The following is a 144179-nucleotide window of genomic DNA, read 5'->3' as shown; positions in this document are numbered from 1 at the left end:
CTCAGAAATAAATTCCGTAAGTCTAGACCGTCGCCTCAAACTCATATCACAATTTATATATATCCAATATACTTAATCTAAGAATCATTACTGGTGATTACACAACTCTATTGGTGCTTAATAGGAAGCATGTTCCAATGGAGCTCAATAGGTTTTAAAACTATGAATGCATGTAAGTGCAAATAAATTTTAAAAGCAAACACACATTAGAAATCATGTAACATATTTTATAAATATTTTTAATACTAATATTCATCAGTAAAAATTCAAACACTCGCTTACAATTATTAATTACGTCTTCTGAATATCAATTCCTTCGTTTGTCGGTACCCGCGATACGATTCACTAGATCTAGTTAGAATTTAAACATTAATAATTGAAATAAATTCAAATTGTAGAATTTATTCTAGACCGACTCAACTAAAATCAAAGGCTTAAATGCATCAAAAATCACCAACTTTCGCGTGTTTTTGGTATTTAACATGAACTTTTAATTTTGGCATATTTAACATGAACTTTCCAATTTTGCAATTATGTATCACGTTTGCGTTTTTTCATTTAAAACGGTGTCCTTTTATATCCAAAACGGTGTCTTTTTACATCCAAAACGGCACCGTTTTACTCCCAAAACGACGTCGATGTCATTATTGCAAAATTTTGAAAGTTCATATATTTGTATGCCAAAATTAAAAGTTCATGTTAAATACCAAAAACACGCAAAAGTTGGTGGTTTTGATGCATTTAAGCCAAAATCAAATAACCAAATTTGATTCAAACTATCTCTTTTTCAAATTATCGTTTAATTTACGATAAGTGATACCACCATAGTTTATTTAAACAAATAAATACACATATAATTAGAATCCAATTGTAATTCTAAAACTTATTAATAAAACCATACTAGTATATTTCTAAAAATATTTTATTTTGAGAAATTCACTTTTCAAAACATACAAATATGTCGGAAACTTAACGTTTAACCACCAAAACGTTAAAACCAATCACCATGACTATCCAGGGCTGAGGTTTTGAGCCCCTGCTCAGGGGGCTCTGCCTCCTTGCACCTCGGCAGGGCAGAAACTGTCGAGTCACTTCGGCAGTTTTCTACCGAAGTGCTCTCGGCAATGAAACTGTCGTGCTGTCGAGACAAGCATGACAAAGTTTTGTTAAGCTCTGTGCCTTGCTGTTCTTCTCGCCAGTCACCAGATTCTGGTGGCCGGTGAGAAAAAAACCTTGTAAAACCTTGTAAAAACGCTAAAAATGTTATTTAAACGAGTTTAAACACACAAAATCATCAAAACCAACCAAAATAAAATTATATTAAAAAAATATATTTCCAACCCGTAAACCACCCTTAAAATCACCGGATATAATTTCAAAACCTAAAATAAACGACAATTTAGCAGTTTACGGTAATTATCGTTTTTACAAAGAAAAATCAACAAAAACAACTCATATTTCAACTTTCAAAGAAACAACCCCTATATCACCGCCAAACATCCTTTAAAAATCATTTGATCGTAAAAAAAACTTTAAATAAATAGTTTATGATATTCGGTTAACATTTTTTTCATTTCTAAAGTTCAAAGAAATAAGTTAAAAATATCATACATATGGCTTAAAGTGGGAGCTCGGAAAAACCATACGTAAATGGTGAAAATGAATTTGGGAAAGATGACTTAGGCATATATAAACCAACTTGGACAAAATTACAATTTTGCTCTTATGGCAATTTCGTAAATAAATCCAAGTTTAAGGCTAAAATTGACTTTTTATAACTTTCAATTTTAAATTCTTCATAACACTTCTAAATATTATTTTATGAACATTAGACTCAAATAATATTTCGGGGCTTTTAAAATAATTTATTTCAATTATTTTAGCGGTTATAATCTTAAATTCTTTAAGGCTTACCCTCTAAAAACCTCTCCCCCTTTTAGTCTCAATTCGTTTGCACCCTCACATTCTAAAACCAACAAATATACCCAAATTACGATCTTTAACTTTCAATTGCACCCTCAAACATCAAATTGACCTCTTTTCACTTGAAAATTTCAAATTAATAATTTAAATTTACCATATATTCTTAATAGGCCTCAATGTTCTATTTTTTTTTAAAAAAAAACTATTCTTTTTAAAAATTATTAAACTTAACGATAATTTTTTATTTAATTTAAATAAATATATTCATTTTATAAAAAATACACATCTACAACAACGCCGTCTCGACTCAACAAATTTTTTGACGATATTTCGATATTTGAATGATTTTGTCTCCACTATCCAAGCCGCTAAAAAATTTATATTCAATAATTTTTAACAAATAAAATAATTTTTTTAGATATAAAATGATTTTTAATTTTTTTTAACCTAAAAATTTAAAACTCGTTCGTCTTCCTTAAGACGAACCATTCCAGATTCGTCTCGAGGAAGACGAACTAGTCATCTTGCTCCATGGAAGACATCCAGGTCGTCTTGTATGGAGGAAGACGCCATGTTCGTCTTCCTCATACGAGGAAGACGAACTTTGAAGATGACGCACTCGTCTTCTTCTTGCGTCATCTTCTTCCATGGAAGATGACTTGGTCGTTTTCCATGGACGAAGACGAACACATTTTTGATTTTTATTTTTTTAAAAAATAAAAATTATTTATATTTAAATTTGTTTTTAAATTATTTAAATTTTTAAAATTATTTATTAATATATTTAATTAATTTATATTTAATGAAAAATTATTATTGATTTTTTAAAATTTAAGGGTTTTTTGTTTTAATTATAACTATGAGAATCATTTAGAATATTTATTAATATTTGAAGTATTGGAAAAAAGGTCAATTTAATGTTTAAGGGTGTAATTGAAACCAAAATGTGTTGATTGTAATAATTGAAGGTGCAATTAAAATCGAAAGGTCGTAATTTTTCGTATATTTGGTGGTTTTAAAACGTGAGGGTACAAACGAATTGGGGCTAAAAGGTGATGTTTTTTTTCCAGAGGATAAGTCATTTTTTAAACATGATTTAAATACCCAAAATTCCAAAAATAATATTTAGACTTTCCATATACTTATTCACTTATCCACTTATTTAAATTCACATTTTAAATTTAAAAATTATTTTTTACTGTCCTGGTTGTCTAAATCTGGACACATAGCAAAATTAACGATTACATTTTTTGGGATATTACAGATACCAAACCAATCATTGATGTCATTGTTAATGGACAACCGGTGGATATAAATTGCGAAGTAATTGTTTTAGATTGTTGAGAGCTACTCGTCCTGCTACTTTAGTTTTTATAGACAAAAATTGTGATTACCGGTGACTAAAAAAACCCTTAGAGATAATAAATTTTGTTGTAATTCTCTAGCCAAAATAACGTGACTAAATTTAAAACTCCGAAAGTCAAATTTTATGATTAATGAAATATTATCTTTCTGTAAAAAAAAAGTTTTTAATTGGAGATTTTGGACATGATTGATATAAAAATTACCTAAAACCGAATTATTAGAATCTTGTTTATAAGTTGATGAACCGTATATATTAACCCTTTTTACTCTTTTTCATTTTCACTCATAATGAAAAAAGATATATATGCATACGATTAACTTTTGCTTAAAGAGGGGTATCAATGCATATGGGTCAGTGACTAGCTGCCAGGGAACGGGGGAAGGAGAATTCCATAATTTCTTCTGACATTTTATTATTTGGAACCATTTCAAAATCCCTAAAGCAAATTCTTTTCTCTTTTTAATAAAATAAATTCTGATCGTCCACGTTTATTTTTCTGACTTGACCCTATCTTCACTTTAAAGGATGCTCTGCCCCTCACAATGGTAAATTTTTTAAATTAAATTTTTGTATTAGTAGCGGAACATCGTAATATAATCAAATTAAAATTTTAGTTATCGTAAATCACATCAACAGATAACCCTTTAAAAAGAATTAACTATAACTTCTGCATTTTCTGTAATCTGTTCGCTTTTCATTATCTATCTACCCCTACTTTTGTTAAAAAAAAAACTACTCCTTTTGAAAAAAAAACTATAACTTATTAATTAAAATTTTATGGCTTTAATGCACCAAAAATCACCAAATTTCGTGTATTTTTGGTATTTAACATAATCTTTTAATTTTGGCATATTAAACATGAACTTTTTAATTTTTTCCAATTAAGAACAAGTGTGTTTTCCTTTGAAAAATAGTGTTATTTTCCAGGGAGGCCAGCGAAGCCGGATTGGATCGAGAGGCGATGCCTATGCCTCTTTTTTATCGATAGAATTCCCAGAATTTGCAGTCTACGGCGAAGGAGACAATCCAAAATGGCGTCGTTTTAATGTAAAACGGCGCCGTTTTATATCCAAAATGGTGTCTGTGTTTTTAATTGCCAAATTTTAAAAGTTCATGTATTTTTTTGCCAAAATTAAAAGATTATGTTAAATACTAAAAACACGCGAAAATTGGTGATTTTTGGTGCATTTAAGCCAAATTTTATTATAAGGCAAAATTATTATCTACCTTCAATTTTGATATTCTTGCTAAATATACCATAATTTAAAAAAAAAATCAAATGATTTATCATCTTTTAAATCTTTGTCAACCATACCCACGATTCATTTGGATCGGACATAATGCAGGATTATATATGCCACTTAGGATAAATTCCGTACATGTAAATAAACAATATTATGTCACGTTAGTTCAAACAAGTCATGAGTATATTAGGTAAAAAATAAAAAAATAAAAAATCAAATTGACAAAATTTAAAGATCGTGACATATCTAACAAAAATAGTAACATTACATATTGACAAGTTTATTTTGCCTTACCAATGAGCTAAGCTATAGTTTAAATGGTATAAACAATGGGCTGCAAACTGCTAGATCGTGGATTCAATTCCTTTCACAAACGCTCCACCTCCTCCGATTATATAAAAAAAGAAGTTCATTTTGCCTAAATATAACTATGCATGCGTCATATTATTAATAAAAAGTTGATAATCTCACCTAGCAAACCAGTTGATCTAATAATTATTTCCTCATTTTCTTTATTTCACCAAGCTCAATTCCCTATATAAGAGTGAGTGATACTGATATGAAACTACAGATCAAGAAATCAATAACTCAAAAAAAATGAGAATAGATGATGACTACATTGACATTGAACTTATCTCCTCTCCTAATAATAACTTCTTCTGCTACTCAATAACCTCTCCACCACCCCAAACCAGAGACTTTGAATTTCAAATGTGTTCAGTTTCTTCTGATAAACACACCACTTTTTCGTATTCTCCGGCCGACGAACTTTTCTACAAAGGCAATCTTCTTCCTCTTCATCTTCCTCCTCGTATGCAAATGGTTCAAAAACTCCTTCAAAACCCTACTTTTATTACACCTTCTTCCTGCAATATTTCGCCTTCCGTATCTCGCAGGCTCAGCAATGATGAATTACTCAACCCGGATGATGATTATTTCTTTGAATTAATCGGTTTTAACCATCCAATAACAGCAAAATCTTGGACCAAGAGGTTGAAGAGGTCTCTATTAGGTCAAAAATGGAGTCTGTATTTCAAATCTTTGTTTAGTTACAAATCTGGCTCGTGTTCGAATGTAGAACCGGCTAAATCAGAATTAGCGGTTTCGAAAGAGAAAGATTGTGCTGCAAGTAAGTGCAAGTTATCAGATTACATGGTTGATTCTGCAAGTTTGAATCCTGCTAGGAGAAGATCATCATTTTCCGGAGTGATCCAAAAGGGCCGTCGTGAGCGGCGGGATGAAACGCGCACTTCAGATTTTAGCGACTACGACATTGTTGTCAATCAAAACTTGAGACTATGTGCCGATAAAAATAGTAGTAACTATAATAAGTCATTTTCATCATCTACATCTTCTTCGAATTCCGGGCGTTCTTCGTCGTCTTCGTCGTTTTCGTTTAGTTCTTCGTCGCCGAATGGAGGAGCGTGTTATGATTTGCAAGTGCTCAAGAGAAGTGCCAGCACCAATTCAGAATTGGAGAATTCAATTGAAGGAGCAATTGCCTACTGTAAAAAGTCTCAGGCGGATTCAGGAGTATTTGTAGCTGGTGGAAATCAAGAAATTAAGGCCTAAATTTAAACTCTAATTAGTAATTTATGGTAAAAAAAAATTAATTATTGCTGAATTGGTATTCTCATATGTGATCAAAGACTGTGATTTCCATAGTGACTTCAATGTATATCTTCTGTTTTGATTGTTTAGTTAATGGAGGTTAATTTATTTTCCACTTTATTGTACTTGCTCATATTATGAAGTTGTACTTTGAGTAAGGTAAGTCAAAAATCTTTTCTTGTCTATAAATTTAAGGTTTTTCTTTTTCAAATATTTTGATAACAATGGTATTGGGTAATTTATCTTAAAGATACTCAAATTATTGTATTTTTATAATTTGGTGACAAAATATAAATTTAATTTATTTTGATTACTAAACTTTAATTTTATTTCAATAAGAGATTTTACGGCGCAAATGCAATATGCGGCAGACATATATTCTATTTATTTTTACTTGAAAACTTGGCATGTAATCATAATTTGAGCTAAGAACTTTCCTCTTAAACTGAACTGTGCTTATGTTGCAAGTTTTTAAGTGAAACTAGTAAAATCCGATTGTCACGTGTCAGACTCCGGCTGTTGCATATGCATTTTGGCTAGAAAACAATTATTTAAAATAAATTTAAAGTTAAGTAACTAAAATTCGGTTACTAAAATATTAAAAAATAAACGATAGTTTTTATACCCTCATAACCAATTATTTAACATATTGAATAATAGATAATGGTCGTCAATGTATTTTTTTATATTTAATTTTGATTGCCGTATTTTAAATTCCTTTAATTTAATAACTAAATTTTAATTTTATTTTAATAAGAATAATTTTTAGTTACTAAACACATCAACATTTAGTTAATTTTTAGTTAACTATGTATTTATACAATTAGAAGGTATAATTTGGTATAAATAATTAAACACTGATTCCCACTCATGTATTGAAAATTATTTAAAATATTAAACCGGCCATACATAAAAATCAGATATGCTCCATCATCGAATTTATGTTTTTTTTTTCCTCTATTAAATGTAATTTTACTTGATTCTTCGCAAAGATAAGTTGCAATTTACCATTTGGAGTTATCCTTTGAGAAAATGACAACTAAAGGACTAAATTAAACTTAAATTATACAATCTGAGATGCCATTTTAACGGTCATGTTCAACAAGAGGACATTGACTACGGACTAGGCCTAATCTGAAATGTTACTGTCACTGCCTCTATCAATTGTGTATAATATTTTTAGTTCTTTTTATTTTAAATATCTATTATTTTTAAGTTCCAAAGATTTAAATAATAATGATTAAATTACTTTAAACGTTTTGATATATATCATAATTTATTATTTCGTCATTTTTGTTTGAAAAATAAATGATATTATCTTTCATTTTTATTTTTGTTGATATTTTAGTTTTCTGTTTATTTTTTTGTGTTAATCAACTAAATTTAAAAAATTAAATTCATAAAATTAAATATCAAGTTAGTCTTTAAATTTATTTTTAATTAATTTAAATATAAATATAAATAATATTTTTATAAAACTTAATGATATAGTAAATTCTTTTTAATAATTTTTTTTAATTTAGTTAGCTAGCATTAAAAATATTAATTGCAATAAAATTGAAGAATTTTATCGTTTAATTTTCAAACTAGATCAATGAAACTCATATAAAAAAAGATGTTAAAGTAATTTGTTCAACAATAATTAATATTAGAAAACGTTCCTTAGGGTTCAAAGAAAAGTACCATATTCTTAAATTTTACCAAAGTTTTTTAAAAAAAAAAAGTAAATATAAAAAAAGGACCTTATTCAGATTCTATATTACTTTGCAGCAACTTTCTTCAAGAAAGAACTGTGGAAGATATGATATGGGCACATGAAAGTTAGGAAATCACTATTTAAAGAAAAGTATTTCAAAAGAAAATCTCTTACAAAGTTACCACATCAAAAGTAACTTTTCTAAGAAAGACTAGTTAACCCGCTACATATATATTGGCTTAATAACCAATTGAATCCAGAAAAAAATACATTTTTTTATTTACAACCATATCTTTTAATTTAATCAAATTTATCACAATTTCGATAAAAAAAATTAACTATGCTCTGATTCAAATTTAATAAATCTTCTAATTGTACTTTCGTTTCAATATAAATTTTATCACTAATTTAAATGTTGATTAATTATTTTTCAAAATTGATCACATGTTACATATTTTAGTCCATAAACCAATTTAATTTTATATATTCGCTTCATATGAGCTTACACATTCCTTGTCTCCACAATAAATTTTAAAATATAATTAATACTAACATTTAAAAAATTGTGACAATTAACAAAAAATATTTTAAATTACAAAAATGAGAATTTTTTTTAATTGGAATGAATGAGTCCCGTTATTTATGTTTATTTTATCAAAGTTCACCTAAAAATAAGAATGTGATTATTCCTTTAATGAGAATCACCCGTTCTCCCTTACACTCATGGAAATCAACTTTTCATATAATAGAAATCAAATTTAAATTTAATTAAATATTTTAATAAAAAAATATTAATAATTATTAGAAAATAATTTTAAATATTAATAAAAATATTTTTAAATATTATTTTTTCTAAAAAGAAGTTTAAAACTATCAAAATGACAAATATTTAAATTTTATCATAAATTTTATTTAATATTATATCTTAATAAAAAAAAGGCTTAACCCATATAGAGGTCCCTGTACTTTACACATTTTTTTCCGTAGGTCCTTATACTTCATTTTTGTATTATTTAGTCCCTCTACTTACGTATTTTTGATTTTCAGGTCCTTTATGAGTTTTTTCCGGTCCTTTTTTGTGGCTGGAGGAAACAAAAATTGTAAGTAGAGGGACTGGAGGAAACAAAAATTGTAAGTAGAGGGACTGGAAAAAACTCACAAAGGACCCTGAAAATCAAAAATATGTAAGTAGAGGGACCATATAATACAAAAATGAAGTATAAGGACCTACAGAAAAAAAAATGTAAAGTACAGGGACCTTTATATGGGTTTGGCCTAAAAAAAATAAAAAATATTAGATTGATTATCATTCATAGAAATATATTTTTGGTTCTAACCGAACAGGACAGGATGACAAATGATGGATTCCGGCATCTTGACGGTATTAATCCTGCAAAACAGTGTAGATGGCTAATCGGACGGTTTGTCCGATTAGCTCTCCGATGCTTAAGTCAGTTTAGGCTTAAGGGAGAATAATTGTATTTGTTATAAGTCCTGTGTTTAGGCATACCTCAAGCTCCTTTTATATTAGATGGTATACCTTGTAGAGTTGTAGTAGGAAAGTGATTCCTATTTTGTAGGGATTGTCCCTGATTAGGAGTGTTCTTCCTTATTCAGACATGAGTCCTATTTAGGAATATATTCCTAAATAGTCTCGTCTTCCTAAGTTGGAGGCTATCTTCCTAAGTTGGAATTTGTATCCAAATAGGACAGATAATCCGAATATGCGTAGATCTTGGTGATCTTATCCGAATCCCGGGGTTGACGTGCTTTGTCCGAGTCCTCAGGGATTCGGTCTTTATGATGTCGAATGATGTATTACAGTCAAGGCGGATCCGGTGGATTCGGCCGCTGGTTTATCTTGATTCGGCCCTTTGGGCGGGAGTCTGGTGTCGTCTGAAAATAGATCTCCTGCGACTCGGCTCCATTATAAGTAAAATGGGATTCGGTATCCATCATTAACCCCCCCGCAAGTGGGCTGAAGTCATGGTATTTTATGTCTTGGAGTATTTCAGCTCTATTTGAGGCGAGTCGTTTTATATTCCGGCGTTCCTTTTTGCTTCTTGAGTAAGATTCTAGTTTTTCTCCTTTTTCGCATGTGTCGTTCATCTATTCGTTATTTTTTGAAGTGCATTCGTTCTATCTTCCTTTGTCTTTAAACTATTGTATTTGTTTCATTTTTCATCTTTTACTCTTGGTTGTTCGAAAGTAGATTTGCCTTTATTCTCATCTTCAATCTTTAATTCTTGTGTTTGATTTCTTCTTTTGGCGAGACTCTTGGTGAATCTCGTTGATTTATTTTGATGGTTATCTCCAAGTATTCCTTTGTTCATGTCTTGATTGTTTTGTGTTCTTGAAATTTCTTCAATTGTCTTCTAATTTCCAATCAATTTTGTGATTCGATCCATCGGCCTTTTGAATTTTATTTGTTTATTCTTTTCCTCTTTGTTGAGATCCTTCTCTGCGATTCCTTTTGGCGAAGCTCATTTTCTTGACGAGACTTATTGTCTTCTTTTTATTGTTTTTATAGGCAAAATTCATGAGGCGACTCCTCATCATTTGGTGAAGTTTTAATACTATATGAATCTTCATTAGTGGGCGAGGCCCTTGTACTGGGCGAACCCTTATCTTTGGGTGTTATCTCATCTTGGAAGAACCTTCTTTTGTGCGCGAAACTTTTATTGTCTTCTTTGTTTAGTACTCGGTCGATTCTTCTGCCGCATTATTTATTATTTTTCATTTGATTTGCTATGTTTGATCTTTGTTGATTGTGATTTTAAGTTTCTTGTTTATTCCTCCTTATTCTTGATCTTCATTCTTCTTTTCTTGGTTTTCATATTTCAACATTCCCGTGTTCTTCGCGCTTGTCTTTATCTTCATTGATCGAATTCTTTTATTCCAGCTGATGTTTACTCTTTTAATGAGTAATTGTTTCTTCGAGGTGACTCTTCTTGTTTGCAGTTCTTTTTTATTTTGAGAGTTTTGTTTTCTTCTTTGAACAGATATGAGTCATTTAAGCTTCTCCACAAATACATTGATCTCATAGGGTATTTATGCCCGTTTTTGAGATCAGGTCATTCAATTTATTTCGTCGATTTTTCTTGATTTTAATTCTTTTCAGGCGGACTTCCTTTCTTTTTAAGATTTGTTCCTCTGATTTGGGTGAGTTGCATGTGATTCGTTGATTTCGGCCTGTAGCTTTATTTCTTTTGATTTGAGCGAGTCGCCTTATTTGGGCACTTGGCCTTATTTTTATCCGAATCATTTTAGACTCGATCTTCTGTTCTGAGATCTTTCGCATTCCTTTTGATTGGCGTTTTGCCTTTCTTTCGCATTTTTTTTTTCGGCGTTTCTCTTTCTTTCGCATTCCTCTATTTCTTGGCGTTTCGTCTTTTGCTTTATTTTGCTTTATTTAGTTAATTCGTCTTTCGCTTTATTTTGCTTCGAGTTGATTTTGATCTTTGATATTTCGCTTTTAGAGTTAATCTAAACTCTGTTTTTGGCATTTTGCTTTTATTTTTAGGGTAGATCTATACTCTGGTTTTTGGGCGTTTCGCCTTTATTTTAGAGTAAATCTATACTCTGGTTTTTTTTTGGCGTTTCGCCTTTATTTTAGAGTAAATCTATACTCTGATTTTTGGGCGTTTCGCCTTTATTTTAGAGTAAATCTATATTCTGGTTTTTTGGCGTTTCGCTTTTATTTATTCCGATTCATGTCTGCTTTACTGCGTTGTATGAATTGAAGATAGTTCGCACCATTGGGTATGACAAACGTCTATATTTGACAATGGGCGATTCGCACCGTCGGGTATGACAAAAGATCTATACTTGACGACGGGCGATCACTACTAAAAAACAGTGGTTTAGCGACGGAATATTCCGTCGTTAAACCCTTGCATTCCGTCGCTAATGGTGATTAGCGACGGAATGGCGACGGATTAACTCCGTCGCCACAATGTTGGTCGCTAAACGAGTAGCGACCAACATTTTCAATCCGTGGCAAAGTTAGCGACGGAATTTCCGTCGCCAAATTTGCCAATCCGTCGCCAATTAGTCTCATTTGGAGACGAATTCTGAGACTAATTGGCGACGGATATAGATATATTAGCGACGGAAGTATCCGTCGCTAAATGTGACCGGTTACGACGGAAATATCCGTCGCTAACCGGTCACATTTTGTCTCACTGTGTTCATTATAGCGACGGATATTTCCGTCGCCAATTGTGTATTATTTTGGCAAATTTCTGCTGTTTTCTGTTGTTTTTTTGTTTCACTGATGTTTAAAACCTGCTAAATACAATAATTAAATTTTATTTTAGATTACACCTATTTGAAACTGAATAAAAGTATATATATATATAAAATAAAATATCAAAGTATACATAAAACGTTGTCTGAAAAAAACATCGTACATAATATATTTTAGAAAACAAAATAAACAGGAAACTACAAATCTGTAGTGTCGCCACCGTCTGGCGGAGGAGGGGGAAACTGTGGCTGATACTCTGGTGGGAGATTCGGCATCATCCGTGCAATCTCATCACGTATCATCTGTGCCATGCTGGCCTGCTGCGCCGCCAACCGCTGCTCAACCTGCCGCAGGCCCTCCTGGATGCCGGCCTGCACACGGCGCTCGACCTCCTCATCCGCCTGCTGTGATGTTCGTGAAGAGCTGCCTCTCTGCGGTCTGATACTCGGGCCTACATATCTGCTGGTAGCCGAACCCAGGCCGTACACCCGATGCTTCTTGTTGACGCCCTCGATATCCATAAATATCTGCGTCTCATCCACAGGACTCGAGGTGCTCCCCTCTCCGGTCGGCGACTGTGTCGCAGCAGCAAGCCTCTCAGCGATGGCGTCCTACGTACAAAACAATTACAAAACATATCAGTTTAGTTTTATAACAAATAAAAAAACATAACACTTTATAAATAATTCTAATTATTCAGGAAATTTCGGCAGCATTTCCTCTGTAATATGAACATCACCCATTTTTCAGGGAAGTCCTGCAAGCAAATTACAGCAAATTACAATATATAACCCAACCAACCAAATATATTAAGTTCTAATTACACAAACGTTAAGCCTATACAGTTTAACACTTCATATATAATATATTCAACACTTAAGCCTATATACACAACTTATAGAATTTTAATGTGATAAGGACTTACAGTCATATCCTGAGCTCTCTTGTCGACTGGTTTCTTCTCAGCCTTCGTTTTATGAAGGCGACTGTACAGCTCTGTCGCAGTCGGCTTCCGGCCGAGCTCCTTAGCCTATCAGAAAAATACAGATTTATTAAGTATTAAAATAAAACAAATACGTTATTTAAGTAATTTAATTACTGATTAGAAACAAACCATCACATCCATATGCTTGATAGCAGAGCGAGATCCCCCGGTATGACGGACAGGACCGGAACCAGGGCCCGCAGGCTCACTCATCCGGTTTGCCCGGGCTGTCTCTGACTTCTTTTTCTCCTTCTCTGTGTCCCAAAATGCATTCCAGTCTTCCCAGATCTCCTGATTCACAGATGTATGCTTCTTTTGCATTTTCCTCATCTTGTGGATGTTGTCTTTGTACCGGGTGGCTGCATGGGTCATGAAGACCCGTCTGATTACCTCCTCGCTGTACGCAGAGTCATCCCACCAGAACTTCTTCTGCAAACAGTAATAACATGAGCTTTGAGTTAGAATTTCACAAATACCAAAACTTAAATATATTAAACTGAAAATTTAATTACCTGAAATTCCTGAAAATAGAACTCCCTCTGGTCCGTTGTCAGAAAGCGCCATGATGATCCAGTCTCGAACCAGCACTGCCTGAAAATATCCCGGATAGCCCGAGAAACAGGCCCAGAGTCCAGCAACATTGTCCTGTGATTTAATAAGCATAATTTACTTTACATACATATTAATTCCATACTAAAAATCAAAAAAATTAACAGAACTTTAATCATACCTGCTAGGGTCCGGACGAACCATCGCCCTACCCTGGTTGTCCAAAATGGCCAGGGGCTCGCCTGCCTCACGCTTCTGCAAAGGCTGAACAGGTCCTCCAGCCTCCTCACGATGCTGCTCCTCAACGGGCTCGGTAGGGTCCCCCCGTCCTCGGCCTGATCCTCGGCCTGATCCTCGGCCTGAGCCTCCGCCTGAGCCTCGACCCCTCATACCTGCACTAATTGTCAAGTTAATTGTTCCAAAACTAAACAACACATTATAAAACTACATACGTGAAACATATAACTAAGAAATATGAATTCAATTTAAAATAGTACACTTGAATAAATAATTATAAAACATAATTATAATTAAGAAACATGCTAATACATAAAATACTCTAAGCTACTAAAGTTCTTCAATTTCATCTTCATCTGATGAGGATGCGATAAAGTCAGATTCTGTTTCATCAGGAGGCACGGACAACGCATCTTCTTCAGCTTCTCCGTTGTCATCAGCTAAATATGTCGAATTGTCGTCCGTTGCAACAATGAGAGGATTTTCTTCTATCACGTCTTGAAAAGCCGGGATAATCCCCTTGGGCATGTCAAGTTCAGATCTTGCCTTTGTCCTGCAAACTGCCCACCAATTTAATTTATCCCTTCTTTTACTAGGATATGGCAGGTAATGAACCTGGTCGGCCTGTTCGGCTAAGATGAATGGTTCATACTTATTGTATCTCCTTCTGTTATTAATATCCACCATGTTGTATTTTTTGTTACTAATTGTGCCAGAATTTCGTGCTGGGTCGAACCACTCGCATTTAAATAAGACAGTCGTCTTCATTGGAAGAGCCGGATACTCCAACTCAATTATGTCTGTCAGAACTCCATAAAAGTCATTTTCGCTGTCGACATATTGAGTTCCCTTCACGCAGACTCCACTATTCATAGTAAGTTGTTCCTCCCCATAAGCTTGAGTCTGAAACTTAAATCTGTTTACACGGTACCCCTTAAATGTTCTTACTGATCTAAGAGATCCTTTAGCGAGACTAAGAATAAAGGGATTAGTACAAACAGTTGGATCTTGCACCTGTAGCGTAAAAGTGTATTATAAATCAGAACTTTTTATTGAAAGAATCGAAAAGTATTTTGTAAAATACTTACGTATTGTTGAAACCAGTAGGCAAATTGACTCTCGAACTTCGCTTCAATTTGAGAGATGGTGATTTCAGGGTTTTCTCTGCGCAACTCGCCTTCGAAAACCCTTAGTTAAGAAGAAAACAATTATTACAAGCTGAATAATTATTGGATATGACATTGACAACTGTATTAAAGCTTACTCTCTGTAATTTTCAATTTCTGAACAATTCAACAGAACATATGTCCGAGCAGCAACAATCTCAGAATCTTCAAGATATCTCTTGCGGCAAGCACCCACTGATTGCCCGTGCGGCTTGAAAATAGATATTCTGTCGACATCGTCATCGACTTCAATGTCATAAACTTCATTCCTTTGCGGCCGCTCAGGTATCATTGGGTCACCTTCTGAAAAGTAATAAGCTGCAAATTTTGCGGTTTCTTCATTCAAGTATCCGCTACTGATGCTTCCTTCCACCCTCCCTTTATTGCTGACTTTTTTTTCAGCTTTCTCAAATATCTGATTCCACATTCCTCAGTTAGTGAACATGACATGTCAATATATATACTGCTACACAGAATTGAGAAAATTCAATTACTTTACCTTTCAAATGGATACATCCAGCGATACTGAACCGGACCTGCCATCATAGCTTCGTACGGCAGATGTACGGGTAGATGTTCCATGGAGTCAAAAAAGCTGGGCGGAAAAATACATTCCAGCTTGCACAGTATCTTTGGGATTTCCAGCCTCATACGATCTAGATCTATCTCTGTTAGAGACGTGGAGGTTAACTCACGAAAGAAGATACTCAGCTCTGTTAAAGGCTCCCAGACTTCCTTCGGTAATAGCTCACGGAGAGCGATTGGCAGAAGTCTTTGCATAAAAATGTGGCAGTCGTGACTTTTCATTCCATGCATTTTCAGACCGATTGTATCGACACATCTGGACAAGTTGGACGCGTAGCCATCTGGAAACCTTATTAACTTAATCCACTCAAGTAAAGCTTTTTTTCCGTCCCTGTCCAAAGCATACATCGCCTTAGGAAATCTCCCAGTAACCGGATCTTTAGCTAACTCAGGCCGATCACATATGTCATTCAACTCTTCTCTAGATTTTGCATGGTCTTTCGTTTTCCCGGGAAAATTTAGTACTGTATTGAAAATGTTGTCGAATACGTTTTTCTCAATGTGCATGACATCGAGATTGTGACGAATGAGATTTGTTTTCCAATACGGCAAATCCCAGAAAATACTTTTTTTATTCCAACCATAATTTTCCGACTTCGCAGCATTATTTTTCTCAGCCCCAATTTCATATGCCTTCATAAACCCCAGACTGTCCACCTCTGCCAACAATTCTTCTCCGGTTTTCGGGTGTCCGAATTCTTTGTTTACGGTTTTCCCTTTACGGAATTGAGCTGTGTTACGACAGTACGGGTGACCACGAGGCAAGAACTTTCTGTGGCAGTCAAACCACGACTGTTTTCTACTCCCTTTAAGCGTGAAAGCATCTGTATTTTCCATGCAGTGAGGGCAAGCCAGTCTCCCAGATGTGCTCCAGCCAGCCAACATGGAATAAGCGGGAAAATCATTAATTGTCCACATCAGTGCCGCTTTCATTTGAAAATTTTGTCGCCTATGAACGTCGAATGTCTGGACTCCAAATTCCCAAAGTTGGTTTAGCTCAGCTAGCAACGGCTGCAGGAAAATATCCATTTGATGTTTAGGATTTCGAGGCCCAGGGACAATAACAGTTAAAAACATGAACTCATCTTTCATACACATTCCTGGAGGGAGATTGTAAGGTGTCAAAATTACTGGCCATGATGAATAATTCTGCCCGAAGGCCCCAAATGGTTGAAACCCATCAGTACACAGGCCTAGTCTGATATTTCGAATTTCTTCCGCAAACTCTGTATGCAATTCACTAAAATGTTTCCACGCCGGGGAATCTGACGGGTGACACATCTTTCCATCAACCATTTCGTGTTCAGCGTGCCACGTCATATGCTTGGCAGTGGCTTTAGAAGCGTACAACCTCTGCAATCTCGGAGTTATAGGAAAATAAAACATTTTCCTATATGGGACGTTAACTCGTCTTTTCGCAAAATTTCCTTTAGGGGCCGGTTTCCACCGTTCGTGATCGCAAATTTTGCATCGCGTTAAATCCGCGTCTGACCCCCAATAAATCATACAGTTGCGTAAACAGCAATCGATAACTTCAACCGGCAACCCAAGACCTCTAACCATCTTCTTTATTTCGGTAAAGTTCTTCGGCATCTTGTTGTCCTCTGGAAGCAGCTCTTGTATAAATTCGGTCACATCATCTACTAAAGCCACTGACCCACTATGTCGACATTTGATGTCCAACATTTTAACAGCCGCAGACAAAGGAGAGTGTTTGCTACTACCGGGGTATACAGGTTCTTCAGCTGCACGCATCATATTATAAAAATGTTTAGCTTCATTATTCGGTTCCTCCTCCGTGAACACTACTTCTGGACCAGCAGCATCGATAACCATTCTCTGAACGGAGCTGAAATCGTCTTCCTCCTCATTTTCCATGTCAACGTCATACTCCGGCATCTGTGCAACGGGACGAGGATCTAAAACATTTCCCTCTCCATGAAAAACCTAGACTTTATAATCTGCCACAAACCCTTTCTACAGAATGTGCAGCTTCACTGTTTCGACGTCTCGATAACTCGTATTTTTACATCTTGCCCTAGGACATGGGCATTTAATCTCGGGCCCACTCATACACGCGGGATGACGTAAAGCAAAATTAACAAATTCCTGCACGCGCTCGTCAAAGCCTGGGTATAGCAACCCGCCCTGCAGCCGCTTATACATCCAACTTCGGTCTGTATCCATTACTGTAGCACGGATAATTAGGAGGGGTTCTCGCTCGGAAATAGCAAAGTCAATTTAATTGACTGCATTAAAGGTATGGACCTATCCCATTCGCAAAACTAGCGCCCCTTAACTCGGCCACGATATATGCCTAGCAACGGAGAAAATATTCGGCAGCCTTCCGGCGTCGTTCTCCTTTAGTGCGATATTTAGTATATGTGGTGTAACGCTAATTATATATTCCGCGAGGAATAAGCGTTACAAAACATATACTATACATCCACCCGGAGAACAAACGCTGGAAAACAACCGAATATTTTTCTACCGCTACTAGACATATATAATTTCGTGATCGAGCTACGGGAGGACCAGTTTTACAAACTCTACAAACTGTACAATCCCGTGTCGTTCAATCGCTTGAACACACGGGACGGGAAATCTACGGCTAGGTTTACGATTTTATTCGGTGGGAATAAAATCGAGGTCATTTTAGGTTTAAAGAGCTTATAAATTAACTGAATATAAATGAAAAAAATAAAATAATAACAGTACTTACTTGTTGGAGAGCAGAACCGCAACAGATAAAAAGGATCGATAAGGAATGTCGGACCGCTGCAACCAACTGACGGCTATCAAACCTATATATCACGCACTAAGTACATTAAATTTCTAGAAAAATTTGGGCAGCACTTCCCCTAAAAATGAGCATCACCCATTTTTCAGGGAAAGCCTGCAAGCAAATTACAATTCGTACCAACCAAAATACAACCCACTTATAGCAAAAATAATTAATCAAATTAGCACTACTAGATATTTTAATTAACTAATTAACCAATTAAAAGAATTAACCAATTATCCTAACTAAACAATTTATTAACCTAAATTAGGGTTAGCTTAACCTAAATATTACCCTAAATAAACAATTAAGTTAAAATTAGCAAATTAAATAATCCAAAATATTAATTAAATATAACGTAACCGATTTTTTTTAGTTAACCTAACAAAATAAACTAATTTCAAAAAAACGTTTGAAAGTGAACCATTTTATTAATCTTATCTAACCTAAAATTTGAAATTAATTTTTAATAAATATAAACTGATTTTATAAATCAAAAATTAATAAATAACCAAAAGTGAACAAATAACCTAAAATTATATTCTAATTAAACTAAGTAACCTAAACTAATAATCTAATTAAAATAAATAACCTAAAATGAAACAATTTATGTAATAATTAAAATAAATAACCTAATTTAAATTAATTCAGAATTAATAACTAGACAATTACCTGACCTAATCAATTAGTAAATTAATCTAATTAACAATTATTACTTTATATTAACAATTAAATTAATATAAACTGAAAATAAATAAAAATTATATTTTCAAAACCCTAACCTTTAACTGGACAGCGGGGGCGGAATGTAGACGGCAGAGGCGGATTCACGGCGGCGGAGGACGATGAAGGATGAGGGCAGCGAATAATCAATCTAACAACAAAAAAAACAAATAAATACAATAAAAAGGCGTTAATGGAGATTAAAGGGTGAAATAGAGCCTACCGACGGTGATACCACGGTGAACTGACGGCGGAAATTGGCACCGGAGAAGGAGAAACGGCGGTTTTGAAAAATAAGAACAGAAACAGAAGTGAGGAAGAAGGGTTCTGCTCGTGGATTTTAATTGATTTTAGCGACGGATTATTAAATCCGTCGCTAAAATCAATTAAATGAAACGAAGCGTTTCAGCTTCACAATTTAGCGACGGATCGTCAAAAATCCGTCGCTAAAAATGAGGCTGAAACGGTGCGTTTTAGTACAGCTCAACGTTAGCGACGGATATGATCATCCGTCGCTAAAATTGACCAAAAAACCAGGCGACAACTCTTCCCGCCACATTGGCGACGGAGTAGCGACGGCGGGCTCCTTCCCGCCCCATTTTTGCACGCCAACAGCGACAGTTTTGAGTTCCGTCGTTTAATCCGTCGCTATCTTGATGTTTTAGCGACGGATTTAGCGTCCGTCGCTAAAATCCATCGCTAAAACGGTGTTTTTTAGTAGTGGATTGACACCATCGGGTATGACCAAAAGTCTGTACTTGATGATGGGCCTTTTGACTTCTATCTTATTCATCCTTCTTTCCCTCTTGGGGTTTTCTTCATGATTCGGCCAGATCTATCTCTTATTTCCCTCTTAGGGTTTTCTTCAGGATTCGGCCGAGTCTATCTCTTTAGGGTTCGGCCGAATCTATCTTTTTAGGATTCGGCCGAATCTATCTGTTCTTTCCCTCTTGGGGTTTTGTTCAACGTTCAGACAAACCTATCTTCTTTGTCCCTCTTGGGGTTTTTCTTTGTATGAATCTTCTTTGTTAAGTTTTATTTTCTTTTTTTTGTTATTTTTCTTGGTTTATTCTCTTTGATCGAGCCTTATTAAGGCAAGTTTCTTCTTGGTTAAGCCTCGGCTTATTCTTCTTTGGCGGAGCCTTCTTTGTTTATTAATTCCTTTTGCCCGAGGTCTTTTCCTTCATTTTTACATCGCTTCGTTCTCCATTATCTCAAGTGGTGCTTTTATTGATTTCTTTCTCCATCTTCGTTATTGTTCTGGGTAAAATTCATTTGATTTCTTATTTCTTCTCTTCTTTCAGCCTTTATATTTATTTTTTCTTTTCTTACCACTGATTTTTGTTACGTTTTCTATATTCTTTTAATTCTTGTAGGAGTTCTATTGCCACCATCTCTCGCTCTATTTCGTTTTCTGAATTTTTTCTTATTTTTGTAATTTATTAGATCTGAGTTATTTGCTTCCGCTAATTTTTTGTCTCTTTTTTTTTCTTTTCTTGATCATATTTTTCGTGGAATTTGTATCTCTTCCTCCAAGCTCCACCACAAATACACCGATCTCAAAGGGTATTTATGCCCGTTTTTTTATCACGTCTTCGTTTTTCTTCTTTTGGGCCGTTTTCGTTCTTCCTTTTATTGCGTTGATAGGGGTGAGCACTTCAGTTTCACGTCCTTCTGGTCGAGTTCTTCGGTTTTGATTTTCTTTAGCACCTTGATTATATTTTCTTCTTATCTTCTTCCGCTACATATGTGGTTTTATTTCCGATGTGCAAATTCACAGAATTCGCCTTTGTCTTCCTAATTTTTCTTTTTGGATTGGCTTTGTGGGGCTTTTTTCCCTTCGTTCTTCTCTTCTGAAATTTGGTCCACTTATAACTTTGTTTTGGTTTTCACCTTTTTGGGTGGTATTTTTTTGTTTTCTTCATTTATTCCATCTTTCTTGTTTCTCGTTGTTTCTAGGGGCGTTATGCCCTTCTTCATTATTTTCGGGTAGATTCACTTTATTTTGTTGATTTATTCTTTTCCTTTAACTTCCTGGGACATCTTGTATTTTGGTCTTTAGATCGTTTCTTCAAGTTTTATTTTCGCCTTCAGGGCGATTTCTTCCTTCAGCTTTCTAGGACATCTTGACCTTCAGTCTTTGGACCGTTTTTGCTCCTGATCAAAACTGTCTCTTCATCCATATGTTTGTTTCGCCTTCAGTTTGTTTTTCGAACCATCTCTCTCTTTGCTTCTTGGGCCGCTTCACTTTTCGCCTCTTGATCCATCTCGTTCTTTATGTTTTGTTGGGCGTTGTTCGCCTAGTTTTTTGGTATTTAGGACATCTCGTCTCTTCTTTCAGTATATTTTCTAGCATTTCTTCTTTTATTTTCATCATCTTCTATGTCTGTATTTTATAAATTTTGACTGGTCCAATAATGGACTTCACGATATAATATAAATTTATTATATATGGTTGTGTTCAAGATAGCAAGCGATCTTATATAAATTATGTAGGATATAGTCCATCCTCACATTATAAATTTTTATTAAACGGTTTTCTTATTTATAAAGATATTGTATATTCAAGTAGTAAATCTATTACTTGACAAAGGAAACTAATAATTTCATATGCTATATTTGATTATTTCCTTCTTAGCTAATTAGTCTTTTGTAGTCATGCAATATATTCTTTTTATATGATTTCCTAATTAGCAAAGATCTCATATATATATATTGATATTTATACTCATCTGCTTAACTAAAATATTGTCAAGTTATTCATGTATGTATCTTTCCTAAAAAGAAAAGATCTCATATAATCATATGTATGTGCTTAGTTAAAGTATTGTAAATTTATTCATGTAAATTTTCTAATAAGTAAAAATCTCATATTTTGTGCTCACATGCTTAATTTAAAGCATTGTCAATTTACTCATATACCTTTTCTAATAAGTAAATCTCTCAAATATTGTACTAAGACAAAATATATATTTTGATAGATCTTATAGTGTAATTTCGATTAATGCAAAATAATTGCAAATTATAGTGTATCAATTTAGAAGAAATCATGCGAGATGGGCAATATGTTGAAATCATGACACGAGCAATTAATTCCACATGTAATAAAATATTTAATGAGTTTGAGAACTTATCGTGATTTAACTCCCGTTGTTAATAAGATAATATCTCCGATTTGACAATTCCGGACGTGATTTTCATAATGCCATAAAATCCTCTACTTTTCTTTTGAATTTGGCCAATAATATAATATGCTTCCCTCCGCAATTAAATTTCTTTCTTTTTTGATTTTTGACATGCTTATTGTTTGAATTGCCACATCAATAACACATATGACCTGCTTGTTTAATTAATGTAATCCATCTTTCCTTAATCACCTGCTTTGTTATTCCTGCCAATTTCCCCTTTTTTTTATTTGAAATTTAGGTCAAATATCAAATAATCTGTATCCTTTGCCATTAACCACGTTCTTCCTTTTTTCTTGGTCAAATAATTTCTTGTTGTTGACTCTCTTATTCTTTAATTGCTGCGAGTTGATTCTGATAACCGTTGATATTTCTGACTCTTTTGATTTAGCAGATCCATTAGATATATTTGTTTGTTCTTGAGATTAATTCCGCCAGATGCCATCCTTCAATGAGAATTTATTTTGAGTTCAGAAAAGCTCCTTCAAGTTTTGAAGTTTGGTTAAGCTTTTCCCACAGACGACGCCAATTGATGGATTCCGGCATCTTGACGGTGTTAATCCTGCAAAACAGTGTAGATGGCTAATCGGACGGTTTGTCCGATTAGCTCTCCGATGCTTAAGTCAGTTTAGGCTTAAGGGAGAATAATTGTATTTGTTATAAGCCCTATGTTTAGGCATACCTCAAGCTCCTTTTATAGTAGATGGTATACCTTGTAGAGTTGTAGTAGGAGAGTGATTTCTACTTTGTAGGGATTGTCCCTGATTAGGAGTGTCCTTCCTTATTCAGACAGGAGTCCTATTTAGGAAGATATTTCTAAATAGTCTCGTCTTCCTAAGTTGGAGGCTATCTTCCTAAGTTGGAATTTGTATCCAAATAGGACAGATACTCCGAATATGCGTAGATCTTGGTGATCTTATCCGAATCCCGGGGTCGACGTGCTTTGTCCGAGTCCTCAGGGATTCGGTCTTTATGATGTCGAATGATGTATTACAGTCAAGGCGGATCCGGTGGATTCGGCCGCTGGTTTATCTTGATTCGGCCCTTTGGGCGGAAGTCTGGTGTCGTTTGAAAATAGATCTCCTGCGACTCGGCTCCATTATAAGTAAAATAGGATTCGGTATCCATCAAGAAATATTAATAACATTCCTCTAATTTTCTTATTTGATTATTTCATCTTTCTACTTTTAAATTTTTTGGTTTATTTTGTCTTTCTTCGCGTACAGTCCCTTTGAGCCCGTGGATGAGATTACAAAGTCTTTCAAATTTTATGATTCCATATACACGTTTTATGTCTAAAAGTACTCCAATAATTTAAATATATTTTAAGCAGTGTTTTAAAAATCGGAGCGTACCAGCTAGTCGAATAGGTTAAACCAGAAACCGGTCAGTGGTCCAGTTTGAAATTATAAAAAACAGAATTTATGGTTGAACCGGATCAAACCGGTAAAATAATGGGAGTTGAACCGGTGAACCTGTAAAAAATCGATGAACCAAATTTATATTTCATATTTATTAAACCGGTAGTTTCAATGGTTCGACTACCGGTTTAATTTTTAAAATACTTATTTTATGACTCCAAAGAATTGGTGACTTTTTTTATGTATATTTAATATTTTTTTGTGATTTTTCAAATTTTTAATGAGTAAAATTAAAACTTTATGTTACTAATTTGTTCAATTTGTTTTTTATGATATTAGATTAGATTTATTTAAATATTTATGTATAATTGCTCATCTATATTCATTAAAATTTTAATTTTATCTTGATCTGAAATATTTAAATTTAATTTTTACAATATTTTTTGTTTTTCCAACCGTCAAAATCAAAATCGTGAACTGGAACTGGCAAATTCTGAACCGGCATAAAAATGCCTAAAGAGCGGTTCAGATCCAGTTCAAATATTCATTAAACCGTGACCCGGCTATTCCTAACCAGAGTTACCGGTTCATTAATCGTGGCCACCCATAGCATTAACTGATGCTATTATCAAAAAGTTGAATCAAAATTAATTAAAATGATTAAGTAATTAGAGTGTTTGGGACAATTTTTTTATCTAACTAACTACTACTATAAAAGAAAATCAGCCTATAGTTTTGAACAACTATAAAAAAATCAATCTATTAATTGCGGATGAAGGGCGTAATTTTTTTCATTATTTCCAATTTTGGGAAAAGACATTTTTTTTTCAAATTAAATGCATAGTACTCCCTCCGTCCCAAATTGATAGGCACTATTTACATTTTTTTTGTCCCAAATTATAGGCAGTAATTTATTGTTTGAATGACTAATTGTCATATATACCCTCATTAATTATAGTTGAATGCATTGAAAATAACACAAAAGATGCTAAAAGACAAAACTGCTACTATAATAAATGAGGGTAAGTGTGGTATTTGTTTATAAATTTACTCATTTTATCTTGATAAGTACAATTTCTTAAGACTTGTGTTTGTACTAAGCTGCCTATCAATTTGGGATGGAGGGAGTAATTAATAACGAAAGCATCTTCCTGAAAGCAAAATTGCCCTAATTTCTATTGGCATGATTTTGACCAACCATTAAGCTTTTAAGACTTTGTCTTGTTGATATTTAACAAGATATTTTATTTATGAATAAGATATTTAACAAGATTGAGCAGAAAGAAATGAAGCAAGGAAAATAAATTGGTGGAACTATGTTGCTGAGTACCATGAATGCAGACAAGCACATAACAACTAACAAGCTACCTTTTTTCCCCACATGTCTTATTTATGTTTGTCCGATGGGAAAATGAAAGAAAAATATAGGATCCTTCATTCTTCATGTCTTTATAGTTAACTCTCAATTTTTCCTTATAATAAAAAGAAACAAAATATGAAAACTATGTATATTGTTTAACTCATTTTTATCTTTTAATATATGTTTATTTTGGTGATAATATCATGTATAGTTATTAATTTTTGCCAATATAGTATGATGATGTAGTAATGTAATTCATTTAAGAGTTGATATGAAACACGATTTTTTTTAAGTAAACCGAATCTATCACGTTATTCGTAAATTAAGTCAATCACATTAAAATATCTTTTTAAAATGTTTTCAAAATGATGACAAAATTGTAGTATCATCATTAAAATTTGATCACATTTATTAGAAATTTGCACCATTTTAATGAGATTTTACACTATAATTAACTTTATTTGCTCTGATAAAAGACATATATAAATTCTCATCAATATACTGTGAGAATATCAATCACATCACTTTACGATTGGTATTATGTATATCTATATCTATATTTATCTATAACTATTTTATATGTGGAAAGGGGGGGACAGACAAAATTACGATATTAGGTTTCATTAACTATAATTTATAATTGAAAAATAAATTAATAAGATTAATTTATATAATATACTATAAAGATGAGTACGTATGCTCATATTATGAATAGAAACATAAGCCCTAACAAAGATGTGCTACTATTTAGAAGTTAGAATTGTAATAGGATACTACACCATAAAGAGTTAACTAATTTTATATGTTTTGGTTTGTTATTTTAGTTATGGGTTGGACAGTGCACATAAGAGTTGGCAGCAAGTCATGGCAGTCAAAGTTCAATGTTTTCCGTTTTTTTAAAAAAAATTGTTGCCTATGTATAATTTAATTAGGGTAAAGGTACAAAAATGACCCTAATGTTTACCCTGTATCTCACTTGACCCCTTAATGTTTTTCGAGTCTCAAAAATGACCCCAACGTTATTAAAAGAGGACAATTGAACCCTTCCGTCAATTGAAATTTAAAATAACGTTAATTACTCTGACACGGCACTGAAAAACAATGTATAAAGATAAACAAAAATGCCACATCATTATATTAATATTTATTTTATCCTTTGAACCCATTCCTTTTGCCACATTACCAACATCTTCTCCATTGTTTTTAATATTTTCACATAAATCTGCACTTTATTCTTACCTTACCTAAACCAAACAGTACACTCTTCAAATAATACCTACATATCCATCGATACACTCAGAATCAAAATTTCTCTCTTTCTATAATTGTTATAAACATAAAAAGAAAAAGAACCCAGTTGAAATTTATGGAGTTAATTTGGCTGTTTTTTTTAATTAATTTGATCAAAAGAAAGCAAACAGTTGCTAAATTATTTCATTTGTATTGATTCTTAACAATGGAGAATCAAAACAATAATTATGAATCATCATCTCCAAACCTGTATCATCATTCATCATCAACCTCCTGCATATCCACCACCACCTCCTAGTTCGGATTCATATCATTCATCATCTCCATACCCCTACCTTATAATCATCCTTATTGATATCCACCGGAGCTAGCTACCACCTGCATACACATCACCACCACAGCCACCGCATCATCAGCACCACTATCCTGGCTTTATACCTTATCCATATGTGTACCCAACACCTTCTCCAATTCTACCTTCACCAACCTTCTTCAACATCACGGTACTTTAACAACAATAATCCTTAGTACCCTTAGCTGGGCCGTCTTGGCCTAACTCAGCAACAGCTAGAGGAGAAATTTGTTATCTGTGCTATATATGTGTATTAAAAATTAATTTATGTTTTGTTTTTCTAGGTTTTAATTTGGTTTAATCGTTATTAAATGTGTAGGTGGCAAGAGTAAATGCCACATGGATTGCTGGCAAAGACTAGTTTTTTTCCAAATCAGCAAACTTAACGCTGAAACACATTGTTGTTAAACGGGGGATTTATTTGTTCCGTATTTATAACGTTAGGGTCATTTTTGAGACTCGAAAAACATTAGGGGGCTAAGTGAGATACGGAGTAAACATTAGGGTCATTTTTATACCTTTTCCCATTTAATTATTAAAGTAAATAAATTATTTTAGCAATACTTAGTCGGATATATTGAGTTAAATCATGTAGTTAAGTTGCTAAACTTAACTCTATCTTAATATTCATTAAGAATTTTAAGATTTTTAGAGATGGATTTTGGTGAATTAATTGTGTTATATTCAAAACATTCTCGATAATATAAATCAGATGACTGTCCAACTAATTATTACATTAATATTTTTATTATTATAAAATATCTAACGGATCATATGAATATTACTCACATGAGTAGCACGTAGTGAAAAACTAGATTATTACATTGGTGATAAATATTTATACTATTTATTAATTATTTGACAATAACTATTTATTAACAACTATTTATTCTCGCAAAAAACAACTAACTATTTCATTTAATATTTTTATTATTATTAGATATATAACAGATTAAACAAATATTGCTCACGTGCGTAGCACGGGTCATATTAATAATTTTTTATATATAACGGGTCATATTAATATCGCTCACGTGTGTAGCACGTGGTGAAACGCTATTACTATATATAAAAGCACGGATTGGGGGGGGGGGGGGGACAGGCAAATTTACTGAATAATCCTTTTCATTTTACTACTAAATAAAGGTTTTATAATCATTAACTAATTAGTTATTTAATTAATCACTATTGTAATTAAACTCCTAATTAGAATAGGTAGCTAAATTATCTCCAATTTAGTTTTTAGTATGTAAAAAATAACTAAATTGTCTCCAAATTAGTAGGAATAGCTATCTTTTAGTTTGATTGAATTACAAAATTAAAATATTATATTTGGTCAATATATTATTATTTAAATTTCTATCTTATTATTTTTAAAGATATTATTAATAAGATTAAGTTAATTATTTAATTATAGTTATGTTCATTGGCGAGTTACGTTACGAGCCACGTGCATAGCACGTAATGCGAAACTAGTATATTTAAAATTGCTAATACATATGATTATTTGTATTTATTTCGTATAAAAATAAAGAGAAAATTACAGGAAAACAACAAAAAAGGCTCTATATTTCATCAAATACAAAATAAGCTACAGACTTTACATTTGTACCATTAATTTAACAATAATGCCAAGATTCCTTATTTGTTTTCATCCAACACCACCTTGCTCTCAAGTTTACACGTGTCATACCTTATATCTTTTAACTACACCAACATGTTACCTTCTTCCTCTCTTACCACCAGCTTCAGTCAAATCATCCTCATCAACAGCTTTTCCTTCACTTCCATCGTGACGCGCTCGCTCCCTCTTTTTCCATCGCCGACCAGCCTCACTTTTCAACTCAAATCAAATTCTATATGTTGATGTACAAATCGATTTACTTTTTAATTTTACTTAACAATATCCAATTTTCCAAATTTAGAGTGTTATTTTTTTTTATAAAAGCTCTAACGCCGGAGTTGAAAACGACACTGGATAAAATCCAATTCTATATGCATTTTTTTGATTTTGGTGAATAATTTTACAATTTGGTTCGGAGCTGCTGATTATGACACTTAATTTTTTTGATTTGGGGCTGCTAATTACGACTCTCGGTTTTTTTCTAAAATAATTAGTTAATTAAACTTTTATTTAATTAAATGTTAAATATTTATATTAATGTTTTTTAAAAAATTCAAATTATTATTAATTGTTTATATATTTTATATATAAAGCATATCGAAAATAATGTATTCTACATAAAATTTTAAAAAAATTAATTTTAAGTTTGAGAAACTATATATTTAATTAGACGATTGTCAAATTACGTTGAAAATTGAAAAATTATCAAACATATAACTTAATACATCTCCAATACATTTGATACATCGCTGATACATATTTGATACATTGTTGGAGTATTATTTATAGAGTGGATACATGATAGATACATATTTGATACATTAATTGAATTAACTGACTAATTCGATTGGTTCGTTTTTATATTTAGAAAAGTTTATAAACATATATCTAATAATACTAATTAAAGTGAACCAATTAGTTAATTTTAATTAGTATTATTATATTTATTATTTTGTATATATTTGATCAGTTCGTTTTCATGGTTTGACCGAAAGCCAAAGGTGGAAGAAAGGAAAAAAATGAGTGGAAGTGCAAAATATTCGATAAATATTTGATACATTTCAGATACATATGTGATACATCTCCGATACATAATTTTATAATTTTATAATCAAACTTTTTAATATATATATATATATATATATATATATATATATATATATATATATATATATATATATATATATATATATATATATATATATATATATATATATACATATGGACCCCAGTAGTCCTGTATCCGACATTTATTTTCAATATGGTTTCTCGTACTGTTTTCTTTAGGTTCCTTACACCTTTCAAAGCTTTTTTTTTATATATATATATACAAAAAAATCTTAAACATGATAAATACATTTTTTAAATGTACTTGATAGATAAATCACTGATACATAATTTATACACGATTGATATATTTTTATATGTATTTAAATAGATTTATCGTTAATATTTAATTTATACGTGATAAATATTTGATACATATTTGATACAACTTCGATACATATTTGATACATATTTGACCGCTGGAACCCTGTTTCTTGTTCTTTTTTAAGTTTATTTGTTTTTTTTGTAATTTTATTAACTATATTTTTTATATATACTTGATACATTTTTAGTATATATTAGATACATTTTTGATATATAATTTATACATGATAGATACATTTTTATTTTTTGAGTTGTATATAATGTGTATAAAGATGTATTATTATTTTCTAAAAATATAAATTTTTAAAATGTACGTAATAGGTACAACAACAATAAGTAATTTAGGATATATAATAGGCCAAATTAAAAAGGCCAAACCTTTTATAAAAGTTTCATAAAAGTCCCGACCTTTCAATTTTGTCGATTTTGGCCAAAAACAAATTATTTGGTTTCAATTATGGCCAACTCTCAATTTGATTTCAATTTGCTTATGTGGAGCCTATGTGACGCCTATGTGGCGTGCTAAATATTGAAAGGTCAGGATTTTTGTGAAACCAAATAATCAATTTTTGGCCAAAATCGACAAAATTGAAAAGTCACGACTTTTGTGAAACCAAATAATCAATTTTTTGCCAAAATCGACAAAATTGAAAGGGCAGGACTTTTGTGAAACTTTTGTGAAAGGTTTGGCCTTTTTACAACATTTGGCCTATATAATATATACGTATTTGGTATGTATTAATAATGTATCTGTAGTTCATAAAAGTAAATATTTTTAAAATTGTATCATTTATATAGATATTTTTATATTGTTAAAATTTATTACATTTAGATTTTTAAAGTTAAAATTAACATTGATATTTTAAAATTTAAATAGTAAATATTACAAAGAAAATTGATGGGCAAGGTGCCAATACAGTGGCGTCAGTTTTAGAATTACCATTGTATAAACATAGATTAAATGATAAGAAAATTAAGGGGTGATGGAAATTGGGAATAACATATCAGATGGTATAAAATATAAATGACACATACAACACGCGGGTCATTGCATTTGAGCAACACACGGGTCATTGCAACACGCGGGTCATTGTATGCTGACATCACTATGACATCAGTTTAGGTGGTATTTATGAAATTTATTATTGGAAAATGGTGCTGATGAAATAAAAGTTAGATTGTTTGTAAAGTGTGAAAATGAATATCAATTTTGTGGTATTTTTGTGATTTTCTCAAAAATAAATGAGTATCTAAAATTATCAATAAGTGATATACGCACTTATATTTTTGTATTTATCCAAATGAAAATATCAGCCCGACGTACATTGAACGTAGAAGAAAAGTACCCATCAATGTGCTGTGTTTTCGTCAGCTCAGCTGTACCCCCATTCTTGGAGCTCTTTCCGTACTAGAACAAAAGTACAAGGACATGTTTAGCCCTTATGTCTCAAAAATTGAAAAGTATTAAAAAGAGCATAAACAACCTTATGATTTCTCTTCCATTTACATACAATGATGACATTATATTATAAATAATTACTTTTATGTTAATTATAATTTTATTTTATTAAATGTATTAAGAATATTGTATAATAATTTGGTCAATAAGTCAATTTTCTAACTTTTTTTATTTAGATCTGTAATTGAATTATACATTGAATTTTCGAAGTCTAGTTCAAGATTATCTAAAAAATTCTATTGATGCTTCAATTTGCAAAAAAACTAAAATTTACTATTCAATATTGTGAAGATTGAAAGTCATAATTGTAATTGAAAAAAAAAGAAAAGATTAAAATTTAATTTACGAATAAAGAGTCAATCTGGTTTTTAAATTTATAATTTAAAGGTTGGTCTTTTCAAGAGAGACCTCAGTGGAATCAAATAATTCATTCTCATCAATTTTTATCAAGAAAATGTAATATTTTTAGATTAATTAAAGATGATTTTCTTTGTTTGTAAATAAATTAAGGATAAAATTGAAATATTCTGGTATCTGAATTTGTTCATATTGCATAATTTTATCCTTGATTAATTGACATAAAAATAAAGAATACTGATCATAATCATTAAGAATGAATTATTTGAATTTGAATTATAAGTTTAAAAACCGAATTGACCTATTATTGGTTAATTTACAATTAACCCTAACCTCAAAAGTTTATAACTATGATATTAGAGTAGATGATTGAAAGCAATGGAAATGGCAATAATGGGACCAGTTAACATGTGAGTAATGTCAGAGTGATGGAAAGTAATATCAAAATGATGGAAGTGAAGATATTTTTATGAACTACAACTTAGTTTTCTACATTTTCATTGTGTTTCTCCACTGTTCTGTTGTGTTACACATTTTTCAAGTAAGGATTTAGATATGAATATTGTTTGTCATTTTTCAGTATCACTTCAAGATTTGAAATCTGGTTTAATAATTTTAATAAGGGGATTTGTAGATATAAATTTATTATCTTAATGCCTTCTGATCTACACACATAAAAGTTAAAACTTGTTTCAAGTCTCAATATTAAGGATCTGTTAGAGGTTAGATATGTAGATTGTGGATTTGAAAAAGGAATTTCAACTTTATAAATATCTAGCTAATCTAAAATGTCAGAATCAAAAATAAATAATATGGTAAAATGAGTTTTGAAGAAAGAGCAACTTTTTAATTTGCGGCTCAAAATTAAATAAGTTAATTTTAATTTTTGAAATCAATTAGGTGTACAAATTTGTATTTTCAGGTCAAGTAATTCATTTTTTATTGTATCTATCAACTAGATCCTCGATCTTGTGTCTCGGGGTCAAATAAGTCACGCATTTGAAAAGGTTACTTGAACTAAATTAAGAGAGTTTGAAGACTTAGTTGACCTAAAAAAGTTTGAGTACCTAATTGATAAAAAGATAAAATAGACTTATTTGATCCCGAAACACAAATTTAAGCGCCACATTGACCCTTTATTCAATAAGTTTTAGCATCTACATCTAACATCGATTGGATTCTCAATAACAACTGAAATGGTATACAAAAACCGTGTTTTGCATTACAAAAATTAAATATCCATTTTGAAATTGTAAAATATAATATTAATTTATGCTTAATGTTATTATAAAATCAAACTTTTTTTTATTTTTTAAACATCTATTCAAAACCGTTAAAAGTTGTAAGTCTATCCCAATTTAGCCAATTTGCTGGAATTTTATCTAAATTTTTTTAAAATCGATTCAATATTTTTCAAAGTTGATTTTTTTGGAACTATATGATATCCTAATCGAAAACTTTGTTTCTTTTCAACTTTAAAAAATTAACACATATAATTGTTATTGTAGGTGTAATTAAATCAATTTTGAAAAACTATATATATTTCTAATGAATTTGTCAAATTTGGATAGATTTACAAATTTGAAAAAGATTGAATAGATATTCAAGAAAATTAAAAATATATTTTTTTTGGCGCCATTAGCCCTATTTATATTTAAATATTTTATTTTTTATATTACGACATCATTTAATTAGATTTTAATCAGCCTCTATTGTTTCTCATTTTCTCTCCATTTTGTGATTGTTTGATGTGGATTTGAATCTTATAAAAAAAATGCCCCAAAAATATGAGTGAAATATTTAATTTTAGTGCTTTTTAAAATGATAGATCTTAAAAATATAATCTGACATTAATTTATTAATTAACAAAAGTTATAGTTTTATCTAAGCAAATGAGCACTTGGCCTAATGGCCAAGTCCTTATACTTGTATAAAGTCGGGGTTCGACTCCCGATTCTCCTCAAACCGTGGTTTGCCTGATTCAACTTTAAAAATACATACGAACTCCCGCTAACAACTAACACTAACACTAATATTAACACTATCTTCATATAGAAAAAAATAGTTTTATCTAATTTCCACAAAATCATTGCCTCAATAAAAATTGAGTCTAGTGGAGATGGCTAGAACTTAGCTTTTCCCTTTTTGGTGTATCCGAACTAAATTGAACAAACATCTATCATAGCTTTATCATTTCAAGAACATTCATTAAAATGCAAGAAAATGATAAATGAGGCAAAACATATAAGGGTGAGGTTTCAAAATTAGTGACTAAAGTGCTTGAAATTTCAGGCCCATATGTCATAAGATTGTCTGTACATTGCAATTGATGGATTTATCACATCATCTGGGCCATTGAAAACAACAATTATTTAATGCTTTTAGGATGGAGTTACAAAGCCTTACTCAGTTACAGCTTCATTTACATATAATGAAGCAGCAATGCAATACAACATCACACCCTTTAGGTCCCATTTGTCACATCTCACAACAAGTTGGATTGCAGATTTTGATATGCATATTATTGAGGACACATAAAGATAGCTTTCTAAAACTGGAAATGCTAAAACTGAAACTTTGAAATGGGGAATATAAAGATGAAAATCAATAATTTTTGCTCTACTAGATTATATGCAAAAGGTAAGAAGGAAGCTTGATGTTTTAAGGCCAAATGACAAAAAAAAAAGCCAAATCTTGGAAGAAAATTTTACAACAGTTCAAATCTTTCAATTTTATCCAACTTGTTTTGAAACATATAGTTTCGTTTCAATAATGTCCCACTACATGATTTTGCTCATGTGGCGCCTACGTGGCGCAGATGTGACATAAACAAAATTGTATAGTTGGACATCATTGAAACGAAATCATGTGTTTTAGGACAAATTAGATAAAATTGAAAGATTTAGACTTTTGTGAAACTTTCATGAAAGATTTGATATTTTTTAGTTATTTGGCCATGTTTTAATGAATGAGTACTTGGGTCCTTTTAATATTTCTTTGTCAAAAAACCCTCAATATTTTCAAAATGGTGCAAATAAGCTTCAAAGTTAAGCACCGTTAGAAATTAGTGGGTTAACATGCTTACGTGTAAATGACTAATCGTTTAGAAAAAAATCTTAAGATAATTAAAATATTTACATTCATTCATTTATTAAATCATCCAAATATAATTTTATATGAAAAAAGCAGTTGCAGAGGTCAACGATGGCGGGGCTATACTGGTAAGGTCGAAGGTTTCGATACTGTTTTGGCGAAGACCGGCGATGATGTTGATATTGTTGGTGCAACTAAGTTTAGAGGTGTAACCGAGTCAGTCTCAATCACGAGCTAATCGAAATTTAGCTCGAATTCAAAATATTAAGGCTCGTTTTGTAAACAAGTCAATCTCAATCTTAGTGATATCGACTTATAAACTCTCAAGTATACTCGCTCATATATTTATGTTCTAGTTTGATATATTAAATTATTATTTTAATTTTTAACCTTTAAATATTTAATTTATATTTTTTTTGTTAAAAAATAAATATATTATGGAGAATTTAAATTTATTTATATATATAAAGAAATATTATATTTCAATTTTTATTTAATAGTTTAATAATTTTAATTTTAATTTATTAAATAAAAATGAAATTCGGTTAAATTCATTAAACTCGTGAGATTTTGATAAGCTCGAGAAATATTCAATATGTAAACTTGAAACTCGATTCAAAAATATACAAGTGAATTTCAATCTATTCAATACTCGATTTGACTCTACTGGTTTACTTCGCTAGCTAATTTGTTGCTATTGATGTAATTTCAAATGGAAAAATTGACGACACTATTCCTAGCACGGCAAAAAATAAGGGTCCATAAAATACATTTCAATACAAAATCAAAAGTATACAAATCGAGGATTGATCAAATCAACATCAGCACGTAGGATCATGTACCATCAAGTATTAGTAGCATGCATCTAGAAAGCTATGGGAATCTATATCAATCCTCCAAAAATTCAGGAAGTCCTAAATACAACGATTGCTAGCTCGTCCACACGAGAATGCTTCCATTTAAAATCTCTTCTTGAAGTGATCCACTCGAATTCCTCTTGTAAGGACTGTCAATGCTCAACTCTTACTTGATCACTTTCTTGTTGGAATGCTTAAAAAATTTCACCAAGTCCTTCAACTTAAATTGTTTTATTTCTTAAGTCACTCCTTAACTCTCTCTTACACAACTCATTGCGTATGCCTTTACAACTAAAACTTCAAAAATGAAGAGAATCTTGTCACGCTCTGATCATGGCCGCGACAGGCGCTAAAAAATGGGAGTGGTAGCTCTAATACCCATAATAAGGTTTAATGTTTTTTACCTTTTATACATTAGAGTAATAATTTATGTGTGTCCTCACCAAACATGGAGCCTTTAACATTCTTTTATTTATTCATTTATAGCTCATATTATGTATTCATTTATTTTTCAAGCCCCTCGTATTATAATACATACTCATATCCATTCATAAATTTACAAAGTCAAGACACTAAGACATGAAATTTAGAGTTCAAAATCTTCTTCATACTTTTGATAAAACAAGACTTTCGAGGAAAAAGGAACGAAAGTTAATTTGGACCACAATCGCTTTCTTGAAAAATGAAAGGAAACAACGGGTTGATATAGATTTGAGCGAGTTTTTAACATTTACTAATAGACGTTAATCAAAACCAAAATAATATTGCTTATGCAAAATAAACACATACATAATGAAATTTTATGAAAATATACGAAAAGATGTTAAAGCATTTCACCAAAAATATTATGTGCAACATTAAGAATGATAGACAAATGAGATATGAAAATAATGAACAACTAAAATATATTATAAAATCGTTAATTCATAAGAAATTAACAACAAATTCGAAGTTTAACCAAATAAATATAAAACCAAACTGTTAAAAAATTTAAAATTAAACTATTAATACAATTATAGATTTAAATAAATAAAAAGAATCATAAAATGAAAAGAAATTGATGTTATGACATCTTCTCTCATTATCTTTTTCGGCGACTTAAACATGTTTTCTTCGGCATTGGAACTAAAGTAACAAAAAGAAAAAAGAAAATGGATATGAAAACGAGATACAAAGCGAAAAAGCTTAATTAAAGAAAGAGTAGGATAATTGGAAAAAAAAGAGAAAGTAACAACAATATTTTTCTCATAACCCAAAAATATATAGGGTATTGGTAAACAAATTCTAACATTTCAACTTTATAGCCATTTAATCCCAATGTTCAAAACATTATAAAACAAATTCTAACCTTTCTACTTTTTGTATTTTGTAACTAGAAGATGACTTAAAATATAATCAATATCACTTAGACATCTAATTTAGGTTTTGTGCATGAAAATTAAGTAAGACTCACCTCTGTTTGTTATATGATAGAAACTTCTAGGATTAAATGCTTGCTTAAGAGTACATGCTATATGCCTCACATTCCAGTTCAGATCGAGTCATATGCGCGTCTCTCATGCTTTATCGCTTTCTAGTCTTGATTACATTTCCGGCACATTATCCTATGAATTGCTTGTATGATTAAGATGAGATAACTGAATATGTCGTGTAAATAAGATGCCATCGATAAATCAAGTACAAGAGTTTTAGTAGTGTCAATCGAACTCGGTCTTTTGGTCCAATGTAAGGTGGTCTCACCCATAAGCGTGAGAGGTCTTCCCAGTCTGTATAAAAGGCATTTCCTAACTTAACTAGGCGGCGACTCCATTTTTCAAAACCTTTCCAGATCCGAAGTAAGCCGTAAGTATAAACGAGCGGCCCGAATCCCGCTCCGCTCATTGTGGCGACTCCACTAGAGATGATCAAACTGTTTTTAAACATTAAGAACCCAAAATATTTTCAAAAGTGTTTTCAAAAACAGTTACCATATACACAACCACATGACTTGCGTCTTATTGATTGCACCTATTTATTTGACATACCTACACCTGCTGCATTGTATTAGACTTCTCTTTTTATTTTACTCTTTAGGAGTTCCTATACCAGCCCTGATGCTCATAACCGATCTCACATTCTTACATTACACTTTAACGGCAAGAACGTCTTATGCGGAGTAGCATCACTCACAGCCCAGTACCTCGGTCGCTTGTACTCGTGATTGAGGAGACCTATCAAAGATATATTTGTTTGTGGGGACCTTAAACTGATTACTACTAAAAGTCATCAACTCAACCCACATGCATTCTGGCTTAAACACTATCATCTAAGACAATACCCAATATAATATTTATATTTGAGGCATGATGTCAACATAAGATTCTAAATCCATTTTCAAAATGTCCAGTTTCAATCTCAGTCTTAGGTCGGGCTTAAAATTTTTTATAGTTTTCAAAAATCAGATTTTCAAAAATATCCTGTTAGGCTATACCTAAATACTATATCCAATCAAGTAAAGTCCATTTACTTGGTCAACTTCTAATATCCAGTCCAATCAAGTAAAGTGATCAGCCGCTAGCCTCAATTACACTCTAGATATATATTTAAGGGGACCGCTAGATCTACCTTTTCTATGTTTTCACACCTTCCAATTAAGAAAACAAACAATTCTTACATTCATTATTCGCTTGTATGTTTTAGGATTGCTAGAAGAGAGCTTGTCGGTACACGTCGACCATAGCATTCCAGATGCAAACATCCATACTAAAACTCCTACGAATAAATCTCGTCCGAAACCGTTTGTGGGAGGAATAAGGTTAGAAGGAACGACATGTCCCTATGATATCAACTATTCTATGTGCTACGTCCTATAAGTTTACTAACCTTGCATATCATAAGCACACATATCAAATATCTCATGCATCCAATATGTCATGCATCACGTACTAACCCTTTATGGATGCAGCCACTAGGAAAGTTTATCTGACTGCTCTAGGGAGATTGATCAAGCAAACCAGTCCTATTATGTCACAGACAACTCCAGCATTTGCGATACAAATAGCCAGATGGATCATAAAGAAGCTAAGCAATTCTGCCTCTACGAAATCTTCCTTTGGCAGAACTTTGGGTCAGTCAACTAAACCAGAATGACAGAATCAACTTAAGGGGTACCAGCCGCAGTGCAAGAGAGGGATGGAACAAACTTTCAGAGCCCTATTGAAAATAGGACCCATCAAGGCATGGGTGGAGCTCATTGTATTAGACATACTGGTTATTTTCTTATTGCCACTTGGAAAGCCATGTTTCCATGAGTTGGGAGGAGTTCCATCTACACTTTACCATAAGATCAAATTCCATACAAAGGCGGAATAGCCACATTCGAGGGAGAGTCAAGCATTGAATTTGGAGAAAATGAGATCATTCCTATACTAGGATTCTGGATCTCAGCAATTCGTGCTGAAGAGAAGACCTTCATGGATTCGAAGGGAGTCCTCATGATGAAGAATGTCAAACACCTACCAGGAATGGGGATTGAGAAATCGCTTCAAGACTTGTCAGAGTTACCGGATTTCAAGGGTCATACTACCAAGGTAGACTTGGGTTTTGATGAAGAGACAGAATCAGAACGATTCCCAGGAACACTTTGGCTGACTACTTATGGCTGAAGAGGCCAGTACAAACCAGTACCAGGGGCAAGCATAGCCAGTCATGATCATGGACGTTGAGGTCCCAAGATTTGAAATATTCCAAGACATCATCATGGAAGAAGCAGAGCAGCCGGAGATCTCTTTCATTTGAGACATGTCCATTGACGATCTACTCTACTCAATGTGGAAGAAACCCCCCCCCCCCCCCCCCCCCCCCCCGATGAGAGATCGATTTTAGACATGGACAGATTTCTCTGGAAATAATCATTGGATGCTTCAGTCCCTTATCTCTTTTTATGATCGTTAGTTCTGAACTCGAAGGAAAGTTTAAAGCGATGTAATTACAAATTAAAAATTCGAGCGGTCGGAAACTAGCATTAAAATTTTAAGAAGTAATAATTGAATCGCACAAATCAATGTTTTTAAATGTTATGAGTTAAAGATTTAGAATTGATTTGTTGAATTGTTAATTTCTTTTTAGAATAAGCTGAAATAATGAAGAAGAAGAAAAAGCAGTTGCTGTTACTAAAACATGTAAAATAAATATGGAGTACAAAAACAAAAGAAAAGAGTAAAAGAATAAATTTGAAACACGCTGAGGTAAAGAAATAAAGATGGAGAATCGGATTTAAAAAATGCTAATTTTTTTAAGTATTCTCCTAATTATCCCATTTTTTTATGAGATTGGATAACTATCCGGCCCGTGCAGACCTGTCTGTCTTGGACCGGGTTTGAATAGTGAGTTTAGTCTCAATCCCGATCTGAAATCTGAGTCCGAAGAAAACTATAACTATTTGAACAAAGGGTCAATGCGCCCCCTGAACTTGTGACACATGGTCATTTAACCCATTTTTTACTTGTTTGGGCAACTAACCCCAAAACTCTTCATTTTGGGTCAAATAACCCCATAATTAACATTTTTATTGCAAAAAATAAAATTAGTATAATTTTCTCAAAACAATTAGGAAACTTTTTTATTTCTATTTCGCATCCCTCACCTCCTATTTGTATTGTACGTGTTTTTAAAATACAATTATGGGATTATTTGATTCAAAAATGAAGAGTTTTGGGGTTAACTGCTCAAATAAGTAAAAATTGGGTTAAATAACCCTATCTCACAAGTTCAGGGGGTGCGTTAAAGGTCAAGACTGTTCAACTAAACAGGTCTACCATTAACCAACAATTAAGAAATTTTTCATACGTTGATGATCCAAATATTATCTAGATGGTGATTTTCCTTGTCAAATATTTTACAGAAGCTTGTTCTACAGAGGAGTTGCATGCATCAACACCCAAAGTTTAAACAAAGCAGTGAGTGTAGCAACAATAATTCCCATAACTGTATTTCCTCGAATATTCTGATTGTTACAAAAATATAATTACATTATTCACTATAACTACTTTCTAATTACTATCAACTTCAAAAATTAAATGTTATGATCCTCTGCTTCTAGCAGATTATCTAAAACTGCAATATGACCTGCTTCAGTATAAGCAAAAATATCTATATTATATACAATAAAACTAGAAACTATTTCTATGCATCAAGAAAATATAGTATCATATTGCATAAAGTTTCTTATAGTCACTCTCCAAAACCTCTGATTCTTCCATAATTGACTTTGACCCGGATAGCGATCTACTTATCGATGATCTCCTAATGCTCCGCAGTTTAGAAGACTCGATTTTCTGAATGATTACCCAATAACACATTGTTCCAATGGTAGCTGCCATGATCACGGTTCCTATAGCAGTTACGCAAAGAGCCAACCACCTTCCGTTATCTCCCACGACAACATATGCGAGCGCAAGGAATGCGACTGATATCAGTACACAGGCCAACCACATTAACTTGTTAATCACCGACATGAGTTGCTTCTTCGCCTCTCTCTCGATAACTACAACAGAAGTTTGAACTACCACAACAGCAAGTGATATGAAGAGAGCAATTGAATCAAATATGATGAAAATCATGAACTCGGGTCGTGAAGCAACATTTGCTTCTCCAGCAGATTGTCCTGGAGCAAGATGCTTTGGATCATCAGCGAATTGACCCGGGACTTGATAAATTGCGGCAAATGCAACCGTTGCAATCAGAACAGCGACAACAGTGGTTGAGGTGATTGCATTGTTGAGACCTTCTGTATGCATTTTGTTTAGTCGTTTTGCTATACCTTGAACGTGTTTTCCCGTTTTGCGCGTAGTCTTAAGCTGGTCATAAACTTCGTGTTTTATGTCACTCACAGTTTGCTTTAGCTCGCGGGCTCTGCTTGTTGTACTCGGCTTCATGGATTTCGCAGACTGGACACCATGCTCTTCCAATATGGAAATTACTGCCGAATGGCCTGATTTCTGAGCAGTGTCAAAGGCTGTCTCTCCGGATCTATTAATAGCTATTTTATCAAGTCCCTTGTTTTCAAGCAACTTCTTTACAATCTGCAACAATAGCATCAATTCTACTGTTAAACACTTTCAACTACAGAAGAGCTGGTAGAATGCTTATTGGCAACCTTCACATACAATGCACGGTCCCTTTTATAACCTACATATATAGCACGAAAATGAAAAGACTGAAACGGAAAATAACGAATGATCATTTACAAGTATAGACTATAGAGTATCAAAAGCATTTCCATTTCCGGAAATAAAATGCCAAAACATATGACTTGAGAAGTTTCCATGCATTATAGTTTATAACTTATCTATTGATTTATCAGGAAAACTTTTTAAATCAAACTAAAGGCCTAAGATGAAACATAACGGAGAAGAAGATGCTGAGAGACTCAATTGGTTCAGAATTTGAGCCCAAAGACGATAGATCTAAAAGGTTGTACCACTCGAGAAAATTCTATAATTCCCTATTAAAGCAAAAAAGGATAAATTTATTTATGTATGTATGGAATAGAAAAGATTGATTACCTCAGCCCTGCCCTTACGGGCTGCAATATGCAACGGATTGTTGCCTTTAGAATCAACCATGTTTATGAGACAAGTTTCGGACAAAATGAGCTCATCTACAACCTGAACATTCTGTCCTTTAACAGCCATATGTAGAGCTGTTTGGCCTTTCCTATCTATCTTTGTAGAGATTCCAGGGTCCTTGCTCAAAAGGGCTTTCAGAATCTCCAAATGCCCATTTCTTGCAGCTGAATGCAAAGCAGTTTTAAAGTTGCTTTTCGCTATGGTGACAAGGCTACTGCTATCTCTCTCCAGGAGGAATTTCACCACTTCAATATGACCTTGGGATGCAGCGGAATGCAGAGGCGTCGTATTTGATGCATCAAAAGTCATCGCAAGTTCTGGATTCGCCTCCATCAGAACTGTCAAGGTTTCTGCACAAGACGGACTTAAAACATTATCTAAACCAGAACATCTCTAATTTTAGGACCTATATGTAGCATGTATATAGAATCGCTGAAACGGAAAACACTGAAAATGGTAAACATCAAAATGATACTTTTTAAATGAATAAGTTGTTAGTATAACGGAAATGAAACAGCAAAATGCAGGACACGGAAAGTTTTTGTTCAACATAGCTCAGAACATTCAAACCAGCCAAAACACCAGCTTCCAACCAAAATGAATTCATGTTTGATTCGCTTGATACCATGTCAAAAACATCGATAGCAACTCAAATTCTAATACCATAATAACAATTTCGAGATCTTCAACTCGTAATCATCTAAAACATACCAAACAAAAATGCAAATCAAGGTAAGGCGCTTACCCAAATCACCTTGCTTGGCAGCAATATGAAAAGCATCATAACCATTTCGAGCTTTAACAGCAGCCATACTCGTATCACAATATTTAATCATCTCCTTCACTAATTCGACATGGCCGCATTCCGCAGCCACATAAAGAGCAGTTTCTCCTGATTGATTCTGTTTAGACAACAACTCCTTCAACTCTTTTTCCTCAATTTCAGACAAAAGCTCCAATACCATTTCCAAATTCCCCGCCCTCGCCGCAGCATGAAAAGGGGAGTCATCCCTCTTCCCTGTCAATTGCTTTGTCATCTTCCTCTGCAGGAAGCTCTGTTCCCCCGCCGGACGATCCATCAAATAACACCACACTTTTCTTTTATTACCTATCAATAATTCAAGATTTGATCATCAGATGCCAAGATCATCAAGATTGTATCATAAATTATTATATTAATGGATATGACAAGTAAATGGTTGGTTTCTTGGAAATATTCTGCACCAGAACCAATTATTAAAATTATTGTCTACTTGCATATCTCTCCATTAAAATATACATAATTCATCATATTCATGATCAACCATAAAGATTAAAGAAACTGAATATAGAAACTAAAGGGTTATAGATCTTAGAATTAGTACTTAACTTGCAGATTATATTTCAAGAAAATTGATACCAAAAATAGTACTAGAATTTATTACCTGATGCTATGGCTTGTCATTAATGATCAGATATGTAAGAAATGAACAGATAAAACATTTGAGAGTTGGACAGTAATTAAGGAGTCTTGAAACAAGCTACAATAAAAGGTTATTGACAGTCACTGTCTGCAAGCTTTTAAGCAATAATTTGAGCATTTTGGAGTTCATTATTTCATTCGTTAACCTCATTGACCCAAATCTTGTTTTCACACGTGACCACCCATTTCAGAAACAGTTGAAAAAAATAATGATTAATTTCTATTGATAGTGTCTATAATAGTATAAAAATATTTGCTTACGGCATATATGAGTTGCTAATCTATTTTTCTGGTTTAAGTGAAATCGCAGGTTTAAAACGTATGCAGTTATTTATAACTTAAAAGGCTAAAGTTTTATCTTCTGTAAGAAATATATCTTGATGGAGTGAGAATTGATCTAGATATAAACGGTTTAAAAGTGTTGTTTTATAGTCGGAACACTTCGACAGCATTTTATATAGAGATATCAAAAAAAAAAATCACCATATTCATTTGAGATCGAAGTTTTAGAGTAGAATTTCTCTAATAGCACACATCTTACTTTCTATTGAAATCTGCGTTGGACTTTGGACAGTTTGATGGATGGAATCATGGAAGTATCGATTGATACCAAGAAATTCTTTTGAAATTGATCCAAGGGTCAAATTTATTCATCATCCATCATCATTCTTGAAATTTATGTGATGCAAAAGTTTTTGTTTCTTAATATTTTATTTCTTTAAGATTGTATACGATTATCTAAATATTTATAAACAGCTATTTGCTAAGAAAATATTTGCTGAGAATAGATAAAGCTTAATCAATTTCTGAGAAAATATTTCTTAGTTGTTTTTTTTTTTATGAATAATATTTCTTAGTTAAAAATTACCTAAATATTAAATTAAATTGCTATAAGAAAAGATAGAATATACAAAAAAATTATAAATAGTACATTTATATGCAACAATGATAATTTATAAACATAAAAAACTATACGATTTTAAGAAAATAAAATTATATAATTATTATTTTAAGTCTTTTTAAAAAGAATAACTTTTTATTAATAAACAAAAAGGAAAAAAATATCAAATAATGTATTTCCAACAATAATGAAATTAATGAAAACACCATAATAATCAAGTTAATGTGTGGCTTATAAATAATTGTCTTCTTCTTTGTAATAGAAGATAATTGGCCGGATGTAAAAAAAACCCTCGTAATTTTTCAAAAAGTACAAAACAGCCCTTTTAATTTTTTTGGGTACAAAACGACCCTTAAACTTTTAAAATTGAACAAAAAAACCCTTCCGTCCAAAATCTCAATTAACTGATGACGTGGCATATTGGAAAAAAGTTTAAAAACATCCTTAATGTTTAAAATACTTACCGATTTTATATTTTTGAATTTTTTTTACTATTTCCGCCCTCTTCTTCATTTAAATATCAATAACTAAATAAAATTATAAATTAAAACCAAATTAACATAATTAAAACTCAATTAAATCAATTGAAACCTAATTAAACACTTTAAAACACAATTAAAAAAATTGAATTCTATGTGTTTACAATAATTAAACATATCGAAACCCAATTAAACAAATTAAAATCTAATTAAATACATCAAAACCCAATTGAAATTTAATTATATTTTTTTAATTTTTTTTTTAAAGAACACCCGGAGGAGAAATCTCCGGTCGCCGACCGGAGACTTCTCCTCTGGTAATCTGTTCTTGAGGAACAGACCAGCAGGTCTGTTCCTCAAGAACAGACCTGGTCTGCAGGTCTGTTCTTAAGGAACAGACCTGCTGGTCTGTTCTTCATGAACAGACCTTCGAAGGTCTGCTCATGAAGAACAGACCTTCGAAGCTGTTCATGAAGAACATACCAGATCTGTTCTTGAAGAGCAGACCTGCTGGTCTGTTCTTCAAGAACAGCCGCCGGAGGAGATTTCTCCTGCCGGCGACCGGAGATTTCTCCTCCGGATGAGATTAAAAAAAAATAAAAAAAAATAAATTTTGATTGGGTTTCGATGTATTTTGATTAGTTTTATTGTGTTTCGATTGATTTAATCGGGTTTCGAAATATTTAATTAGGTTTCAATTCGTTTAATTGTGTTTCGATTTATTTTAATAAATGTTTTAATTTTAAATATTATTTAATTATTGATATTTAAATGAGGAAGATGGTGGAATGTGCTAAAAAAAATTATAAGTATAAAATTGGTAAATGTTTTAAACATTAAGGATGTTTTTGAATTTTTTCTTTATGTGCCACGTCAGCGGTTAACAGAGATTTTGGACGGAAGGGTTCTTTGTTCAAAAAAATAAATTAAAGGGTCGATTTGTACCTAAAAAAATAACAGGACTGTCTTGTACTTTTTGAAAAACTACGAGGATTTTTTTGTATCTTCGGCCAAATTCATCCAAAATAAGATGAGTCGATTTCTAAAAAAAATAAAATTAAATAAGATGAGTCGTTGACCAAGCCAAAAGCTGAAGTCAAGCCCGCCAACGCCGCATAAATTATTGTCACAATTGAAACAAATTACTGTAATCTCTATATATATTTTTATAAATTATTTTTTAAATATTTGTTTTTGACAAAGTATTTACAGTATTTTAACCCATTTATTCTTTATTTTTTACGCTACCTATTTTTCTAATTTACTTATAAAAGTACTCACTATATATAAAAGTCTTATTTTATTTTAGGTTAAAATTTTGCTTAACCAATCTCTTTTCTCTCTTCTCTATCAAAGTTTTCTCATTTTTTCTTTTTTTTTTTTCTTTTTTTTTATTTGATTTTCAATTTGTCTTCTCCGGTTACTTTTTCGTTCGTATTTTCCGTTCGCGTTTCCGTTCGTCTACTTCCAATGAATTTCTCGTTGTTTTTGTTCGTTTTTCCGTTCATATTTTCCGTTCGCGCTAGTCTGTTCGTTTCTTCCGTTAGCGTTATGGATTTCTCGACTCGTTTTTAGACTTGTGTATTTTTTAGGTTTTTTGTAATGATTTAAACATTTTTTAAATAAATTATTGTAGATGTATAACTTTTTGTTTATAAAATTGTTCTATTATTAATATAATTATTTATTTTGTCTTTCTCTTATTTATAGATTTGTTTATTGCTACTGATTTTGTAAAAAATAATTGATTTATGGTGCATTTTTAGTAATTTTATAATATATTTATATTTTAGTGTATTTTTTGTGTATTTATAGTGTATTTCTGGTGTTTTCAAGATATCTATGTTTTTTCGATGTACTTCTGCCGTTTTTTAGTATATCTATGGTGCATTTACAGTGTTTATGGTGTATTTGCAGTGTGTTTATGGTATTGACCAAAAAAATACTACAAAATGTCATAAATACACTATAAATACACGATATATATACTATATATACACTACTCTTACACTATAAAAACACCATAAACACACTATATATACACTATAAAAAAAATTAAAAAAAATTCTAAAAAAATCTAAAACAAGATTAAATTATTAAAAACTGAAAAATAGGGCTGTGCAATCGGTCGGTTCGATCGACCGAACCGAAAAAATCGAAAACCGAAATTGGAAACCGAAAAAGGTATTTGTGAAATTAGAAAAAAAAAGTATTTTTCGTAAATAAAAAAAGTGAGAAAAGAAAAGTTAAAACTTGACAGGTAAAAGTTTAAATAAGTTACCGAAATATGTATTTCAGAAAATTAGTACTTTTTATAATTCACACTTTTCTCTCCCGTGATAAAAAATAAAATAATATTATAATTTTTTATTTTTATTTCTGGACAATAGATTACTCTTTATATCCATTTTAAATATTAAAATTAAAAAAATAGCTAAATTAAAAAAAATTAATATCTTTAAACTTATATTTTTAATGTATCTAAATAAAACTAATATCATTATAAAATTTAATCAGCTAACAGTTGCAATTTAACTTTTAACATTTATCAATTTTTGAACTTTTTGAATTTATTGAATTTTGAATTTTTTAGTTTTAAAAATTAAATAAAGTAAAAGTTCAAAATGGAATAAATTAAAAAAATTGAAAAAATTAAATTTGTTAAACTAATAAAATTTATAGAGTGATAATTTTTATTTATATTTATATAAAAAGAAAGATTAACAACGAATTTAAAATTATATTTTTTAGTTCAGTTGACTAATACTAAAAATGAGAATGGATCTATTAAATTATTCACAGAATTAAAAATGAGATTATATAATTAATTGTTAGTATGAAGAATGAAAATGTGAACTATTATATATGTGGGAGACGTAGACTAATTTGCTTTGATTACTGAGACTGATAGAGTTTATTTTAGATGGTTAAGGCATTAAAAACCGCACCGGTGACCATATCGGTGAGGCTACCGGTTTTCGATTCAACCAGTTTAATCGGTTTAATGATTGGTTTAACCAGTTTAATAAATTTAATAAAAATTGAAAAAAATTCTGGTTCACCGGTTTTTTACCGGTTCAATCCGGTTCAACATCCGATTTTTTACTGATTCATACCGGTTCAATATTTAACCGGTTCAATCCGGTCCAACTAAAAAGTCTGGTTTTTTGCGTTTTCAGACCGGACCACCGACCTGTTCGCAGTTCAACCGGTCTGACCTACCTGTCCGATCCGGTTTTTAAAACACTGATTGAAAGATTGTGAGCTCAACTTCCGTTTCCATAACTAACAACTAATAAGAGTTGATTAATACTTTTACAAAAATAAAAATTGAGACTAATGTGGTTGTGACATATGCCAGCGTGGTCAATTTGTTTGCTTTGTACACTTGTCAAGTGGAACCACTACCACAGTCCACAGACACGTAATTATGATATATTTCTGTTGTTTTTAACGAAGACAAATTTATAGTTAAGCCGAGAAAATGTTTTGTTACAAGTGAGAGGCTCAATTTGTTTTTGTTGTATGAAGTAATTGTTCAAAAATTTGTTTATCAAATCTCCAACTTTTGGATGGTCTTTTTTATTATTTTTGGATAATCACGAAAAAAGAGTGTCTGTAAGAAAAATTAAACCGACTATTAAAAAAAATTATGACACGATAATAAAATTTGTCTAAACGTAAATTTGACAAATTCGGGTTGAGTTTTAGTAGATTCGTGTCGGAAACGTGTTATCCCGTTTATAATACGGAATAAATGGGCCGTGACATGGGTTGACTCGTCAACCCATCTAACCCACCTAACCCGTTTATAAATTATATTATTTATAATAATATTGAAATAAATAGTTTTAATTTCATAAAATTTAAAATAAAAAAATTAAATTATTAAATTAATTAAATATAATTCTATTAATATATAAATAAAATTAATTGTATTAAAAATTTATAATTAGATCGTATTAAATGATAAATTTGAGGCTAAAATTACATTTATATAATTTAAATATTTTTAAATGTTAAGTGGGTCGTGTTAATCGTGTAATGTTAGTCGTGTAATTGTGTTAATCGTGTTATTCGCTTATTTTAACATGTTAATTGTGTTGTGTCGTGTCACTCGTTTAAAATTCGTGTTGTGTTAGGGTTAAAGATTTTGATACGATTAGTTAAATGGGTCGTGTTGACCCTAATCATGTCAATAGTGGGTCGACACGACACGAACACGACCCACCAACCTATTTGACACCCCTATGATCATTCGGTGTCACAAATTCTGAGGACTCATTGATCCTTTCTTCATTTAAATATTAATCTATAAATTTAATAATTCGAGTATGGAAATATTTCCATGGAAACACATACATATGTAGGGGTGGGCAAATAAACCGGTACCAAAACCGGAAAATCGAACCGAAAAATATGGTTAACCGGTCCAACGGTTTAGGTTTAGGTTTTGATTTTTAGTTTTTATTGTTAATGGTTTAGGTTTAGGTTTTGAATGTTTAAAAACCGTGGTTGCCGGTTAACCGTTTTATATAATATATATTCATATATTTTTTAATAATTAATAATTAATAAAATATATTTTATAATCTGTAAAAATAATATGAATTTTATAATATACACACAATAAAATCTAAACATAAAAATATATGATATATATTTTATTTAGGAATATTTATATATTTTAAGAGAATTTATATATAAAATTATTTTGTAAAAAATTTGTTTTCCTTATTAAAACACTTACTTAATAGAAATAGGAATATTTAAGCCTATAAATAGAGAAAGTAGACGTGAACAACACAACAAATAATTCAATTAGCTTTAATATTATTCATATATTATTAGATTTATATATTTTTAATATAGTTTGAATTTCTATAGTTTTTTTTGTTTGCTAAAAAAATTAAATAGAATTAAAATTTTATCTATAAATTTTCTTTTTTTGTCTTTAATTTTTTTATTTATATGGTTAAAAGCCGCAAAACCGAAAAACCGAACCGTTTTTTATGGTTAACCGACTTACCGGTTAACCGTTTAAAATTTTAGATTTAGGTTTTTAATTTTAAAAACCGTATTACGGTGGACCGGTTTACAAATTATCCTTATAGACTGGTTAACCGGTTCATGTCCACCCCTATACATATGTGTCTACGAATGATAATTATCTATATCTATCTATATATTATATAATTGAGAGGATCAACGGAGCCCTCTTATTAATTCTCACCAAATAGAGCATTCTGGTAGTTCCCATCTTTTTAAAACAACTAATTTTAATTTTATTATTTAATTAAAATTCCAATATAAACAATTCTAATCTATTTAAACTACTAAATCTAATCTATTTAAACAATTTGGCTAAACTACTAACTCTAATCTATTTAAACTATTCAATCCTACATATATAAATCTATTTAAATAATTCCACCGCACCGATAGGTGATATTAATTAGATTTATTTAAACAATTGCGACAATGATTCTTATGAGATCTGTTTTCTCCATTGTATATGACCACCGTTTATAGATATTTGAATCCCGAAATATGTTATTACAGAATGGTGCAAGGTGGAAATCATAGAGATAAGGATAACAACATTCTTTTTGAGAGGTGGAGGGAAAGTAGGAGAATATGTAGTACAATGATATGTAATGAGATTAGTAGAAGTTTTACTTCTCCAAACAAAATATAGAAGTTTTACGTGATTTATATTTTTCTCAATTTTCATGATATTGTCATGTCTCTTTCTATAGTTTCATTGTAAAATTTCGTATCCTAATGCAGAAAATGGTCTAAAAATTATATACAATCATTTTGTATAAAAACTTGAACGGGAGATATCAAATTTTTTAATACACAATGATATACATTGTTGAACATAGCTTACGTTCCTTTGGTTTGAAGTGATTTTGGTTTATCAATATAAAATATTTTGGGATCCACATCAACATTTTTCTCTATTTTTTTGAAGGAAACTTGATCAGTGCTGAAATTAACAAAAATCAAAAAATTTTGTATTAATTTGCCAAAATTGAAAGTTTATGTTAAATTTGCAAAACACACTAAAGTTTATGATTTTTTACGTCATTAAACCATATAAAATATAGTAGTAAGGATTTTGGTTGAATTATTATTTTTTGGTTAATGCTGCAGAAAATCCTCGACTTTTTAGCTATTTTTCAATTTCATTCTAATGTTACAAAATCATCCATTATACCCAAATTTATATCTTTGGGTTTCAATTGTACCCAATTTTGTAAATTGGATTTTTTTCATTCAAAAAAAATTCAAAAAATCTCTTATAAATGACTTATTTGAACTCCTTTTCATTTGAAGATTTCAAAATGAATGACTTATTTTGAACCTTTATCTAATGGAAAAGAAGTTAATTTAGTACTTGTGGGTACAATTGAAAATGAAAAGGTGTGGAGTTGGATACAATTGACGAATTTATAATGTCGGGATAAATTGAAAAATGGCTAAAAGGTCGAGGTGTTTTAGAACATTAATTTTTTAATTTATTTTTAGTTTTTATTTGACAAAATTTTAGAAAGACGGTGTATCATATATATATATATATATATATATATATATATATATGTATGTATGTATGTGTGTGTGTGCGCGCGCGCTAATTTAATTATACGTTTGATAGAAGATCCGTTTAGCAATTTTATAGGTTTCTCTTGCTTTATATTATACATAATGGTTCAATCAAACAAGTACGCAAAGGCAATTAATAGTTATCCTTCTCCGGAAGTTTTTCGATTCCAAAGTTTTTATGAAAAGGCAATAATTTAGTTGTTTTTTCTTTTCATGTACATATTGTTGTAGTTTGTGTGGTTTCTTGAAATTTTATATAAATGGTATGACTCTTTAAATTAGTTTATAGGAATACAGAATAAACTTCAAATTAAAAGTTGTTGATTTCATTGCACTCATATTTTAAAATAATTTTCTAATTTTATATTTTGATAGATACGACGTGAGTTATACCAAATTAATAGATAAACCAATATTATAAATATACATTCAAAATATTTTTTATAATCTATATATTTATATAATTGAAAGGAAAAAAGCATTTTCATGAATTTTCAACTTAAATAAAACACTTATTTAGTTTTTAAAAGTTGTTATTAGTATATAATTTTCAATAGTTTCCAACTTCATAAAATATTTATACCAAATAATTTTTTCATAAATTTTAAATTTAAATAGAACATTTATTTTAATTTTTAAAAATTATTATAATTAAATAATTCTCATTAGTTTTTCAAATTGAATAAAGTATTTATTAATTATTTTATAAATGACAAAATATTAAATTTAGTCATTATTTATATGAATTTATTTTAAAAATATAATTATTAATTAGATTCCGTGCAAATGCACGGGCTTACGACTAGTACTTATATAATTGAGAGGACCAACGGAGTATTTTCATTGATTCTCACCAAATAAAATATTCTGGTAGTTTTCAATTTTTTTAAACTACTTTTATTTTAATTGATTTAATAATCTATTTAATCTGTAACTTAACTTAATTTTATTATTTTTTTAGATAAATGGTAGATATATTAGCTCAATCACAAAAACGTGATTGGCAAAAGCCTTAAAGATAGGCAAACTTAATAACAATTACAAAAGAAAATTAAATTTCTAAGGACATCGTTTCCTGAATAAGGAAAATTCCGGTTGTTATCCTTGTAAAACTCCACCGCTTTGCAAACCGCCATGAAGATAACTTGATCTACTTCAACAAACAAATTCTGAAACACCCTTTTATTTCTTGCTTTCCAAAGTTCCCAAATGCAAAAGAACCAAATTGTTTGCCATAGAACCCGATATCTTTTGACAGAAAGAGAAGTCCAGAAACTAAAGAATTCCAGCAAATTGAAAGGTAAGGCTGTATGCACGTCACACATGTGAAGAAGTTTATTCCACGTCAACCATGCATAACGGCAATGCATGACAATGTGCAAGCTTGTTTCATCCAAAGAACAATAAGAACAATTGATATTTTCTGTATGTAAAATACCTCTATGAGCAAGAGCTGCTTTAGATGATATCCTGTCCCGCATCAAAAGCCAAAGGAAGAAGTTAATCTTTGGAGGAATTCTGAAATCCCAGAAATAAGAGCAATTCAGATGCCTTGGAAGCTGATGGGTAACACGACGGTTTGCAGCAGAAGATAAGCTGATGTTGAACTGAACGGAGCTGCTGGAGTGTTGCAGAAGCTGCCTGAATGCTGCCGGAGTATAGTTTTCCTTCTTATTCCAACAAAAATGGTCACGACTTTCAACATCTGGGACAAAAGTGACGATTTGATCCTGGAGCTGTTGAAGGAGTTGCTGGTCTCCTACGCGAAGCCTTCTTTTCCATCGAATGCCAAAAGAATTATGATCCACATTGAAAGTCTCCAAAACTGAAACCTGCTTGTCCATTGCTAAACTGAAAAGTCTCGGAAAAGTGCATGAAAGAGTCAAGTTTCCAGCCCATTTATCTTGCCAAAAATCAATGTTTGCTCCATTACCCAATATAGCTGTCAATTCCCCTTTGAAAGAATTCCAAATGTGAGAATTTTTGACACAAGCATTGTATATTCCACGCCACAAATGAGATAATTTCCCAATATTTATAGTTTCCAAATCCCTCCAATCTGTTATATCTGAGCTACATGAGATTACTTCAAACCAAAGGGTTAATTTACTAGACGTTCTCAGTTTCCAAATCCACTTGAGAAGCAATGATTGATTTTTAAGACGCATGGGAGTTATGTTCAAACCTCCTCTATCAATCGGCAAACAAACGTCATTCCAGGATACTTTACTGAATCCCATATTGTCGCCCGATCCACTCCACAAGAATCTCCGCATGTAACGCTCTAGAGTATTAATCACAGACTGAGGTATTGAGAAGGAACATAGATAGTAAACCGGTAAGCTACTAAGGACTGATTTTATCAAAACTAGTCTTCCCGCAGGTGAGAGTAATTTGCCTTTCCAGGTAGCCAGCTGAGAAGTAAAATTATTTACAATCGGTTCCCACAAACCAGCCTTCACCGACTTAGAACCCAGCGGCAAGCCTAAGTACGTGAACGGAAGAAAATCTATCTTACATTGGAGAATTTCAGCGGCTGCATTCAAAGAAGCATCATCAACGTTCAATCCCACAATTGCCGATTTTTGAAAGTTGATTTGTAAACCCGAAATAAGTTCAAAACAACGAAGTATCCGCAAAAGATTTCTGACCATCTCCAAGTTATTCGGAATGAACAGTAAGGTGTCGTCCGCAAACTGCAAGATGGAAATTGGTTCAGCATAATTTCCAACGTGAATTCCATCAATCAAACCCAAATGATTAGCGTTAGAGAAAATAGCTTTTAGCCCTTCAACTGCCAAAACAAAAAGCATCGGAGATATTGGGTCACCCTGTCTGACTCCTCTACCCATATTAAAATTCTTGGAGGGACTTCCATTAATTAAAACCGATAATTGAGCAGAGCCAAAAAAAGAAGTAATCCACTTTATCCAAATCGGATCAAAGTTCATCGTAGATAACATCTGAAGGATGAAATTCCAGGAAATCGAGTCGAAAGCCTTTTTAAAATCAAGTTTAATCAGAAAAACTTGATCTTTCCTTTTGTTGACTAAGTGAATCAATTCTGAAGCGATCATGTGGCAGTCATGGATGTTTCTTCCTTTAATAAAACCAAATTGGTTTTCTGAAATAAGTGAAGGAAGAATAGGAGATAACCTGTTAGCTAAAACTTTGGAGAGAAGCTTGAAAACTCCATTGATCAAACTAATAGGTCGAAAATCTTTTATATCCGAAGCACCTTTCATCTTTGGAATGAGAACAAGAAAAGCCGTGTTTAACCCGTGCGGAAAGAATCCTGTTTTATAAAATTTATCGAACAAGTCAAGAAAGTCTTGTTTTAAGATAGGCCACGCTCGTTTATAAAAGAAGAAATTGAATCCATCCGGACCGGGAGCTTTGTTATCATCACAATCTGAAAGAGCCGCAAAAATTTCACTTTCCGAAAAATCCTTCACCAACTCGGCAGCTTGTATGTGACTGAGGGCTTTGATAGGTTGTTCGACCATAGAGAAATTAATCAAGAGATGTTGTCTAAACAAGTGCTTGTAGTATGTCTGGATATTGAACCGAATATCCTCAGGAAAAGAAAAAGTCTTGTTGTCGACAACAATTTCAGTAATCAAATTACTACGAGAATGAATCGCAGCAATAGTGTGAAAGAATTTCGTGTTTTTGTCGCCGTGTAAATTCCAATTCAGCCTTGACTTTTGGTGCCATAAAGATTCTAAATTTTTTGAGACATCATAAAATTCAGAATGTAAATCTGCCCATCTTGCTGAATCTAGTTCTGAAATTGGACCCTCATCCATGTTCGCCTCAAGTGCGTGAATATCCTGCTGAACTTTATCAAATTTTGTATTCAAATTACCAAAAACGTTCTTATTCCAGTCTTTGATTATGATTCGAAGCTCTCTCAATTTGACTACTAAATCAGCCCCCGGCTTATTAATAGATATGGCTTTCCAAGATTCCAGAATCAAGTTGTAGAACGAAGCATCATTCCACCACGCATTGATCGACTTGAATGGTTTTGGGCCCCAATCAATAGAAGAAACCGAGCTGAACAGTAAAGGAACATGGTCTGAAAAGCTCCTAGGGAGAGCTTTCAATTCGAAATGAGGCCAAATTGAAAAAATTGTTGGTGACAAAAAGCACCTGTCGATCTTCGAGCGAGAATTGCTGTTTTGCCAAGTAAAGTATCTTCCACTTAACTGAGCCTCTGTCAAATTATAAGTCTGAACAAATTGCATAAAATCACGCATCCATGGAGTGTAACCTGTGAAATTAAATCTCTCTTCCGGATGAAGGATCTCATTGAAATCTCCCATTAGGAAGCAAGTTCTGTCCGTCTGAAGTTCAGTAGATAATTCTGCCCATAGAGAGACCCTATCTGCTGCTGCGGACCAGCCATAGACTAATATAAACTTGTATTGGATTGAAGACAGCTCAAATTCTAAGCTAATCCATCGAGAATAAGTGACTATTCGAGTAGGCGACAAAACACTCAAGTTCCAGATACAACATAATCCACCCGAAGCTCCAATGAAAGGAGAGTAGCAGTAACCAAAATCATTCGAAGGCCAAAGACGATTAATTAAAAAATCATCCATTGTCTCTTTTTTCGTTTCAATCAGACCAATAATAGAAAGTTGATTTTTAGACACCATAGATCTAATAATACGTTGTTTCCTTGAAAACGTCAATCCACCCCGGCAATTCCAAGCAATACAATTAAAATGACTAATCATTAAAAATGAAAAAGACCTTGAAAGGAAAGAACAACCTGGTTAAACCAAGTTTGGTTGTTCCTTGTCTAAAGCCTGTATTAAAAGCCTTAGAATTTCCTCCTGGTTAGCTTCCGAAAATAGGCCCAACTGCATTCCGATGTCCCATGTTTTCTTCGCTTCCGACTCAATATCAGGCTGCCGTGGATTAAAATGTTTAGCATTACAGTCTCTAATTAGGTCCTCCGATTCAGATATAGCAGCACTCTGAGAGCAAGAATTCAATTTTCCGGATGGAGCTAATTTCTTAACTTTCTTGCGTTGAGTAATAAAAATACGGTCCGGGTCTGGGAACGTGGCTTTGGAATTGATTGAATTAACTGATGAGGAGGAGTGACTGTCAGGGTTCAATTCTGTAAGATGTTGCTTGTAGTTGAGCTGGTCTGTGCATAAAAAGGGAACACTGTTAACTGCAGAATGGCGTTCTTTAGGGATGTGTTCATCTTCTGTATGTAGATGTTCATGGTTTTCACTTTCTGAATCAGTGGATGACAAGTCCACAGAGTTATCCCAGAGAACCGGAAGATCAGATTCTATAACCTGAATCTTAAAAACGTCTCCCTTGATCGTAATTGCAAATTCACAATCTATTTGGCTTGAATCTGTTGAGACAAGAACTGATCCAGTATCCATGCGTTCTTTGGTAGAGATCATTGGGTGAAGAGAAACAACTGAACCCACTCTTTCGCCAATGAAATTGAAGAAATTATCTTCCCAAGCAATCAAAGGTACCCCTGATATGTTAATCCATGCAAATCGTTCTCCAGAATTAAAAGATCCAGACCAAGGCATGATTTTGGTAAAGAAATCCAATAACTTGGGGAAAAGTTTTCCAAATTGATCAACATCCTCCTTGTTGAAAAAATTCAGCAGAACATATTTTCCTCCAAGTAAGGAAAAAGAATCGTAAACAATACCATGATTCAGCAAATAAGAGGCAATGTTTAGCAAATCCGGCATCTTTTTGACAGTCAATATTATCGAGCATGGGCGGATAGAGTTCTGTGACGGATCATAGACAATTTGTTGTTTGTTAACGACTTGGGAGTACGTCCGATAGTCCCTCAAAGAAGGCATGAAATCATGTTGCTTCAGCTGAATCTGCGTTGTTGTCTTTTGTTCAGAACGCCGTGCGATATTAGGGTTTGGGAACTTTGATACATAAGCTCTGATTTTCTTTGAACCAATAAAAACATTGTTCAATCGGTAAAGGGTGTCATAAACATCCTGTCCAGGTTCAAGGTGGAGGAATCCAAATCGTTTGTTCGAACGATTCTTCTTACGTGCGATAGTAACCCTTCCATGAATGCGATATTTGCCAAACGCCCTCTGTAGGTCAGAATAGAACCATTGATCTGGATAGTTCTCGAAGTAAAGGGTTGTTGGATTGGATGTCGGAGGGGAGGATGAGGATGGGGCGGTGGTGGGTGCTGTCGCCGGCATGGCTACAGTGGTTTTTAACTTAATTTTATTATTTTTACTATATTATATAAAAAGCTAATAGTTATTGAAGCTTTATCCTTTAGTTTAAGATTACCATGCAATACGTGTTTATTTTCTAATAAACTACTTAATCAGTGTTTATATAAAATAGAAACTCCATTTACTGTGAGTTATAATTAATACAACTTGATGAGTTCGTACATTATTTGTATGGTTCTTCATGTGAATTATTTTTATGATATGTTGCATCATTCTATTTTTATTTGCAGGGAATAGTGGGTTTTCTTTGGAAATTGGACATATTCCATGGATTACAATGTTTGAGGTATTGCTATTTTATCACACGCAATATTTATTTATACCCTAAAATAACATATGATCAAACTATTGAAATGCGATTTATTTAATTGATTTTTTTTTTAATTCAATTACAAGTATGCATTTGAAGCCTACTATCACTTAAATCCAATAGTGTGGACGATGTTATGCGGGCAAGAATGGAAAAATGGATGTGGGATATACAAGGAATTGCAAGGTCAATCGATCCCGAGGCTGAAATTTATGCTGTGAATAGAGAAGCAAATTTTCAAATGCTTTTAATGGAGGACAAATTCTTAAGAACTATAACTTTGCAAAGGTAATCATTAATTGTTTTGAGTAAGTCAATCCGTAGCCTAAATTAGGTTGAGAGCTAATATTTTGGTAGTAGAGATCATATCCATCATAATGTGATTGTATGCTTTTTGAATTGTAAATATATATCTCTACGTTCGATTTTGTTTTGTGTATTGACTTCACTGCTTGTGATTTGAGTATCTCTTTAAGGTAAGAAAGTTTGTTGGAATAAACTCTCAATTGCATGTAGAGCTTATTTTATCCTCTTGCCTAATGAAGTAATGATCATGAAGCATAATGACATATACTAATCTTATTTAGTAGGATTATTGGAAACTTGCTGTATTCTGTAAAAATTCAATTTTAAGTAAATTGATTTATTCTTGCTATAGATGTAGCAGAACAAATCAAAAAGAAAATTGAATTTGTTGAAAATAAAACCTCTATTTGTTTATTATTAAATCTGTATTTTTCATGTGTACTCCTTTTTCATTTTTAGTTCTTTGATATCATACACAAAAATGAAAATTTTAAAAATTATTAGTATTTGTAATTAAAGAAAAAAATGAAAATGAAAATTTAATATTAATATTCATTTTATTTAAATAAATTTTATTCATCAAGTTATAATTGTAAAAACAATTTTTAAATTATGTGACAAGTAAATGATTTATCACGAATTATTTTTTCAAAAATTACTTTTTAAAAATTTATTTTGTAATGAGTTACCAATTTATGTAAATTTCATGATCTATATTTTATTAAATTTTATTTTATTTAATCTCAAGAGCTAATAGTTGGAAAGTTCTCTAAATTAAATTTAAAGCACTAAATTATGTTGTCTTCATAATTTGCAATTTTTTTTCACACATGGAAGAAGTCTTTATAACGACTCAACTGGTATAATAACAAAAATGCTAACTATTTTCTCTCTTTTTTCCCTTATCTTCTAATACTGTCCTTTGTTAAACCATTTAACATATTCTATCAAGGAAATTTGGTATATAGTTAAATAATATAATTAAATATTTAAAAAACAATATTTTTTTTAGTTTAATAAACATTTATTACTATGCAAACTCTCTCATAACTATTCTATTTTTATTTTCTAATTTGTTTAGACAAAAATTAACAAAGTGACAAATATATAAAGTGACGGCTATAGAATTAACTAACATGTTTTCACTATAAAAAAATTAAAAATCGCTAAGTTGTCATATACTATAGATACAGATTTTCAAACAAGTCAAAACATACAAAAAAATTTGAAATCAATTAATGGGGAGTAAAAAACAATAGATAGACCATTAAACAAAGTATCTGAATTTACGAAAAGAATTATAATATAAAATTTCAAATTTTTTATTTCCTTTTAATTATACTAATTTAAATTATCTATAAATTCTGAAAGTTCATAAAAATCCTAATAATAGATGAAAGGGTTGATCTCATCAAATAGCACAACCTTTAGCTTTTTTTCAATTTAAGCCCAACTTTTAAAACGTCTGATCCATTAGTCCAATCTTTCTAAACTTTTCATTTTATAGCCCAGTATGAATAATTTTACGCTTTGTTTTTTGTTAAAAACAAAAAACAAAATTAAATAATAGTTTTTTTTATAATAGATACAATTAAATATATAAAATTTAAATAAATAATTTATTTAAATTGGGTCCTAATAAATACTTTTAGTATTAATTATTAATAAATAAATAATTCATACAAGCTAAAAAATAAAAAATTTTAATATAAAAGTTATAAAATAAATAATTTATAGAAATTAAGAATTCATCTGAATATAAAATAATTTTAAAACCAAATGCTTTATCAAAAAATTATTGATTAAATAAAAAAATATTTAATAAATTAAATAAATATTTTATAAATATTGGTAGCTTAAAAAAGTTGAGTTTTTGACGAATATTATGAAATATTGAAAATCATGGTACTAGATTCATAATTTATTATAAGAACTGATTGTAGTCAAATTTTAGAGGAGGTACACGAATCATTGAAGAGAAAAATAATCGATTCTCAAATGTATTATATTATTGGACATTATTTTTAATAAAATTATTATTAAAATTAAATATTTGTCTGATTTCGCGTAAATACGCGGGTTTACGACTAGTGGTAATATGATTCCTAATCGTGTTATATGGTGTTGATTATTTCTTAATCCCATCAAATAGAAAAAAGACAAAGGATATGCAAATTGTAAGAAACAAATTTTGTTCTTTACGTGATTTTTTTTTAAAATTCATTAAATTTCGTTAAATGAAATATGAAATAGTCATTTTTTGTAAGAAATTCTAAGAAATTCAAAAGTTAAATTCGATGACTTAACATGAAATAGACAACGTACTACATGATTTATAAATTTATTTACAAAAATAAAAAATAAATTATATAACTGTCTTGTTAATAAAGTGTCTACGATTAAATTTTTCCATCACGCCATCACTCTCAAACTGATTTCTGAAATCAAAAACTATAGCCAAGATAACGGATACAACCACCGCCTAAAAAAAATCCTAATAAAAAAGGAACAACAAACCTTTCACAGAGAAATAACAATAAATTTTTCATATGAAAAGGACAACCTCTAAGAGGACAAAACAAAATTATCAAAAAAGACAATAATGACATACATAAAATAAAAAAAACATAAACGATTTAATCTTAGTTGTTGGAAAATCTCTGATCTATTTTCGATTCTTGATCCAAACAAATTTAATTGGATTTATGCTTTATTGATAAATGTCAATCGTCAATAAAAAAAAAATGAAAAAGAGTTGGTTACTTATTATATTTTATAAAATTAAAATAACATAAAAAAAAGAAATGGCTATCGTCAATAATAAATTTAAACCATTGAGAGTAGAGTTTTTAGAGAGAATTTTATAATTTTTATTCTTTATGTGATTTATTTCTCCATACATTTGGTTTCCTGTCTTTTTTTTTATTTAGGATAATCCCTTTTTGTTTATTTTTATGATTTGAGAGGAATTTAATTGCTTTTTTATTAGCAATCTCTGATGGCCTTTATAAACGAAGAATTTTAATAAAAATTAGCATCGATCCCACATTTTTCAGGAAAAACAAATAATGATCTTCTACATATATTTGTTGATTCTGGTCATCCAATAATTTGTAAATGGTGATAAGCTAGAATGCGTTTGCTTTATCAAGTAACAAATTGTTCTTGATCAAGGAACAATCAGTTACTTCAAGAGAATTCCAGCAAATATAAAGCAATATCAACAAAAATTTTGAGGGTCAAGACACACACTTTCATTACTATTTCAAAAATATATATAGACCTCTAAGAGATCATTACATAGAGATAACATAGACTGATTTATTATCTTTTTTGTCTAGGCACATGGCTCTAGGCATATCAGCAAAAAGATAAGATTACATTGTCAAAAAGCAAAAGAAGATTTGTCCCCTCAAATTACATTTCATTAATGCTTTAATAATTTTCATAATTCAGCCTCTAAGTTCCAGTGGCAGTCTCAGGCTCTAACACTCCTCCTTGAGATTGGCATTGGACACACCAAGCTTGGTCTTCAGAAAATCAATTCTCCTCCTTGGCAAAGGCTTTGTTAAGATATCTGCGAGTTGCATTTCAGATAAACAATGCAGCAACTTTACTTGTTGATTCTTCTCCGCTTCCCTGATTGCATGAAACTTCACTCCAATGTGTTTAGTTCTGCCATGCTGAACTGGATTTTCAGCAATGGCTATTGCAGATTTATTATCACAATGGATAATAGTTGGCTCCTTTTGATCCAGACCAAGATCAATCAGCAACTTTCTCAACCAAATTGCATGGTTGGCTGCAGCTGCAACTAAAATATACTCTGCCTCTGCCGTTGACTGAGCTACAACTTCTTGCTTCTTTGAGTTCCAGCAGATTGCACCCGAACCAATTGAAAACACATAACCAGAAGTGCTTTTCATATCGTCAACACTTCCTGCCCAATCGCTATCTGCATAGCCAATTAACTCAGCTTTTCCAGTTTTCAAGTACCATATACCATCGCTGGTTGTTCCCTTGAGATACTTCAACACTCGTTTTGCAACTCCAACATGAACATTGCTTGGAGAATTCATGAATCTTGAAAGAAGGCTAGCAGGAAACATCAAATCTGGCCTTGTAGCTGTCAAATAAAGCAAGCTACCTACAATACTTCTGAAAATTGTTGGATTTTCAAGTTTCTCACCATCATTCTTGGATAGCTTTTCATTTTGAGCAAGAGGTGCAGCAACCTCTTTACAAGCTTCAAGTTTAAAATTTTTCAGAATATCAATTGTATACTTCCTTTGTGAAATGAAAATCCCATAAGAGCATTGAAGAATTTCCATCCCTAGAAAGTAATTCATAAGACCCAAATCTGACATTTCAAAGATTTGCTTCATTTCCTTCTTGAATTCACCCATTAGCTTATCATCACTTCCGGTCACAAGTAGATCATCCACATACAATGAAACAATCAGCTTCACTTCTTCATTAACTTGCTTCAGATAGAGTGTAGCCTCATTATCACTCCTCTTGAACCCTTGTTGGATCAGATGTGAGTCAATTTTGGAATACCAAGCTCTTGGTGCCTGTTTCAAGCCATAGAGTGCTTTTTTCAGCTTGTAAACCTTCCCTTCCTTATTTGGAACTTCAAATCCTTCAGGTTGACACACATAAATCTCCTCCTGAAGTTCACCATTTAAAAAAGATGATTTTACATCAAGGTGAAAACATTCCAGCCATAATGAGCTGCAATCGCAAGAAGCAACTTGATTGTATCGTGTCTCGCAACCGGCGCAAAAGTATCTCCATAATCAACTCCAGCGACTTGGGCATAACCCTTAGCAACCAATCTGGCCTTATGCTTATGTACAGACCCGTCCGGATGAAATTTGGTTCTGAACACCCATTTGACACCGATGGCATGCTTGTTTTCCGGCAAATCTGCTAATTCCCATGTTTGATTTTTCTCTATCGCATCTATTTCAGCCTTCATCGCATCAACCCATTCAGAGAACTTTGAAGCTTCAAGATAATTGGTTGGTTCCGCAAATGCAAGGTTACACCTCTCGTATACATCTGCCAGTGACCTTGTTTTTACAATTGCTGAATCAGTAGTATTATGCACGTCAAAGACTTCTTCTTCATTCACTAACTGATTTTCATTGTTTGACATAGCTGGAAATGGAAACTCATCCTTTTGAACTTCATCTTTATCCCAATTCCAAAAGGAATTCTCATCAAAGTGAACATCTCTACTCAAAACAATTTTCTTTTCAGCCAAATCAAAAATTCTGTAGCCTTTAGACTCAGTTGAATAGCCAATAAATACACCCTTCTTCGATCTCTTATCAAGTTTGCTTCTTTTTATGGAGGGAACAAGATAATAACATATAGAACCAAAGATCCTCAAGTGTTGTACCGATGGTTTCACACTAGACCAGGCCTCTATAGGAGTCATTCCATCAACTGCTTTAGTAGCAAGTCTATTCAGCAAATATACTGAAGTAGCCACAGCCTCCGCCCAGAAAAACTTTAGCAATTTTTTCTCAAAGAGCAAGGATCTTGCCATCTCCATGATTGTCCTGTTCTTTCTCTCAGAGACGCCATTTTGCTGAGGTGAGTATGGAACTGTTAATTGATGAACAATTCCAGCTTGCGTACAAAATGAATTGAACTCGTGTGAGGTGTACTCGCCACCATTATCTGTCCTTAACACCTTCAAGACACAATCACTTTGAGTTTCCACAAGCTTCTTAAATTTTTTGAAGGTGTCAAACACATCTGATTTACTGCTAAGGAAGTAAACCCATGTCATTCTTGTCAGATCATCAATGAAAAGAGCAAAATACTTGCTACCCTTTAAAGAAGCTGTGTTCATTGGTCCACATATATCCGAGTGGACTAACTCAAGCTTTTGAGTTGCTCTACTTACACCTTTTCGAGAGAATGGTAGCCTATGAAGTTTTCCATATTCACAACTCTCACAATTACTTTCAATCACTGTTATTTCTGGAAAATCATTCACCATCTCACTACTAAATATGTGCCTCGATGTTTTGAAATTGAAATGGCCAAATCTCTTATGCCACTTAACACTTTCATCTTCTCTAGCACTAAGAGCATGTGTAGAGACCATATCAAGTTTTAAGTAAAAACTATTCTCTGACATTTTTACTTTCACAATTTCAAAACCACAAGCATTAATAATATGGCAGCAATCATCTTTAAAATAGACACCATAACCATTTCTAATCATTTGAGGTACACTAAGCAAATTTTGATCAAGTTCAGGTATGTAGAGAACTTCAGATATGGTTTTTGTACCTTGTTTTGTGTTGACGGAAATTGAACCTCTCCCTTTTGCTTGTACAACAGCTCCGTTTCCCAGCTTCACTCTTGCTTTAACCGATTTATCAAGACTGGTGAAAATAGTAACATCTGGTGTCATATGGCTCGTACAACCGCTATCGATAAGCCAAATCAGGTTATGGGATGATTTTACGGCTTCAGACGCCATAAAAAAATGCTCATCATTTTGTTGCTCCTCCTCAGTTACATTTGCTTGTTGCTGTGTTTGAGGCTGATTCTGATTCTTTTTAGTTCGACAAAACTTCTCAATATGGCCAAACTTTTTACAAAAATTACATTTAACACTTGGCTTGTCTTTGTACCAACAATCCTTCTCTTCGTGGTTTCTTTTTTTGCAATGTTTACAAGAAGCAAAGATATCTTTCTTTGACTGTGAACCAGCATCTTCTGAGGTTTGGCCTTTGTTGCCTTTGTTAAATTTCTTCCCATTCTTGCTCCATGATTTCTTTCCTTTTTGGACTGCCGAAAAAGCACCTTCAGTACTTTTATCAGTCCTCATGGAGACTCTCTGCTCTTGAGCCTGCAACTTGCTAGTCAACTCAGCTATGGTGAGTCTCTCCATATCGCACGACTCTTCTATGGCAGAGATTTTTGCTTCAAACTTTTGAGGGACACTAACCATGATCTTTTCTACAACCTTTTGATCTGTTAGTGTTTCACCATGTAGTCTTATTTGGTTAACCAAATCCATGAGCCTTGAAGAGTAATCCTTCACCAGCTCAGCATCTTTCATTTTCAGCAACTCAAACTCCCTTTTAAGAGTTAGAAGTTTCACAGCTTTAACTCTGTCTGTGCCTTCAAAGGTTTCCTTTAACTTGTCCCATACCACCTTAGGAGATTCCAGATTCATAATACTGGTAAATATGTGATCTGCCAAACCAGAGTGGATACAGGTCAAAGCCTTGTCCTTTTTCAGAAGTTCGTCTTCATGAGCTCTCAGCTGAGCTACAGTTGGATTTCCCCTCAAAGCTGGTGGATCTTCATCAGATTCAATCACCTTCCATAAGCCTTGAGATCTCAGGTAGATCTTCATCTTCACAGCCCAAATATGGTAATGAACTCCTGTAAATTGTGGAATAGCAGAAGTGGTAGAGTTGGATGCTGACATTTTCTCAAACCTCTCACTCTCTAAATCTGTTTGTGTTTCTCTCCCTCACGTGTTTGACACTCAATGAAACTCTCAACTAAACCTCACAGCCCGAAGGAATAAAGCTCCGATACCACTGTAAATGGTGATAAGCTAGAATGCGTTTGTTTTATCAAGGAACAAATTGTTCTTGATCAAGGAACAATGAGTTACTTCAAGAGAATTCCAGCAAACATAAAGCAATATCAACAAAAATTTTGAGGGTCAAGACACACACTTTCATTACTATTTCAAAAATATATATATAGAACTCTAAGAGATCATTACATAGAGATAACATAGACTGATTTGTTATCTTTTTTGTCTAGGCACATGGCTCTAGGCATATTAGCAAAAAGATAAGATTACATTGTCAAAAAGCAAAAGAAGATTTGTCCCCTCAAATTACATTTCATTAATACTTTAATAATTTTCATAATTCAGCCTCTAAGTTCCAGTGGCAATCTCAGGCTCTAACATAATTTTCAGTTTTTCCTTTTATCATTCGGGGAGAGGGGATTTTGTGCAACTTGTGAGGAGAATTTGATCACACAACGTAATTTTCATTTTGTATAAGAATATAAGCAGGGGCGGAACCAGGGAAAAGGCTTCCGCCCCGCAAACTTTTCTTCTAACAAAAATACTCTTCAACTTTTTTATTTTTCAAAAAAATAGTTATTTTTATATATTTCGTCCCCTCAAAAAAACATTGTATGATTTTGTACCCTCATTTCACAAAAGCTAGTTCCGCCCTGAATAAAAGGGGAGAAAATGTATACTCCAATAGTAATATATTCATCTTCAGCAATCCAAAAGGCCAAAATGTTCATTTACTTCAAGTTCAATCTTCTGTTAGCATTGCTACTTCTCCTCAGACATACAAAAGAATAAATAAATGGTATGAACAGCAAATGATCTTACGTACAATGCAAAAATCTTCTGTAATCTCCCATTTCTTGCTAGACAATTAACCATCAAATGGCATAAATTGTGTTAACTTCCGACTCAGTTTCCGTAACATACCACGAACTATTTCCTGCACTTTTATTATATTTCTGTCGCTTTCTCACTCTGCGTTTCCTTCTCGACTTCATTACATAATAAGTCATAGCACTAAGAACTCCGGCCATCGTAACTCCGCCAATAACCGTAACGAGAATAGCAGCCCATTGGTAATGCCTCCCGACGACTATATATGACGATGAAATAAACGCCACCGAAGTGCATACGGATGCCAACCACATTAACTTATTGATCACCTCTATCACGCGCCTTTCTGCTTTCGTTTCTCCCCTGACGATTGTGATTTGTACTACCACAACAGCCAGTGATGTGAACAGAGCGATAGCGTTAAAGATAAAGAATATTTTAAATGCTGTAGTTTTCGCCATCACAGCCGTTCCATTGCTATCATCACCACCAGGAACTGTGAAAATAGCAGCAAATGCAACTGTTGCAAACAATACGGCAACAACTGTTATTGAGTTGGTGGCATTGTTAATTCCTTCCCTGTGAAGCCTACGGATCTCTTTAGCAATCCCGTTAACGTTTCTGTTTGTTTTCCTGGTCTGCTCGAGCTGGATGTGGACATCATTTTTAATCTGTGTTACAGTATTTCGGAGCTCATCTCGTGGCTGGTTAAGATCATTTGCTTTGACTGCGCCATAACGAGCCAAGCATTGCCTTATTTCAAAGACCTCTTCAGAAAATGAGAGCGCCTCAGCTATATCAAGAGCTGTTTTATGGTCCCGTGTTAGCGCATTTACGTTGGTGTCACGAAGACGCAACAGTTCATTCACTATCTGCAACACAGAAGAGGCATTTCATTATCAATGTTGCATTGTAGATATAAGAAGAAACAACAATCGAACAGATTATATCAATCACAAGATAGCACTCTGAATATCTTTTTAATCCCAAATCAATCCTCATGAAAGTTATATACAAAGTTAAAATCATCATCAACTTTAATCTGGATTAAGGTCATTTTTGGCCAAGTCAATAAGGTTTATTATGATATTGCCATAAAGGTAAGACTTAAGTTGATGACTCTGCATTATAAGACAATTTAAAATATACGCTTCTTCAATTCAACTTCGAAATGAACTTATTAATGTTTTCGGGGCAGACTGGCTTTTAGAAAACACTTAGATTGTGTTAGCATATATGACCTCAAAAGATTTATTGAGAGAAATAAAATAAATATAGCAAGTCAGAATCTCCATATAACCTGTCAAGGGAAGCATTATAATGAACTTAGTCAACTTTATATTAAATGGATCAACAACTGAAATCATACCTCTGCCCGTTTCTTTCTAGTGGCGACGTGCAATGCTGTATTGCCAAACTTATCAGGTAGCATGACAATAGCGGCATCTGCCTGAAGAAGCAGCTTCACCACTTCGCAGCTCACCCCTTTGACGGCCATATGCAACGCAGTCTGCCCTTTCTTATCAGTCCTACGAGCCAATTGCGGATCTTTGTTGAGCAATGACTTCACAATCTCAACATGCCCTTGACGAGCTGCTAGATGTAATGCATTTTTTCCATTAGATCTAGATATCTCTAGCAAACTAGAATCTTTTGAAAGCAATTCCTCAACTACTGCAGTATGCCCCCTCGTAGCAGCAGACATGAGAGGAGTTGCATTTGATTGACCAACCGTTTTGCTCAGCAAGGGTTCGTGCTCTAATAGAATCTGCACGATGGCTGCATAAATGTAGTTACTAAACTGCAATAGACCAAAAGCCACTTTCTTTTTGCAATGAATTTACTTATGCTCCAAAAAGGAAAACAGGCATTCAACAAGCCAAACAGCAAGATTAGTAGATACTCAGTGGACATATCGAACTTCTACAGGGATTTCACAGAATCAATTCTAAAAGAGATTTGTTGGCAAGTCTCTAACAATTACTGACACTGCTCATTACAAACCATTAGAATTTCTATATGACCTGTGTTCCATAATTAAATTCATGTTCATTTCAGAAATGTCACAAGTCATAGCATTTTGAAAACCGAACAGATACATGAGCGCGCGCACAAAAGAAAGGCACTAATCTTCTTTGATTAGTTGGTAACAGTTTTGATCCCTGTCCAAAAACTGAACACCAGAAACTAAAATCACTAATTTCAATATTAGCTAGATAGCCAAATTTTCACATAACGAGATAGATAGAACTTTTCTCCATTGCAACATCTTAAAAGGGGCGTTCATACATTCTAAGACATCATTGATTTTATTGTTTGCTATATTCTTTGAGTGTGTAAGAAACTAGCAGATTGATTTTTCTATACCTCTTTCATAAACTTTTCATATGAAGTCGGCAGCCAGTAAGGTTTATGTACATATTAAACACAAAAGCAAGAAAAGTAAACACAATTCTAATGTTGATACTAGTCAAAGAATGTAGCCATGTTACTTAATTTACAAACCAATTAAACAAATTACTCCTTATACTGATTTGTACAGCAGTACACTTGAATGTGTTCCGCAACAAAAACAAATTCCGGACCATTTCTATAGCATTTGAAATGTAAATTGAATGTAAAACCACATTAAAGGTTTACAAAGTTAAGTTTCACTTCCAATAGAGACTGTTGAATTACTTAAAAACAGGTCTGCAAGGAGTTGGAACAGAACTTCCTAGATGAGAACACATGTGCATACTTAATCTAGAGTTTAGACAAAGACTTTGAGCTAATTATTGTAATAAACAATAACAACCATGGAAAGGAGAAGTTATTAAATATTATCACCTTGATGACCTTGACTAGCAGCCACATGCAAAGAATCCAATCCAGACCGGTTCTTTAACGACAGGGCTTCCTTACTCGTATGCTGCAACAGCTCCTTCACAACCTCCAAGTGCCCTTTCTCAGCCGCTGAAAACAATGCCGTTTCTCCCAATTCGTTCATCTCATTCACTACTGCATACTTTATCTCAGCCACCTTATACATATCAAAAGACACCCATTGAAAAATTAGTCAGAACAACCCTTTCATCTCTAAATTAACTGCAAAAACTATACATGTTCTTTTTGTAGAGAACTCATTCTCCCGAACCGAAATTCCGGATGTGGACCGCCCACAAAACTAGACTATAATGGCCTGCAGTCAAATCCCAACCACTTCATTCCTTTTAAAATGGTGTTGCCAGGATTTGAATCCCGCGACCATATAGTGCTCAACGGAGACTTAGACCACTAGACCAAACCGGTGCGGACAGTAAGAACATGTTTTAGTAACTCATTACAATGAATATTACTGTAAGCAACTCACCTCAGCATCAAAATCAGCACCACTCAACGTCCCGGTCATTTGTGCATCAATCTCAGCAAGAATTTGCTTGACAGCACCCAAATCCCCACGCTGAGCAGCCAGGTGCAGCTCAGTGTCATGAAATCTTCCAGTAACTTGCTTGACATACTTTTTTTTGTCAAAGCGCTTACCAGAATTGGAGACAAGAGACTTACTAGAACTGGAAACAAGAAGAGCCTTGCCGGAGTTGGAGAGAACAAGAGTGCCAGCTCTCGGCGTTGACATCGGCGACGATCTTCCCGGAGAAGGATACGAAGACGATGCTTCAGAGAGAAAATAAAGAAAATTTGGACTTGACCGACATGAATTTTCCATGCCCCTCTCTTGATCTCTCTCCATTCCTCCTTTAAAACATAACAATCACACGTTAAAACAAGACGGGGTTGTTTCATTTTCGCCATGCAGACGACGTATTTAATTTTCTCAGAAACCAAACACAAGATAGAAAATATTAAGATTGTTGCATGCAAAAAAAGGTGACGGAGAGGAATTATTACCTTCTTCGAATCCAGACCCCATGTTAGATGTTATGATATGTGGCTATCAAATCATTATAACGAGGGAATTTGTGATGTATGTGAAGAGATTAATATTGACAAATATGGAGAATATAATAATGGTTACGTTTCATTACATGGGAATGTGGGTGAAGAAAAAAGAGAGGTTAGGTGGAGAAGGAGGAAGAGGAAGGAGCGGGTGAAATTTCCGAGGAGGGAAAATGGAGAGTCGGAGTCAGAGGCGTTTGATTTTGCCGAAAAATTGGGTTTGTCATTTTCAAGCCGCCGGGCCTACGGTGGGGCCAGAGTTGTGCAATTGGATCCCCTCTACAATTTTCTTCTTTTATTTATTTATTTTAGTGGAAATTACACTATTTAGTATTTACTAAAAAAAACTAAAATAATTATAAAAATATATGTCAATTTTTTTCATTTATAAAAATTCTAGCTAATTTAAAAATATTTATAAAAATATTAAAAATAAAAAATAATTACAAATATACGGTGTATGTTGTTGGTATAATGCTAGTATACTAATTGATGGATTCCAGCATCTTGACAGCGTTAATCCTGCAAAACAGTGTAAATGGCTAATCGGACGGTTTGTCTGATTAACTCTCCGATGCTTAAATCAGTTTAGGCTTAAGGGAGAATATTTGTATTTATTGTAAGTTGGCTGTTTAGGCATACCTCAGACTCCTTATAAAGTAGTAGCGAGAGAATACCTTGTAAAATCTAAATAGGAAAGAGATTCATATTTGACATGTAAATCTATAGGAATGTGTTTCCTGTTCTTCTAAAAGATTGGTCTTCTAAAATCTCATTTATTCTCGGTATCAAATCATATTTACATTCTTCGACGAGTCTCAAGATCGACTCGGTGGACGAATCTCGTTGGACTCGGTTCATAATATTTTGGTTTCCATCATTAGCCCCCCGCGCAAGTAAGCTAATGTATAGGTATTTATGCCTTATTTAATTTTTAGCTTTTTCTTGTTGATTTCAGTTTCGCCTTGGCGATTCCTCTTTTTTTGGCGAGACTCTTGACGAATTTCTTTAATTTATTTTGATATCTTATCTCCAGGTATTTCGTTGTTCATGTTTTTGATTGTTTTGTGTTTTTGAAATTTCTTCAATTTTCTTCTCATTTCCAATCAATTTTATCGATCCATCGGCCTTTTGAATTTTTATTTGTTTATTCTTTTTCATTTTGAAAGTTTTGTTTTCTTCTTTAAACAGATATGATTCCTTCAACCTCCTCCACAAATACACTGATCTCATAGGGTATTAATGCCCGTTTTTTAGATCAAGTCATTCAATTTATCTAGTCGATTTTTCTTGATTTTAATTTTTTTTGGACGGAATGCCTTCCTTTTTAAGATTTGTTCCTTTAATTTGGGCGAGTTGCTTGTGATTCGTTGATTTGGGCTTGTAGCCTTATTTCTTTTGATTTGAGTGAGTCTTCTTATTTTGGCACTTGGCTTTATTTTTACCCGAATCATTTTAGACTCGGTCTTCTGTTTTGAGATCTTTCGCATTTCTTTTGATTGGCGTTTTGCCTTTCTTTCGCATTTCTCTTATTTTTCGGCGTTTCTCTTTCTTTCGCATTCCTCTATGGCGTTTCGTCTTTCGCTTTATTTTACTTTATTTAGTTAATTCGCCTTTCGCTTTATTTTACTTCGAGTTGATTTTGATATTTGATATTTCGCCTTTAGAGTTAATCTAAACTCTATTTTTGGCGTTTTGCTTTTCTTTTTAGAGTAAATCTATACTCTGATTTTTGGGCGTTTCGCCTTTATTTTAGAGTAAATCTATACTCTGGTTTTTTGGGCATTTCGCCTCTATTTTAGAGTAAATCTATACTCTGTTTTTTCTGCTTTGCTGCGTTATATGAATTAAAGATAGTTCGCACCATTTGGTATGACAATTGTCTATATTTGACAATGAGCGATTGGCACCGTCGGGTATGACAAAAAGTCTATACTTGACGACGGGCGGTTGACACCATCGAATATGACATAAGTCTATACTTGATGATGGGCTATTTGACTTCTACTTCATTCTTCATAGTTTTCCTCTTGGGGTTTTCTTCAGAATTCGGACGGACATATCTCTTCTTTCCCTCTTGGGGTTTTCTTTCTATCTCTTCTTTCCCTCTTGGGGTTTTCTTCAGGATTCGGCCGGACCTATCTCTTCTTTCCCTCTTGGGGTTTTCCTTTGGGTGAGTCTTCTTTGGATGAGTCATATTTGTCAAGTTTTATTTTCTTTTTTTTTCTTTTCTTGATCGTATTCTTCGTGGAATTTGTATCTCTTCCTTCAAGTTTCCCCACAAATACACCTATCTCAAAGGGTATTTATGCCTGTTTTTTAGATCATGTCTTCGTTTTGCGCCTTTTGGGTCGTTTTCGTTCTTCCTTTTGTTGCGTTGATAGGGGTGAGCACTTCAGTTTCACGTCGTCCATGTCGAGTTCTTCAGTTTTGATGTTCTTTAGTGTCTTGACTATATTTTCTACCATAACTTCTTCCGCTATATATGTGGTTTTGTTCCGATGTGCAAATTCAGAGGATTCGCCTTTGTCTTCCTAATTTTTCTTTTTGGATTGACTCTATGGGGCTCTTTTTACGTTTGCTCTTTTCTGTCTTTTGCTTTTTTTGTTTTTCTCTTCTTGAATTTGGTCCGCTCATGGTTTCATTTTAGTTTTCACCGCTTCGGACGATATCTTTGTGATTGTCGCTTGCTTCGTTGTTTTTAGGGTATTACATCCTTCTTCTTTATTTTTCCAGTGGTGTTTCCTCTATTGATTTCTAGTTTTTTCTTCTCTTCCTGTAGGTTTTTCGCTTCTCTTACTTTCTTAATTAGGTCTTGTTTGTCTTTATTTTTCCTGGCGGAGGTTTCTTAACTCTGCAATTTTTGCTATTTTTTCTCCACTTTCGCTCCTGATTGGAACTCCCTCTTCATCAATATGTTTGTTTCGCCTTCGGTTTGTCTTTCGAACCATCTCTACTTTTCGCCTCTTGATCCATTTCGTTCTTTATTTTTTGTTGGGCGTTGTTCGCCTAGTTTTCTGATATTTAGGACATCTCATCTCTTCTTTCAGTATATTTTCTAGCATTTCTTCTTTTATTTTCTTCATCTTCTATGTCTGTATTTTATAAATTTTGACTGGTCCAATAATGGACTTCACGATATAATATAAATTTATCATATAGAGTTGTGTTCAAGATAGTAAGCGATCTTAATAATTATGTAGGATATGGTCCATTCTCACATTATAAATTTTTATTAAACGATTTTTTTTATTTATAAAGATATTGTATATTCAAGTAGTAAATCTATTACTTGATAAAGGAAACTAATGATTCCATATGTTACATTTGATTATTTTCTTCTTAACTAATTAGTCTTTTTTAGTCATGCAATATATTCTTTTTATATGATTTCCTAATTAGCAAAGATCTTATATATATAGATATGTGTACTCATCTGTTTAACTAAAATATTGTCAAGTTATTCATATATATATATATATATATATATATTTCCTAAAAAAGAAAAGATCTCATATAGTTATATGTGTGCTTAGTTAAAGCATTGTAAATTTATTCATATATAAATATTTCCTAATAAATAAAAATCTATATATTTGTGCTCGCGTGCTTAATTTAAAAGCATTGTCAATTTACTCATATACCTTCCCTAATAAGTAAAGATCTCAAATATTACATTAAGACAAAATATATATTTTAATAGATCTTATATTGTAATTTCGATTAATGCAAAAATAATTGTCAATTATAAGATATCAATTTAGAAGAAATCATGCGAGATGGGCAACATGCTGAAATCATGACACGAGCAATTAATTTCACATGTAATAAAATATTTAATGAGTTTGAGAACTTATCGTGATTTAGCTCCCGTTGATAATAAGATAATATTTCTGATTCTTCAATTCCGGATGCGATTTTGGTGATGCCAGATGATCCTCCGTCGGAATGTAGTATTTGTTTGTTGAAGTTTTTTTTCTGAACTCTCTAAATTTATCAAAAATTGATTTCTTTATAATTTTTATCACGGTATTTCTATCACGATCCAATTTCATGAATCGTGACCGGCGCCAGTGTAGTCAAAGGCGAAAGCGCACTCAAAGCGACGTGTCTTTATAACGCTTTAAGCGCAAAGCGCTAAAAAAGCGCTCGCTTTAATGAATAAAAGCGCAATATATTTAAACCATAAAATTATAAATATAATAGTAAGTTATTATATTTTATTTGATAATTCAACTGATTTATATGATTTTTATTTTCTATTTAATAATTTAATAGTTTAAATTTTATTTTTTGGACTTAAATATACTTTTAGTTTATAATTAAAAGACTAAATTGGTCATTTTTGTTAAAAAGAAGAGTCATTTGGAAATATAACCATTACTGATGTTAAAAAAACCATTTATTAATAGGTTAAAGCCTTATAATTACTAATATTGGTCTTGGGCTGGCTAGAGGAGGCTCATTAAGACATCTAAGGAACCTCTACAGTTTTCCTAACCCTAAACACACAAGCGCCGCAATTCTTCTTCTTCCTTCTTCTTCTCATTCTTCATCTGTTTTTTTTTTTTTGAAATCTCCGATTGCACTTTAAGAAAATAGAAAGCGCATAAGCGCAGAAGCGATAGAGAACTGAAAGCTTCAACCACCGCTTTAAGCGCTGAAGCGCGCGCCTCACTGCGTTGTTGCCGCCTGAAGCATGTAAAGGCGACAGCCTCCGCCGGCGCCTCGCCTGAGCGCTTAAGCGCCTGAGGCGCGCGCTTTTAACTACAATGACCGGCGCTAGGGTATGGGTATGGTTGTACCAAAACCCGTAGCAAGTCTCGCGGAAATCAAATAAACATTTAAACCTGCAGAAAATTGCTCGGGGGCAACCGAGACTCCAACCTAGGTCTAGCAATTTATATTACAGTTTTAATATAAATAATTTAAATATATTAAATGTTCAACAGCATGCCTTATATATAACAATATCGTAATCTAGAATAATCATGCCAAATATAAATAATCGAATATATCGATAATCTCAAAGTGTAATATCAAATGTAATAAATAAACTAGTTCTACTGCGGTCTAAGAGTTCGAAAACAGAAAGTAGTTTTAATAACATAAAGACCTCCGAGGAATCAAAAGAATCGGAGTGGACCAGCTTTTAAATCATAAACTTGGAAAATTTGGGAAAACAACGGGGTCAGATATACTGAGATGAGTTCGCAATACTATTTACATTTATTAAGTTTAAAACCCTTAAATCAAAACAGTTTATACTAATATAGTATGATTATGGAAAACAGTATTGAAATAATCCAGCGTAAGTATGACATAGTATACCGATATACCCAAAGTGGACGGGAACAAATCCTCGTCATATATTTATACCACGTAAGCAAGACTTTAGTCTGCCGTTTTCCAGAGTACTTATCGGTGCATACAGTCTCGATACAAGCCTATCGAGTAGCTCCTTTCAATCCAGATCCATAATCCGTAAAAGCAGTTCAAAAGCATTTATAATATTAAAATACGATGCGGTACTTAATAAAGCGGTAAATAGCACTACAAACTCACTGCTTGCTTATCCACGTGAAACTTCGGCAAACAGCTAACCCTGGTTCGACTCCGGATGGCGAGTAGTCGAGGAGTCTAAAAATAAATCATACGTAAAAATCGCTCCAATCCCTAACTCTAAGAATACTAGACACCACGTAGGACTAGCACAATCAATAAGTCAGATAGAATCACAGAGAAACACAATCTCAATTAAATTGTAATGCCGTAAATAAATCAAGACTATTGAGTTCGCACTTAAATACAATCCGAAAATATTATTAAAATAATATTTAAATGATAAATAAAATCAATTCCTCAAATAGTGGGTTAGCCGAGTTTTTCAAAACTACCAAGCTAAACCCACATGTCGGTGACCCAAGTCCAAACCGACTCAACTGATATTACAGAATTATAAACCACAATTTATAATTAATATTAAATAAAATATTAATTAATATCAAAATAAAACTCAATAGCTTGAAGCCCAAGTAATTAAATATTACCGGCAAATATCTCAAATAATTAATTAACTAAATAAATCAAAAATATAAATTTAATTCCAAATGCATTCTAAGCCAAAAATATCAATTTAACAATTAATAATAATTATTAGTAATTATTAATTTAATTTTTAAATAACACGAATATTATTTTTAGGTCTTAAAATAATATAACTAATTTTGACAACTTTAAAATTAAACGAAATCCCCAAATTCTCATTTAATATAGTCAATTATAAAATCATATATAATCCATAACAAGTTTAATATTAATTTAAATTTAAAAAAAAATATTAAAGCCCAAAGTAATTTCAATTTATAAATAATATCATTATTTAAATCGCTAATTAATAAGTCGAAACCAATTTCGTAAATTGAAATCAAAATCAATGCAAAATAGTTACTAATTTAAGTTTAGGAATCAATATATTTTAGACATAAAATTTCAGTGACCAAAGTCACCATTTAGCCAAAATAAATTTAAATGGGCCAATAGGATAAGAACACCTCATCACCATCTTCATTTAACATTTTAATTGTAACCAAAATATGCAGAAGGCCAAAAACGAGTTTGCAGAAACAAAATCAAACCAAGCTTGAATAATCAAACTTCACAATTCCTTAACCATCAACTAATAAAGATCACATAATCAATATCAACACTCCCAGTAAGACATATGAATCAAGCTAATGAAATCGAACGAAACCGAAAACTCATTCACATAAGCTTGAAAACTCAGAATAATCGAAGAATAATCTAAATCGAAATCTCAAAACACAAAAAAAAAATCTAACACTTAACAAACCAATAACTCATAGATTAATACCATTAAGATCTCACAACAAAGCCCAAGGATGAAAAGTTTGATTCGGCAGTAGCTAAATATTAACTATTCACAATTTTAAACAAATAATATAGTAAGACGGCGGCGATTAATACGAGTTCGTTTACGTACCGTTTGACGAACGAAAGGTGTAGAAACGTAGATGCGCGAGTCTACTTTCACGGGAAACAAACGGAATTGATTTCGATCTCCGAACGGCTGTCAAACAAATTGAAATTCAAAGAGGTCGATTTAGAACCAAAACAGAATATATCTAGAAAACGGTAACACGGCGGCAGCTAATACGAGGAATATAACGTACCGTTTTACGAAACGAAAATTGGGATTTGTAGATACGCGAGTCTTCTATCTCTGGAAGGAAGCGGAACCTATTTCGGTTCTAAAACGAAAGAGATATCAGCTATGAACGGAGATGTCGATTATAGACATTAAAATAAAAATTAAAGCTTGAATACTTACTGAACTTCAGAGCAAATTGGAGGAGGATTTCAGGACGATTTTTGAGAGGAAAAGAGAGGCTAGGGTTTGATGGATATGTGGTGAACACTTTTGGTTTTCAAAACATTTTAAAATACCGAAAGGATCGATGAAAATCAGGGGGCAAAAGATAGTTGTGTGAAGGTAGGGCTGGTCTCAAACGAGACCAGCCATTTTGAACCAAAGTCTCGTTCGAGATTTGAAGTTTCGAACGAGACTCTTCATGATTTTGAAGATTCCTGTTCGAAACTTAGAGTTTCGAACGAGACTCTTCAAAAATTTGAAGATTCCCGTTCGAAATTTGTTGGTCTCAAACGAGACCAACATCACTTCAAGAGGGTCTCGTTTTAACGAGACCCGAAACAATGGTTCAACCAAATTTTGGTTGAACCACGACTCCTGCCCAGATTTTAAATTTTAATTTATTTAATTTTATTTTTTTATTTTTATTATTATTTTTAAACTGAACGCCCAAGCGAATTACAAATACGAAAACGATTCAAATAATTTCTGAAACTTGCAAATTAAACTTGTAAATAACACTACACAAGTAAAATTCATAAAAATCAAATAACAATCAATTTTCGTACCTCAAAGAAAAAGAAAAGGATAGCGACTCCGCACATCCGACTCGGTCTCCCACGTGCACTCCTCAACAGAATGGTTCTGCCATAAAACCTTGACCATCAGAATCTCCTTGTTCTGTAACTTACGAACCTGTGTATCAACAATCTCGACAGGCTGCTCCTCGTAAGATAACTCCTGGTCAATCTCAACACTCTGCGGTACTATCACGTGAGAAGGATCAGAAATACACTTCCTCAACATGGAAATGTGAAACACTGGGTGAACCAACGACATATCTGGTGGCAACGCTAACTTGTACGCCACTGCTCCAATAAGCTCAATGATCTCATACGGACCAACATACCTCGGTGCTAACTTTCCCTTAACACCAAAACGCACAACGCCCTTCATAGGCGAAACCCGAAGAAACACGAAATCTCCAACCCGAAACTCCATGTCTTTTCTGTTCGGATCAGCATAACTCTTATGCCGACTAAAAGCTGTCTCCAATCTCCGCTTGATCAATGGTACCTTCTCTAAAGTAATCTGAATAATTTCTGCTCCCGAGAGCTTGCGCTCGCCAACCTCCTCCCAACAGATAGGAGATCGACACTTGCGCCCGTACAAAGCCTCATAAGGTGCCATCTCGATACTAGTGTGGTAACTGTTGTTATAGGAAAACTCAATAAAAGGCAAATGAGTATCCCAGCTACCCTGAAAATCCAGAACACACATCCTGAGCATGTCCTCCAAAGACTGGATAGTCCTTTCAGATTGACCGTCAGACTGAGGATGAAAAGCAGTACTGAAATCCAATCTCGTACCCAAAGATTCCTGCATTGCCTTCCAAAACCGAGAGGTGAAAACTAAACCTCTGTCCGAAACTATCGACACTGGTACACCATGGAGACTCACAATCCGATCGATGTACAACTGTGCCAACTTCGAAGCAGGATAAGTAACCTTGATGGGTAAGAAGTGAGCTGACTTGGTCAAACGGTCAACTATCACCCAAATCGAATCATACCCCTGTCGGGTACGTGGCAAACCAACCACAAAATCCATAGCGATTCGCTCCCATTTCCACTCTGGAATAGGTAGCAGTTGCAGATATCCAAACGGTCTCTGATGCTCTAACTTTACCTGCTGGCAAGTCAAGCACTTAGACACAAACTCTGCAACATCCTTTTTCATTCCGCTCCACCAGTACGTACCCTTGAGATCGTGATACATCTTGGTAGAACCCGGATGAACACTGTAAGCTGACTTGTGCGCTTCCTCCAGAATCTGGTCTCTCAAACCATCTGAATCTGGAACGCACAGTCGAGAACCGTACCTGAGAACTCCATCCGCCAGAACAAACTCAGAATTCCCATCCAGATGGACCTCATCCATAATATGTTTCAATTGTGGATCCTCAGCTTGTGAAGCTTTGATCCTATCAATCAAAACCGGTTGCACTTGCAACTGTGCCAACAAACAACCTCTCTGCGAAACCTGAAATCCGTATCCCGAATCTAACAAACTATGCCACTCACGAACCATGGGTCTCCGTCCAACCTCAGGGCCCAACTGCCTGAAGATTTGCGACTCAACGCATCGGCTACCACATTAGCCTTACCCGGATGGTACTGAATAGTACAATCGTAGTCTTTCAGTAACTCCAACCATCTCCGCTGCCTCAGATTCAGCTCACGCTGATCAAAAATGTACTTCAGACTCTTATGATCAGTGAAGATCTCGCAAGTCGCACCGTACAAATAGTGCCTCCAAATCTTGAGAGCAAAGACCACAGCTGCTAACTCCAGATCATGAGTAGGATAATTCACCTCATGCTTCTTTAGCTGGCGAGAAGCATAGGCAATCACCTTACCATGTTGCATCAGAACGCAACCCAAACCGATACGAGAAGCATCACAATACAAAATGAACCCCTCAATGCCAGATGGCAACGCTAACACCGGAGCTGTAGTCAAAATCTCTTTGAGCTTCTCAAAGCTCGCCTCACACTTGTCAGTCCACTCAAACTTAACACCTTTCTGTGTCAGTTTAGTCATCGGTGCAGATATTCTGGAGAAATCCTGCACGAACCGAGGATAGTAGCCAGCTAACCCCAGAAAACTTCTAATCTCGGTAACTGACCTCGGCCTCTGCCAATCCATAACTGCCTCAATCTTTGTCAGATCAACCTTGATCTCATCCTTTGACACTACGTGTCCTAAGAAAGTAACTTGATCCAGCCAGAATTCGCACTTCGAGAACTTAGCATACAGCTGATGCTCACGCAAAGACTGCAATATCGTCCTCAAGTGGAAAGCATGCTCCTCCTCACTCCGAGAGTAAATCTGTATGTCATCAATAAATACAATAACGAATTGATCCAGAAATAGCTTGAATACCCGGTTCATCATATCCATAAACGCTGCTGGCGCGTTAGTTAGCCCAAAAGACATGACCAGAAACTCAAAATGCCCATAACACGTTCTGAAAGCGGTCTTAGGCACATCGATGTCTCGAATCCGAAGTTGATGATACCCGGATCTCAAGTCAATCTTCGAAAAGCACTTAGCACCCTCCAACTGGTCGAACAAACCATCAATACGAGGAAGAGGATACCGGTTCTTGATAGTAACCTTGTTCAGCTGTCTGTAGTCAATACACAGCCGAAATGACCCATCCTTCTTCTTGACAAACAGCACAGGAGCACCCCACGGAGAAGTACTCGGTCTGATAAAACCACTATCCAGCAATTCTTATAACTGTTCCTTCAACTCTTTCAGTTCTGCAGGAGCCATCCGATACGGCAGTATCGAAATAGGAGCTGTTGCAGGAGCAACATCAATACATAACTCAATGTCATGATCGGGTGGTAATCGAGGCAACTCCTCTGGAAACACATCAGTGAACTCATTCACTATCGGAACACTATGCACATCACCATTGTCACCCTCTAAATCGCGAACCACCGCTAAGAAAGCCTGGCAACCCTTGCCCATCATACGCTTGGCCTTGATCGCCGAAATTAGATTCTTCGGTGCTTCTGTCTTCTCCCCTTGGAAGGAAAAAGACATATCACCAGGAATTCCAAACAATACCGACTTCCCTCGACAGTCGATAGAAGCAAAATGGCGTGAAAGTCAATCCATCCCCAAGATGACATCAAAAGATAACACGTCAAGCATAATCAAATCAGCACTAAGATCCCTACCATGTATAACCACAGAACAAGACAGATAGATCACGTCCACCACAACACTATCAGACAAAGGCGTAGATACAGATAAAGGCTCTAACAACCAAGATGATGTCACACTCAATGTCACGACCCAAATTATTGAGCCGCGACCGGCGCTAGGGAATGGGAGTGGTAGCTCTGAAACCCGTAGCAAGCCTAAAATCGTTATTAATTTTTCGCAATTAAAAACATATTATTAAATATAAAACGTTTTCAGAAAGCTCGTTTAAACATTTTATTAATAAATATCAAAATCTCATATTACTTTCTGAAAACCATTAAAACACGATTCGCCATAGCTAGGGTCTTACAGTGCGATATCCCATATCCAGCCCTGCCCTGCCCTGCTTCTAGTCACAGTCACTACCAATCCCACATATGGTAATTGGTTGACGAAATCAAACGGTTAAACATTACTGTTATGCACAGCTTCTTATATCAGAATTCATATTTCAAATACCGTTTGAAAATAAGCGTAAATCTCATATAGACACCTACGGACTACTGCAGCTCTAAAGGACAACGTGCTTTGTGCAAGTCAAACAACTTCCAACACAAAGGAGATGGTCTATCTGATCCGACTCCGATCACCTGAAAACAACAATGGTGAGGGGTCAGTATTTGGGGAATACTGAGTGAGTCTGCATTTTACTAATGTTATTATCATAAGAATATAGCATCGCATCTCAAGAAAACAATAATATAAAACATATAAACATGTATTTGATCCGTACGAAACTAATATCCTAGCATGCGACACATTTCTCGAATAATCATTATCATTCAACCCAATCGTAAATATCAATCGCGAGTCCAACTCGCTGGTGGCCCAGCCACTAGATACGGGGACTCCGGACTACACCGTAGCCGAGTACTCACTCGTATCAAAAACCCAATCGTAATTATCAATTGCGAGTCCAACTCGCTGGTGGCCCAGCCACGTAAATTTCATAATCATCATCAACTCCCAGCTGTGTCAAGTCATTTCTCAAATGAAAACATACTAGACTGACTCAATACTGGTGATCACACAGCCTATTGACACCCAATAGGTAGCTAGTTTCTTCGGATCGCATACTAGTTCTCGTATATAAACTTGATAGAAACATATGACATTTAATCAAACCATAAACTATGCGATGCGTATAACCAATATAAATATATATAAAATAACTTTAAGATATAATACACGAAAGTAAAATACAACTCACAGTGACCGTTTTCCGAAATATAATAGTATAAAGATCCCATGAACTTCCATTCGTCGTTTGATCACATAACTAATCCAACTCGTCGGCCTGGTAGCTCGTTGATACTTCAGTTACTTAGTCAAGTTACCTGTACGTTTAATCCGTAAACGTAGGCTTAGTATCAAAACCCTAAGTTATAAACTTAGGTTTACTCGATCTTATTCTAAATACGTTTTTTAACTTTGATTGTGTTCTAAGACTTAGGCGAGATACTTGTTATATCTCTTATTCATCGATTTCTAATCATAGGTTTCTTTTATCTCGAAACCCTAATCGAATACGTCATGTTCGATATCTAAATTTATCGTTTTCGGGGTCCGAATTTCCTTTTTTGATGTCTGACACTCATAAAGTCGGAAAACGGGGTCATAGCGGGGTGAAAATACCGTGTAGGTGCTTCACATAAACTATGCGCCCGCATAGTCTTGTTGCGCGCCCGCGCATTATAGTTGTGCGCCCGCGCAATATGATTGCGCGCCCGCGCAATATGATTGCGCGCCCGCGCAATGTCCTTATGCGCCCGCGTAAGACAGTTACGCGCCCGCGTAACATACTTACGCGCCCGCGTAAGACAGTTACGCGCCCGCGTAACATACTTACGCGCCCGCGTAAGACAGTTACGCGCCCGCGTAACATACTTACGCGCCCGCGTAAGACAGTTACGCGCCCGCGTAACATACTTACGCCCCCGCGTAACTACGCTACGCGCCCGCGTAACACTCGCCCTCGGTCATTCCGACGTGATTCCGGCGTGAAAACGCTCCAAGCGTGTTAATAACACTTAATCTAAGTTCAAAACACTATAATTCAATCTCAAAACCATTAAAACGATTAAATCGTTCCGTGGCCTAAAACTTTAACTCGATATAACTCCAAATATATCCATTTAAACGGTAAAACGACAAGCTTATCGTGATTTTCCATTGAAATACGATCAATTCGAGCTGTAGAACGTCGGAAACGGACGAGAAACGGTGAAGCGGCGACGGAGCGAGATCGTTCGCCATTTTTCCTCGCTTTCTCTCTTTTCTCTCTGGAACTATCTGTTCCTTTCTTTTCATTTCCTTATGCCTAAGGAAATGTTTATATGTTTTGGCAAATTTGCCCTTTTGATCCCTCACTTCTTTAACTTAAACCATTTCTCTTTTAAACTTTCTATTTTAGCCAAATAGCTAAATTATCCTTTTAACTCACTTTCATACGTATTATTTATATTCCAATAAATAATACTAACTCAATATTATTATTTTCCGTCAATAATCCTTTAATTGCTATTCTCGAGGCTTAATTGGCTAATTTACACTTTAGCCCTTAAACTTCTCAAAAGTTGCAATTTAGCCCAAAACGTATCCGCGTCCAAATTTTAAAAGGTCTCCAATTGACCCGAAACTTTTACCACATATACTATAAAATATTTCGCGGACCTTGGCGAAATAATTTCCATTTTAAGTCGTAGTGGCTAAATTACCACTTTAGTCCCTGTACCTTATTTTGAGCTTTTCTTGACATTTTTCCTTCTAATTCCAATTCTAACTTTAGAATTGAAATATAATATTAAGTTTCTCGAAAATTATTTCCAATATCGCCACCCTGGCGAAACAGGACTGGACACGTAGTCCAATTAAATGCTTAAATATTTTGGGGTATTACACTCAACTTAGCAGCAAAACTCGAAGAAACAAAAGAGTGTGTTGCACCCGCATCAAATAAGACCAAGGCATCTACAAATGAAATGGGAATAGTACCTTGCACCGCGGCATGTGATGCACGAGCATCCTGAGGAGTCAAAGCAAATACTCTGGCCTGACCCTGTCCCTGCTGCGGTGCCTGAGAAAAACTATAACTACTGGAGCTTCTACCACCGTTCCCACGGCCACCAAAACCACGCCCTCCTGAACCACGACCCCGCTGGCCACCAAACGAAGCGGCAGGTTGAGAATACCCTGCCGAAGGAGTGAAAACGGGTCTCTGCTGCTGAAAGAACGGCTGAGCAACACTAGCCGACGATATCTGTTGTCCAGATGCCGGACACTCCCTAGCAAAGTGACCCTGCTGGCCACAAGCATAGCAACTGTCTGGTGCCACTGTACACTGTCCCGAATGTCTGCGCCTGCAGTTCTGACAAAACGGGACGCTAGAAGTACCACTGCAATCGCGACCGGATCCACGGCTACTCCCACTGTAACCAGAACTGTGAAAATACGGCTGATACCCTTTTCGAACACCCCCTTTCTGACTCTTGTACTGGGAAGGCTTGAACTGATAGCTGCTGCTACCACCCTGCTGCCCACTACTCTGAATAACACTGCTCGCCTTCTTTGTCTCAGTCATCTTCCCAAAGTGTAGTAAATTTTCCTCCATCCGATGGGCACTGTCCACTACAACAGAAAATTCCTTGGTCGTCTCAATTAGAAGACTAATAAAGTCAGCACCTAGACCCTTCACGTACCTGTAGTTCACCCTCTACTGTTCAGTCTGCAGATCTGGGGCAAAGCGACTCAGTCTCACGAACTCAGTAGTATACTCATGTACCGATCTGTCTCCTCTCTTCAGAATCAGTAGTCTGTCTCTGAAACCCTCTGTCACTGAAAAAGGTAGATAAAATTCCTTGAATTGTGTCACAAAATCCGCCCAAATAATAGTAGCCATAACCGCGCGAATCTCCCTGCGAAACCAGTCATTTGTAGCACCCTTCAAGGACATCTCCACTAGCATAACAGTCTGTCTCTCAGAAGCCTGTAGTCTCTGAGCATTCCGCTCAACCTCCTCCAGAAAGTCTAGGGCGTCGCCGTCGCCCGCAAACTCAGCCGGCTTCAGCCTTGAATAAGCCAACACTAAGTCCCTGTCAGTGATTCCAGCACCACCAACCGCAACACCACCAGCTTGTGGTACTTGTTGCTGCACAATCTATCCCAGCATAGCATACTGGTTCTGCATGGCGATCTGTCACGCCTGTAGTTGCACTTGATTATTTTGAAGTGCAGTGATCCCAGCCAGAAACGTCGTGAAGTCAAACGGATCAATAGGAGCTTGTGGTACACCTGGTGCCTGAACGCCTGCACCACCACGTCCCCTACCTCTGCCTCCAGCAGCCTAACCTCTGCCACCCCGACCTCTGCCAGCTCGGCCTCTACCAGCCGGAAGTCCACCTGCACGTCCCCTGCCAACTTGAACCTCTGGTACATGCTGGTCAACCTCAATCGACATAGCGTCATCAGCTTCAGCCTCAGCCTGAGCTGCAGCACGCCTACGAGTATTCATTCCCAAGAATGAAACAACAAATCTCAAACAATGCCCAAATGGCAACACCCAGAGTATAATTTAATAGTTCACAAATAAACAATTTATCCAGAGTAATAACACTAACATTCCAGAGTAAAGCAAAAATTTCGCAAAGTAAAACATTAGTAACACATAAGACCGACTAAAACATCCCTAAAGGTGAAGGTAGAAAGTTTTGAAAACAAATGATGACGTTTCAAAAGACAAAACTTGAATCCTAATTCCGCAGTAGATCCTATGATACAACAGTAACATTTAACATGGCTTAAAGCAATAAAATCATAACATGCAAAAAATTTGGCCTTAGATCGAAACTAAAGCTCTGATACCAATTTTGTCACGACCCAATTTCATGAATCGTGACCGGCGCTAGGGTATGAGTATGGTTGTACCAAAACCCGTAGCAAGCCTCGCAGAAATCAAATAAACAATTAAACCTGCAGAAAACTGCTCGGGGGCAACCGAGACTCCAACCTAGGTCTAGCAATTTATATTACAGTTTTAATATAAATAATTTAAATATATTAAATGTTCAACAACATGCCTTATATATAACAATATCATAATCTAGAGTAATCATGCCAAATATAAATAATCGAATATATCGATAATCCCAAAGTGTAATATCAAATGTAATAAATAAACTAGTTCTACTGCGGTCTAAAAGTTCGAAAACAGAAACTAGTTTAAATAACATAAAGACCTCCGAGGAATCAAAAGAATCGGAGTGGACTAGCTTTTAAATCATAAACCTGGAAAATTTGGGAAAACAACGGGGTCAGATATACTGAGATGAGTTCGCAATACTATTTACATTTATTAAGTTTAAAACCCTTAAATCAAAACAGTTTATACTAATATAGTATGATTATGGAAAACAGTATTGAAATGATCCAGCGTAAGTATGACATAGCATACCGATAAACTCAGAGTGGACGGGAACAAATCCTCGTCATATATTTATACCAGCGTAAGCAAGACTTTAGTCTGCCGTTTCCCAGAGTACTTACCGGTGCACACAGTCTCGATACAAGGCTATCGAGTAGCTCGTTTCAATCCAGATCCATAATCCGTAAAAGCAGTTCAAAAGCATTTATAATATTAAAATAGGATGCGGTACTTAATAAAGCGGTAAATAGCACTACAAACTCACTGCTTGCTTATCCACGTGAAACTTCGGCAAACAACTAACCCTGATTCGACTCTGGAGCGCGAGTAGTGGAAGAGTCTAAAAATAAATCATACGTTAAAATCGCTCCAACCCCTAACTCTAAGAATACTAGACACCACGTAGGACTAGCACAATCAATAAGTCAGATAGAATCACAGAGAAACACAATCTCAATTAAATTGTAATGCCGTAAATAAATCAAGACTATTAAGTTTGCACTTAAATCCAATCCAAAAATATTATTAAAATAATATTTAAATGATAAATAAAATCAATTCCTCAAATAGTGGGTTAGCCGAATTTTTCAAAACTACCAAGCTAAACCCACATATTGGTGACCCAAGTCCAAACCGACCCAACTGATATTCCAGAATTATAAACCACAATTTATAATTAATATTAAATAAAACATTAATTAATATCAAAATAGAACTCAATAGCTTAAAGCCCAAGTAACTAAATATTACCGGCAAATATCTCAAATAATTAATTAACTAAATAAATCACTAATATAAATTTAATTCCAAAGGCATTCTAAGCCAAAAATATCAATTTAACAATTAATAATAATTAATAATAATTATTAATTTAATTTTTAAATAACACGAATATTATTTTTAGGTCTTAAAATAATATAACTAATTTTGAAAACTTTAAAATTAAACGAAATCCCCAAATTCTCATTTAATATAGTCAATTATAAAATCATATATAATCCATAATAAGTTTAATATTAATTTAAATTTTAAAAAAAAATTATAGCCCAAAGTAATTTCAATTTATAAATAATATCATTATTTAAATCGCTAATTAATAAGTCGAAACAAATTTCGTAAATTGAAATCAAAATCAATACAAAATAGTTACTAATTTAAGTTTAGAAATCAATATATTTAAAACATAAAATTTTAGTGACCAAAGTCACCATTTAGCCAAAATAGATTTAAATGGACCAATAGGATAAGAACACCTCATCACCATCTTCATTTAACATGTTAATTGTAACCAAAATATGCAGAAGGCCAGAAATGATTTTGCAGAAACAAAATCAAACCAAGCTTGAATAATCAAACTTCATAATTCCTTAACCATCAACTAATCAAGATTAACACTCTAAGTAAGACACATGAATCAAGCTAATGAAATCGAACGAAACCGAGAACTCATTCACAAAAGCTTGAAAACTAAGAACAATCGAAGAACTATCTAAATCGAAATCTCAAAACACAAAACAGAAATTTAACACTTAACAAACCAATAACTCATAGATTAATACCATTAAGATCTCACAACAAAGCCCAAGGATGAAAAGTTTGATTCGGCAGTAGCTAAATATTAACTATTCACAGTTTTAAACAAATAATACGGTGAGACGGCGGCGATTAATACGAGTTCATTTACGTACCGTTTGACGAACGAAAGGTGTAGAAACGTATAGAAACATAGATGCGCGAGTCTACTTTCACAGGAAACAAACGGAATTGATTTTGATCTCCGAACGGCTGTCAAACGGATTGAAATTCAAAGAGATCGATTTAGAACCAAAACAGAATATATCCAGAAAACGGTAACACGGCGGCAGCTAATACGAGGAATATAACGTACCGTTTTACGAAATGAAAATTGGGGTTTGTTAAGATACGGGAGTCTTCTATCTCTGGAAGGAAGCGGAACCTATTTCGGTTCTGAAACGAAAGAGATATCAGCTATGAACGGAGATGTCGATTATAAACATTAAAACGGAAATTAAAGCTTGAATACTTACTGAACTTCAGAGCAAATTGGAGGAGGATTTCAAGACGATTTTTGAGAGGAAAAGAGAGGCTAGGGTTTGATGGATATGTGGTGAACACTTTTGGTTTTCAAAACGTTTTAAAATACCGAAAGGATCGCTTCGAGACCAGCCATTTTGAACCAAGGTCTCGTTCGAGACTTGAAGTTTCCAACGAGACTCTTCATGATTTTGAAGAATCTCGTTCGAAACTTAAAGTTTCGAACGAGACTCTTCAAAAATTTGAAGATTCCCGTTCGAAACTTGTTGGTCTCAAACGAGACCAACATCACTTCAAGAGGGTCTCGTTTTAACGAGACCCGAAACAATATTTCAACCAAATTTTGGTTGAACCACGACTCCTACCCAGATTTTAAATTTTAATTTAATTTAATTTATTTTTTTATTATTATTATTTTTTTAAACCGAACGCCCAAGCGAATTATAAATACGAAAACGATTCAAATAATTTCCGAAACTTGCAAATTAAACTTCAATTTTTTTACGGGATATCACAATTTTGAATTAGACATAAGTGTTTCGACCGAGACGTTGTCTAACTCGGCAATTTAACGTGCTTCAAAAATATTAAATGGCCATTCAAATTCCTAAATCATGGCTGAACCTGCATTCTCTTTTATATTTGGCAATATAATGTGACTCGCTGGTTACTTAATCACTTGCTTTTCCTTTTAATTTGGCTAATAATTCTGTCTGCTTTAGGTTTATCAAATTTATTCATTCACGTGCACCTCTATCACCCTAAACCCTAGCAATTCCGTTGGATATATTTATTGTTCTCCAGATTAATCCCGTCAGATGCCATCCTTCAATGAGATTTTATTTGATTCGCAGAAAAGCTCCTTCGATTCGAAGTTATTAAGCTTTTCCCACAGACGGCGCCAATTGATGGATTCCGGCATCTTGACAGCGTTAATCCTGCAAAACAGTGTAAATGGCTTATCGGGCGGTTTGTCCGATTAGCTCTCTGATGCTTAAGTCAGTTTAGGCTTAAGGGAGAATATTTGTATTTATTGTAAGTTGGCTGTTTAGGCATACCTCGGACTCCTTATATAGTAGTAGCGAGAGAATACCTTTTAGAATTTAAATAGGAAAGAGATTCCTATTTGACATGTAAATCTATTTAGGAATGTGTTTCCTAATAGGAATGTGTTTTCTGCTCTTCTAAGAGATTGGTCTTCTAGAATCTCCTTTATTCTCGGTATCAAATCATATTTAGATTCTTCGACGAATCTCAAGATCGACTCGGTGGACGAATCCCATCGGATTCGGTTCATAATATTTTGGTTTCCATCACTAATAAACTAAGGGGTCGTTTGGTTCAAGGTTGGGAATCGGAATCGGAATGGAAATCAGAATACGAAGAAATGGAAATGGAAATGATTGTTTTCATTTTTTGTTTGGTTCAAAATTAGTGTAGGAATGGGAATGGGTAAAGTTTAATAAAAATTATTTATTATTTATTTAAAATACTTTTTTTAGATAATTTTTTATATAAAAAAAATTAAAAAGTTATTTTAAAAAAAATCAATTTTAAAAAAATTAAAAAATTATTTTAAAAAAAATATTTTTTTTATTATTTTTAAATATATTTTTTAAAATAAATATTTAAAAATATTTTTTTAATAATTATATATTTATTATTAAAATATTTTGTTAAATTTTTATTCTCATTCCCACAGTCCATTTCCATAGGGTAGGAGGGAATGGGTGATTTCCATTGAAGGGATAACCAATTCCCATTCCCTGATACAATTTGACAAAACAAACACAAACAATGAAAATCATTCCCCCCCCCCTCCCGCGCGAATCAAACGGCCCCTAAAAATATATACCAACATTATACACATCAGAACACATTAAAATTTTATTAACACTAAATAAAAAAATTTATCAAGATTACATCAAATCATATACTAAAAATTAAACTAATAATATCCCAAAATTATACCAACAATATACCACGATTATACATATCAAAATATACTAAAATTTTATTAATATTAGATAAACATTAAACCGCATCATATACTAAAAATTAAACTAATAATATTCTAAAATTATACCAACAATGTACAAATTCTCTTGACCAACTATAGTGAAAAATACATATAAAAGACGTACATTTATCAACTAGAAAATATATATAAAAAAATAATTATCGATTTACCAAAAATATACTGAAATTGTACCAATAATAAACCCAATACTATTTTTTATTTCTCTGGTTTATAGATTTAATATACTTAAATTTTACTATAATTATACCGACATTATACACATCGTATTTTTGTAAATAATATTTATTTTTTGGGAGTTTTATAAATAATTTTAAATCAGTCGATATTTTTGTAAATAAAAAAGTCTACGGATACTTTTATAGATATTTTTAAATTTTTAGATACTTGTGTCATAATCCCTTTATTTATAATTGGTCGGACTACAGTCCAGCACTGGACCGGTCGAGCGCCAAGAAGAGCCATATATTGTGATTGCTGAATACGTACTGTGATGGCATAAGAAGTATGGAAACTTTGACATAATTACTTGGGCGGTTTCAAAAGCATTTTAAAAATTGGAAACTCTAACTTCAAGACGTAGATGAATCGGTAAGTCGCTCTTCTAACTTAATTGAGGTCGCGGATTCGAAACGTACTCATATATGCAGCCGTTTAAAATTTGGGGTCAGAGATTGCCTCCTACAAGGGACCTAAACGGCTCGAGTGGAGTTTGACTGTGGAAGGCTTAAAGGTGTCGTCTCATAGTTGAGACTCGTTCAGGAAACCTCATGAACCCTGTAACAAAAAAAACAGAAACTCTCGGAAACTCATACGAAATGTCGGGCTGTTTCTATAAATAAAAAAAAATGAACTATAAAAATAACCTAAAATAACCACAAATTTTAATATTCACAAAATCGTCCGGGTGACGAGCTATAGATTTGCATGCTGGAACCCAAACAGGCGTTATTAAGGCATATCAATGGACTTGGAGGATTAAAAACGTAATTAACCGTAAAAAGCCTGTAAAAATCCAAAGAGATTGAAGTCTAAGTTCGGAAATTTGACTAATTCCAATGTCTTCAAAGTTTATGGGTCAATTTATAAATTAAAAAATTATAATACTCCCTCTGTCCCACTTAAAAAGTCTTATTTGCTTTTACACACGGATTAAGAAACATTAATTATTCTTGTCTTTTCATATTTTTTTTCATGTTTTGCCTTTATTAATTATAGTGAAATTTTTCAAATTGTTATTTTAAAATGACTAAAAGAAGGGTAAAATGGAATATTCAATGAAAAAACATTACAAAAATAGTAATGGAACTTTTTAAATTGGACATCTTAAAATAGAATATGGGACTTTTTAAACGGGACGGAGCGAGTACAAAATAAAATAAGATTAGCGATTTTATAACTTCATGATATTATTGAAAAAAGTTTTCAAAATGGATAAGTTTTGATACATTTTGTCTGATATCTATTAAATTTAGGCCAAATGTTGTAAAAAGGCCAAACCTTTCATAAAAGTTTCACAATAGTCTTAACCTTTCAATTTTGTCAATTTTGGCCAAAAACTGATTATTTGGTTTCATGAAAAATCATGACCTTTCAATTTTGTCGATTTTGGCCAAAAATAGATTATTTGGTTTCACAAAAGTCCCGACCTTCCAATATTTGGCATGCCACATAGGCGCCACATAGGCGTCACATAGGCAAATTGAAATCAAATTGAGAGTTGGCCACAATTGAGACCAAATAATTTGTTTTTGGCCAAAATCGACAAAATTGAAAGGTCAGGACTTTTGTGAAATTTTTATGAAAGGTTTGGCCTTTTTACAACATTTGGCCTTAAATTTATATACTAATTTTGTCGTTATATTTTTTTTTAATTTTGATGTCGTGATAAAGATCGTGGTGTATCAAGCTGTTCACGTTATAGTAGTGTAACTTATATCGTTGCTTGTTGTGATGTTTTCAAAATATTATATTTCTGACATCAAAGCCATTAAAATTGAGTGTAATTGTATCGTTTAACTAATACATGCAGATAAAACAAAATACCCCTTCGTCCTATTTAAAATGAGACATATTCCATTCTTATTATCCCATTTAAAAAATTTATATCGTATTTTTTATGCTAATCTGTATGGATTTTCCTCTTTTACCTCCTTTTTCTTTTCCATGATTATCTATTAGTCTATATACAAAATGCAACACTATCATAAATAGAAGTAAAATAAAAAGCACTATAATAATTAATGCTTATTTAATATATATAAAAAAGTCATTTGTCCCTTTTAAACGGGACGGAGGGAGTAGCGTTTTTTTTATACAAAATAACATCTAATTTAAAGTAAGAGGCAAAGTTGGATATTTCTGTTGTTATTTTGTTTTTTTAAACTATCTTAAAAAAAGAATGACCAATGTCTCTTCCAAACACCATGATATCGGTAAGATTTATATCTTTTTTTTTGATAATTGGGAAGGGGGAGCGCTTGTGGGAGGAATCAAACCCACGACCTAACAGTTTGCTGCCTAGCACTTATACCATTTGAGATAGAGCTCATTGATGGTAAGATTTATATCTTAGCAAGAAGTTAATATCTTAGCAAGAAATTATCATATCCTTTTCTGACGAATCATATAATTCGACGAGAGGTGTACATCATTTAGTTTGACTGATTTATTATTGATATTATAGTTCAAATCTTATATATTAATTTGGTAAATTTTCAAATCAAAATCAAATCAGACATATTATCAACCAGTAAAATTGATTTGTTTTGATATTTTTTTAAAACCAGTTCAAACCATCACTAAATAATTATTTATTTACTATATAAAATTAAAAAATTTAATAATTTAAAATTACTTATTTATCATAAAAATAAATATTACATTTATTCAATAAATTATAATAATGACTAGCAAATGACAAATGTTTACATTTTATTAATATAATATATATATATATTAGTTTGATTTGGTTTATGTTGGTTTATAATTTTTAAAACCGCAAATCAGACCAGTAGTTAATGTTTTTTCTATTTTTCAAACCAACATCAAACCAACAATCTTCTAAAACATAATATTTAATTTGATTTGATTGAATTGGTTTAACTTGATTGGTTTAAATTTTTTCTGTACAGTCCTAGTTAGCAACAACGAAAATATAATCTGTCCGTTTTAAAATAGTTATGGCTTTATATAAAAAATTTAATTCGTAATATTTGTTATTTTATAATACTATGTATTTATTGCTATTTTTTACATGTATCTTTTATATATTTATTAAAAGGATTTGAAAATATAAATAAAGAGTTATAGTTATGAATATCAATAAATTTTAGTAAAAATAATTTAATAAAAATATTTATAAATTTAGATTTTTTTTAATTTATATAAAAATAGCTAGAGAGACAACTATTTTAAAACTGAAGCACTATCATATTATATTTAAATCAAAGAGATGATGCTACGCAAAAACAATAAAATTACTTAAATCAGTAAGAAAATAGTTAAATGGTTACTCTTTTTGAAGAGCATGTAATATTAATTTCTACTATAAATAATAATAGAAGAATCATCCTTTATTAAACTGTGCATCAATGCTTAAATCTGAAATGGTTACTCTTTTTGAAGAGCATGTAATATTAATTTCGTTGTTATTTGGTTCGAGTCGCCTGTCTATCCAAATCTAATTAACTATATGAATTTGTATGAAAAATATGTAATGTACCTTTAATAAAAATAACTTCATGAAAGGTGATAAGTTAATGAAAATTTATATTTATTCGTGACGCTCTTTAATTGCTTATATATATGTATTGAAAATATTTTCTTTGAGAAGATGTATTGAAAATATATTAATAATTAAGTTAATCACTACTTCAACCTCTTTTAAAATATATATAATTAATGGGTACATTAGGTGATGAATATAATAGTTTTATTTTTTTATAAAAATACTTGAAATATAGTAGTAAATATTTAATTAATCTTAAGAAAATTAACAAGAGGTAAGCATCTATAATAATTATATTTAATTTTTGCATATTCTAACAATAATTAATTAAATATAATCGATAAATTAAAAGATAAATATGTATTCATAAAAAAATGTGTCAATGTTACTGATAATATAAAGAGACAATAAAAATATAATGTAGAAAAATATAAAGTATTAAATAAAAGAAATATCAAATGACTATCAAATTACATGTATATCCGATTTCCTTATTCGGGAATGAAGTTTGGCCTAATTTAAATTCATTGTTTTTAGGTTGAAATGCTCCAAAAATCATTAATTTTTGCGTGTTTTAAATATTTAACACGAATTTTTAATTTTGACATATAAAAATATGAACTATCTAATTTTTACAATAATAACCGTTTTTGACATAAAACGGTATTGTTTTCCCCCCTAAAATGGCCCCGGTCCCCCCCCCCCCCCCCTCTCTCAAAACAGCCCGTTTTTCATAAAACGGCACCGTTTTCCCCCCTTAAACAGCACCGTTTCTTAAAAAAAATACAAACATGATCTTATATGCAAATAATTGACAAAATTAAGAATTCATGTTATATACCAATAACACGCAAAAATTGGTGATTTTTGGTGCATTTAAATCTTATTTTTATTTTAAAGTTGTTTTCTTGATTATTTTCGGATGTTCTCTTTTGCCACTTCCTATAATTTTATAAAATTCATTCATTCACCAAAAACAAACTATCAAATTACATAATTATTAATTTCTTTTATGAATGTGGATTATATTAAGAAGCTTTAAAAAGTGGCAAAAAAAAAGGTCCTGTCTCGAGAGCTTATGGACTATAAAAACAACTCTGAACGGGAGAGATTACAGAGCAATAAGTAATAAAATGCAATCCGAATTTCTAAAACAAACTCATACAAAAATAGGTGAAATTAGGAAAATGACATTTATAAATGAAAACAATCTTAGCAAGCAAAAAAATAGGTAGATAATTCTTCTCTATTTCTTTGAATTCGATGTTTTTTTGTTCCGACGCTTTCAAAGCTCCCAAACAATGATTTCCAAAAGAAACCAAAGTTTAGAATGATTCCCAACTGGAAATTAAAATTGTAAAACAAAACTAATTTTCAAATCTTCTAATTTAGTAATATCAAAATTGAAAAAAGATAAAAATAAAACTCTTTATTTATTGTTTTACTAAAGTATTAATTCAACTACAAAAAATTTACAACTTACTAAAAAGTATAATCCATCAAAACATTTAAAATATTTAACAAAATAATAAACAAAATCGAAAATTGAAAAACCTAAAGATATTTTAGAATAAAAATCTGGATTTTAAAAGTCTTTACAAATGAATTTAACTAAAAATATCAGACATCACGAATACAGCTAGTGAATCTAAACTTTTATTTTATTTTTAATGTTATATATCGGACTAAACTCTTAAAATAATAAAAATTTATAGGTATGAATTTACCACTACTTTTTTCTTTTCCATTTATATTTATATGCTATCCCTTCCTCATCAGAAGAGTTACTATAAGATATTGCCATGAACATAATGGGAAATGCAAACTTTGTCACTTAGTACTCTATCTTTCTTTCGTCTATATCCACATAGTTTTCATCACCTTTGAATCTACTATAAAAAGCACCAAACTTAGTGCATGTACGTTCATAGTTGAAGGAAAAAAAATGGAAGCAATACTAAAAGCACACAATGTCAATGTTTTCGGATCCGGTGAGCAAGTCATAGTCCTCGGCCATGGTTTTGGCAGTGATCAATCGGTGTGGAGGTACTTGGTGCCTTACCTTACGGCAGATTATCGGGTTGTTTTATACGATACTATGGGTGCTGGTACTACTAATCCGGAATATTTTGATTTCGATAGATATTCAAATCTTGAAGGTTTTGCTTACGATGTGATCGCCATTTTGGAGGAACTACAAGTAAAATCTTGTATTTTTATCGGCCATTGTCATTCTGGCATTGTCGGTATTATTGCCTCCATTTTTCGCCCCGATCTTTTCTCTAAACTCATCATGCTATGTTCGTCACCAAGGTAAAATCTATAAGCTATTCGCTTTCATTATTATTATTATTATTTCATTATAGGTGCAACTTTAATTAATTTTTTTTTTCAAGTAGGCTATTAAATGATAAAGATTACATAGGAGGATTTGACGAAGAAGAATTAAACCAAATTTTGCATGGAATACATTCCAATTTCGAGGCATGGTGCGTAGGGTTCGCACCAATGATCGTAGGAGGCGACATGGACTCGCCGGCTGTTCAAGAATTTTCAAGAACTTTGTTCAATATGAGACCTGATATTGCTTTATGGGTATGTAAGGCAAACTTCTTATATGATAAGCGACCAATTCTTCCTAAGGTAAAAATACCTTGCCACATACTCCAGAGCTCTGCCGATAGGACGTCGTCCGTCCCTACGGCTGAGTATCTACATCGACATCTTGGCGGCCCGTCCATTGTTGAGGCTATGTCTACGGCTGGTCACTTGCCACAGTTGAGCTCTCCGGATGTTGTCGTATCAATTGTTCTCAAGCATATTCGCCTTCAAATAACTTAATAATGATTTATGCATTTTAGGATCATATGTTTGTTTTTTTAGTTTTAATAGTTTGTTTATTTACTCGTTTTTTTTATAAATCAAATTTCATCAAATCGAATTCGAAACATTTATATTTGTAAGAAATTTAGAAAAATTTAAAAGCTATATGTGATGACCTGATATGAAATAGACATTTTACTCCAACACCAACCTAATTGACGAATCTACTTATGAAAATTGTTTTACTAATAAAGTTCATTAATCCTTGACTAAATTTTCCAACACCTAAAAACTGATTTATGAAATCATAAACAATACCTATGGCATCGGATTCAATCACCACTTGACAAACTCTTTATAAAAAAGAACAACAAACTTTTTTAAAAAAAAGGACATAACAAAATTGTAAAGGATGGTAACAGTAAAATACAGTATTAAAAAAATTGTTTATAGCTCATAAACAATTTTATTTTTATGTTGAAATTTTTGTTCTATTTTCAATTCGCAATAAGTTGATTTGATAGCGTTTCGTATATAAATTTTAACTCATCAAGAAAATAAATAAAAAAAGTTGACTAATTATTATATTTTAAAAAATTAAAGCAATAAACGAAGAGATAGATATCATCAACAAAAACAATAAATTATTAACGACGACCGAATAGAAGATACGCGCACAGAAAAAATAAACTATTAACGACAACCGAATAGAAATACGCGCAGTTACGTTATTTTTAAAGATAAAATAGAGAAAGAAAGAGTTTTCTTTTGTTTTAGTTTGTTCATTCACTTTTATTTTCTTAAATTTGGTTTAGAGGTTCTCTCATCATCTTTATATTTTGCATTTAGATGGATTTTGTCTCCACTTTTAAAAAAAAGTGATTTGCACATTAAAAATATATTTAATTTTGCTTTTTTTTAAACAAACATAGATTTGTATTAATTTCAAATTGCAACCGTTACAAAGCAGTTACAAAAAGAATACAGGATATATTTGATGACCATATATAAAATAGGAGAAATTCTTAGGTGAACCTAATTTCTAAATAGCCTCTTATACTAAAACATAGACAACAATTTCTATGCTAAGACATTAATTTTTTGATTGTAAGTCTACTTACAAACTTTAAAAGTGAAATTTAATAACTACTACAACTTGAACGAACTAGAAATCTAGATTCTTCAAGAAATTGCAACATATATTATCAAAAGAACATTTTTTATGGAAAAAAAATAACACCTCGTGATTCAGCAAGAGACTTGAATTTGAAGATTGAACAAACACTTGTTGGAACTAAGGAGGAACACAGAAAAATTATAATTATAATTACTAAAACACACCAAAAACATATCAAAATGTCCATAATGGAACAATTTAATTTAAGAAAAATAAATATAAACAAACAGGCAGATAGATGATGATACCAATATTTATGGGAAACAAAACCTCTTTTCTCTGAAAAGTTTGGGCTCACGGTAAGGAGGAAACCAAAGTAAAAAAATTAATTGCATACAGATTCTGGTAAAAAAAGCAAAGGTTCAGAGATCAAATTAGAACTTCACCAAAAACTGATTTTCTTAGCGCGTGTGTATTATGCGCACGTGGAAACACGTGTTAATATCCATAAAAGCGGGTGTGCACACTCGCGCTTGTGCTTATTCATTGACACACATGTGGCTCACAGGTGTTGTCTTCCTTCAGTCAGGTGGCGCTGATAAACAGGTCATCCAAAACATAAAAATTCTTGTGATCTAAAAAACATAAAATAATGGTAATTTTTTAAAATTAAACAGTAATTCAAACTAACTCATATATCATTTGACGTCAATTATCTCCAATTGCCAAGCAAAAGATCTATGGAGTTTATTGTTTGCATTTGGCATAAAAATATCTTGAGTTCCTATTTACTAAAAAAAATTAAAACAAAAACACAAAGGATTGGGATTCGCTCAAGTTCATTTTGAACTTGAGGGGGTCATGTTCACGATCTACACCGTTCATTAAAGCACAATTTCAATCAAATTAATCTACACCGTTCATTTTGTTCGGTGTAGATCGTGAACATGACCCCCTCAAGTTCAAAATAAACTTGAGGGAATCCCAATCCAAACAGAAATCATCAATTAAAGGCTAATCCTCTGAAAAACCCCCCACCTTTTACCCCCTTTTCATTTGCACCCTGACGTTGTAAAATCGCCAATTTTACCCAAATTCGCACCTTTCATTGTCAATTCCACCCTAACTTATTTGGGCACGCGTTTTTTGCCACTCTGGCATACACATCAGCGTTTTCTTGCAATTACCTTACTACCCTTATGCTGATTAGGACTAATTTTTACCACATTTTAACTGATGTAATTAAAAGAACCTAACCCTAGTTACTCATTTCAAAATCATCTTTTCTCGCTAGAAACCCTAAAATCACAGCGGTTTGTTGAAGTGAAGCAAAAAATGTCGACAATGACTGAGTCGTTTAGGGCCCTGCAAAATGTGACTGACGAGCTCTTCAATCTTCCTCCAACAAGGGAATGCGGTAGGTGCAACCATGGAAGGTTGCTTCTGTACACATCATGGACAAAAACGAACCCTGGGAGAAGATTCTGGAGATGCTCGAAGTCAAGGGTAAGTTTTTTAATTTACATTCAAAAAGGTAATCCTGTTCAATTTAAGAAGTAGGGTTTGTTCAGTTATTAAAAAAAATTCAATGTTAAAATTTCGTTTTTTTAAGCTAGATTAACAGAGGTTATATTGAATAGAAGTTTAAGCTACATTAAATGTCAATAGAAGTTTAAGCTTAACAGAGGTATAATTTTGGTTTTTATTTCTTTTGTTGTTTATAAATTGATAAAAATGAGTACTTGAATTCGTGTAGTATGAATTGTGATATTTTTATGTACTAAATAGACACCTCAAGACTGTGGTGCATTCCGCTGGTATGATGGCGAGGTACCCTGTGAGCTAAACATGAAGTTTACCATCCTGTTGGACAAGATTAAGGTACTGAAAGATGAGGCTGCAGTTTACGACAATCAAATTATTGAAATGGCAAATAGAATTAAGAGGTTGGAAGCGGCACAGGAAAAAGCTGCAATTGCTTTTGCACACATACAGGATCAGAATGATAGGCTATTGAAAGAGAATCAGGAACTGCAAATGAAAACAGACGGGTCACAAACTTGTTCCTGGTTTTGCAAGAAAGCTTTGATGGTGTTATTGTGCATTTATGTTTTGTTTTGTTATGTGATGTGATCGTGAAGGAGTAGGAATGTATTCTGTGTGGTTGTAGGTCTTGAAGAAATGGAGGTACTGGCAGCCGAAGTTAGGGTGATGGCAGCCGATGTTCTACTTCGACAATGTACTGATGTTGATTTTGTAATGCATCCGGTTACTGCTAATCTAGTTAGTATAGTATGAAATAGGTTTTTGAATGTAGCCGGTTGTTGTGTTAGGATGATGTACTAATATTATTAATCTATGTAATAGTGATAGTGTATCAAAACTTCGTTCGTGTAATGTTATGGACAAGTAACTATGTATTGTTAGGTTTTTTGTAAGTATGTCGTTCCACCTTTAGGTGAATCTGTACTGACATTGCAAGTATAAGTGATTTGAAAGTGTACGTATGTTGGAGAAATTTGCAAGTACACGTAATTTTAACTTATTTGAATTTAACTTGCAAGTAGACGTAATTTGAAAGTACACGTTTGTTATTGTTCTGATTTCAAAATATAAGTAAAGTTAGCAAAACAGACGTACTTTATCATTATACGTTTGTTATCGTTGCATTATTCAAATAAACGTTATATTATGTAATAGCAATGTTAGTATAAGCAAATACACGAAAATGACATTCAAAAGAGGCAAATAATATAAGCAAGGTTTTTGTACAAACACCTTTGCTATACCTATAGCTTTTCATCCAACAAAAGCTCAAAAATGCAAGGTTTATCACCTATGCTATACCCAAAGCTTTGTATCATACTAAAGCTCAAAAAAGCAAGGTTTTCAGTTTACCTATGCTATATATGATGTACTCTGACATCTATACCCAAAAACTTTACATCAACCAACTTCCAAAAAAGCAAGGTTTTTACTTCACCTATGCTATACACAATGACGTACACTGATTTGTATATCCAAAATGTACCAAAAAAACTCCCTCTTCATGACTCCTAAGCTTTCTTCTTTCCCTTTATGATTGGAAGTTTATCGATTCTAGGAGTTGCAGCTTGTGACGCCGTTGACTTATACACAACGGACTTCGGTGGTCGTGGTTCCTGTGTGGCTGTCGATCCTTGCTGAGAGGATGTGGCTGGTTTGTTACTTGCTCTGGCTGCAGAAGCTGTCGCCACAGCTCCGCTAACATACCTCACTCCATCAGCTGTAGCAGGCTGCATTACCATAACAACCAAATAGAATGAGAAAATGCAACTGCAAACAACAACTATACCACTAGAAACTGAACCATACAACTATACAAACAACAAATATACAACACCATTGCTCTCTACGTTATACAACACAAACAACACAAACATCAACTACCCAACACAAACATAGTGAAGCAGTTCTAACCACTAACTAAACTAAATATATGGTCAAACTCATCAAACAAAAAGAGGTAAATTTCTAAATATCAATATGCTAAACTGCAATAGGTAAAACTCTAAACAGCAATATGTAAGTCTCAAAACAACAATAAAACTGCCTTGTACAAAACTGAAAATAACAAAATTAACAAAACAACACAAAACATATAAAGTTTTCATTGCTTTCGCCAAATTAACAAAACTGAAATTGAAACAGTTTCGACTGGTTTCACCAAATTAACAAAACTGAAAATAACCAACGGTAGTATATATCACCTGTGAGTAAATAAATCCTGAACGAGTGTTAATTTTGATCCCATGAGTTTGAATCACCTGCCAAACAGCAGAAAACATATAAAACCAATTGATAAAATTGAATATTATACAAAAATTATAAGCTATGCATTATGTTACCTGGCTTTGCATCTCTCTTTGCACCTCATTTCGTTGCGCAGGTGTTGAAGCATTTCTCTGAGCAGTAATTCTACTTTGCAGTAATTGTTCCCTCCTTTGTTTTTTCATTTTTGTAGATGAAGGGTTACTTCCACTAGCTTGGGACGTAGGAGTTTTGTCAACCCATTTTGCACCTCTTGGTCTACCCTTTGCACGCTGCAAATAAGGTGAACGTTCATTTTGATTGGCGGTTATAAAATAACATATCGAAACATGTATACGTACCTTTGCAGGCCTATCAACAGGGGCTTGGTCTTTGTTCGGGCAAGCACGTTTATTGTGTCCTTCATTAAGGCAATGTTGGCACGTCATTGCAACCCCCTTTCTTGCATATCTCGGATTCTTTTTAGGCTCCTCATCGGGATCTTTCCTTCGGTTTTTCTTCGGCCGTCCAGGCAGCTTTTTGTATGGAGGTGGAAGAATGTCGAACCCTTCGACATTGGGCCACATATTTATCCCATTAATCGGTTGAAGGGAGAATCGATAAGCTTCTTGGTATTTTTCCTTCTTGTACCACCCATCCACATAATCACACACGTCGAAACGCATGAAGTTTATGCAAGCAAGAGCATGGGCACAAGGAATACCGCTTATATCCCATGCTCTGCAGCTGCAACTCTTTGTCTTGAGGCACACAATAAATTGATCATTATCGCAACTCACTTGGAATGCTCCCCCTTTGGCAGGTATTGGATCACAAAGTCTTGTGGAAATCTGATTCCGATCAATTCTCTCTCTTATCCTTGGACAAATGTCTTCAAAATGTTTTTCCATCAACTCTGATTTTTGGTACATTCTCGCCATCAAAGAAGTTCGAATCTCCTCGAGCATGTGGATTGGATGTAATTGCCTAGCCTTGGCAATGTAACCATTGAAAGTCTCCACTAAATTGCTAGTAATAGCATCACACTTTGCATGGGGCCTAATGAATGCTTTGCAGAATACATTTTGAACCTGGCCCATGAAATCATCAAATGCCGCCGGCTTCTCACTTTTCATTGTCTTCATGTGAGAGTCAAACTCAGGCAGATTCGTCGCATTTACAGCATACCAAAAAATTCGCTTCAATTCAGGATCCTTGTGTTTCTTTTTCCAATTAGCGTAAATGTGACGGGCACAATTACGGTGCTCTGCAAACGGCACCACATTAGTTATGGCATTTTTAAGTCCCTGCGAAAGACACAAATACATAAACAATTCAGTGAGAGCAATGTGCAACTGCATCTAAATTCCTAACCTCATATATAAAGAATATGCAATTGTTGCCATTATGTTATGCAACTGATACAATACTTATTTTAAATTATTTTATTAAACAAGACATTTAAAATGATTTAATTACCTTTTGTTGGTCGCTAATTAGAGTCAAATTCACCCCATCTCCAAACCCAAGATCTGATATCAGCAACTCCATAAACCACGTCCACGTTTCTTCATTTTCCGCCTCCGCTATTGCCCATGCCACGGGGAACATTTGATTGTTCCCGTCTCGTCCAACAGCACTTAAAAGGCAACCGCCAATCAAAGTCTTTAAGAAACAGCCATCGACACACAATACAGGCCTACAACCTTTATTGAATCCTTTCCGTAAACCTGAGAAGCCAACATAGTATCTCTGAAAGATTGGAGCTCCATTTTTTGGGTCATTTATCAAGTAAAACTGGAATAAGCCTTCTTTGTCAATCCTTTTCAGTTCAGCGTCATATGCTCTAAAGTTGGCATAATGACTCTCAAGTGACCCTCTGATTACATCCAAAGCAGTGGTCCTAGCTCTATAACACGATGACAAAGACACAATAAGTCCTTTGTATTTGTCCTTGATGTCAAGTTGCATATACGGGGCTGAGTATCCAGGCTCTCTCCTAAATTTCTTGATGAACTCTTTCGCTAACCAATCTGATGTAGCTTGTCTATTTCTCGTTGCTCTTTGACAGGCGTGTCGTGTCTGCAGCCCCATAATTTGAAAAGAGGTGCATGAATTTTTTCGACTAGCATAGAACCTCCAAGGGCAGCCAGCTTTGCAGCGTGCTTCAACTCGTAAACGCTCGCTCTTTCTCCAAGTAACGTCATGCCCCCGACAGATTGCCCATTGCTGAACAGCGTTTTTAACTTGCATCTTGTTGATGAAGATCATATCCATCTCCCACTCCAACTTCTCATGATCACACGCAGGGTTATAGTACACCCGGCTAGCTCGTTTTTTCTTTCTAATTTCAAGATCATCTTCATCGCTACTACATGGGGTGAGAAGACCGTCATCTGTATCAGCATAGTCAGAGCCATCGTCACTCTCTTTGTCTTGTATATCCTTGTGTGCATCTAAATTCCCGGATGCCCCACCCTCCCAATACTTCCCATTATGACTACAAACACCCCCCGGAGCATCTAACATACCATCCAATCCTAAGCCATTAATTCTATCAAAATCAGATATTCTTGAGTTTTTCTTCTTAACCCTTGCATTACGATACTCCTCGTCAAAATCTGTTCCACCCTCACTAACACTATCATCATCGGTGTCTTCTTCAGGGTTACAAATGAAAGTGAAATCAGATTCATCCCTTTCTTCGTCAGCCTCCATTTCACCATTACCCTCTTGGTTTCCAACCTCCAAGTCAGCAGATGTTTCAGCCTCCATATCAGCTTCATAATTCAAAATTGCATCTGTGACAGTCTCGTCTCTGTCAAAGTGTTCAAACTCTTCTTGTGAGTTGCACTCAATGAACAGTTTAACAAATCCAAAGGCGTATCCCTCATCGAACAGCTGGCTAATGCCTCCATCGTCCTTCACCATCGTTACAGTGTGCCAATCCCCTTCCGGCTTATAGTACCCGACTCGACTAACCTCTGGATATCCCATATCCCGAACCCTTTTAGCAATGTCCTCAAATGTCAGATTTTCATCTCTATACCAGTAATTTTGCAGTACTGTTCCTCCATTGACTGTTATAGGGTCTCCCGGAATGAACTCCACATTGACATAGACCTCACATGGTGGTCTGCCAAAAAAAATGAAACCATTAACAAAAAAGCATAAAAAAAAACAAATCCAAACAAATCCTAACAAACTCAACATTAACAAATCCTTGCATTATTATACTGCAATCATAAACCGTAAACTACAAATCCTAACAAACTCAACATTAACACTAGACATAGACATATTTTAACAACACCCAGTAACAAACTCAGTTTAACAACTCAAGTCACTTGAACCTGCAATTACATAACCCTAAAATCCCTAATTTGTCGAAATAGGAATTGAACAAGACACAAACAAAATTTAACTATCTCAAAATTTGTTCACATTTAACCATGATACTCACTGCCAAACACAAATTAACAAACCCTAACAAACACAATACTAACAGCTATAGGACTGTTATTGTCTCCTTCACTTCTAATTTTGAAACCCCAAAACCATAATAATCAATAACGCTTGGTAAATAAAACTGAAACTTTAATTGAAAACCTTAAAACCCAACCCGAAACCCTTAAAATCACTGCAACTTGTTAACCAAAATCGAAACTTTTATTTAAAGCGTCAAAATCCAAAATTTAAACATGTAACTGCCATTAATAATCAATTTTTATAAGTACTAACATTAGCACCATATTAAGCTGGAAAAGATAGAGAAGATGAACTCTTACCTGTAGTTTTTCGGCCATCCTCCCTTATCGACTCCCCCCGATGCTGGTTCTTTTCCTTTTGATTTAACCATTATGATTTGCTCACTGTCTTCAACACGCAGAAAGATGGTGGACTGCTAGCATCATCTTCGAGGAGTAGTGAGTAGCTAACTGGACGAAGTAAAATGAACGAAGAAAATGGAAGGATGAAAAAACGAGGGAAATGAAAGGATGCAGAAAAGAGAGAAATGACGAAAGCGGCGGACTAAGAAAAAAGATGGTAAAAATTCAAAAAAATGGTAAAAGGATTTAATTTTAGGGCAATTTTTAAAACTCACCGTTTTGCAATAATCAATACACCAACCATGGTTAGACGTAGCCACCAGTCCTAATCAGCAAGGGTACTAAGGTAATTGCAAGAAAAACGCTGATGTGTATGCCAGAGTGGCAAAAAACGCGTGCCCAAATAAGTTAGGGTGGAATTGACAATGAAAGGTGCGAATTTGGGTAAAATTGGCGATTTTACAACGTCAGGGTGCAAATGAAAAGGGGGTAAAAGGTGGGGGGTTTTCCAGAGGATTAGCCCTCAATTAAATGATTTCCAGAATGAATGGATTTCATTCTATTAAATACTGAATTCGGTGAACATATTCTGTGTCATTAAAAGACGATCAGCAGCGGGTTTTTTTTTCTCCGCATACAAGTGACAATCTTATGGTTGTTTACAATATGTTTCAAAAAACCACCATGGTGACGGTTATCAACATAACTTTTCACTCTGCCGGTCGGAATTATTTACGCCACCACAATTCTTCATCCTTTTAATACCACCACCACTAAGATCTTCTGCAATGGTATGTCATTAATTTCATTTTAACCTCATTATGGCTTTACTCAATTTATCTTCTTCTAATCTTACATGGCTAAATGAGTAAGAAGGAGAGATGTGCTTTTGTTTGCTAATTTAATTATCAAATTCAGCGGTGAAATTCATGAAAACATGTATAAATCGGCATCCATTCGCCGCCGCCCAGTATGGTTATTAGTTGTTTTTTTATGAATAGTTATTAGTTGTTACTTTGCTTTTTCTGTATTATTACTTGATTTGGGTTCAAAAATTTGATTTACAGGAGTTTAAAATGGGGTAACACATTTTTTTATTAGTCAGTTACAGTTTTCAAAAAATGGTACATTGTTCATCTTAATTATTTTTTATAAATCAAACTCCTAAACACATAAAAATTATCAACAAAGAAGAACAACAAAAATTGAAAAGGAAGTCTTATCATTTTTTCTCATGATATAATTAATCGATACACTTTCATTTTTATAACTGTTCTCTTTATACTTCTAAATTTACATTTTTGAAAGGGTTGACAATTTTATTTCAATTTTTTTCTCTATCTTGATTAATTAAGATGTTATTGGCTATTTGGGTCATATTGTGAGGGATTAAAACACTAAATATATTTGGCCAAAAAAGAATTTTTTATAAGGAATAAAGTTTGAATTGGTGAAAACAATTCATCTTGTGGTGATCTTCTCCTTTAAAGCCTTTATTCTTAGATAAATTGTTCCTCCAGTTCCAGGTTTGTTTTCTAACATCATATCTTGTATTAAGATTTGATTTCTAATATTATATTTTGCATTAGGGTTGGTTTTTTTATTATAATTTTATGAAGAATCATTATTTAGTGGTTCAGTTCTTACATATAGTAGGTAAAAATTGTCATTTCAATTTGTAAAGTTAAAGTACTCCTTGTGAGGTTAAAGTACTTCTTGTGAAATTTCATATTTCTTGTGAGAATATTGTACTCCTTGTGAGGTTAAAGTACGTTGATGAAGGTCTCTACTGTCTGCAATGTTCAAGATAAGTTCTGATTCAGCTATAATATACTAACAGTCGTTGGTATGATTTGTATGAAAATTTTGAGTTTTATCACTTATTATAGTTCTCATTGTCTTTCAGGATTATATCACCCGAAGTTGCGAAGAAACTGGAATAAGTCGAGAAAGATATTTCATCAATAATAGAAGTCATAATTTTATACCATTCGCTTACTTTGCATATGTTAAGCGAATGTGTACTTGGATGGCCCATGAAGTGGCTAAAAAGTCTTTAAAGCCTCCTTTTTAGAAGTTATTGTTGTAATATTTGTTATTTAGTTCTCTCAAACATTATGTACTTCTATTTACCGAAATTAATACAATTGCTATTTTGCTAAAAAAACCATAAAATAATACTCTCTCGGTCCCATTTTAAAAGTCCCATTTAACTACAGATTAAGAAAATATTAATTATACTTATCTTTTTATGTTTTTTCATGTTTTACCCCTATTAATAAGAGTAGAATTTTCTATAGAACTCTTTTAAGATAACTAAAATAAGGGTAAAATAGGATATTCAATAGAAAAATATTCCAAAAATAGTAACAGAACTATTTAAATGGAACTTCCTAAAATAAAATATGGAACTTTTTAAACGGAACGAAATTTTACTAAAAATTTAAAATTTAGATGAGCGAACTGAAGACCCGATGATGCAATAAAACCGTTAAAAACCCCAAAAAGTCACCTTGACACTTTGTGAAACAACCACTCTAAAGATGGATAATCATTGTGTCGATGTCAACTCCTTTCTTCAGGATAAACTATTCAATCCTAGTAATTAAACTCTCATAGCCTATTATTTTGTTTGAATAGTTAATATCATAAACATACATTAACATTATACTTTTCTCAATTTAATCACGTTATTTAAAAATTGACATTTTTATATACAAACTATAAATTTTTATCAAACCCATACACCGTTTAAAAATCCGGTGAAAATTACTAGATTGGCAACCGAATAGTAACATGTCATAACGAATCAGATAGTGACGCTTCATCAATTTTCACCGGATTTTTAAACGGTGTATGAATTTAAAAAAAATTGATAGTTAATGTATGAATATAACGATTTATAAACAGCGTGATTAAAATTAAAAAATATATGAATTTAATAAATTTTTATGACAATACCTCTTGTTTTAAACACGGAACTTGCAAAATCCCAGTTTCTCTATCTAACCAATTATGGCTAATCCTTAGCAACTTTGGATGATCAAAATCCACAATTCTGATTTGGATTTATTCTCTAATTTAGTTTTGTTAATCTTGCTTATTCCTTTGAATTTCATCATTGGTTTATGTCTTTGATTTGCATCTGATTCCCTTCTATCTTTTTGGCAGCGCGTGCTTGTGTCAGCGACGTAGTCTTCCACTACAATCCACTATCTTCTATTCTTATTACTGTTTCTTTTTATCTGCTTGTTTCTCATAAGTTGCTTTGATTTTAGGCTAATGGGCTGAAAGAACCCCGACCTTTGTTTTAGTTTTCAATTCCATCCCAACCTAGCAATTTTTTTTCAGTTATACCCTATTTTGAATTTTTAGTTTTTAATTGCACCCTGATGTATTAAATTGAACTCTTTTCATTTAGTTAATATTCAAAATAGATACTTCATTTTTTTTAAGAACCTAAAAGTTCTTTAATGTTATAAATTATACCAAAAAACCATCTTCTCTCTAAATAAAAAAAAATTAAATTTAAATTAATTTTAAAAAAATAAAATATTTTTTAAAATTTTCGGAGGAGGAGCAGCTGCTCCTCCTCCGGCAGCTCCTCAACGGAGGAGCAGAACTGCTCCTCCGTTGAGGAACATATCTGCTACTCAACGAGAAGCAGATGCTCCTAGCCTGAGGAGCAGAAGCTCCTCAGGCCAAGAGCTGCCGGAGGAGGAGCAGCTGCTCCTCCTCCGGAAACTAAAAAAAATTAAAAAAAATAATTTATTTTTATTTTAGGATTTATTTGAATTTTATTTAAGTATAAGGACTTATTTGTATTTAGCCAAGTGGAAAAAAGTATGAACTAATCTTTAAATGTATTTGTTTTATATATTTTAGTCTTTATAATAATAAGGCAGAAGGTACAAAAAAGCCCTCGAGTTTTTCTCAAAAGTACAGATCAGTCCTTTTATTTTATCTGGGCACAATTAAGCCCCCGTGTTTTTAAAATTGAACAATTAAACCCTTATTATTTTAAAATCGAACAAATAAACCCTTTTAATTTATTTTTGGGACACTTACCCCCTCAAATTTTTGTAAATATTTTAAATATTAAAATTATTTTTGAACTTTTTTCCTATATGATTATGAGAGACATGTCAGCCATTAACGAGTGTTTCTAATGATGTTGGATGAAAGGAGTTATTTGTTCTATTTGAAAATAAAGAGAGCTTAATTATATCCTAAAAAAGTAAAAGGGTTGATTTATACTTTTGTGAAAACTACGAGGGTTTTTTGTACCTTTTGCCTAATAATAAATTCATTTAATGTTTTTAATTCAGAGTGCAATTGAAAACTAAAAATGCAAAATAGGGTATAATTAAAAAAATTATTAGGTCGGGGTGGAATTAAAAACTAAAACAAAGGTCAGGGTTTTTTCGGTCTATTAGCCTTGATTTTATTGGTCTGAGTTGACCTTATTTTGGATCTCTGTTTTATTATACAATTGTCTTGCATCATTTAATTTTGCATTTGTTTCAAGCGGAGTTAAATGCTTCATATCAACAGCTCTCAAATGTGTTTGTGATTCCCAAAAGATTGGCACTTTCCTATTCCGTCTATTTCGATGGACCCTGGAGTTTGATCCTAAACAATAATGAGGAAATTACACTCAGCATTTGATTATCAAAAATAATTCCAAAAATACTTGAGCATTTTTTTTTATTCTGTCAACACTTATCCTGCCTTTTTATTTTATCTAGCACTTGATCCCGCCTTTTTATTTTATCTAGCACTTGATTCCACCTTTTTATTTCATGCAGCACTTAATTCCATCTTTTTATTTCATCCAGCACTTGATTCCACCTTTTTATTTCATCCAACACTTAACCCAGCCTTTTAATTTCATATAATATTTAATTCCATTTTTTTATTCATCCAACATTTAACTCCATTGTTTTAAAATTTAGAATTTAGATTTTAAGATTTTAGGGTTTAGGATTTTAGGGTTAGAGTTTAGCATGATTTAGGGTTTAGGGTTTAAAATTTAGGGTTTAGGGTTTAGCATGATTTAGAATTTAGGATTTAGCATATTAGGTTTTAAGATTTAGGATATAGGGTTTGGCATGATTTAGGGTTTAGGGTTTAGCATGATTTAGGGTTTAGAGTTTAGGGTTTAGGGTTTAGAATTTAGCATGATTTAGGGTTTAGGGTTTAGTATGTTTTAGGGTTTAGGGTTTAGAAAAATGAGATTTTAAGTGTTAGATTTAATGTTTTTATTAAATCAAGTGCTAGGTGCAATTTATTTTCTTTTATAAGTATTGTCCGCAAATAAAAACGAACATAAGTATTTTTGAAATTATTTTAACAAAATCAAGTATTTTTCAACTTTTCCCATAACAACTTGGATTAAGCTACCTCAATTGCCTTTATGCTACTACAATCTGAGATAGATTGTATCAAGTTTTGGTAAAGTCTTTAAAACTAGTATTAGTACTCAAAATTATTTTCACCCTATGCATGCTAGAGTTTATGTTGAGATAGATCTTGTGAAAGAGTTCGAATGATGATTCGAATCGCGAATCGTAAGATTGTCACAACAGTGGTTCCTTCTTTACTCATTCAGAGAACAAAAATAATAATAATAAAAAAACTAGTTCCTCCTTTAATTTAAAAAGTAACAATAACACCACGACAATAATAAAAAAAAGTAACAATAACACCTGCTTTCTCCTTTGAAGACATACATGTAAAAACTATAATGCAGAATATCTACATTAACATATAACCACCATGAACCATCTGAATATCTTATACAACCAACCAAATGTTTTTTGTAAACTGCCAAGCTATGGATATGCCTAACATATTCGGAGAAAATTGAGAACATCACATCCTATGACAGTAATTCATTATTAAGCCAATTTTCAGAACTTTAGATGGGCTTTTGAGGGTAATTGATTTTCGGGTTACTGTACTTTACTTTCCTCTTTTTGCAGTTTGATTACCGAACTTCAAAACGTAATAAATTGGTTACTGTACCATGCTTTTAGTGACTCCGGCAGGTTTGTTAATGAAACCTGGTCAATTATTACATGTGGCAGCTGAATTTCACTGTGAAATTTCAGAATTGAGAGAATGAAAAAAGTGACATGGTAAAGGAGTGTGAGGTGTCTTCTATTTGTATGGTTGATGTGAAGGTAAGAGAAAAATGAAGCACAAATCTGCTACCATGTAAGCACAAATCGGTCAAATTTCATTAGAAATTTGTCGGAGTCACTAAAAACATAGTAAGATAACTAATTGGTTAAGTTTAGAAGTTCGGTAACCAAACTGCAAAAAAGAAAAGGAAAGCATAGTAACCCCAGAATCAAGTATTCCGCGTTCCAATATAAAAGTTGCTTATTAATGCTTTCGTACTTACAGAAATTTATAAAATGGAAGCAAGTACTGTACCTTACCAAGTGTTCTACTAATTTTGAAAATGATATAAAACTACTCAATTCTGAAGGCAATTGTTTTCAAACGTCTGAAGGAAAATATATTGAGAAGAAGGGATTTCAAAATTAGGCAATAGGGAAAAAAATTGTTCGCCATTAACTTTACAAGAACACATGATAGACCAAATCAAGAACTTACTCATCATCTTTGTATGGGTACTCCTCTGGAACTTGCTTTAGAAGTTTCACCTGCAACTCAAATGCATCATCACCTCGAAGCATGTCACGAGCCCATGTCACTTCAGCCTTCATTGAAACCTAAACCCAAAATACAACATGAATCGACACAGCAAACATGGAAGAATTACAAATAAAAATTAAACAAAGAAGAATGAAACTTCTATTTCTCCAGTAAAGTAACATTTAGGCCAGGCCAGGGCAGTATTTGCATAACCATAGTTCAGTTGGCTAGATTCTGAATAAAGATATATTAATAGCCTAAACTTGATGCTTCACAAATTAGACCTTTTTCTCTTATATTTGTATCTGAAAATGATGTTCCTTCAAATTAAAGGACATCGCAACTGTTTTCAAATCACCCTTAATGATGCAAATAACTAGTACATAATTTACTCGACTTATGCATGTACTTCAAAGTAGGGGTGTTCAAATTTGGTTTACGTGGGTTATAATATTTTAAGAGCCCATTATTTAGGGAGCCAATATCCAAAAGAAATTTCAGATTGTCTGCACTAAAAATATCATATCATTCAAAGTTCATAACCTATATTTGAACACCCCTACTTTAAAGTACATACTAAATTTGTACTTCTACACAGTCATTTGTCACACCCAGAAATTAAGAGCATAACTTATGAAAAAAGAGGGGGAGGGTGAAAGGAGTAAAAGAGTCGCAAATTGTGGTGCTGAGTAATAAAAGAGAGAAACACTCACCATGTCTAGTGCCCCTCTAATGACTCCACTTAAAATATTGCAATAATAAAGGCCTTGACATGTATCAGGTAGCTCAACAAAATCTACCAAGGGATTGTCCTCCAAAACGATACTGCAACATGTCCCATCAGCATCCCAATTGGTCACAGATGCACTCACTCCTAGGAACATTTTGAAACCCACCTGCATAACAGCTATATATATGAGTAGTAAGTACTATTGCATGATTTTAAACATAACTCCATTTGGATTAGTCTATTAAGTGAAGTATTTATGCCTACTACTGATCTATGAGCAGAAACTTTGATACACTTTCACATTGCAAAATAACTTTTTGAAAGAAAACTATAGGATTAAATAATGCATTCTATAACAAGCTGACAATTCTACTGATCCCTCCAATGAAAATAGAAGAATTAGGCTACATCTGCTCGCAAAAGTAATAGTGCATATTGAATCAAATGACACAAACCTTTGCGATCACTTCAGCTGTTTCCTTGAAGTCCACGCATCTGTTGACATTAGACTTCGCTAAAAACTCATCAACCAATCGAATTCCAATATTATAACCCCTGTAAACAAATAAAAACTCAAATATTGCAGTTTACACTTACACCATGCATAATCATTGGATGAGCAAATTTCTACTACACAAATATTTGAGAATAGAAATTTCCAGTTATGAGGTAATATTAAACCAGAAGTTCAAAAACAGTAAACTTTGGTCCCGTTACCAAACTCATAAGTAAACTGAAGTGAGCATCATCACTGCAAGAGCAAGAGAGATGGGACTTTATAGACACTCATACCAAAAGTAATCTTGTCGAAAAGCATGACCAAATGCACATATACAAATAATATTAACAGTTATCAGTTTTGTCATTTGAATAAGGGCTAAACATGCAAAAAAGTCACAAGACTCAACTAACTACAAATATTTAGCATGTAAGCAAGAAGATAAATGATAAAGACGTATTAAGGACGAATGGCTATAGAATCATCTCTAGTTTTAGCAGCTAGAAGAACAAACACGAGTTGAACACAAACCGAAAATAAACAGTATAAATTTTAAATAAACCGAACATGAACACCACATCCAAAGCTCGAACAAACATGAACCAAACATGAACACTTCATAGCACGGCTATTAGACACGAGATTTACAGAGTAAACATACATTTGATCTAGCTGTTTATTAACTTCCTCGACCTCCTCTAAATCCGTAAGCAGCTGACGCACAATTGCGCCATAGGTTAACGTAAATAGCTCCGCATTCTACACAAAATTAATCGGCAAATACAAAATCAAGATCAAGACAACCTAATTCAACAATCATGAAGAGAAAATAAAAATTGAATTGGAAATGAAAAGCAGCTCACCACGCGTTCGACACTGGCGAAGATTGCATCTCCGGATCGAGGACCAGCTGGAGGAGCCATTTGCTATTTATAATAATTTTAATTTTATTGAGAAAACTCAGTTCTGTGAAATTTTTGAAAAGGAAGAGGAAGAGAAGAAAGAACCGGTGGTTTCAGAACTGAAATGGACTGAGCTCAGATCCAATCAGTTAAGGGATTTTTTTTTTCAAAAAGGACCCGAAAAAATAATATATTTACAAAATAACAATTTTTTCGAATTTCTCAAAGTAAAAAACAAATACGCAGAAAATAAATACACTTAAATAACACTACAACATATATAAAAAAAAAACATCAAAAAAACAACCGATAAAATACCCAAAATATACATAAAAACAATCATCTATATCTATACTATATATAAAAGCACGGATGGAGGGACAGACACATTTACGCTAATGACCTTTATTAATTAAAAACTATTAAAATAAACATTAAAATTAAAATACTAACTATCATTTTAATGACGTGTCATTATGTGATAGGCTTAGTCCACGGATGACGTGGTGGACCGAGTCTACCTAAAAATTTCTCCTAGAATAAACTACTATTTATAATTAGAAGTTGATTACCATAAAAAAAACTCTAGACTAATTTGTAGCATTATATTTGAGAAAAAAAACGTAATTCAACACATAAATTTCTATTTAAAGTTGACTTTCATTAGTTTTCTTATTTAAGTTAAATTCAGCACTTTCCTAATGCAAATTATTAGAATTCTCACCATATGTTCTTCTAAAAAATTATGACTATTAAACAAATTTCAAATAATTATTACTTTAATTAAATAAAATACTAAATAAAGTAAATTACTTCCAATAAATTACTTTTTTAATTATTAATTAAAAATTATTAGATGATTATTAAAATTAGAGTAATAATTAAAATAAACGGCTATTTTAAATATTTAATAATTATTGTTCTAATTATTATTTTAAGCATATAAATTCTAAATAAAGTAAACTACTTTCAATAAATACTATTTAATTATTATTTAATATTTTCTATTTAAACTTTCTATAATTATAGGATTTGTATGTTAAACTATTAAAATAATCATCTAAAATATTAAATAAGATAAACTATTTCTAATTAACTATTATTTCAAATATTGTTTCATAATTTGACGAGTTACACTACGAGCCACGTGTGAAACACGTAAAGCGACACTAGTATATAAAAAAAAGTCAACAGTTTACTAGTAGCTAGTGCACATAGCACGTGTTGACCAAGCTTTTAACTGCAATGCTAACCATCGTTAACCGGTAGTTGACCACCATAAATCAAAGCCGACTGAAAAAATTGGCCAAATTTCGATGATCGAATAAAAATATAAAAATTTAAAGAATAAGTGTAATATTCTAAACTTTATAGTATTTTACAAATAAGTTTAAAAAGATAGTAAATGAGTATAAAAATTAAAGTAAATCACAAAAATACCACAAAAATGACATGCATTTACACAAATTACTATTTATATCACATATTTATCATTCTTACCATAAAACACATAAAGTTTTCATTAGCACCATTCCATTAGAATAGGGACACATGTATCAGTAGAGATTCTCTTTTTTTCTCTATAACAATAAATAACACCTATCCATTATTTACACATGGATATTTAATTTTTTAGAAATATGTAAATTTTTATTAAAAAAAATTGTTATAAACTGACGCGCATCAGGTCTGATGTGTGTCTGACTTGACGCGCGTCAAGCCATGCAGGGCTGACGCATGGGTCAGCCTTGCTTACTCATGCATCAGTTAACTGATGCATCAGACTTTTCTTAAAAAAAATTATATTAATAAATATTTTATTTAAATATTAAAACTTTATATTAAATTATATTAAAAATTTATTTACTATATATAAATATTAATTTTAATTTTAATATTCAGCGATGTATCTATTACGTACATTTAAAAAATGTATCTACCATAAATAAATTATGTATCAGCGATGTATCTATTAAGTACATTTAAAAAATGTATCTATCTTGTTAATATTTTTTTTGATTAATATCACGTGTAAATTAAATATTGAAAATGTATCACATATGTATTTGAGATGCATCAAATATATATCGGAGATGTATCAAATATTTATCAAATATTTTGCACTTCTACTCGTCTTTTTCCTTCCTTCCACCTAGGGTTTCCGGTCAAAGCATAAAAACAAACCAATCAAATATATATAAAACAATAAATATTTGGTTCATTTTAATTAGTATTATTACATATATGTTGATAACCTTTTCTAAATATAAAAACGAACTAATCGAATTAGTCAGTTAATTCAATTAATGTATCAAATATGTATCTATCATATATAAATTGTGTATCAGAGATGTATTAAAATATATTCGAATTACAATTAAATGTATCAAGATGTATCTATTAAATAAATTTAAAAAATTTACCTATCATGTATCGGAGATGTATCAAATATGTATAAAAGATATATATATATATATATATATATATATATATATATATATATATATATATAATATAAAAATATTTTGACACCTCTCAAAAATGTATCAAATAAGTATAAAAAAATATATATATAATAAAATATATAAAAAATAAGAAAATAAGTTCAAATAATTGAATATTTATAAAAAATATATAAATCGGAAAAATATATTATACAGTATATGAGAGACGTATCAAATATGTATTGAAGATATAAAAAAAAGAGTAATATATTTATATTTTTAAAATTAAAATTAAAATTAATATTTTTAAAATTTATATAAAATAAATAATTTTTTTTACAATTTAAATAAACATATAAATATATAATTTATATTAAAAAAATAAAAAAAAGTGTGTCAGGTGCACCTTTGTTAAGAATGACACGCGCGTGATGCACGGGTCATTCATTATAGCAGGTGGTGCACTTTAAATTTGGTAAGTTAGTGGACATGTTTAGTCCTTTTTTTATGCAGGGGTCTTTTTATATGCAAGGGCTTTTTTGGTCTTTTTTATCATTTCTCTTTATTATATAGGACACATGTAGTGGACACGTGTTGGTTTGGGAGGAAGGTATTGTTGGTTGAAAAGCAACAATAGAAGTTGGTATTTTGTGAAAGGAAAATTATAATACAGTAAACAAATTAATTAATATTGCATTATGTGAAATAGTGAGTCATTAATGTGACTTTTTTATTATTTTCTCTAAAAATTATGATTTTGATATAGGTTTTTTAGATTGTATTGATGTACACGATGAAGGTTAGAGAGAAATCGTCCAACTTAAAATGAATGATTTTTTAAAAATAATTTTGTTTTGACTTAATTAATTTTTTTTTGAGATTTTCCAATTAATTTTATAAGTTTAAAATTGATTTCGAAAAAAGAAGAAACATTATATGACCTTGAAATTAGATGTCAGTAAAACATATGACAGACTACAATGGTCTTCTCTTATTTCAATGCTTTAAACTTGAGATTTTAATCTGTCATTTATAAATTGGATTATGAAGTTTATCTTTTCAGTATCATACTTCATTCGCATTAATGGAAAAAACCATGGTTATTTTACTCCTGGTCGAGGTTTAGGTAATGAAACCCCTTGTCTCAGAAGGTCTTTCTCATCTTTTAAGCCTTGCGGCTCAATCTAATTCGCTAAAATGTATCATATTCTCCTAACATAGCCCTATTTTGACCCATCATCTATTTGATAATGATACAATTATCTTTTTCAAAGTTTCAAACTCAAATATAACAGAAATCCAAAACTTATTAACTACATATGGTACTCATAATAGACAATTTATTAATTTTACAAAATCACTTGTCTTTTTATCAGTTTCATAAAACTTTATACGCAAACTTAGCTCAAGTCACTCACCAAGATATTCAAGAAAAGTATTTAGGGCTATCTTTTTAGATTATTAGACCAATCCCATTTAAGTTTAAAGGATGGAAAAGCATCTTTTTATCATTAGCAGTTAAAGAAAGTTTAATCAAAGTTGTGGCCACAACAATACCAATTTATGTTATGATGTGCTTCCTTATCCCAAAATATCTTTGCCACAAAAATCAACAAATTATATCACAATTCTAGTGAGGTCCGCAAGGAGATGAATGTAAAATTTCATAGATTTTATGGTCTAGAATGAATCAAAGTAAATGGGTAGGAAGTCTAGGATTTAAGGATTTGGAGGGTTTTAACCTAACTTTACTTGACAAGCAAGTCTGGAGAATCATGCACAATCAAGAGTCTCTGCTATTTCATATTCTCAAAAGAAAAATATTTTCAAAATGGCTCTTTTATTGATGCTTCTATTGGCCATAGAGCATCTTGGGATCGGCGTAGACTCATGGATGGCCTTTCCCTTCTAAAAAAGGGTATGAGATGGCATATTCAATTAGGATCTTCCATTAAAATTCTCTAAAACCTGTTGATTCCATGTAACTTTCTTTTTACCCTACTCATCAACACCCCAATATCTCCCTCTATGCCAGTTTTTGTCTTCAATCTTATTGATCATTCTGTAAGGCACACTACAAGAAATTTGCCAATCAGCGACGGAAATTTCCGTCGCTGATTGGCTAAAATCCGTCGCTACATAAGGTTAGCGACGGATTACCGACGGATTTTTTCCGTCGGTAAATTTTGGGTCGCTAATCATTTAGCGACCCAAAAAAGAGAACTGTCGCTAAATTACCGACGGAATTTCCGTCGGTAATATGACCTTGTTCAGTCGGTATTTTGGTCGGGCTAGCCGACCAAATACCGACACATTATCGACGGATTATTCCGTCGCTAAAGTAGCGACGGAATAATCCGTCGCTAATTGTAGTCGCTAAATTGGACTAATTAGCGACGGACTTTCCGTCGCTAATGAGTCCAATTTTATTTTTTTTGAGGAATATAGCGACGGAAAATCCGTCGCTAAAAGCTCATATGTGGTCGCTAATTTTTTATTTTTTCGGCAGAAAATTCCCGTTTTTCGGCATTTTTTGAATTTCCCTGTTTTTTAATAGACCCGTTAACTAATCACAGACATACACGATAGACAACAACAAATAAACATAAACCGAAACCGTTATATATAAATAAACGGTAAAAAAGTATACAATTCGATAAATACTAAATAAGTCAAAATATGCAAACTGTAGTATAAAAATCCAAGTCCAAATACTATACTACTCCAAACTAGTAGTGTCGTCAGCCGGTGGAGGTGGAGGTGGGGGAAACTGCGGTCGTAACTCCGGTGGGAGTGTAGTCATCAGTCGCGCAAGCTCAGTACGGATCCGCTCGTCGAAACCCGCCTCCACAGTACGGATCCGCTGCTCGACCCGCTCTTCAAAACCCGCCTCCACAGTACGCATCCGCTGCTCGAGTCGCTCCTCAACCTCTCTAGCAATGCGCTGCTCGATCTCCTCACTAACGACCGCCTGCTGCTGTGACTGGGATGATCCGCCGCGGCGCAATCGGCTGCTCTGGCCGATGTAGGATGCTGAAGCCGAACCAATACCGTAGACTCGCTGCTTCTTGATTGCCTCGAGAGACAAAAACAGCTCGTTCTCGTCGATCGGCTCTGGAGTCGACGAACTCCCTTCTCCAGCCGCCTGAGACTGGGTCGCTGCAGCAAGCTCTGCCTGGAAACGGTCCTGAGAATAAAAATACAAATTTATAGTTTAGTAAAACTTTATAAAAATACTTCACAAATATTACTTTAAACCTACATTTCTAACTAAAATTCGGCAGCATTTTCTCTAAAATTAGATCATCACCCATTTTTCAGGGACATCCTGCAACAACTACAGACAACTCTGTTCAACAATACGAAATAGCAATCACAACACCCACAACAAACACGTAAACATCCTATAAACAACTCACTATATAAAGTTATATTTATATCATAGTAAGCAGTCACTTAAGGTTAAAATAAACTTACGTTTTTATCCTTTGATCTCTTGTCAACGAAGACAGTCCGATCAGCCTTGGTCAGGTGCAACCGTACATGCAACTCAGCTAAAGTTGGCTCTCGACCGAGCTCCTCAGTCTATCATATGAAATGAAAAAGTTAATTAGTAGATAATTAGAATATATAACGATTAGTAATATTAAAACCTTACCATAACTGTCTTATGCCTCGTAGCCGATCTCGATCCTGCGGTATGTCGAACCGGTCCGGTGCCAGCTCCGGACGGCTCACTCAGCCGATTAGCTCGTGCTACCTCAGACTTCTTCTTAGCATCAGCAGTATCCCAGTCTCGCTTCCACGACGCCCAAGTATCAGCACTGACACTGCCCTCTTTTTTATCTGGCTTCATGTTGTGGAGAGTATCTTTGTACCGATTAGCCGCATGTCGGTAGAAGACCCCTCTAATCAGGTCCTCAGGGTGGGTGGAGTCCCAGCAAAAACCCTTCTGCAAACCATTAATTAATAAAAACAATTAGAAATCAAAAAGACAGTAAAACATATATTTAAAATTTTAATTTAACAACCTTGAACTCCTCGAAGTAGAAGTCCTTATGCTCTGCTGTCAGCTTCTTCCACGAGGAACCCTCAGGGAACCAGCTAGATCGGAAAATGGGCAAGATCGCCCTCGATGCGCTCCCGCTGTCGTTCCTGCTATCTAGTAACCTTTCTCTGTATGTTACAAAAACGTCAATTTTCACATTTTTGAAATAATATTTGTTTAAAAAAAGTTGTCAATCATACCTTCCAGCATCAGGTGTAACTCTAATCCTCCCAGTCTCGTCCGTAGCTGGCGGCTGGTCCTGCGGCTGTCTCGCCGCTCTCCGCGGTGCGGGTCTACCCGCCAGCACCTGCTGCTCAGCCCCTGGATCCGAGCTCTCAAGTGGATCCTGCTCTGGGTCGCCACGTCCACGTCCACGTCCACGTCCCTGACCAGTGTCCCTACCCCGGCCTCGGCCGGCAGAAGAAGAACCTGAACCTCTCATATCTGCAAAACAAATTACAAAACAATATTCGACAAGAAAAAAATAATCACATCTATTATAAAAACCATAACACATAATTTTTTAACAAAATAAAGTTACTACATCAACAAACGTAAATAAAAGTCAAAATTCTACAGAAATAACATTAAAACAAATCATGCAATTTCTATATCATCTTCCGCTCCAATGTCATCATCGTCTGATGAGGATGGTGGATAATCATCTTCCGTATCTACTATTGGAGGGTTGTGTAGTGCAGCCTCGTCCGCCTCGCCATTCGGATCAACTAAATTCGTCGGGTCGTCATTCGTTATGACATCGAGCGGATGTTCTGCACTATCATCTTGGAAAGCTGGAACAGTTGTTTCAGGCATGTCTAGCTCAGAGCGAGCTTTTATCTTGCATACTGCCCACCAATCTTTCTTGTCCCGCTTTTTGCTAGGATAAGGTAAGTAATGTACTTGGTCGGACTGTTCAGCTAAAATGAAAGGTTCATATTTGTTGTATCTCCTTCTGTGATTAACATCCACTATGTTATACCGAGGATGGACTAACATACCAACCGTTTTTGTAGGATCAAACCAATTACATTTAAATAAAACCGTCCTCTTTATTGGTAGAGCTGGATACTCTAACTCAATAATGTCAGTCAACACTCCATAAAAGTCGCTTTCAGCTGGGCCGTAGAGTGATCCTTTTACACAGACTCCGCTATTCATTGTGACCCGATCCTCCCCATATTCTTCAGTATTGAATTTAAACCCGTTCACACAGTACCCCTTGAATGTTTTGACCGATCTAAGCGGTCCCTTTGCAAGACTTAGAATATAGGGATTGGTACTAACAGTTGGGTCTTTCACCTGTAGCACAATTATTATACGGATCAACACGATAATATAATATACAACTACGACGGTAAAACAACATTAATACTTACATATTGCTCGAACCAAAAGGCGAATTCCCTCTCCAATTTGACTACAACTTCGGTCTGTGTAATTTCGGGGTTGAATTCATACAACTCACCTTCAAAAACTCTTTTCACAAGAATACGAGCGAATTAATACAATTTGTATCAAATTCTTCAATACTGAACTTAAATTTGTATATTAAGACTTACTCTCTGTAAGGTTCGATTTCAGGGCAATTCAAAAGGATGTAGCTTCGGGCAGCAACATATTCAGCATCATCCAGATATCTGTTCCGACAAGCACCTACAGGTCGCCCTTTTGGTTTGAAAATATTTAATCTGTCGAAATCATCATCAACGTCCATTTCGCAAACTTCATTTCTTTGCATCCGACATGGTACCATCGGATCACCATCCTTGAAATAAAAAGATGCAAATTTTGCTGTTTCCTCCAGTAGATATCCGCTGCTAATGCTTCCTTCCACTCTGCCTTTATTCGAAACCTTATTTTTGAGTTTTCTCAGGTATCTGCATAATCATATAATTAGTTAATTTACCTAATTATCGGTTGACGAAATAGAACTTTAAATATATCACCTTTCAAACGGATACATCCAACGATACTGAACAGGTCCTGCCATCATAGCTTCGTATGGAAGGTGTACGGGGAGATGTTCCATCGAATCAAAAAAACTCGGCGGAAATATACGTTCCAACTTGCACAGTATCTTCGGGATATCAAGCTCTAATCTCTGAAGATCTGCCTTTTTCAGCGATGTGGCGGTTAACTCTCTGAAGAATATACTCAACTCTGTTAAAGGCTCCCACACTTCTGCCGGAAGAAGCTCCCGAAGAGCAATTGGCAAAAGTCGTTGCATGAAGACATGACAATCATGACTTTTCATGCCCATCATCTTTAAACTGTTTAAATCAACGCACCTAGACAAGTTGGACACGTAACCATCTGGAAACTTTAACTTTTGAATCCATTCTAACAAAATCTTTTTTAAATCTCTGTCCAAAGCATACAAAGCCTTTGGATATCTACCAGTTTCCTCATCTTGTGCCAGGCCAGGACGATCACAAATTTTATTCAACTCTGCCCGAGATTTTGCCGTATCTTTCGTCTTACCAGGTACATTGAGCACGGTATTGAAAACGTTGTCAAATACATTTTTCTCAATATGCATGACATCGAGATTATGCCGGATCACATTTGTCCTCCAATACGGTAAATCCCAAAATATACTTTTTCGGTTCCAGCCACGGCCTTTAGATAGTTCATCATTCGTAGCCTTAGCATCATTCTCATAGGCCCTCTTAAACCCCAAACCGTCCACCTCTGCTAACACTTCATCTCCAGTCCTCACACCTCCAAATTGATGTCTAACTTGTTTGCCTTTTCGGAATTCGGTAACATTCCGACGGAAATGGTGACCTGTAGGTAAAAACTTTCTGTGGCAATCAAACCACGATTGTTTTCCACTCTCGGGCAACGTGAAAGCCTCAGTATTTTCCATACAATGCGGACATGCCAATCTTCCTGATGTGCTCCAACCGGACAACATTGAATAAGCGGGAAAGTCATTAATTGTCCACATAAGCGCCGCCCTCATTTGAAAATTCTGCCGTTTTTGAATGTCATATGTCCGGATTCCAGATTCCCACAACTGATTCAACTCCGCTATTAATGGCTGCAGGAAAATATCCATATGGTTTTTTGGATTACCGGGTCCCGGGACAAGTATTGTTAGAAACATAAACTCATCCTTCATGCACATGCCAGGAGGCAGATTATACGGCGTCACAATAACTGGCCAGGAAGAATAATTTTTCCCAAAACTACCAAATGGTTGAAACCCGTCAGTACATAAGCCTAGCCTGATATTTCTTGTTTCGTCAGCAAAATCTGTATGCAACTCACTGAACCGTTTCCAAGCCGGAGAGTCAGAAGGATGACACATCTTCTCGTCTTCCATTTCATGTTCAGCGTGCCATGTCATATGTTTAGCTGTGGCTTTGGAAGCGTACAATCTTTGCAGCCTCGGAGTTAAAGGGAAATAAAACATTTTTTTGTACGGAACGTTAGCCCTTCTTTTGGCCGAATTGCTTTTCGTTACAGGTTTCCACCGAGGAAATGTGCAAACTTTACAGTGGGTTAAATCCTCGTCTGCCCCCCAGTAAATCATACAGTTGTGGAAACAGCAATCAATAACCTCGACCGGCAACCCGAGACCTTTCACCAGCTTCTTGATATTAGCAAAATTTTTCGGCATTTTGTTGTTCTCTGGAAGCAGTTCTTGTATTAAACGGCAGGTGTCATCAATCAAAGATATCGACCCCTGATGTCGACACTTAATATCCAAAATTTCAACAGATGCGGACAGGGGTGAGTGTTTGCTATTTCCGGGCCATATTTCTTCTTCTGCCGCACTCATCATATCAAAAAACTTCCGAGCTTCGTCATTCGGGGTCTCTTCCTCAAAAACTTCGGGACCAGCAGCATCAATAACCATTCTCTGGCCATAGTTTAAATCTCCCCCTCCCGCATTATAGTAATCGTATTCATTAGCCGGCTGCTGAACTACAGGAGGGACATTCACCTCACCGTGGTGAATCCAGACATAGTAATCTGGAACAAACCCAGACTGCAAGACATGTAGTTTCACAACTTCGACATCTCGAAAATTTGTATTTCTACATTTTGTCCTAGAACATGGGCATTTTATCTCTTCCCCACTCATACACTCGGGATGTTGTACAGCAAAATTCACGAACTCTTCAAGATTAGGGAAAAAATCAGGCGGCAGGAAGCCTCTGTCATGTCTCGTATACATCCAACTGCGGTCTGGGTTCATTTCTGGAGGACGTACAATTAGGTACTGGTTCATAAGCTCAATGTAGCAAAGTCAATGTAATTGACTGCTAAAAGGGTAGGGTCCTATCCCATTCGCAAAACTGGCGCCCCATAATTCGATCACGATATATGCATGAATACGGAAAAAATATTCGGCAGCCTTCCGGCGTCGTTCCCCAGGTGCATTACATAATATAGGGTGTGTAACGCTAATTATATATTCCGTAAGGAATAAGCGTTACACAGCCTATATTAAATAGCCACCCGGAGAACATACGCCAGAAAACTACCGAATATTTTTATACCATATCCATACATATATGTTTTTTCGTGATCAAATTACGCAGACGACGGCAGTTTTACGAACTGTACACACGTACAATCCCGCGTCGTTCAATCTCTTGAACACACGGGACGGGTTTCTACGGCTAGGTAAGATTTTATTCGGTGTGAATAAAATCTTTGTTAATTAAATTGCACAGTTATTCAATTTACTCTAACTAATTAAAATGAAATACAAAAATGCAGTAACACTTACTTGTTGAAGAGCAGAACCGCAATAAATAGGAGATATGATCGGCGGCTATCAACAATCGTCAGAAACAAACCTACATTAATAGTTTTGGATCAGATTATCATAACAATACAAATTAATACTTTATCAAGATACGTTTTTTTTCCAATATTCTAAGTGTTATTATATTTTTAACGAAAATCCGGCAGCATTTCCCCTAAAAATGAGCATCACCCATTTTTCAGGGAAAGCCTGCAGACAAACAGTACGTATCCCAAAATAACCAAAACAGTATTAAATCAAAATTATAATTTTTTTAACCTACCATTCAACAATTTAACTAATTTAATCAAATATTAAAATAAACAAAACATTATTAATAAGGTATCAAATTATTAAAAATTGAATACAAACAATTTCAATTGAACCTAATTAAAATCTAACCTAATAGTCTAATCTAATCCAATATACCGTTTAAACTAATTAAAATATATTTCATTTAAAATTATCGAAATTGAAATTTAACCTAATATTATAATCTAATCCAATATATTCAATTAAACTAATTTAAATATTATCTAATTAAAATTAACCTAATTAAAATCTAACCTAATATTATAATCTCATCAAATATACAATTAAACTAATTTAAATAATATCTAATTAAAAATTAACCTAATTTCAACCTAATTTTATTAAATCCTAACTAACAATAGTAATATAATTTCAATCTAATTTTATTAAACAATAATTAACAAATAAATAATCCTAAAACCCTAATTTAAACCTAATATTAAATCTGTAAAAATTAAATAAACCTTATTTAAATCTAATATTAATAAACCTAATTTAAAAACCTAATTTAAACCTAAAATTAAATCTGTAAATAGTTTAAATAAATAAATAATAACTTACCTCTAAAGTGGAGACCAGCGGCAGGCGGCGGAGACGGAGCCGGCGGCGTCAGGCTGAACGGAGGGAGGAGAACGGACGGCAATGGATGAGAGAACAACAGACGGCGAAGGGAGGAAGGAGGAAGGCGAAGGGAGGAAGGAGGAAGGCGGACGGCTGAACGGAGGGAGGAAACGGCGTCAGGCGGACGGCTGAACAGAGGAAGGAACCGGCGGAAAAAAAATTAAAGGAAGAAGAGAAATGGGAAGAAGGGTTCTGCGCGTTAGGTTTATTATTGACATTAGCGACGGACCGTCTGGTCCGTCGCTAATGTCAATAATAAATGAAACGCTGCGTTTGGGCTCCAAGCGTTAGCGACGGATTGATACATCCGTCGCTAACTTGGAGCCCAAACGCAGCGTTCGGGGTTTCTCATGAAATTTAGCGACGGACTCACTAATCCGTCGCTACTCTAGACTGAGCAAAACGTTGAGTTTTACTTAGTCACATGTATTAGCGACGGATTGTTGAATCTGTCGCTAACTTTAGCGACGGACTCACTAATCCGTCGCTAATCCGTCGTAAAAGAAAGGCGGGAAGCTTCCCGCCTTTCATTTGGCAGGATTTGCCGACGGGTTTCAAATCCGTCGGCAAATCCGTCGTTAATTCTGTAATTAGCGACGGAATTTGAGTCCGTCGCTAAATTCCGTCGCCAATCTGCTGATTTCTAGTAGTGGCAGTGCAAAATTCCTCTCGTTCAATATTTGTTTCATCTTGATGATGCAAATTTAATTCTAAGTATCCCTCTCTCTTATTGGAACACTAAAAATTAATTTGGCATTACAATCCTAGTAAAGATTACTCTATAAAATCAGGCTATTACATTGCCTTACAGAATTCCAATAGAAACTTCATGGTTTATGCGCAATCCTTTTCCAAAAAGCATCGGCAGTTTCTTTAGGGACTCTCTATTCCAAAAACAAGATAAAAAAATTTATTTGGAGATGTATTCATAATGAATTTTCGGTTGGTTCTCTTCTTAACTTCAGGCTACAAACCTCTATCCTTTGTCCATTCTGTAATATGGAAGAATCAATTAATCACATGTTATTCCATTGTCAAAAATATGGTCATATCTGGTTTGCTTCATCTTTATCCTTTCGTCCAGATTATCTTCATTCTTCTTTTACTTCCATTTGGCTATCAGTTCATCAAGTGTTATCTTCACTAGACCTAAATTTGCATTCTCTAAAATTATTTTGTTATATGCTTTGCTATATCTGGGAATCTAGGATTCACAATGTTTTCAAACAAGAGACAATGCCTATTAATAGTATCATTCAGCTTAGTGTTGCAGCCATGGAAGAATTTGATGCCAATCAATTGATAAACCAAGATCTGAAAGGGTCTCCAATTATCAATCCTCATCTTAACAGCCACCGATATCCTCCTCAACATGGGTTTGTCAAGTTACATTATGATGCTGCAGTAGATTCAAATAATCATTTCGGAGTTATCGCAGTGGTAGCTATGGATTCTCAAAATCATTTTCTTAGCAAGTTTTATGCGATATTCTGATTTATATAGGATCCAGGAATATTAGTAAAAAATTGGTCCAAAGTCTTGTTTGAAAGAGACGCCCTTTAAGTATGTGGAGCGATAAACGGAAAAATCTACCCTTTCAATTCATGCAAAGATATTTGTCAAGACATTTGGCATTTACAACAATCCTTTTAATATCATCAAGTCCAATATATCAAAAGAGCTGGGAATGTGCAAGAACATAATTTTGCTCAATCAGTAAAACGGACTTTCAGCCGTTCTTATAATTTTGGTTATTTTTATCTTCTATGGTGTAAAAGTTCAAATCTTATATTTGACAAATGGCGTAATTTCCTCTCTTTTTTTTAACCTATAAACACCCTTATTTTTTAACGGCTAATGTGAGTGAAAAATCAAAGAGCAAATTGCTATGAGGCCCCTCACATTTAATATAATTCACACTTTAATCTCTTTTATTTGAAAATTAAACTATATGGCCCCTCATTGTTGTTTCCTCAACAGTTTAGTCCCTCCGTCCATTTTTGATGTTAGTCAATGAGTCAAGAGATTGAGGAGTAAATTAATTTTCAAATATGAGAGACGAAATCGTTAAAAAAAGAAAAGTTGGGACTAAATTGTTAACAAAAATAAAAGTGGAGGACCATATAATTTTGTTGACTTTGTTGAACAACACCAAAAAAAGGATGAACGGGCTAAATCGTTGATAGAAACAAAATTGAGAGATTATATTGTCTTATTTTCATATAGTGTGAATTATGTTGAATGTGAAAGGGTGTAAAAAGTAATTTGCTGAAAATTAACCAAAATTAAGTGTTCAGAAGAGCCATTAAAAGATATCTGTCGGTTTCTCTCAGTTAAGAAAGTATTTGTAACCGCAAAAGCATTAAAATCCGTTAAAAAAGAAACAGCATCAGCAGTGTTACGTAGTTTGCTGTTCCCTACATATGGGAAACGACACAACAATAGCTACTGATCTTCAACCAGCAAACACTTAGCAATTCCCGACCAGAGTCCGTCCAGGCTTGCCGTGTATATTATTATTATTATGGAGCCGGTACACTCTTTGCCTTACAATCACGCCGACTCCACCTTGCGTTCCCTCGCCGGCCGAGCTGAGGGGTTCGGCCGTCTTTCCATCGGAGGACTCCACGGCCACGTCTATCATGTCACTACTTTAGCAGGTCATAGTATTTCATTTATTGGGTTTTACTTGTTATGTTGATTTTGTGGCACCTTTTGTTTTGTATTTGAGTTGAATTTTGCTGAGTTATCAATCTGCTGCTGCTGCTTCTGTGTTTTCTAGCTTTAATTGAGTTTTTTGTTTCTTTAGTTGCATGTGAAAAATAAATTTTATTTGACTTCTAGCTAATCTTGTCAATTGGTAAAGCTATGTATAATTTTTTTTTTATAATTGTGGGGGAGCGCTTGTGGAAGAATTTGAACCCAACTCAGCGCTTATACCATTTGAGTTATAGCTCTGTATGTCTTGTACAACGTCTAATGACGCTTATTTGATTGGTGATCACAACGACCTTAGATGAAATTTTATGTGATAACAGATGACGGGCCAGGATCACTGAGGGATGGATGCCAGAGTAAAGAGCCTCTTTGGATTGTCTTTGAAGTGTCGGGCACCATAAATCTTCAGACTTGTCTCAGTGTGTCATCTTATAAGACAATTGATGGGCGGGGGCAAAAGATAAAACTCACCGGGAAGGGTTTGAGACTAAAGGAATGTGAGCATGTTATCATATGCAACCTAGCGTTTGATGGCGGTAGAGGACCTGATGCCACTGCCATTCAGATTAAACCTCACTCGAAGCACATATGGATAGACCGTTGCAGCCTTCGTGATTATGATTGTGGGCTGATAGATATCACACGAGAAAGCACAGATATAACTGTTTCTAGGTGCAAAAAATTCCCACCCTCTGAAGCTTACTACATTTTCTTTTTCTAATTTTGATTTTAGCATTTGATTATGTGTAAAGTTGTTATTTTTCAGGTGCCACTTTTCACATCACAACATGACAATGGTTATTGGGGCAGATCCATCTCACATTGGTGATAGATGCATTCGGGTAACCATTCACCATTGCTTTTTTGATGGGACTCAACAGCGACATCCTCGCGTTAGATTTGGAAAAGTGCATTTGTACAATAATTACACAAGAAACTGGGGCATCTATGCTGTTTGTGTCAGTGTAGAATCTCAGGTTATAGTTCTTTTTCATTTGACCATGTTCAACAAGTTTGTGAATTTGACCTGCTTTTGGTTTTCTTATTTTATTTAATCTTTGTTTCTTTCCATCAGATATACTCTCAATGCAACATTTACGAAGCAGAACAGAAGAAAGTCGCATTCAAGTATCTTAAAGAGAAGGCAAGTTATCTTAAATATTTCGTGGCATATAAGCCTTTTTACGATTATGACGTTCATTCATTTTGTATCATTCAGCAGATTGACATATTAAAATAGCAAGGAACGTAAAAGTTTGTGTCATGTTTTGGTGATCTATATTACGTATTAACGGAACTGCATAAATAGCTTTTTGTAGTCCTATGCTGTCAATGAAAGATGTTTTAGTATAACAAATATGACATTAAAATATACTAATAGTTGCTCAGTCTAAAATTAATGTAATAATGTAGCTAAAATTCAAATTAATAGCACTAAAGTCACCAAAATTTAAATTTCATTTCAATATTCTAACTAAGGAGTAGGAATACATTTCAATCATGCTTGCCTATGACATTGCCATCAGAAATGCTGCTTCACTTCAGTTAGGAGATGTGAAGTAGAACGTCTAAAAAATAAATTTGCTCCTCTCCCTTCTCTTCTGGGCTTCTGGCCACTAGTTTGATTTTCAATGCACGCTGCCACTTGCCGTATCAGTTTTCTTGTGGCAATTACTTAAAATGTGGTCTCCATGATTTTATTGAGTGACCGCCGATGAATTTACTCTGAGTCTCTTTTAGACAACAGTGTAGTTGACAAGAAGTAAGGCTTTCTTCTTCCATAGGCTTGCTCCTATTAGATGTCTAATGAGTTTCAGTTGCTTCTTATAGTTCAAAGTTAAAACATTGAATTAGTCTCAAGTCTCAATACAAGCTATTGAATATCAATACTTGGTATACAAAAGTTCTTTCGGACTATATCTATATCTAAATTTGAGAGGTAACATTCATAGTAGTCAACTGGTGAGAAGCTATAAGTTTCCTCTACCACTCTCAACATCATTACTTATAAGAGCCTAATCATACTGTCGGTGGCTTGAAGTTCATTATTAATTGCTTCACATACTGTCAGTGGATTTATGTTTACGTCTCCTTCAAACCTGTAAAATGCATGAAAATAAAGCTAGCTGAAGAGTAAAATGAAGGGAGTTCAGTAAAAAAGATCACCTCTTACAGGAAAGAAACAAAGGCATCCTATGAAATGTCTGTTTTCCCATCATTTTAAGTTGAATCGCAGTTAACATGTAGTCGGACTAAATTATTGACGACGTGATAATTTTTCAGGCAGCTGACAAGGGAGAAGCGGAAAATGGTTACATAAAGTCTGAACGAGACTTATTTGTAAGTGGAACTGAAGCAGGGTTGATGGCAGAAAGTGGTGAATATTGTATGTTCAATCCCAGTGACTACTACACCGCATGGACAGTGGAGGCTCCTACGGATGCTCTAAAACATGTTATTCAGCTTAATGCTGGATGGCAGTCTATTCCACTACCCATTGATCAGATATTGACTACAGAGTACGTGAGGGATAATGTACTTATATACTTCATTCTCACTCATTACTTATTTGTTCTCGCTTTTTCAACACATTTGGCCCTTGTTTGCTATATGGTAAATGTGAAAATGGTAACAGTATACTTCTTTTTCTATTAACAATAGAAACAATTACGGAAATTCTAACCAAGATATTGTCTTCTTTGTGCTATTAAACATCAACTCCAGCTTGAGAGGCCTTGCACGCCAAGCAGAGGGATTTGGCCACCTTGCTATTGGAGGACTACATGGCCCCCTCTATCAAGTTACTACTTTAGCAGGTCATATTCTCTTGCAACCTCATTGTTCCTACTTCTGGGAGCTGGTTATACTACTGATGTTTCTGTTCGTTTATAGTTCTTTTCTTTTAGCTTGTGTACAGTTTTCAGCAACTAAATATAAATTAGAGATTTTGTAGAATCCATGTTTTGAGTTTAGGAGTTTGAACTCTAGTTTCAAAATTTGATCGAGTTAGCTTCTTGTCAGAGCTTAAATTTGACTAATTGAGACATTGTGGTTTTGGTTTTCGCTACCTTGAGCAAATTACTAGCCTGGTCGAAAATCTGTTTATATGGATTTCAAAAACACTTCAACATCATTTTAAATTTTTTGATAATTGTAGTATACCTAGATCAATTTGTATGTCATTTCAGATAAGGGGCCAGGGTCTCTGAGGGATGGATGTCGGATTAAAGAACCTCTTTGGATTGTCTTTGAAGTGTCGGGCACCATTCATCTTCAATCTTACTTGAGTGTTTCCTCTTATAAGACAATTGATGGCCGGGGTCAAAGAATATTGTTCACTGGAAAGGGTTTGAGGCTGAATGAATGTGAGCATGTTATTATATGTAATGTAGAGTTTGAGCGCGGCAAGGGACCTGATGCAGATGCCATTCAGATAAAACCTCAGTCTAGGCACATATGGATAGACCATTGCAGCCTTCGTGATTATGATGACGGGCTGATAGATATAACACGAGGAAGCACAGATGTTACTGTTTCTTGGTTAGTTGAATCCCTTTTGTTGAATAACTACTCTCTTTTCATTCTTTGGTTTTGGTTGCTTATGATTTCATCTGCAACTATGGTTTTCAGGTGTCACTTTTCGAACCACAACAAGACAATACTCATTGGCGCTCATCCATCACATGTCGGTGACAGATGCATTAGAGTAACCATTCACCATTGTTTTTTCGATGGAACTCGACAGCGGCACCCTCGCGTTAGATTTGGGAAAGTGCATTTATATAATAATTACACAAGAAACTGGGCTATTTATGCAGTTTGTGCCAGTGTAGAATCTCAGGTTATAATACTTCTTCAGTTACCATTTGTCAGCCATTCCTCATTAAGATTCCGTCATTCGAGTATATATTTGATATTTGGTACTTACCTTTTTCCATTAGATATACTCTCAATGCAACATTTACGAGGCGGCAGAGAAAAAAATTGCATTTAAGTATCTCAATGAGAAGGTTAGGTCTTTTCATTTATCATCATGCATCCTGTTGTCTTCTTCCTTTTTGCCATGTAAGGATTCAAAATACGATATACAAAGAATTTAAAGCTTTAATTATGATTAAACATGTCATGTAGGATCATGAATCAAGGGAGTTAAACAAGATCACTTGCAGCATTTACTTTAAGGGTTTACGAACCAATCGTTTTTTTTTTGGTTTGGTTCAGTTTTTTTAAGTTTGTATCAAAAATGAACTGGACTTTTTCACTTTCATAGCGGAACTGAACCAATTTTTTTTTCAGTTTGTTGTTGAGACGACCATCAACATTTGATGTGTAGTCTAATGGAATCTGTGGTTATTTTATGGTGTTTCAGGCAGCTGACAAGGACGAAGCAGGCAGTGGTTACATAAGGTCTGAAGGAGATGTATTTGAAGCCGGAACTGAAGCAGGCTTAATGTCAGAAACCGACGAATGTTGTATGTTTAATCCGAGCGACTGCTATCCGGCATGGACAGCGGAAGCTCCTACAGATGCTCTTAAACAGGCTCTTCAGAACAATACTGGATGGCAATGCCTTCCAAGGCCGCCTGATCTCCTATTGACTGCTCAGTAATGTCACCATATGACTGTTAACTAATTGTATTGCCTCTTGTTTACATCATATTATAAACATGTAAACAACAAACCATTATCTATATATACATGAATGCTTAAATATACAGACATGCTTTTATGTGTAAACTGAATGTAAATTGCTCTAAATTAAAATAAGTTGATCAATTTTTTCAATTTTAGTAGAGCTAACATGTGATTATTATTTGTTTTTTTTTTTGTTGAGAAAATGCACTCAATTGATTGAAAGAAAACATAAACCAAAGTTCAAGCATTAAATAATAGTTTAAAGTACTAATTTTGCATCTTTTACCTTCACATGGACAGAAACTTTCTACTTTGGTATTTCAATGATTTTACTGTAAAAGATGCATATAGGTCCTTAAATTATTTGATGAAAGAATATTTATATTTTTCATTATACTTTTGAATTTATAAAATTACTACTATAATTACATTTTTTCTAATAAAAGATATAAAGGGAATCAATTAAATAGATTAAGTTGCATGGATCTTAAATCCTTTCACAGATCATTTCTTCATTCACATTATTACAATTACTCAAAAGAAAAAAAAGTACAAGCATCTGTTGATATCTTTACCATTTTATTAAAGTATCTTCATCGTCTTAACTATTTTTTTTTTAATTTGGAAGTTCATCGTCTTAACTTAAGTAAGGAATAATTGAAGTTTCTCGTACAGACATCCGCTAAAACAACACTCTGTCGGTCGATGTTCAGTTGTAACTGTAATCTAAAAATAACCGCCACCTCCTTCCCAATAAGAAGACAAAATGGGAAACTCCCACAGCGGCCGCCACCACCGCAAGAATCGTCACGGTGCAGCTGCACCAACATTTAACCATGGACTGCCGCCACCAAACCAGAACCAGAACCAGAACCAAGACCAAAACCAAAATCAAAACCAGAACCAGACCACCACGGCCCCAGCAATTTGTTTACCGTATGCTCATGTAGACTCCAGCTTGCGAGCTCTAGCCGGCCAAGCGGAAGGCTTTGGCCGCTTTGCCATGGGAGGATTCCACGGCCAGCTCTACCATGTCATCACTTTATCAGGTCATATACACACTCTCAAAACACTCTTAATTTTCTTAGCATTTATGATGAGTTGCAATTTAATTAAAATTTCATTACTTTTTTTCATTCTTTGATCTTTGATCTTCCTAATTTGTGTGCTGAAAAATAAATTAATGAGATGATTGAATTTCCAACAAAGGTTCATTTTTCCCCCTCAACTTGTCACAAGTTCATGGTTTTGGACTTGGCTCATTTTACCCTGTAGCTAATGTTGCACAAAGTGATTGGAGCAGTTGGGGAGGAGGTGGCAACAAATTATTGAACCATTCGGAGTTGAAGGGGGAAAACGAGCCAAAGCGCCTATTTTGATGATGTTTTTGTTCAAAATACCTACTTTAAGAATGTTGTTGTTTATAACTACGAGTTTGGCCTTATTTGATCTTTCGTTCTAAGTTCTGTTGATTGAATTTCTTTGATGTTCTTTTAGACTGAATTATCTGCCCATTTATTGCATTAATTGGCATTTTCAGGTATCTTTCCCTGTGAATGGTAAAAAATACAAAAACTAGCTGTTGTTATTACTGTACTAATTGGTAGTTTTAAATTTTGAATGGTTTTCTTGATCATAGATGATGGACCAGGATCACTTCGAGATGGATGCCGAAAAAAAGAACCACTTTGGATTGTCTTTGAAGTGTCAGGAACCATTCAACTTCAATCTTACTTGAGTGTATCATCTCATAAGACGATTGATGGCCGCGGTCAACGAATAAAACTCTCTGGAAAAGGTTTGAGGCTAAAGGAATGTGAGCATGTTATTGTTTGCAATTTGGAGTTTGAAGGTGGTCGGGGCCATGATGTCGATGGGATTCAGATAAAGCCTAAATCAAAGCACATATGGATAGACCGTTGTAGCCTTCGTGATTATGACGATGGGCTGATAGATATCACCCGAGAAAGCACGGATATTACTATTTCTAGGTAAAGATGATCTTCCATTTAGAGGAACTACTCTTACACGTTTTTTTCCCCTTAGCATTTCATTTCATGTGTTGTATGCTTATTTCAGGTGCCATTTTTCTCAGCATGACAAAACAATGCTCATTGGAGCAGATCCGTCCCATATTGGAGACAGATGCATTCGAGTAACCATTCACCATTGTTTTTTTGATGGGACTCGTCAACGCCATCCTCGTGTTAGATATGGAAAAGTACATTTGTATAATAATTACACAAGAAACTGGGGTATTTATGCTGTTTGTGCGAGTGTAGAAGCGCAGGTGAGTACACGTTTCCTTTATAATTTTCATGAATTAAACTTCTTTTCCACTGCTTTGGTTAGCTGACAAGTTGATTGTTATCGTTTTCCATCAGATATACTCTCAGTGCAACATTTATGAAGCAGCTGATAAGAAGATTGCATTTAAGTATCTCACGGAGAAGGTAAGTATCGATCAATTTTTTCCCATATAAAGTGCAGTATTTTCATATTCATTTGAATTGATTCATATTTTAGTTCATATGTGCCTGAAAAATTTCTGCGAAATGTTTTACCTGCAAACTTGTTAGTCAGACCATGGCTGTATTTTCAATGCAGATCAATAACGTATTACGTATCTACTTTGGAATGTTTTAGGATTCCTTGTATATCATGCAGAAAATGATTCTGTGAAGTTTTATCTTTCTAAAATGAGAAGTTGCTTGTGTAAATCAAAATGTCAAGCTGCCAAAAATGAAACTACAGTCAAGTGCTTATTATGCTAGTAGTGATAAGAGGGAAAAAACAGAAAATTGTGGACCAAACAAGATATAGTTTGAAGCTTTAAAAAGAAGCACTTACACTGTAACAGCTTATTCTGATGACCTTATTTAGTTGGAAAAACCAGGGTAGATCTAGAAGATTCATGTAGAAACATAGGTTACGCTCTTAGTTAGGCTTATAAAGCGACTTGTTGGCAGTAAATTTTTTCCTGTATGAGTAAATATGGTGAATATAGATCACTCATATTTTATCAACTGACGCATAATCTTAGAGTGTAAATTTTATTTCATTTGAAAGTTAGTCAGCTCAAAGTAAGAGAAGCAAAAGTAAGCCTTATAGCTTAAGTTGTTTTTGTCTCCTGTCCATCAAAGCAGAGTCATTAGGCAAATTTTTATCAGGTTGACATGTCAAGTTTTCTATGGCTGTGAATCAAAATTTCGTCTGAATTTTTTATTGAGATACTATTAGTGAAGTTGCTTTAAATGTCCTACTCATAAACATGACATTTAATTCTAAAAGTATGTTTTACAGGGCTGGCTAGTACTTGTACACCTGTTGGGCTGATAAGTAGTTTCCTGATTATACAGTTCTTATTTACATGGTTTTTTTTCATATGCTCTTTGAGTTTCCTAACCAATGAATCGCTTGCTCTTTATACCTGTGCATATGATTCCCGTGCGTGTTTTCTTGTTTGTGGCTTGGGGCGAAGGTTCTATGAGGGCTGTATGGATATATCCAGTGTCTTGGCCTGTCTCTTTGATTAGCATGTAACATATCATTGCTCGAATGCAGTCTTGACCTTGGAAACTATTGAAAAGGCCATCTCCCTGGAAAGAAGGCGGGCTACATAATATGGGTCTGACAAGGGAGTGAAGCTTTGGATGTCTTAGTTGATTGTTTTCTTATGAACTTGATGTTTTAGGTAGATACATTATGAATCTTTGGTTGTTGGATAAGAGTGTGCAAAAACCGAACCAAAAAATCCCACTCAGTTTGAAATAATAAAAAGTTCTGATTTTCCTGTGCAGTTCGGCTTCGGGAATACAATATTTTAATCAATCCGAACTGAAAAATCGTTTGGTTCGGTTTGAAACAAATGCACAGCCCTAATATTGGAGATGTATGTAAATGTAAGATATGTTGGGCTTCAACCCAATGTACCTCCTTTTTTTTCCCCGAAGCATAGATATTAGTCCAAAAACAATAGGAGAATTAAGTCTATTGCGAGTAACTTCATTGCACAAACTAAATGCGTCTGTTAGATATATGTTGCTTTGAAAATGCAATTTATACAATGAGATTGAATCTTTGGCTACATGATGGTTTTTCAGGCAGCTGACAAGGAGGAAGCAGGGACCGGTTTTATAAGGTCTGAAGGAGACTTGTTTGTAACAGGAACTCAAGCAGGCTTAATGTCGGAAACTGTTGCACACTGTACATTTAATCCCAGAGACTACTACCCGACATGGACAGTAGAGGCTCCTAAGGATGCTCTTAAACATTATCTGCAGCATTCTACTGGATGCCAACACATTCCGCGTCCGACCGATCAGCTATCAACTGCTTAAGCATGTTGGAGTTATATCTAAATACTTCATTCTCCTTTTCTGCTCCTTGATTGTACAAAGTTTTTTGCCGCATGTTAAATTTGTATATTTTAGCCTGTTGTATATTTGGTCTAAGGGATTCAAATCCCTGTTTTCGAGTTTTTTTTTTACATGTCTAACTTATAATCGAAGCTGTAAAAGAAAGCGACCGGCCCCCATTCTCCCCTAACCAAGTCGGCACTAGCAGGGTCGGCTTTATCGGGTGTTCTATTTTGGCTAAATTTACAGTATTTACAACTCTTATGTTATGCTATTGTAATATTTTGTTAAATTAGATTCCTTAATATATCTTACAATTAGAATATTTCTTTGTTAATGAGCTAATTTCTCCGCCGTTGCTAACTTCACGTAAATTTAGATATGATACAAATGTTAGTTATTAAAAGAATTCAATTATTCTTTTCGGATTCAAAAAGAGCTCTCAAAAGATCTTTTTCTTTTGTTGGGAAGATACACAATTAAAACAATCAACGCGACGCTTTTATAAATCATGTGTAAAAGTGCAAAAATGAATTAAGATTTAAAAAAATGTATATATGAACTTTCTTAATTTATTATTTAAAATACTACAAATATTAAAACTAAATAAATAGTGAAAGTAAATTAATTTATTTTATTTGAATAAAATTAATTTTATTATTAAATTTGTAAAAAGGTAAAAAGAATCATATAGCTAATCCCAATTAATTCGAGAGTATGACTTGGTATTTTAGCATAAATTCACATCATTTTTTAGGACATATACAGAACAAGGTGTTTGTATTAGAAGATCGCCTTGCAAACCTTAAAAGAAAAAAATTTAAATAGATGGATCAAGATGTTATCAAAAACCTTGATTCATCAAGAATCTGCAACATACAAGTCCGAACTACCGCAAAGAAGGTTTAATAATCTAACTAAGAAATCTCACATATAACCCAAAACAAACCCCAAAAAATATACTACAACAGAAAAATCTCTAACGAGATAAAACTAATATAGATATAGATATAGATATAAAGGGGAATAAGAGGCGAACCCATCTCACCCTAAGCTGAGCCTGAAATCAAATTTTTGAGAGTATGACTTAATTTTTTATTTTTTTTTGACTTAGTTGAACATGGTTGAGTTTATTTGTATGTTAGACTTCTCATGCTTACTAGTTCCTGGAGGTTTTTGCAGTTGGAGTTTCCCTATCCACTTGAATTAGTCGTGGATACTATAGCTTACATAGAAGGTAAAATATTCTACTATGTCATTCATTTTATTTTTGTATTGTTTATAAATATACCTATTAAATTGTTTTATGTTACAAAAATGCTTAAATAATCTCACCGTAAGTTAACATTAAAATCTCATATATGAACTCATTATAACTTAAAATCTCATCTCCAAGTCCTTTTTTATCGATGGAAAAGGGGGCGCTTGTTGGAGGAACTGAACCCACGACCTAGCAGATTACTGTTCAACGCTTATACCGTTTGAATTATAACTCATTGATACTCTCATCTTCAAGTTCCACACCAATATCTCCTACTCAAAACAAATAGTCACACAACTTAGGCCATCAATTTAATTTTTAAAATATATTGATTCACTATATTAGCTTTATTTATGGTTCATAATTGATACCCAAGACTAAAAGTTGAAATGAGAGGCTAGCCATTTAATGCAATTTATTAATCATTCATGTAGCAGTTGTTTTGATGATTTTCTTGAATCATTAGATGCAGAAGCAACTCACAAGTCTTTAGTCATTAAGACAGTGAGAGCTGAAGAATACATTAATGGCTATTGTTAAAACATGTCATTATCTGTTATTTTTATGACTCAGACAACTATGGAAATGCACATGTTTGTGAGAAAAAAACAGTTAAAATTATTAATCAGATCCAGTTGTTGTTCCCACTTAATTAAAATTTATAAAAAAAAAATGAATCAAGTTCTTTATGTGATAACATCCTCTTATTTTTCTGTCTCAATTAATTTGTTATAATTTTTATTTTTAAGCGTTCTATTTTAATTAACAATTTTTGTTTATATAATATTTAGTATTTACTTTTTATTCTCTTCGATATGTATCATGTGACAAATAATGTATTTAATTTAATATGGGAATATGTTATATTTTAATTACTGATTTTTTAAATAAGGTACATATAATTTATTTTTAAATATATTGGAACAAAGGAAATATCTAGATATGAGGTTATCAATTTTTATGGTGAATAACATTTTTTAGATTTTGACTGACGCATTTGAGATCAATAAGATTTTTGTTTTGAATCTATGTTCTAAATTATTAGTTTGCATTATAGTATTTTTAAAATTGTGGTTGTAATTTGACTAACTACTATTCTACATTAGGGAAATGTCATATGTTTCATATTTTTCAAATTCTAACTGCGATTTAAACAACTAAGTCATTTACATAATGAATCCTTTTGACACCATTTCCATCTTCTTTACATTTCAAATTCGGGTCATTTGTCTGGCCGGCAAAACTCCTAAAACATTCTTTTAAATTCCTGAATTCGATCAGTGGGCTGATTTAAAAAGAAATATATATAACCACAAACTTCCACCAACCCCGCTAACAAATAAGGTAGGTCTATCTTTGGCAAAAAAAAAATCGGATCATTTGATAGTAAAACGAAATGTAAAACAAAACTTTTCAACCAATGGGAGTTGGTCCAATTGGTAAGCGGCTTGCTATCGCTTAAGCAAGGTTTCGGGTTCGAGTCCTTGTGAATGCAGAAAATTCCCACTGTAAGACTCACACACCATGCCAGGTGCGCGACACGGGTCGGATCCGGATTAGTCAGGGCGAAGCCTTGGAAACCGGATGGGCTTACCAAAAAAAAAACAAAACTTTTCAAATCATTAAAAACGAGCACAGTTTTTTCTAATAATTTGAGCCCTCAATGTTCTAAAATAGTTCAAATAAACTCTCACGCTTGAAAGAAGATCACATAAATAACTAAACGATCTTCAATACTCTTCTCAAAAAAATTAAAAAAATTCTTGCACTATTTAAAAACATTAAGGGTGCGTTACGTGTTCAAACAAAAACTAAAAAGAGTTTATATATTTTTTCTAGATAATTTGAAAAGTTTTTTTTTACCTTTGATCTATAATAAATTTGATTTTGGATGCATGAATTGAAGCCAACTTTAAATGTTTTCTACTTGTAACAAAAGAGAAGTGCAGAATTTCACATTCATTCCATTCAAAATTGTAAATTTATTTTATTATATATGTTTTAAGTCATAACATTTTAAGAAATAATATCGGCAGTGTTGAAAATAATTAAAAATATAAAAAATTATAATTTTATTTGAATTAAAATCTTGTTAAATTTATTTTAAATTAATTATAATTCATATGTTAAGATTATATAAAAATATTTTATTTAAATCTAAATATTTATTTGTTATGTATTGCTTATAAAAGACTATATTTTGTTATTAAATATCAATAAGAAAATTTACCGAGTTTTATCATTTTCATGCTTCTTTTTTGAAATTCTAAAATATTATCAGGGCCTTAATTTTAAGTTTTATCTAAAAAAGTCAAAATGCAAATTGAGTTGAGAGAAACACACACAAAATGTTTTAATATAAAAATTAAAAGATCTCTTCCACATATGATACTATCTTTTTATAGCGGTATCTTAACTTCTAAAAATTAATTATTTCAGTGTTTGGATTTTTATTTTTTTAAATTATTGTTTTCATCTTTTAACATATACCTTATAAGTGTTTTTAACTATTTTATGATCGCCGTCATGCTAAATTGATAAAAATAAATCTCTTAATTGCCTAAATTTTACTGTCAAATTAGCCAAATAAATTATAGTATTATTTACAACGATATAATTCCATGTGTAGAATCAAAATGACAAGACGAAGAACCGGTGGATCCGTTCGACGAGATAAAAAAAACTCCTGTGTTCTGACCGAATCCTGATTCCGACCACATTGACAGTCAAATCACTTTGAGTGTCAAACACTCCGGGTTACAAAATTTAAAAGTATCTCTAACCTTTTATGTATACCAACTGCGCGTGTGTATGCTTATAATTGTCATCGCTTACTAAAAACATGTTTACTACAAATATTAACAAGCTAATGAATTTAATCACATTGATTTAGTTAAATTCAATTGATTCCAGCAAATCACCTAGAAATCATAGAACTGTCATGAAAATGTAATTAGTGATTGTATAGGCTTTTAAGATAACTTAATAACATCAACCTCATAGTTTAGGCTTTATACATGCAAAATGGTAAAAACTCACCACATTCTGTTATATGATAAAAACCACAAGGATTAGATGGTTGTTTGGGAGTACATACTACATGTCTCACATGTCAGTTCAGATCGAGTCATATGCGCATTTTACTTGTTTACTGCTTTCAAATATGTTTATATTTCCAATACTATATACTATAACTTGCTTGATTGTGGATGAGATAACCAGATATGTTATGCAAATATATGAAGTATTCAATAAGTCAAGTACAAGAGTTTTGGTAGTGTCCACGAACCCGATTTTTTGATCTGATGTAAGGTGTTCTCACCCATAAGCGTGTGAGATATACTCAGTCGGTATAAAAGGCATTTTCTAGAGGCGACTCTATCTTTCAAAATCTTTTCAGAACCGACAGCTATAAGGCAGGGCGAGCGGTCTCTAGATTTATATTAGAAATTCACAGGAATTTAAACCGTTGATAGATTTGAAAAAATTTAAAGGATAGTGGTTTATATGA

General features: G+C 33.4%; 14 protein-coding genes across 16 annotated transcripts; 5 read left to right on the top strand and 9 right to left on the bottom strand.

The window, feature by feature from the left end:
- The first annotated feature begins 5053 nt into the window (after nt 1-5053).
- On the top strand, nt 5054-6259 carry LOC126664571 (probable membrane-associated kinase regulator 3). Its single transcript, XM_050357020.2, has one exon. The coding sequence runs from the start codon at nt 5131-5133 to the stop codon at nt 6103-6105; it is 975 nt and encodes a 324-aa protein (XP_050212977.1). The 5' UTR covers nt 5054-5130; the 3' UTR covers nt 6106-6259.
- A 5983-nt stretch (nt 6260-12242) lies between these two features.
- Nucleotides 12243-19260, bottom strand: LOC126664502 (uncharacterized). Its single transcript, XM_056105947.1, has 7 exons — nt 19176-19260; nt 18334-18415; nt 13805-14015; nt 13587-13719; nt 13204-13503; nt 13015-13119; nt 12243-12700 (listed from the first exon to the last, which is right to left on the bottom strand). Exons 3-7 carry the CDS (start codon nt 14011-14013, stop codon nt 12287-12289), a joined length of 1161 nt encoding a protein of 386 aa, XP_055961922.1. The 5' UTR covers nt 14014-14015; nt 18334-18415; nt 19176-19260; the 3' UTR covers nt 12243-12286.
- LOC130015573 (uncharacterized) lies at nt 14191-16907 on the bottom strand. The gene is made up of 7 exons (XM_056105945.1): nt 16561-16907; nt 16193-16479; nt 15638-16075; nt 15521-15525; nt 15125-15441; nt 14949-15048; nt 14191-14874 (listed from the first exon to the last, which is right to left on the bottom strand). The coding sequence occupies exons 1-7, from the start codon at nt 16905-16907 to the stop codon at nt 14191-14193; spliced, it is 2178 nt and encodes a 725-aa protein (XP_055961920.1).
- Nucleotides 19261-40390: 21130 nt separating the features above from the next.
- On the bottom strand, nt 40391-43630 carry LOC126661748 (ankyrin repeat-containing protein At5g02620-like). Its single transcript, XM_050355617.2, has 4 exons — nt 43479-43630; nt 42800-43162; nt 41992-42404; nt 40391-41508 (listed from the first exon to the last, which is right to left on the bottom strand). Exons 2-4 carry the CDS (start codon nt 43131-43133, stop codon nt 40633-40635), a joined length of 1623 nt encoding a protein of 540 aa, XP_050211574.1. The 5' UTR covers nt 43134-43162; nt 43479-43630; the 3' UTR covers nt 40391-40632.
- Nucleotides 43631-52533: 8903 nt separating this feature from the next.
- LOC126664492 (uncharacterized) lies at nt 52534-56115 on the bottom strand. Its single transcript, XM_050356899.1, has one exon. It carries the CDS (start codon nt 56113-56115, stop codon nt 52534-52536), a length of 3582 nt encoding a protein of 1193 aa, XP_050212856.1.
- Nucleotides 56116-66644: 10529 nt separating this feature from the next.
- On the bottom strand, nt 66645-71009 carry LOC126661742 (ankyrin repeat-containing protein ITN1-like). The gene is made up of 5 exons (XM_050355611.2): nt 70689-71009; nt 70153-70535; nt 69630-69822; nt 68170-68579; nt 66645-67672 (listed from the first exon to the last, which is right to left on the bottom strand). Exons 1-5 carry the CDS (start codon nt 70708-70710, stop codon nt 66845-66847), a joined length of 1836 nt encoding a protein of 611 aa, XP_050211568.1. The 5' UTR covers nt 70711-71009; the 3' UTR covers nt 66645-66844.
- Nucleotides 71010-97095: 26086 nt separating this feature from the next.
- LOC126666116 (probable esterase KAI2) lies at nt 97096-98006 on the top strand. The gene is made up of 2 exons (XM_050359071.1): nt 97096-97463; nt 97550-98006. Exons 1-2 carry the CDS (start codon nt 97096-97098, stop codon nt 97989-97991), a joined length of 810 nt encoding a protein of 269 aa, XP_050215028.1. The 3' UTR covers nt 97992-98006.
- A 2362-nt stretch (nt 98007-100368) lies between these two features.
- On the top strand, nt 100369-101614 carry LOC126665438 (uncharacterized). The gene is made up of 2 exons (XM_050358260.1): nt 100369-100596; nt 100879-101614. The coding sequence occupies exons 1-2, from the start codon at nt 100426-100428 to the stop codon at nt 101221-101223; spliced, it is 516 nt and encodes a 171-aa protein (XP_050214217.1). The 5' UTR covers nt 100369-100425; the 3' UTR covers nt 101224-101614.
- Nucleotides 101615-101807: 193 nt separating this feature from the next.
- Nucleotides 101808-107215, bottom strand: LOC126677837 (uncharacterized). Of its 2 annotated transcripts, XM_050372649.2 has the most exons (7): nt 106985-107215; nt 106668-106817; nt 104359-106015; nt 103242-104186; nt 102978-103172; nt 102840-102896; nt 101808-102365 (listed from the first exon to the last, which is right to left on the bottom strand). In XM_050372649.2, the coding sequence occupies exons 2-7, from the start codon at nt 106736-106738 to the stop codon at nt 102147-102149; spliced, it is 3144 nt and encodes a 1047-aa protein (XP_050228606.1). In that variant the 5' UTR covers nt 106739-106817; nt 106985-107215; the 3' UTR covers nt 101808-102146. The 2 variants fall into 2 exon arrangements, with proteins under 2 accessions (XP_050228606.1, XP_050228599.1); XM_050372642.1 differs by lacking the exon at nt 106985-107215 and having other exon boundaries at nt 106668-106977.
- A 5930-nt stretch (nt 107216-113145) lies between these two features.
- On the bottom strand, nt 113146-115654 carry LOC126676687 (uncharacterized). Its single transcript, XM_050370985.2, has 5 exons — nt 115468-115654; nt 115266-115363; nt 114561-114660; nt 114089-114271; nt 113146-113452 (listed from the first exon to the last, which is right to left on the bottom strand). Exons 1-5 carry the CDS (start codon nt 115525-115527, stop codon nt 113330-113332), a joined length of 564 nt encoding a protein of 187 aa, XP_050226942.1. The 5' UTR covers nt 115528-115654; the 3' UTR covers nt 113146-113329.
- Nucleotides 115655-120550: 4896 nt separating this feature from the next.
- Nucleotides 120551-122440, bottom strand: LOC126664482 (uncharacterized). Its single transcript, XM_056105904.1, has 5 exons — nt 122199-122440; nt 121982-122126; nt 121609-121902; nt 121428-121535; nt 120551-121137 (listed from the first exon to the last, which is right to left on the bottom strand). Exons 1-5 carry the CDS (start codon nt 122438-122440, stop codon nt 120670-120672), a joined length of 1257 nt encoding a protein of 418 aa, XP_055961879.1. The 3' UTR covers nt 120551-120669.
- Nucleotides 122441-123347: 907 nt separating this feature from the next.
- Nucleotides 123348-126208, bottom strand: LOC126681912 (uncharacterized). Its single transcript, XM_050377471.2, has 3 exons — nt 123948-126208; nt 123561-123878; nt 123348-123477 (listed from the first exon to the last, which is right to left on the bottom strand). The coding sequence occupies exons 1-3, from the start codon at nt 126206-126208 to the stop codon at nt 123348-123350; spliced, it is 2709 nt and encodes a 902-aa protein (XP_050233428.2).
- Nucleotides 126209-130016: 3808 nt separating this feature from the next.
- LOC126687901 (probable pectate lyase C) lies at nt 130017-135199 on the top strand. Its single transcript, XM_050382455.2, has 10 exons — nt 130017-130356; nt 130735-131086; nt 131181-131391; nt 131490-131562; nt 132702-132933; nt 133139-133230; nt 133603-133954; nt 134045-134255; nt 134356-134424; nt 134784-135199. Exons 1-10 carry the CDS (start codon nt 130221-130223, stop codon nt 135021-135023), a joined length of 1968 nt encoding a protein of 655 aa, XP_050238412.1. The 5' UTR covers nt 130017-130220; the 3' UTR covers nt 135024-135199.
- A 403-nt stretch (nt 135200-135602) lies between these two features.
- LOC126687909 (probable pectate lyase 4) lies at nt 135603-139732 on the top strand. 2 transcript variants are annotated; one of them, XM_056106089.1, is made up of 5 exons: nt 135603-136098; nt 136689-137040; nt 137129-137339; nt 137434-137502; nt 138850-139121. In XM_056106089.1, the coding sequence occupies exons 1-5, from the start codon at nt 135816-135818 to the stop codon at nt 138874-138876; spliced, it is 942 nt and encodes a 313-aa protein (XP_055962064.1). In that variant the 5' UTR covers nt 135603-135815; the 3' UTR covers nt 138877-139121. The 2 variants fall into 2 exon arrangements, with proteins under 2 accessions (XP_055962064.1, XP_050238419.1); XM_050382462.2 differs by lacking the exon at nt 138850-139121 and adding an exon at nt 139153-139732 and having other exon boundaries at nt 135610-136098.
- Nucleotides 139733-144179: the final 4447 nt, after the last annotated feature.

Source organism: Mercurialis annua, linkage group LG1-X (assembly GCF_937616625.2).
Source record: "Mercurialis annua linkage group LG1-X, ddMerAnnu1.2, whole genome shotgun sequence".
Lineage (NCBI taxonomy): Eukaryota > Viridiplantae > Streptophyta > Magnoliopsida > Malpighiales > Euphorbiaceae > Mercurialis > Mercurialis annua.
This window is presented reverse-complemented; position numbering and strand designations above follow the sequence as displayed.

Coding starts and splice junctions, on each gene's coding strand:
- LOC126664571 (XM_050357020.2), top strand. CDS start 5,131: ATGAGAATAGATGATGACTACATTGACATTGAACTTATCTCCTCTCCT.
- LOC126664502 (XM_056105947.1), bottom strand. CDS start 14,013: ATGAGGGGTCGAGGCTCAGGCGGAGGCTCAGGCCGAGGATCAGGCCGA. Junction 13,720..13,804: donor GTTCGTCCGGACCCTAGCAG/GTATGATTAAAG, acceptor ATTAAATCACAG/GACAATGTTGCTGGACTCTG. Junction 13,504..13,586: donor TCTATTTTCAGGAATTTCAG/GTAATTAAATTT, acceptor TACTGTTTGCAG/AAGAAGTTCTGGTGGGATGA.
- LOC130015573 (XM_056105945.1), bottom strand. CDS start 16,907: ATGGTTGATGGAAAGATGTGTCACCCGTCAGATTCCCCGGCGTGGAAA. Junction 16,480..16,560: donor CAGACATTCGACGTTCATAG/GCGACAAAATTT, acceptor GGCTGGCTGGAG/CACATCTGGGAGACTGGCTT. Junction 15,049..15,124: donor GAAATTGAAAATTACAGAGA/GTAAGCTTTAAT, acceptor TTCTTAACTAAG/GGTTTTCGAAGGCGAGTTGC.
- LOC126661748 (XM_050355617.2), bottom strand. CDS start 43,133: ATGGATCGTCCGGCGGGGGAACAGAGCTTCCTGCAGAGGAAGATGACA. Junction 42,405..42,799: donor TGCCAAGCAAGGTGATTTGG/GTAAGCGCCTTA, acceptor CGTCTTGTGCAG/AAACCTTGACAGTTCTGATG. Junction 41,509..41,991: donor CCCGTAAGGGCAGGGCTGAG/GTAATCAATCTT, acceptor CTATTGTTGCAG/ATTGTAAAGAAGTTGCTTGA.
- LOC126664492 (XM_050356899.1), bottom strand. CDS start 56,115: ATGGATGATTTTTTAATTAATCGTCTTTGGCCTTCGAATGATTTTGGT.
- LOC126661742 (XM_050355611.2), bottom strand. CDS start 70,710: ATGGGGTCTGGATTCGAAGAAG. Junction 68,580..69,629: donor TGCTAGTCAAGGTCATCAAG/GTGATAATATTT, acceptor ACATTTATGCAG/CCATCGTGCAGATTCTATTA. Junction 67,673..68,169: donor CTAGAAAGAAACGGGCAGAG/GTATGATTTCAG, acceptor TCTGTGTTGCAG/ATAGTGAATGAACTGTTGCG.
- LOC126666116 (XM_050359071.1), top strand. CDS start 97,096: ATGGAAGCAATACTAAAAGCACACAATGTCAATGTTTTCGGATCCGGT. Junction 97,464..97,549: donor ATGCTATGTTCGTCACCAAG/GTAAAATCTATA, acceptor TTTTTCAAGTAG/GCTATTAAATGATAAAGATT.
- LOC126665438 (XM_050358260.1), top strand. CDS start 100,426: ATGTCGACAATGACTGAGTCGTTTAGGGCCCTGCAAAATGTGACTGAC. Junction 100,597..100,878: donor GGAGATGCTCGAAGTCAAGG/GTAAGTTTTTTA, acceptor TGTACTAAATAG/ACACCTCAAGACTGTGGTGC.
- LOC126677837 (XM_050372649.2), bottom strand. CDS start 106,738: ATGGTTAAATCAAAAGGAAAAGAACCAGCATCGGGGGGAGTCGATAAG. Junction 106,016..106,667: donor GGATGGCCGAAAAACTACAG/GTAAGAGTTCAT, acceptor TTTTTTTGGCAG/ACCACCATGTGAGGTCTATG. Junction 102,897..102,977: donor AAAGAGAGATGCAAAGCCAG/GTAACATAATGC, acceptor GCTGTTTGGCAG/GTGATTCAAACTCATGGGAT.
- LOC126676687 (XM_050370985.2), bottom strand. CDS start 115,527: ATGGCTCCTCCAGCTGGTCCTCGATCCGGAGATGCAATCTTCGCCAGT. Junction 115,364..115,467: donor TCGCCAGTGTCGAACGCGTG/GTGAGCTGCTTT, acceptor AATTTTGTGTAG/AATGCGGAGCTATTTACGTT. Junction 114,661..115,265: donor AATAAACAGCTAGATCAAAT/GTATGTTTACTC, acceptor ATTTGTTTACAG/GGGTTATAATATTGGAATTC.
- LOC126664482 (XM_056105904.1), bottom strand. CDS start 122,440: ATGAGAGGTTCAGGTTCTTCTTCTGCCGGCCGAGGCCGGGGTAGGGAC. Junction 122,127..122,198: donor GTTACACCTGATGCTGGAAG/GTATGATTGACA, acceptor TGTAACATACAG/AGAAAGGTTACTAGATAGCA. Junction 121,536..121,608: donor CGAGGCATAAGACAGTTATG/GTAAGGTTTTAA, acceptor TTCATATGATAG/ACTGAGGAGCTCGGTCGAGA.
- LOC126681912 (XM_050377471.2), bottom strand. CDS start 126,208: ATGAACCCAGACCGCAGTTGGATGTATACGAGACATGACAGAGGCTTC. Junction 123,879..123,947: donor TGGATGTATCCGTTTGAAAG/GTGATATATTTA, acceptor ATGATTATGCAG/ATACCTGAGAAAACTCAAAA. Junction 123,478..123,560: donor GAAATCGAACCTTACAGAGA/GTAAGTCTTAAT, acceptor TCTTGTGAAAAG/AGTTTTTGAAGGTGAGTTGT.
- LOC126687901 (XM_050382455.2), top strand. CDS start 130,221: ATGGAGCCGGTACACTCTTTGCCTTACAATCACGCCGACTCCACCTTG. Junction 131,087..131,180: donor ACAGATATAACTGTTTCTAG/GTGCAAAAAATT, acceptor GTTATTTTTCAG/GTGCCACTTTTCACATCACA. Junction 131,563..132,701: donor GTATCTTAAAGAGAAGGCAA/GTTATCTTAAAT, acceptor TTTTTCAGGCAG/CTGACAAGGGAGAAGCGGAA.
- LOC126687909 (XM_050382462.2), top strand. CDS start 135,816: ATGGGAAACTCCCACAGCGGCCGCCACCACCGCAAGAATCGTCACGGT. Junction 137,041..137,128: donor ACGGATATTACTATTTCTAG/GTAAAGATGATC, acceptor TGCTTATTTCAG/GTGCCATTTTTCTCAGCATG. Junction 137,503..139,152: donor TTAAGTATCTCACGGAGAAG/GTAAGTATCGAT, acceptor ATGGTTTTTCAG/GCAGCTGACAAGGAGGAAGC.